At 40.0% G+C, this 124,031-nt stretch overlaps 2 protein-coding genes across 6 annotated transcripts; one reads left to right on the forward strand and one right to left on the reverse strand.

Moving 5' to 3' along the window:
• Window positions 1–9,621: 9,621 nt before the first annotated feature.
• On the reverse strand, window positions 9,622–29,533 carry FAABTP (fatty acid amide binding transmembrane protein). 2 transcript variants are annotated; one of them, XM_089524099.1, is made up of 7 exons: window positions 29,478–29,533; window positions 24,459–24,612; window positions 22,872–22,985; window positions 20,153–20,290; window positions 19,133–19,384; window positions 16,191–16,400; window positions 9,622–12,011 (listed from the first exon to the last, which is right to left on the reverse strand). In XM_089524099.1, exons 2-7 carry the CDS (start codon window positions 24,589–24,591, stop codon window positions 11,848–11,850), a joined length of 1,011 nt encoding a protein of 336 aa, XP_089380225.1. In that variant the 5' UTR covers window positions 24,592–24,612; window positions 29,478–29,533; the 3' UTR covers window positions 9,622–11,847. The 2 variants fall into 2 exon arrangements, with proteins under 2 accessions (XP_089380225.1, XP_089380227.1); XM_089524101.1 differs by having other exon boundaries at window positions 29,395–29,523.
• A 36,209-nt stretch (window positions 29,534–65,742) lies between these two features.
• On the forward strand, window positions 65,743–120,194 carry ZFC3H1 (zinc finger C3H1-type containing). Of its 4 annotated transcripts, none has more exons than XR_016281231.1 (35): window positions 65,743–66,549; window positions 71,024–71,440; window positions 72,835–72,893; window positions 73,736–73,934; window positions 74,065–74,291; window positions 74,736–74,859; window positions 76,887–76,984; window positions 77,652–77,855; window positions 78,582–78,746; window positions 79,949–80,086; window positions 85,913–86,031; window positions 86,396–86,542; window positions 87,363–87,537; window positions 87,702–87,833; window positions 91,906–92,445; window positions 92,550–92,659; window positions 94,731–94,862; window positions 96,332–96,453; window positions 96,764–96,865; window positions 96,988–97,107; window positions 97,692–97,875; window positions 98,463–98,649; window positions 100,032–100,223; window positions 105,098–105,335; window positions 107,769–107,880; window positions 108,251–108,449; window positions 108,954–109,048; window positions 110,316–110,426; window positions 112,553–112,657; window positions 112,741–112,906; window positions 114,047–114,147; window positions 116,519–116,620; window positions 116,976–117,052; window positions 117,230–117,269; window positions 119,071–119,089. XR_016281231.1 is itself a non-coding variant. In XM_089524102.1 (35 exons), the coding sequence occupies exons 1-35, from the start codon at window positions 65,946–65,948 to the stop codon at window positions 119,394–119,396; spliced, it is 5,967 nt and encodes a 1,988-aa protein (XP_089380228.1). In that variant the 5' UTR covers window positions 65,743–65,945; the 3' UTR covers window positions 119,397–120,194. The 4 variants fall into 4 exon arrangements, 3 of the variants coding, with proteins under 3 accessions (XP_089380228.1, XP_089380229.1, XP_089380230.1); XM_089524102.1 differs by lacking the exon at window positions 116,976–117,052 and adding an exon at window positions 119,259–120,194 and having other exon boundaries at window positions 119,071–119,133; XM_089524103.1 differs by lacking the exon at window positions 116,976–117,052 and adding an exon at window positions 119,259–120,194 and having other exon boundaries at window positions 72,838–72,893; window positions 119,071–119,133.
• The last annotated feature ends 3,837 nt before the right edge of the window (window positions 120,195–124,031 follow it).

Genomic DNA, 124,031 nt, shown 5'->3' on the forward strand with positions numbered 1-124,031 from the left:
GAGCATGCACGTTTTCTGGCTTATGGGGGGGGGGGCACAAAATGGATCCCCCACGTAAGCCAACAGACCACTGTACAAAATTTACTCTTCAAAAATGTGAAATTGAAAGTGTAAAATCATTATAAAATTTTCAAAAACCATTTTACGCCGACAGACCATTGCTGCTGCACAAAAGCTGGCCAATTTAGTTGTGTCCCCCAACATTTAAGGAAACACTGACACATTTGGTGGGGGGCCCCAGTGCCCTCCCACCTTTTGGGTGTAACAATGTGCATCCACATCAGCTATTTGGAGGATAGATCTTGTACTCCTTTTTTTGGGTAGAAATGTAAAACAATTCAGATTTATATTATTTGCAGCAATTCTGTGCTATGTTCATTTTAAAATAAATCACAAATGAAATTATTGAGATGCCTTAAATTATAGGTGTACTGGATTTGGAGGTTCTAGGGCCCAAACAGACATGCCAAAATAAAGCTGCTTCAGATTACTTTGGAGGCATGCTGTTTAAATGATGCATCATGCGTCCTAAGAGGCCAGAAGCTGTGCCAAAGCCACACTCCAGTCCCAAGGACTGGAATGCAGCTTTTGCACAGCTTCGGGCCTCTTAAGATGTGTGTCTCATTTAAACAGCATACATCCAAAGTGACCTGAAGCAGCTTTATTTTGGCCTGTCTGTTTGGGGCTCTAGTTTATAGAGAAGGATTTGAACAATTTTGATATGCTGAGAGTAAGACCCACACTACATATATAATGTTATTCGTAATTAGTGATACATGAAAAATAGAGCATGTCTTTCCCCATAATTATTCCTCTGGTTTTCAGAGTTCAGGAAATTATCTTTGTCTTTGCTATTCTGCAGTGTGACTAAATGCAAAGATAATTTTCTGAACCCTGAAACTCAGCTACTTCTTTATAGAGTACAAACATGCAAAAGCTGAGGTAGATGATTAACTTCTGCATTTTATATTCTCAAAACCAGAGTGATTTTAGAAGAGGTAAAATTGTCAAATAGAGTGATTCTCAATTCATAAAGCAACACCATTGGTGCAGACATCCATGGGTATGCACGTATGTTCTCACATTTAAATTATTTTGCATGTTCATCCTGCTATTTGGACTACACATTTTACTTACTATGTAAAGCAGCAACAACAACATTTTCCACAATATTAGTTACAATCCCTATTGAAGGTAATGGGAAACCAAAAACTGCACATAGAGAAGTTGCAGTGAACAGAGAAAAGTTGCTGAGAACTGTCAAAAGTAGATTGGCTATGACATATATTGCCCTAAATTGCTTAAGAAAACTAAGCTAAGAGCTGCAGGGTAAGATTACTTTAGGGAATTTGGCATAGTGAATTGCTTAACTGCTTGTGCAGATGACTACTGCTCTTCCTAATGGAGATGGGAGTCTTTGCAGAGAAAAGTAGGAGGGAGAAATGTTTTCAAACAGAAAGTACTTGGTAAATTCAAGGAAACTAGTAATAGAGTTGTTATCTCTTCTGGGGAGTTGGCAGAGCAGTGTGTATATGCATGCAGGAAAAATACCCAAGACTTCGAATGGTATCTTTTGTTTTAAAAATTCCTTATGCTTCCCACTCCACCCGTATCTTGAAATAAAATATGTTTCAGAATTTCTAATTCCCTTATCTGTCTGGGAAATTAATCTTAAATGTGGAAGAAATCTGATTTATTTCTTTATTAGAATGATGATTGTATAGAACATAGTTTTCCTTGAACAATAAATTGTGTAATCCTGCATGTCTGTTCAGAAGTAACTCCATGGGGCTTATTTTCAGACAGGTATTAGCAGAGGACTGAAACTTTAATGTGTTTAAATCTGACAAAAATTATATGCATCTAGCATCTAGTGTACATGCTCATGCTGACAACATACCAGTCTAGAAGAAGGTATCATACAAAGGGGATTTAAAAAAAATCAGCTGTTTCTTTTTTGGGGTTTACATTGTGTACATTGGTTTCTAACCTCATGCCTTCCAGAAATGGTACAAGAAAACCTGTAGATGGCACTCCCCTCTGAATTATTATAGAACAAATGCCTTTACACATTTTATGGAGCCCTAGACAGAATAGCCAGCAATTCCTGCTTGTTTTGATGCTGGCAGAGGGAAGTTTCAATTTGACAATTCCCTGTTCGCATGCTTACAATCTAAACAGACACAACACCCAAGGAAAAGAGGAGGCTGTGTGGCAGGAAATCAAGTCTGGCAGATGCTGGCTGCTCTTCTCTCCCTTCAAGGACACAGCAGAGGCAGTGGGACCCTTCCTCAGCTGCTGGAACTAAACAGGATGGAACTGTGCCTGCTTATTAACATGCTCTCAAACATCATATTGAGGGCCACATGATTTCCACCTGGTACATGATATGTGATAATAGATAACAACTTACAAAACATCAAAGAAGTTTGTCTGAATTACAAGCAAAATGCAGTCCTCAGTCAGCTCCATATTCTGTCAACTGAAGCCAAAGGTTGAGGATAATATTAGGCAAATGATTTGCCAGTCCCCAAGGATTAATCTGAGTGCTGGCAGGTCTGATGGGCAGAGGCTGCTGCAAAACTACAAATCACAGAATTCCATAACACTGAGGGGGGGAAACCCAAAGTCCTGGGAGCACGATTTCCCATTTAAAGGTTATTCAATGCAACCTAGGCTTCTTTCATGACCCAAATAAACTTCTGTATAAATCAGAAGATGAACATTGGGTCACTTTCTGCTTTTACATTGGGCTTTTGTTTGGTCTGTAACAAGGCTGAGTGGGGTCAAAATAATCTTTAAGTAGCATATCACCTCCTTACCTTTCAGGAATGCTATTTACAACTTTTCATCTTCCCCACTCTACCGCACCTTCCAGCATAGTATTGCATGGGGGCTCCCAAGGAAACTAGGCACTGTTGGCTATATTTTAGAGGAAGGCAAACCACCTCTGAGTATTTCTTGCCTAATAAAACCTTAGGAAATTAATGGGCATCACTGTAAGTCTACAGGCAACATGAAGACAGACACATATATACACACTATGCATTATGGTGTAGCTCACCAAGATCCAAAGGAGAACCCTCCAGAAATGTCCACCCATGCATTTGACAGAGACAAGACTCTGAAATTACCTTTTGTATAAGCAAGCTAAATTGCTGTTGTTATAATTCATTTGGTTTATATAGGAAGGGCTGGAATATTGGAATGATCCATGCTGTGATGGCACATGTCTTCTGTGCTCACAGAATCTATACTGGGCCTGCTGACTGGGGAATTATGGATTTGTAGAGGTGGGAAGAACTCGTTCAAGTTCTTCTGCCTAGATAATGTCAGAGGTGAACAGAAGGCTTTGACCTACCTGAAAATTCATATTGGAGAGCAGAACTTGATCCCCTCCCCACACACATTTGGGCCAAAGTGACTGTAATTAATTATTGCAGATAAAGTAAAAATAACAGTACTGTTAGATACGTAAGACCAGAATTCTAGAACCAGTGTAGTGTAGTGGCTAGAGTACTGGACTTGGACTTCAGAAATCCAGATTCAAGTCCCCACCCCAAGCCATGTAATTCATCTAGTGTTATTGAAGCAGTCACTCTATATCAGCCTGACTTGCCTTACAGGGTTATTCTGGGGAGAAGAGCCATGTCTGACATCTTACTGGGGGAAAGATGAGACACAGATGTACTCTAACTAAGGAGATTGGCACATAGCTGAAAAAAGCAACTTAGCTCTTCCAAATTCAATTTGAATTTAGGATACATCTGGATTTTATCTCATGGATTTTTGCTGCGGAGCGGACACCACTGGGAAGTATATCCTGGGTAACATCCGGCTAGAATTCACATGGATTTTTGCTGATGCTGCCAGGTGGGTGTTTCCTGGGATCTGGCTAGGATCTGGCTAGGATCTGATCGGGCATCTGAATTCGGATTCTAGCCAGATGTTAACCGGAATGTACCTGCCCAGTGGCATTGGTGGCAAAAATCAATGTGATAAAATCCAGATGTATCCCAAATTCAAATTGAATTCAGCAGCAGTAGTAAGTCACTTTTTTTAGCTGTGCACTAATCTCCTAATACACATTTACATACTTTAAAATAAATCCTATTGAACTCATGGGGGCTTATATTTTTATGCTTAGGATTGCACCTTAAGTGTACTTCGTTGCCTCAAGTGACCCTCAGCCAACAAAAATGGTGCCATCTCTTATCTGCATTGTCACATGGTAATTTATCCATATTGCATTTCTCTGGGTTCTGTTACTTTGCAAAGCTGGAGAGAAAATGTTGGAAACTGACTTTTATACAGGAAGACAGCTAGACTTTATCATCTAGCTTTCACTTCTAGAATGCTTTAAGGGGCTCAAAAAAGCAATTTCATACTGATTATTGATCCCAGCCTATACCTCTTATTCATTAAAACAAATACACTTTTACTGACAAGGATTTTAAAATTAAAAACCACACCACATTGTCACTTGGTGCTTTGGAAAGAATTAAAGCCATCTGTCACTGGCTGTATTTCCCAATGGCACAGAAGTTATGAAAAGTACATTCTGTTCTATTCTAAGAACATGATTTTCAGGGTGCTCCTTTCTGAAGGGCTGCCAAACTATGCTCAGCCTCATTTTGCTGGAAGACACAGGTCAGTGGGAGAAAATTCCTTGCAGTTTCCAGATGCAGTCACTGCTTCTTAAAAAGATTTTGGTTCCACAACAGGGAGAGTTTGTACTGACAGTATTGCTAAGCAGACAAAGGCTGTCTGCTGGAACTTTATCAGTGTTTCACAGATGGGAAGGGAGGAATCTGATTTGGCCTTGACAGAGTTAAGCTGGAGAAAGAGGTGAACAGTTGTTGCTCTTTTGGGGGAGTGCTTTGTCTCTGAGCTATCTCAGTTCTCCCCTTTCTCCTTCTCCCTGTGTTTGAGTAGGTGTTCTTTCCCCCCTCAAAACTTACAGCAGGTGTGCAGTGAAGATAACATAATAGCAAGGGAGGGAAGAGGAGAAAGTAATGAGCCAGCCATGCACAATATGTGAGCTGGCAAACCAAACTGAGTATGGAAAAGTTACTTTTTAGACTGCAACTCCCACATTGATGCTGGCTGAAGGATTCTGGAGACTGATGTAGCAAAAAGTACCTTTTCCACCCTCTGGTTAGACACAGGACACCAACAGCCAAATATGATGATATGACAACTGGGCTAGTCTACACTATTACAATACTCCTCCTTCAGTCAAATAGAATGTGATCCAGCCATAAGCAATTTGCAGGAATTCAGGCTTTCTGCAGGGTGTGCGTGTGTGTCTGAAAAAAACTCCACAGGAAATTTGCAGGCGTGCACATTATTGCACATGTGGATGTCCATCTGCTTCACATGCATTTGAATGGCTGTGCATTTTCAGCAGAGGGAGGGTGAATAGATGCCAATTTGCACAGGAAGGTGAATACAATTAACCACCAATATAAATGTGCAAAAGTGTGCACCGATTTGCATAGTACACTTACATGTAGACTAGCCTTTGGCCTTGTCTTTGTAGTTACAGACACGCAGTACAAACCCAAACATGTTAAGCTTTTTGTGTTAAAATTTTGTTGTTAGGTTTTAGCTGATTTTTTTTGTGAGCAACCTTGAGGCAACCACTCCAGGAGGAAGGTAGCATATAAATTGAATCAATCAAGCAATCAATTCAATAAGTCATAGATGGGACTTGAAGGGATGTCATATTGATAATGGAGCAAGCTTGTTTTCTTCTGCTCTAGAGACTAGACTACAGAGCAATGGAGTCAAGCTATAGGAAAAGAGATTCCACAAGCATTGGGTAGAACTTTCTGATGGTTAGAAGCAGAGTCTCCTGCTCAGGAGGTTTTTAAACAGAGGCTGGATGGCCATCTGTCAGAGTGCTTTGATTGTGTATTCCTGCATGGCAAGGGGATGGACGGGATGGTCTTTGTGGTCTCTTCCAATTCTATGAGTCTGTGAGCTGCATTCAGTAGCTTCATGAAAAGTTGCAAGAGTCCTTTAGAATCTTCTGAAAGTTTACAATATCCATAAAGAAGGTTTTGGCAAGTCATTGTAAAAATAGTGTAACTTACATGGAAAACTAAGCTCTCATTCTCAGAAATGCCTGCATCAGAGGTGTTGAAGCTCTGGCACTCCAGAGATCCTGGACTAGAATTTGTGTAATTTACTGTTACTGACCATGTTGGCTGGTGCTTCTGGGAGTTGATTCAAAACACCTGGAGGACTATCCATTTCCCAAACCTGGTCTATCCTATATATGCATGCTTTTATTAATTGTACCATCAATATGTTATATCCATGTAGAGATTGAAGGAAACAGCTGCCATTGAACTAAAAGGGTCACTGCCACAAGTTGCCAGCCCCTACCCTGTCTCCCCATTCAGTTTGCTTGAAGGGGGGCATTTGTATCACTTGTCCATGAATACTAAGCTATACCCCTGGATGAGTTCCTTCTATCCAGGGAAGATTATTGATCCAGTGAAAGGATCTCACTGACAGAAGGGGGAAGAAAGGTGGTCATTTTCACCAATTTTTCCTTTCCCCTACAACCCTCTAAAAAGGTACACCCTAGTTGTTTTAAAAACTAGAAAAATAGCATATGAAAATAAAATGTATAAATATAAAAGCTGATTTAATAAATCTGAAATCTCCTAGAAGACCTTAATTATTTTTTGAAACACACACATAGAGAGATCACTTAAGAAAATCACTTAAGAAAACTGCAGGTCCAGGACACAGCAAACTGGACTTTGCAACTTGCACACTGCCATCTTTAATGTTTGTTTTTTTTTAAATATGTTGAATGTACAGGATGGGAAGACACCACAGCCAAAATGGTTGGTAATAGCAAATTATAGGAATTTTAACAGCACTATCTGGAGATAGTGGCAAACAGATGTTCACCACATTGGGGGGAGATATGTGACTTTCCAGGTGTTCCTAGAATTCACTTCTCAACAGCTCCAGCCAATGGTGAAGGAAAATGGGAGTCCAGCAATAGTGAAGGACCAAAGATTACCCATCATTGGTTTACATCTTTTCCATTTACACAGTGGAAATGAATATAAAATTAACAATGAGGTGGTTTATGAATAAAACGTGTACTAACAGCACTATCTGGAAATTGGGAAAATGAGAAAACCCCCACCTTAAATTGTTTTCATTTGTTCTTATTTTTAACTTCTTTATGAAAGACTGCACTTCTGCCCTTCTACTTTAGAAAGTTTTCTGCCCCATCAGCATCCCACTCCCACCTCCATAAATTATTTCCATCCAGGCACAACATGACTTTATACTGGCTGCAAGCTGACTCCCCCGTGTTCAATTAAAAGGTTTTCTCTGTCTGAATACCTAAGCAATTATATAAAGTTTCAAGGACACCACAGCAATCTATTATCTCAATTAAAGATCTCAGCTGTGCCAAATCAGAAGAGTAGTGTCAGGCTGCCTTCTTAAAGACATAGGATGCTTAGCATCAAAGAAAAGACTGGCTATCTAACAAAAAGTTCAATATTTTCACTTCTTTTCCCAGTTTGTTGCCCTCCTGATGTTAGATTACAACTCCAGTAATCTTTAGTCAGCAGGCTACTGCCCAGGCTGGAGATGATGGATGTTATAGGGGCATTGGGTGGGGAAGACAAGATCTCCAAGATCTTTCCTACAAATGGACAGCAATGCCTACTCAAAGTGAAATAAATAAATTAGAAATGCAAATAAAAACAAAAGAGTCCTGCCTCAGACAAAAAGGTATATGAATTCCATTATTCCATACCATGGCCAGTCTGTGTAAGGAGGAGCTGTTTGATTCTGTGCTAAACTGCCAAATCTCTACGTTAGATTAATATTGTAATTTCTGAAGTGTGTAGATCTCTTTAATCCTACTGCAGTAATAGTCCAGCACATAGGTAACTTGGTAATTGTATAAACATCATAAGGAAAGCAAGAGCTTCTCTGCCAACTCTAAAGTTAGGTGAAACAGAACAGATTGGTTCTCAGTTTCTTTTCTAGTTGCTTTCACTGGAAGGAGTGAGCCAGTGTGTCAGAGCATTGTTACCAGGGATGATCCATCTTTTAAAGACAAGTTAAGGTGCAAAGAAATATAAACTATATGCCCTTCCAAATATATTATGGTATTAGGGAGCAGAAAAGCCCTTCCTCATTGTACATTCTAATCAGTACCTAACAGGTTTAAAAGGTCTAACTGTGAATTCTGTAACTCACATTACTCTCTTTTATTGTATTTTATTTTTTGTATTTTATTTTATTGTATTCTCTGCATTATTGCTGTAACCCGCTCAGATTCCTTGTGATTGGGCAGGCTATTTATTATTATTATTATTATTATTATTATTATTATTATTATTATTATTACCTACAACAGATATAAAATACTGTAACTGGCTATTGCAGCTGGAAGCAGTTTCTGACTTTTCCCCAGATACTTCTCCAAATGCTACAGAAACCTGAAAATCCAGTTTGACTGGAGAATAGGACAGAAGTGGAAAAGTCACTGTTATCATCCACAGGCAATGGAAAGCAACAACACAGTTTCAAAAGCATCCCTCTATACACATGCTCACATCCTAGTTTAAATAAGTATTTTATGCCTTCACCTTAACACATTATTCCTTTGCTTTTCACTCTATCTCTTTTTGTTCCATTAAAGGCTTAAGATGAAGTAACTTTACAAAGCTAAATGGATTCCATGCATGAGGATGGGCAAGTGCAGTCATCCATATATTTACTTCACTGTGTAATATCAGCCCTAGCCAGTATTGACAATGGTGAAAGATGGTAGAAGCTGCAGTTCAGCAACTTCTAGGGGTGGCACACTTTGCCCACCCTTTTAATTTAATTTAATTTAATTTATACGGTACATACATACATGGAGCAGCCTGTACAACAACAGGACCAGCATGATGTAGTGGTTAGATCAGAGTTCAAATCCCCAGACACACACACTTAGCTTCAGAGGAAGACAAAGGCAAATCCCCTCTGAACAAATATTACCATGAATGTTTTAGGATTGCTATAAGTCGGAAATGACTTGAAGGCACACAACATATTTTGAACATCATGCTTAAAGTCTTTCACTATCATTGAACATTTCAGCTGCAACAGTTCACACACAATGTGATATAGGAGACAGAACTATGAGCCATGTGTTTACAAAATAGAGACAGATGTAGAAAAGCTCAGTGTATGTCTTTTAGTATAAAAGCAGCCCAGCTTCCTTCTGAAATTTTAAATGGCAGATTGTATTAGAGCTGTCTTCCTCAAACTGGTGTCCTTCAGATGGGTTTCAGGGGTGTAGTTATTGTGGGGAAGGGGACAAATTGAAGGTACTGACCGCAAATAAGAATTCTGCCCCCCTCCATTTTCTTTCCCCAAATTTCTGCTAACTTAAAACTTCAGTTGACCATTCAGATGTATGTAGAGTTTGATAATCCAAAGAAAACAGTGACCAAAGTGACCAAAGTAATACAAATACAGGAGATCTAGGTGTGAAGAATTTTCAAGGTCTGACTCTCCAGAAATTTGATCTCATTTTAATTTATCATCTGTTACAGCTAAACAATAAAAAAGAGCTGGACATCATTGTGAAGTCAGATTTATTTGAACAAGTTTATAAAACTATTCAAGGTCTATCTGTTTAAGAAATTATGTTCACAGTAGCTACCATTTATAAGGACACAGATATAAAGAAAATATTTCAGTGTATGTATCTTTTATATAATGTGAGGGTTTCCCTCAGACATTTAATCTTTCAATCCACTTATACTCTCCTTTATAACTTACTTTTACCTTCATACTTTCTCTGTTCCTGTGATGAACAGCATACATACCCAAGTCTGCAGAGGCAACAACACTCCACCTTCATTTTCCTGTTTCATCAATTGCTTTGTCTCCTAAACTTTCACTTTCATTTCTCATTTTCATTCTTTTCCCATCTTCTCATGGGGGGGCCAACTTTCCAGTTGGACTATTAGGCAATAATAATGCTATGAGAATATTACTTTGGGGTGTTTTATTCATTTTCATGTGTAGTCAACTGCCAGGGTTGGAGCACCCTTTTTTGGGCTAAAAATGTCCCTTTTCCTTTCTGACAGGGGCATTTTATAACCAGGAATTATATGGGATATTGATTTCTGCATTACTTCCTGGATAGAAAAAGGCTTTTCCTGGTCCTAAAACTGCCTGGGGGGGATGGCAGCAAAATTGACTTCCTAGCAGATATGGGGGCATTTTTAGCAAAATGATTTTTTAACAGAAGAAAAAAATTCAAAGTTTCTTGGTGGACCTCAGGAACAGATGGGGATCATATACAGTCAGTAGTCTGCACATTCCCTGGGCTTGATCTACACTGTAGAAGTCTCTCTGCGTTGAATGTTGCACAGGAACCAAGTGGCTGTTGCACAGAAGAGTGCATTTCAAGGAATTCAGTGTTTTCCTGACAAACTTTTAGAAATACTGTAGAATATACCATTTCATATAGGAAAATAACTCACACTGATTGTCAGTGGGATCTGTCAGAAGGAACCACCTTTTGAAGATACAGAAAATATCCGGATAAAATCCAGCTTCAAAACAGTTTGTGGACATATCCTCTTTGTTGTCTCAGCTTCTCATACTTTCTTAATAGTTAATACAAAATTAAATGTGCTAGCCACCTGGTTTACACAAAACCTTAGTACAATCAAAAACATAAGAAAACAGAAAATAGATCTATTTGCAAATCAGAAGAATGAAAAGTACAATGAAGCATATTTTACTGTGTCTGTAATTAAACTCACAGATATACACACTAAGGGTAATATTTGAAGTTCTTTTTTTCATCAGCACAAGGGGGGGGTGTCATATACTGCATTCAGATACAGTGAAGAGTAATTTTTACCCCAACTCATCTTTGTAAAAACAAAACTTCTGAATTGGATAACTTGTACAATGCATGTAATCAAGCAGTAACTTTTTTTCGATAGCCAAAGCAAATCTGCAAGTTATCACCACTCTCAGGTTAAAAAAACAAACAGCAACAGCAATCATAAATAACAGAACTACCTGGAATGAATGCAAAGAATATCATTTGTTGAATATGCTAGGATAAAAACCATCAACAGGTATTGGGCAAAACAAATATTCTAAACATCAGGTTTTAAATTTAACAAATTAAATATTTAAACACTGGACATCAATAATTATTATTAGATTTCATGGCACAGCTAACAAATAGCACACACGCTTGCAAGAGCCAATCTTTTTTGCCAATGTATTACTCAGAAAACAAACTGTAAAATATTTTGATTTTTTTTGTGTATGTGATTCAACTGACACGCAAACATTGTGTTGTCATTTCCCCAGAATGTTCTAAGAGCAAAAGGAGAAAAATTCCCAAAGTGTGCCTCCCCATCCCACAACAGAAATACAGTATAAAGGAGATGTAAAAGGTTAAGATCCATTGTTTTGCTTCATGAATACAGTAGTATTCTGTCAGAAGTTAACCTTTATTTCCTCCGTTGCCAGACTGTGAGGAGTGGGCTGAACAAAAGTACTTAACTGGCAAAATTGTAATCATTTAAGCAAGAATAGCATTCCAGTATAAATGAAGTGGAATCAAATCAGTATTCCTGTGTTCCGTCCACTTGGCCTAGCATGTCTGCAGCTGCTATAGGAAGCATAGCTTTAATTGCCTGATGATTCCTCATGCCTCCAGAAGAGTTACAGGAAAATACAATCCAGCCCAAAGTTATAAAAGTGCCTTGTGAAGAATGCTTTAGGTCACAGCTTCTTTAAATAAAACATATGGGAGTCAATACACCAACGTCAACCTCTTGGCCAAAATCCCCACGCTGCTCCAGGCAACAACAAAGCAATGACTACAGAGGAGAAGAGATTTACTGCATTATTATCCAGAATAGGTTTTCCAGATATGTGCTTTGCACCTTTAGTCTGATGGTTGACAACCATTCCAGTACGTGTGTCCAGACCTGAAGAAAGAAGTAAATAAAAATTTAAAAATCAATTAGTCAGAAAGTACAGTTTTCTCCAATAATGAGATATTGTGTCATCAAATGTATATAAATGGCTGTAACTGAGAACTAGTGGAGACAAGACATTCATCATTTAAACAATAAAAATGCAGAATATATTTAACTTTGTAATTCAATTTGGATCCTTTGCATTAGTAGACAGTAACTGCAGTTTCATATAAAACCTATGTTTGCAATTTTTATATATTTATCTGGCAATAAGCACCATTTAACACAACTGATCTAATAATTGATGCTGTGGCTTTCTACTAGCAAAATATTTTTTCCTTTGGGAAGAATAAATCACCATATTTAGGGTGGGGAAGCTAGTTCCTCCTTGCATGTCATTCAACAGTCCTTTGGAACTCAATTCTCACTGTGGAAGTACAGAGAATGGAAGTTGTCCAGAATGCATTTTAATAACAATGGTTAATATTGCATTTGGGATTCTATTTATTTAGACCAAATGAAGCCCCAACTCTGCATAACCTAGTTACATCCAAGATAGATGACTATAATGTGATCTACATAGAACAGCCTTATCTGACCTTCTTTCTCCTTACATTCCTACTTGCACCCTCCGCTCTGGTAGTCAGGGTCTCCTGTCACAGTGTAGGACTACCACTGCCCCCTCCCGAATTCGTACCATCTTGCTTGCTGCCCCTTACACCTGGAACCTTTTTCCCCCACATGCACACCTCATCACTTCTCTACTCAGTTTCAAAACTGAATTAAAGACTATATTGTTTAGAGAAGCATTCCCAGAGGTGAGCCCCTCTCTGACCCAGGAAGCCTCCTTTTAACCATCCATCAAGAAGCCAAGCCCTTCCTCCAGTCCATCTGCCTTGGTCCAGGCCTCGGAGGTGGAGAAGATCTGCTGGACCTGATCCTATTCCCCACCACCACTCCCTTCTCCTTTTGTGCCGTGTCTTTTAGATTGTAAGCCTGAGGGCAGGGAACTGTCTGACTAAAAAAATTATGTACAGCTCTGTGTAAATTTACAGCGCTTTATAAATAAAGGATAATAATAATAATAATAATAATAATAATAATAATAATAATAAGACTAACGAGGTGTACAGACCAGCGATAAAGGCCGGCCTGAGGGCAGAGTGGGGGTGTGGTGTATGCATGCCCTGACTCTGCCCCATGCCAGTGTGACACCGCATGCCACACCCCACATCGGGTGGCATCACGGCGCTCCTTTGGCGCTATGTCCAAATGATGCAGTGCCAAAGGAGTGCCAAAAAGCCGTGGTGCCGGCAGCTCCAGTGCCCTTTCCACAGCGCAGGAAGGCCAGATCAGGGCCACAGCAAGTAGTTGCCACGATCCGGCACTAAAAGGGGCTGCTGCAGCCCCTAAAATTGCATCCACTACAGAAATAATCCAGGTTGACACCACTTTAACTGCCATGGCTGAATGCTATGGAATCATGGGAATGGTAGTTTATTGTGGCACCAGAGCTCTCTGACAGAGAAGGCTAAATGTCACAAAACTACAATTTTTAGAATTCCATAGCACTTAGTCATGACAGTTAAAGTGGTGTCATGATGAATTAGATCTGCAGTGCAGATGCAGCCTAAGAAACTTAAGCTGGTACAGAATGCAAGTATTTGAGTTAGATGGTCAGATCATATTACTCCAATCCTCTTTCAGCTGTACCAGTCACAAGTGTGTTTGATGCAAGCCCAGCTCAAAAACTGGCTTTGAATTTTAAACTTTTAAATACTTTAGGTCCAGATTATTTGAGAACACACAGCCATATGCATCTGTTCATGTTTTAATACAAAATTTAAGACTTGTATATTTAAGACCTTTCATTATTATCCACACCAACGACAGTAAAACTGGTGGGTAATAGTGACAGAATTATCTAAGATGCTGACACTGTCCTAAGAAATGTACTGCCAAAAGAGATATGGAAGCGTTACAAACCGCTGCTTTGCGGTGGTCTGCCGGCGCTGCTCTTTGCTCCGCGAGGGAGTCGCAGCATACAACCGTGCGACTCCCTCGCAGAGCAAAAAAGAAGCTCCAAAATGGAGCTTCTTCCTGCGGTGCCATTATGACGTTGCAAGGCGCCCATGGCGCACCCGCGACATCATAACCGCCGCGCCCCGTCTGGACGCTATGCGTCCAAGACGTAAACATGGCGGCGGCCGTGTGGAACAGCCGCTGCCATTTGTCACGGACTGAGTCTGTGATAGGGAAAGGGGCGTCTAGAAGAGACGCCCCTTTTTTAAAATGGGACGTACTGAGGATGTCCGAAATATCGGTCTATAACCCACCATGGTTAGCTAAAAGAGAAATTGAGTAACTACTTAGTTGTTTTCACTTCCATTTCTGTTGACTCAGACAGATTATTTGTGTAACATTTTCCCAGTCCTGTTTACATGGTTCAGATAAAGTGAATTGTGCCATTTTAAAATAAAATAAAATTTTCACTGTATCTAACAATGGATCTTTCCAACACTACTTACTAGCATTATCTAAATTCAGCTTCAAACCCTAACAATGCCTGTGAAGACACACCCAACTAAAGGTGGTGGCAGATTTGGGTGTGCAACACCGGTACACTGGTGAGATCAAACTCTTCTACCCAAAAAGGCTCTGAAGCTGAATGTAAAGTTCAAAAAGGGGGAAGTTTAATTTAAAGAACAAAAATAAAGCGTTTTCTCCTTCCCAGCTCTAGATAAAAGATAGTTTACAGTTTGAGTTTCAGCAATCTTCAGGATGTCATCTCTCTGGGTTTGATCTCCTTACTCAATGGAGCTGGTGCAGGGTCTTTCAGCTCCTGAATTCTTTGACTTGATGTAGATAACTATAATGGCTAACTAATTCCTGGTAACTGATTTGGCTAACGTACTTGGTAACTAAAATGGCTAAAGTGTAAGAAATGCCCTTTCTGGCTGTCTGGGCCTGTTTGCCACCAAAAGACAGCTCTCTGCCAGCTCACAGCAAAGACTGCTCCAAACTAAAAGCCTCTAGCTAAAAGAGCATGCTGGGAAAGGGCAAACCAAACCTGGAAAAATGCAGGGGATCCTACAGCTCCTCCCACAACTAATACAATGAATTTTCCTACACTAAAATAGTTTATGGCCTGAACCAACATGAAAGAAAGGGGGAGATTCAAATAGTCCTGGCAGGACATCACAATGCCTAATATAGCTTATCTTACTATATGAGGAATGGGAAATAGTTAAAAAAATTGGAAAAGAAATGAGGAACATTGGCAGTTCATTCAACAGAAAAAGACATTAGATGTTCTATAATAGTGAATCAAGATAGATAGATAGATAGATAGATAGATAGATAGATGATATATAGATATAAGGAAAAGATTAGGTGAAATATTTTCTAAGTAGATGGAGCATTAACTATCTAGGGACATAAGGATGCCACTTAAATAAAATAGGCACTGGAGAGGAAAACGGAGGAAGTTGGATGAATGGAGAAAAAGGGCATGAGAACGATGAGTGGAAGTTGAAGGGTATATAGAATAAAATATAGAGAATAAATATGAGGAAGATAGGAAGGAAGTGAAAAGATAAATAGGAGGGTATGAATAAGTGAAAGAATAAGAGAAAGTGAGTGGAAGAAGGAGAAAGAGTAAACTGAAGAAAGGGAAGGAATGAATAATTGAAGGTGAAAGTGAGAAGAAGGGGTAAGAAGAAGGGGTGAAGGTATGTGGAATAGATGAGGAAGATGAGAAGGTATATGTAAGAGATCTATAAAGGAATAAAATGATCATTAATGGGGATGAAAAAAAATAGTGCGTGAAAGTATGCTTGTATGATAGTTGATGTTATTGTGAATAATAGAGTGTTGAAGTTTTTGGAGTGTATTGTTTGCATATCATTGAAATTACAAATAAAGATATTTTAAATTATTTTTTTTAAAAAAACCCTAACAATGCAACAACATAAGCCAAAATGAGACAGGATTTGCAAGGCATTCCAGGTGATCGGAAATGTAAAAGTCCTTGAAGTTATTGAGAATTAGAAGTTTTGAAGAAAGCTTGTGGTATCATTATCTAAAATTATCTTTTCCAAAACTATCTTATCTCAGTAGTTAGGTTACACAACATTATACTAAACTTTAAGTATTTGTTGTTGCTGCTGTTTTTTTAAAAAAACTTACCACTGTACTGCATTGTTGCTCCTAAATAAGAATCAATTATAGAACCTAGCAAACCAGCCAGTCCACCAAACACAATAATGGGCCACTGTGGTGCAGAAATATCCAGATCATTGACAAAAATCATCTGGGAGATGAAATAAGCCACACCTACGAATGCGCCACCAAGCAAACTGGAGATCAAGCCTATAAAAGTAACACCACCATTGGTACCTAAAACAAAATTTAAAAATACATCAGGACATGCATTCAGTGGAAGAGGAAGAAATTTAACTGTACATTTATAACACATAGTTCAGTAACAAGCAAAAAGAAATCTCCCTCCTGTAAAAAGAAGACAGATTAACTCCCTTTTTGTTTGTTTGTGGGGTTTTGGGATGTGTGTGTGTGTGTGAACAAAGCACATTAGTGTTATAGGCAAACAAGAAAAATCTGGCCATTTTAAATCTATTTTTATACAACTTTACTTTGAAATTTACACAAAACACACAAAGCTAGTACAGAGATAACATTTCTAACCTAAAAAAAAACACCCAAATGAATCTGAAATGTAAGCTCTCTGCCTTGTCAATGTTAACTCCAGTATAGCAATACATTTGCATCACTGCCAACACTAGCCATAGTCAGCAAGCTACCTTCAAATTCTGAAAAAGTCAGCCATGGTTGGCATTAGTGTCAAAGTGATGTTATCCCATGATTGCAACTGTAACAGGAAGGCTGCAGGAAATTTATGTAGGAGAGGCCAAGAAAAAAGAGTTCATAACAACTGACTCCTGAATTCTTGCAATATGTGTGAATTTGAAGAGATAGCCATAGTAGTCTGTTTCAGCATATTAAGACATAAAGAAATCCAGTCATACTTTTGAGACTAATCGGGAAGCAAGAATTTCTAGCATAAGATTTTGTGGACTCAATCTGCTTCAGCAGAAGCAGGAGTGGTACGGAACTCTGGACAAACATATATACAATGTGAAGTTGAAGGCTTTTATGGCCAGCATCCCTAGTTTTTTGTGGGTTTTTCAGGCTGTGTGGCCATGTTCTAGATGAGTTTATTCCTGATGTTTAACCAGCAGCTATGGCTGCCATCTTCAAAGATGCCAGCCACAGCTGCTGAAGAAATGTCATGAATAAATTCTTCCAGAACACGGCCTCATAGCCTGAAAAACCAATAAAAAACTAGACATCTATACAATTGGGAGAGGGGATACGAGAAAGTAATGGAAATGAAAATTTGTTGAGAGAAGTGATAAACATGCCTGACTAGTAGAAAAGCAGGAACGTTAAGCCTTTATTAGCCTAACATGGTAAGAAATGATGGCAGTGTTTATTTTTAACTGCATACAATATGGTCATCCAGACTCTTCAGGAGTTTGATTAGACTAAAGCAAAAATAGACAGTGAGTTAGGATAGATAAGGATGGGCAGAATCTAACTATCAAAAATCAGAGGACCATCTGTTGATACTTTGAATACATGGAAAATGGTCAGAAAACAATTTTTCTATATAAACCTTACCATGGTTTGAGCAAATTAAAGTAATCTTATATCTACTCAAAAGTAAGTCAAAATGAGTTTTGAGACTTACTGGTACTCCCAGGCAAGTGTGTAAAGGACTGAACCTTTAAACCAAGATTGACAGAAGAGGGGAGATTAGGCGACTAATCCATAATCTATACCAGGGGTACGCAATCTTTTTGAGCCGGGGGCTGGGTTGCTGTCCCTCAGACAACTGGGGGGCTGAAGCCAAAAAATAAATAATTAATTAAAAAAAATAAATATATAAATAAACCAGGACAAATGTAGGACAAAATTTTCAAATGGAAGACATTTTTTTAAAAAAATGGAGGACACACGAAAAAATTTGCTGATTTTTTTAAAAATGTTAATATAAATGCATGTTTCTGAGGCTTCTATAGACAATTGCCCCCCAAAGGCCCTGGCGGCAATCGGCGGCAGGACCGGGCTGGGGCCGGTCCCAAGGCTTCGCCAGGCTGCATCCGGCCCGCGGGCTGCAGGTTGCCTACCCCTGATCTATACTGATTTCAAAACTGATTTATCATCTGGGGCACGAGGTCATAGAACAGAAATTCAGCATCTCATCCAAAACTCTTACCACAGCTGTGATCACAATAAAATTACTGAAGGCCTATTAGAAAGAAGTATTATTGGGGTGCCAGCCAAACTTCAGGAGAAACATATCTTTTTCCAGAACCTGAAGCTAACTTTCAAATATATCATTTTTCTACATAGTAATCCTAAACTTAAAACATTTTCTTCTCCAAGAAGATAAAAATAATGATAATGTTATATTTTCTAGAATATTCTAGAAAACAAAGCCCCAAGGAGAGAGAAAATAACCCCTCAATTTTAGACACTGTCCAACAACACTCTAGTGTCATTGGCCTGATTCAAAGGTTTCAAAGGTCTTTTGCACAAGAGGAAGTGAATTTTTGGAACTGGTGCTATGGAGAAATACATCCGTTTCTGTTTTTCATGTCACCTCCAACACCAGGCACATGGGAACTGATCATCTTACATATAAGAGCTTTCTGTATTAGTGTGATGTACTACTTTTATTCTATGCTTGAATTTTATGTACAGTTTAATGCTATTTTAATCTTGATTTTTTTTCTGTTTTTAGTTACATGAGGTTTTATTTGTATTTCTTTATATTTTGAGTCCTAAACATGGCAAAAAGGTGGAGCAAAAATAAAGCAACTGACTGACTGACTGACTGGAACCATAATAGTGGAATTTTTTGCTCTGTTAGTGTTGGGCTGGATTTAAGCCATGAGTTCAAATGCTAGGGGTTCTGAGCTGCCACAAATGTGCACTGTCAAGGGCACATGAGTTGCAGTCAGTGTACATCTTTTCAGTATCTGAAACAAAAAGGGATTTAGTAAGCTGCTTAACTCTGGGTTAGAAAAGAAGAAATTCAGTCTTACCTACTGGAACCTTTTTCCAGGTTGTTATCAGCCGCGGTTCCTGACTCATGACGGTGCCGATCTCTGAAGCCCATGTGTCTCCAGCACAGCAGGCCAAAGCACCCAGAAGTGACAGGCACATCCAAGATGCAGTATACTGTTTAGAGAAATCTACTGGGATTTCACCTGGTCCATTTTCAATCATGTATAACAGAGCCAATTCTGCAGGTACACCACCATTGCAGAACACTTGCACCCAATTTCTCTGCCCACCTATGTACAAACAGGGAAACCAAAAGGCACAGCTCATAAATAGTACTCCAGAAAACATGAATTTAGATAGTGAAGATTAGAATTTAAACTATTATTATTAGTTTCACTTCTATCCAATGTTTCCTCTGGTGATCTGAAGATGACGTACAAGGTCCCTCCTACCCTTTTTTCTTCACAACAAAAATCCTGTGAAGTAGGTCACACTGAGACAAAAGAAACTGGCCCAAGATCATGCAATGAATTCCATGGCAAAGTGGGGACTAGGATCTCTCAGCTCTCAATCTACCACCACACTGGTTATCAATAATTTGTTACAAATCACTGTTGCATTTGTTATTAAAAACAAAGATGGTTACTGATTATTTGTTCACAGTTTATTGAATATTTCATCTGTGTACTTTATTGTAACCCAACAGAATGAAGATGGTGACAAAACACATTTTCCTAAGATTAAATACATAAATCTGCTCAGAGGTGGAAGAAAGCTGATTTCCCCATCCACCCTCAGATTCCACCCAAGGATCTGAGCTCACTAAAATGATTCTACTTGACGTTACACAAATTTGGTTTTTCCACTCATGCAACAGGGTCTCGTGTTCACTAAGAACTCTAGACTTCCTGAGACTTACTAAGTTTCTAATCACCCTGACCTGCAGTGGCTCTCTGGATCCCAGTTCACAGAGTATGGTTCACATCTTTTAACTCCCTTACAGTTAAAAAGCAATATGTGGTTGTAGATTGTCGTAAAAATTAATTTTTAAACCTTACCTTCCTTATATTCAGGGTCTATTTGCCTCTTTACTTCTCCTTTCCACTTGGTTAGTTTGGAGGAAGTGATGAAAAACGTGAGCATGGCAGTGAAAAAGCTGTAATTTGCAACTGTGAGGATAAATCCAACTATTAAACCTAAGAAAGGTGGGGAAAATGACATGTTGCTTTGTGCAATATTCTACTAGAAGACAATCAAATCAATGTGTAAAATAAGCATAGTGAGCCTGTGGACAAGAAATCCCTTATCTTTTAATCTCCGCACAATCCTTGCCCTGGTGGTGCAGTGGTTAAATGCCTGTACTGCAGCCACTCACTCACAAACCATAAGGTTGCGAGTTCAATACCAGCAAAAGGGCTCAAGCTCGACTCAGGCTTGCATCCTTCCGAGGAGGTGGCTAAAATGAGTACCAAGATTGTTGGGGGCAATTAGCTTACACTTTGTAAACTGCTTAGGGCAGCGGTTCCCAACCTTTGTTGGGTTGCAACCCCCATTGGGGACAAAAGTCCTGCTGCCGGCCTCCCTGATGGGTTGGGAGGCTGGGAAGGGGCGGGACTTTCGGCCGCCTACAAGCCCCAGCGGGCTTTGCGGCCAGAAGTCCCGCCCCTTCCCGGCCTCCCAACCAATTAGGGAGGCCGCAGAGGGAAAAGGGGCGGGACTTCTGGTTGCAAAGCCCGCTGGGGCTTGCAGTCCCATCCTCTTCTCCCCGCGGTTGCCTGGCAGCCCCGGGGAGAAGAGGAGGAGGCGGCCCCCCATCCCTTCCCCCTCGCGGTTGCTTGCACCCACGGGAAGGAAGGGGGAAGAGGAGGGACCCCCTGCCCCTTCCTCCCCTGGGTGCTTACACCCATGGGAAGGAAGGGAGAGGAGGAGGGACCCCCCGCCCCTTCCTCCCCTGGGTGCTTGCACCCGCAGGAAGGAAGGGAAAGGAGGAGGCGACCCCCGCCCCTTCCTCCCCATGGGTGCTTGCACCCACGGGAAGGAAGGGAGAGGAGGAGGGACCCTCCTGCTCCCTTCCCCTTTTCCCCGCCAATGCCTGCTCCAGCGCCGGCACCCGCGGGGAGAAAGGGAGGGGGGATTCCCAACCTGGCAACCCCCAAAAAGGGGTCGCATGACCCCCAGGTTGGGAACCCCTGGCTTAGGGAGTGCTTAAGTGCACTGATAAGCAGTACTTGCTATTGCTAACACTTATAAAGTGCTTACCATTTTCTAAGGGAAAACAAAAACAACAAATATAATTTAATTATATTTAGGAAGCAGCAGAATGATTTGCAAATGTAACAATTTATAAAATGACTCTGTATACTTTTTGTATCAGACTAGATTTTCAGTTCTGCTCTTATTCTTTCTTCTGCCTTTCACATTTCTGTTATCTCCCTTCCTGCCAGTTCAGTTTGTGCCGTGAATGTAACACAGTGGCATCTGGATAGCATAATACTGTATATTATGACTCAAATTCTGCTGAGGCTCTACACTAACATACACACAGCTGTGATGCAATTTCTCAGAGGCTGCTAAATGCAGTGCCCTCTGTAGTCAATTATTACTCAAGCCCTTTCCTATTTGATTTGGTGGCTGGGAAGCTACTTGACAGTTGTGCAGTGGGTAAATTCAGAGTGCTGTGTCCATTACACAACTGGGGGATCAAGCACTACTACACTGGCATATATTTACAGTACATATAATCCTGACCTATATTTCAGTTCCAGGTTTCATGGATCGCCCATCTGTAATTACATTTTCTCTTGAGTATTGAAGCTCTGGGGTTTTAGCCTTCTACACTGAACGTTAAAATTTTACAAATTACAATTGATTTATCTAATGCTATGAAACATTCCTTCGCCTATACAGTTGTTGAACATGAACTACTCTCCATCTCTAGCTGGTAGATCTTTTAGACCAGTGCAGCTCTATCTGATGTTCAGATTGGCAATTTCCCCCCTCAATGTGGCACGAACTTATACCACATTTTTACCCACTGTTTACAATTTCACCCCTTTCTTTCCTGAAAACTCACATAGGACCTGTAGCTGATGACTCATAGGCCAGCAACAATCTATGGACCACCACTTTGAGGCGCACTGTTCAAGACCACAACATCTTATCACTTTCCTGGAGCACAACCACGCTATTGATGGCACTAAATTTACTAACAGTGGCCATGATTCTGTTGCTTCAAGTAACTATGGCAATGTAGGTGGTCATGGACAGAATTATGACATTTGCTTTAGCAACACAGAGAGGTGGACAGCAGGGGGGAAACATTCTGTCGGGGGGGGGGAGGAGAGGGAGCAGATCAGGAGCCATTAGGACAGCTTTCTTAGTGACAATGACAGTCTTCACCGCTGTCTCACTGCAGCTACTGTGGATCACTTCAAAAGTGTCTTATGCTGGCATAATGAATTGGTATACGGCATCATTAGGATTTTGGCCAATGTATTTTATTCCAAACTATTTGCCATTTACACTAGAGAGGTTCCAGCAACTTCAAGTCTGCTAGACAATGTCCATATAATTTATTTTTCCATCCTCCCCAAAGTAACAATAACTGTCATAGAGACTTGGTAGTATCTGTATAGTAGCTTAAACATCAACCAAAACCATTGCAGCCAAAAATCACTAATAATCATAATAATGAATTTTCCATGGAAAGATGGGTGTCTGTGCCACCACTGTATCTATAAAATATATGCACAACCAAAATGAGATTCAAAAGCATACCTCCTATTGCTCCCCCATGATCAAGGCTCTTTTTCTTAAATCCTCTTGAAGCAATTATTAATGGAATTAAGATTGAAAAAAGCCACCGCCATGGAGAAATTGGTCGCAAAGTACCTAAAGTTGTTAAAACAAACGAACAGCATTTAGTATGTCACAAACTGGCCAAAATGCAAGATTCCACTGTACATTACATAACAGCATTGAATTGTTTAAAAATCCTAACTGCCTAAGGATCAAAGCTCATGTGGCTTTTATTCATTTTAAAAGGCAGGCCCATCAAAATGATTCTTCTTATGATACTAGACTGACTTTCCCCTTGTTATCTGTACTTTGCAAATAGTTTAGAATCTACTGAAAACCAGAGTAGATTCTTCTGGTTGGGACATGGCGCCTTGCTGAATGGACTCCAGATAGCTCCAAAGGCGTTCTGGTTGGCGGCGGGATTTGAGGTTTCAAATCAACCTTTGGAACCTCAGAATTTCCCCCTAGATATAGGGGGATCAGAGGGGGCTCGGCAGAGGGCTCAAACTCGCACCCCAGCACTGGAAACAGAAGTAAGCTTCCAGCTCCAAGACGCAAGTGGAAAGCGGGGGCAAGGAGCCTGCAAGAGCAATCCATGCCCGCGGTCTGATCTTTAATGGAAAGCCTTAGGCTCTCCATACAGAGGCACCTGCCAGCTTTTTAAGTTTCTTTTCTTTCCATGGATAAGGAGGGCTGACTGTATATGGGAATTACAATCCAAGAGGACACAAAAATCAACACCTCAGGCCTACGAGCATCCTACAAGCCCATTAGCTATGACGTTCTGTAATCACCCTCTTACTACCTGCACAACAACACAAAACGTGGTTCCATTTTTCAGGCATTTTCTCTCTAAAATCATACAGAACCCCCACCCCCCCATGCATGAAAACATGCAATCCCAACTAACATCCCAGAACCCTGTATCACCCCAATACCTGTTTTTTTCTGCAGCTATTATCAAAATGATGATAGGAAGAGATGAACCTTTACTTCCTACCACCATTTTGAGAAACTTATATAGAAAAAGGAGATATTTAGGATGGAGGGTCTGGGGGTGGAGAGAGGAGGAATTGGTCCCTGGTCCCATGTAGTTGTCCACCTCTGCTTTATTCCCTTTCCCCAGTTCATGGAAACTACTTTTGCCATGATGTGAGCATGTCCAAACTCTGTTCAGAAGTCAAAGCAGATTTCACACAGATTAGGGAGGAATGAATCTTGTTTTGCCAGCTTCAGGTGTTCTTTGCCTTCCTGCTATGAATGAATGGCTGGGGCAGAGTCTACTTCATCACTGTTCAAGCTAACCCTGCTCTGGAATCTCTATACTCCAGGCTTTCTCAGATTCACACTCAAGCCTTTTACTGCATCTAGGTTGGACTACCTCAAGACTCCAGGAAGCCCAGCTACAGTCCAAAACAGATCTAGTAGATCTCTGATCTCCAAATGAGATCATCCCTGGACTCCAACACCAACCCTAGTAGTAATGTGTGGCTACAGGAAATACACAAAAATGTTGTACATGAAGTTCTGTTTAATTTTAAAAAACCCAACAGTTTAAAGCCTTACCATAATATGTACTTGCAGTCATGGACACAATCCAAAACGATAAAGAAATGCAAATCAGGACACTCAAAATGATAATGTTCGTTATCATTTTGAAATAATTTTTGTTGAATTCGTCCCATGAATAAAACAGCATGGAAAATCCGAGGCCAATCACCTGTGTGAAGAAGCAGGGATATTATGCTTTGAATTAATTGTTTAACAAAGTAACAGAATGTAACATCAAACACTGAACAAACAAGATAGCTTTCCAATGTGCAATGTATAACCAGTAAAAATCCAAAAGAAATCCATTTCAATAATCCAAGTTGTCCCTGATGGTGATGGCGATGAGGGGTGAATGAGTGAGGGAAAATTAACCCTTTTGCACGTTACATCCCATACTTGGATACTGCATGCATTCCTCTCAGCCACACTTGTTCCCAGTAGTACAGTCAAGCTGGGAGAAAAGGACTTGGATGCAAGACCACAGGAAAATTAAGATGCTTTTCATCTTTCTTGTCCTTTTGGAAATAAGTTTGTTACCCAAAAAGGAAAAAAGAAGAAAACATACAATTTTCAGTTTAACTAACACCCATGATACTGGGGGCTTGAAATAACTAGTGCCATGGGAAAAGAATGAATTCCATTTTGTTCGCCTCTCTTCCTTACATCCTTATATGTGCACTCTGCACAGGACAATACAGAAAAGACACAAGCAAACGGCAAATTGGGTCACTTTCAAGAACTGGTTTCCATCTCAGGCATCACAAAGAAAACAATGTTATTTATGATTATTTAAAGGAACAGCATCATAAAGGTAGTCTTTATAACAAGGTTCAGGCTCTTCTAACTAGAACTTCAACATTTAAGTAATGTATTAGATCAAACCAATTTTTTAATGGTTGGGACTAATAAGGAGCCCCAATTAATAAGAAAGCATATCTGAAACCTCCTCCACTACTACTATTTTTAAAAACAAGCATTTATAAAAACTATAGCTGGCAAGCAACCTGGTTCAAATCCCTGCTTCTTTCCCATGCTACAGTACAATTCATATGTCCATCTAGAAACAACAGAAATATCCGTTTTACTTAAGAAATAGTGGTTTTATTTCTATGCAACTGATTTATCAATCAATCAATCAATTTATTTATTTTGATTTCTCTAATTAAAAGCCCGATCTGCAACAAAACCCACAAATACAATCCTGATCAGAATAACCACTGGAGAGGAGGCAGAGTTCACTGGTTGTTACAAGTATGTTCTGGTATTACATATGCTCAGGAAAAAAAAAAAAACCCGGCATGGACAATGTATTCCTTGGATTCACCATGTAAAACTCAAGGTACCAGTTAAAACAAGACCACCACAAATTTAAATCACTTTGAAACCAGCTTAGCTGTCACAGTCTCCCTTCACAGCACCCTGGAAACTATGTGGGACAACTAAGACTATATTGCTGCAGATTGTCAGGCGCTTCTTAGAACTCTGGTTCCCATGGTCTCCATTGTTGGTTGAGAACTACAGCAGATAAAGCAGTTTATTTCTCCTTCCCTGCACTAACCTTGTAATGACAGAAGGGAAAAGCTTTGGCCATCCAGCCAATGCTGGACTACAACTCCCAAAGCCCCACCCAACACAACCAATAGTAAGCAATGATGAGGTGTAGTCCAAAACTTATGGAGAGCCTACAGTTCCTCATCCCTACCTATGTAAATATAAATGTATAAATTATATATAATATAATTTACTGTGACCATTCATATGGACATTCACCCATCCTGGCTATAGGCAACATCTTTCCTCCTGCCTTTGTCCCTTAAGGACCATAATTAAAACTAAACTTGTTGCCTCATCACCATACCCACAGGTTTTGCATTCCTATAGAATCATAGAGTTGGATGAGACTACAAGGGCCATTCAGTCCAACCCCCTGCCATGCAGGAACTCACAATCAAAGCATCCCCTTTGACAGATCCCCATCCAGCTTCTGTTTAAAGACCTCCAAAGGAAACTCCATTACACTCTGAGGGAATGTGTTCCACTGTAGAACAGCTCTCACTGTTAGGACGTTCCTCTTAATGTTGAGCTAGAATCTCTTTTCCTGTAGCTTGCATGTACAGTCTGCCTTTCTCTTATGTGGGGGATCCGTTCCGGACCACTCCACGTAAGAGAAAAAACGCAGATGCTCAAGCCCCATTCAAACGCCGTTACCAGAGTCCACTTCATGTCTATGTTACTTGTATCTCCAATTTTCAAGGTACAAATCCCTTTCCAGGCAGATTCAGAAGGATGATAAAAATGCAATAATTAGAACTCTATGGTATAACAATAAAATACAATTCATTAGGTTCCTTCCATCAGGGATCTGGGGACAGTCTGGTGGGAAATGTGTGTTTAATGGCACAAAAGAGCATTTGTGTGATCTCTACCAGCCTTCCTGCCTTTTTTGTCCCCATTCCTTAACTCACTTCACCTCTGCCACCATAAAAAGTTGACAGAAAATGACTCCAGGGTCCTTGTTGGGAAAAAACAACATTGCTCTGGATTTACTTTAATAAAGAAGAAGGGGAGTGCTGGACAGGATTGCAGGAGACCCAGGTTCAAATCTCAACCAAGCAGGGTGAGCAGACAGCCTCCTTTTCCAACACATGTCATACATTTCAGCCTTCCGTCCAGGAGGAATTCCAAAATGCTCTCCATTTTGAGCAAGACTAGCAAGCCCATTGAGTAACGCCAAATTTACTGTTACCCTTCAAGAAATGCAGCTTGTCCTCACTGCAAATAGGTGGACAAGAAGGACCCTTCTGAAGCTCTTTTTCTCCTAGGAGGAACAGCAGCAGACAAAACTTGCACCTAGAGCTCAGGATGCATTTGTTTCTTGGAGGAGAAAAGGACAGCAAACAGTGGTGTTAGGCATTGGGTCCCCCCCCCCCCTTATTATCAGCACAATGGTGAAAATGAAGTAATTTAAATGTAGATTCAGTCGAAGATTTATGGCTGGTAAAGCACAATTTTAAGCATCTGTCTTTGAGCAAGAAGTGTGTGAAGTGTGTAAGGGAGTTCTGTATGTAATGCTGCAAGCCAAGAAGGCATTTTAACAAAGGTAAGTTCATCAGAAAAATACGGTTCAGTACCTGCAAGTCGCATGCTCTCAGCCTTAGGAGAAGGCAGTGGTAAACTTCTGAACAAATCTTGCCAAGAAAACCCCATGATAGGTTTGCCTTACGGTCGCCCTAAGTCAGAAACGACTTGAAGGCACGCAACAACAAAAATACAGTCAGCCCTAAACATTCACAGATTATTTCTCTGAAGATGCCAGCCACAGCTGCTGGCAAAACATCAGGAATAAACTCTTCTAGAACATGGCCACATAGCCCCAAAAACCCACAAAAAACTATTCAGATTCTTTATATCCAAGGATTCAAGCATCCAAAGCTTGAGCAAACCTTGGTTTTGCCATTTTATAGAAGGGCCACCATTTTATTATCCGCTTTAACAGGAGCTTGAACATCCACAGATTTTGGTATCCACGGTGTGTCTTGGAAGCAAACCCCAGTGGATACAAAGGGGGCTCACTGTAAAATAAAGTATATGTCATATAGTTGTAATTTTTTTTATGAAATATGAAATAAATTCTTATATGCTTTTTGCTTTTATTTCGCAATGCCTAACATTTTGTTCATGAAATGTCCTCTATTTTGCTGTGCCTTGTCCTCCTTTCCGGGTAGCACATCCGGTCAACCCTGCTGCTACCGAGAAAGCCTTGGGCTGGTCAGTCACTCTCAGGCTGGCCTACCCAGGGTGACCAGGCGTCCTCCTTTTCCAGGACGTGCCCTCCATTTCAACCTTTCTGCCCAGAAGGGATCCTGACACGTCTTCCAATTCTGAGCATGACCTTGGCCATGCATCCGCACTGCAGAAACAAACCGGTTTGACACCACTTTTAACTGCCCTGGACTCAATGCTATGGGGTCCTGTGATCTGTCGCTTGTTGGGCCACCAGAGCTCTGTGACAGAGGCTGTTTAGAGAAGGCTATGGGCCTGAACAGACTGGCCAAAATAAAGCTGCTTGGGGTCACTTTGGAGGTATGCCGTTTAAACTACACATGCATCTTAAGAGGCTTTGGCGCAGCTTCCGGCCTCTTAGGACACACGCATCATTTAAACAGCATACCTCCAAAGTGACCCGAAGCAGCTTTATTTTGGCCTGTCTGTTTGGGCCCTAAATGTCTCACAAAACTACAAATCCCAGAATTCCTTGCTACTAAGCCAAACAGCAGTTAAAGTGGCATAGAGCCGGAATGTTTCCGCAGTGCGGAAGCACCCTAAAAAGCACGCGTTTGTACTTTTAGGGCCGAAACAGGCTGCGGAAATCATGCAGTTTGAGACTGCCTTAACTGCCATGGGCTCAATAATGCTAAGGAATCCTGGGAGCTGTAGTTTTTGTGGAAAGACATGTTAGCCTTCTCTGTTAAGAGAGAGAGAGAGAGAGAGCGCTCTGGGGTGCTGCAACAAACTACAACTCCCAGGATTCCCTAGCACTGAGCCAGGAGCAGTTAAAGCGGTCTCAGAACTGGATTATGTATTCCTGTAGTGTGTTTTGGAGCAACGTCCAGTACATTTTCCCCCCTCTGGACGCCTGGAACACTCCCTGCCTGGACCTACCTTACAGAGGCGTTGCAATAAGGCCAAAGCTAAAGGGGAAGGAGGAGGAGGAGGAGGAGGAGAGAGCCACCGGCGTCGCTTTGGACCCATTTGGAGGCAAGATTAAAAATGGTAAAGGCCAAAGGAAGGGGTTAAGATAGAGGCTGCTGCTGCTGCATCCGCACTGCAGAAATAACCCGCTTTTAACCGCGTGTGTTGGGGATAATGGGAGGAGATGGCTCCAGAGGGTTAAAAGGGCGCCTTCACAGCCCTCCCGCCCCCCAAGGAAGGGGGTTGCTCCCTCACGCACCCCAAGGACGCCCTCCAAGCCCCGACGCGGCCCTCCTCGCTCCACAGACCACCACGACGGCGCGCCGCCATTTTGTTCCTCACCCGCTGCCTCCCGAGGCAGCCATTGCAGCAGGCCGTTTCGGTTGCCTCGGTAACCGCGCTCTAGACTACAAAATATTGCAGACTGCTTCATCATTCTAAAGCTTCCGAGTCCACTTCAGGCTCCTCAGTTGCATTCAAAATGGAGAGCGTTTTGGAATCCCTCTTGGACAGGTGTTTCTTCCTCTGAGAAAGGAAGACTGCCTAGAAGAATCCTAGAGTTGGAAGAGACCACAAGCGCCACCCAGTCCAACCCCATCCTGCCATGCAGGAACTCTCAATCAAAGCAGGAGTGGTTTTATTAACAACAATAATAATAATATTGAAAATTAATAAACTTATTCTCAAAGTACATGGCCATCCAGCCTCTGTTTAAAGACTGCCAAGGAGGGAGCCTCCACCACTCTCTGAGGGAGTTTGTCAAACAGCCCTTGCTGTCAGGAATCTAATGATAATGATAATAATAAATTATTTATTTATAGCCCGCCCAATCACTAGGAATCCAGGCGGGTTACAACAGTAAAAATGCATTAGAAATACAATAAAATGCTCCTAATGTTTAGGTGGAATCTCTTTTCCTGCAGTTTGCATCCATTGTTCTGGGTCCTAGTCTCTAGAGCAGCAGAAAACAAGCTTGCTCCCTCCTCAATATGACATCCCTTCAAATATTTAAACAGGGCTATCATATCACCCCTTAACTTTCTCTTCTCCAGGCTAAACATTCCCAGCTCCCTAAGGCATTCCTCATAGGGCATGGTGTCCAGACCCTTCACCATTTGGACACGCTCCAGTTTCTCAACATCCTTTTTGAATTGTGGTGCCCAGAACTGGACACAATATTCCAGGTGGGGCCTGACCAGAGCAGAACAGAGTGGCACTATTACTTCCCTTGATCTAGACACTATACGTACTTCTATTGATGCAGCCTAAAATAGCATTGGCCTGGTCACCCTTTGTATAAATAATGCAGTTTGTAACAGTATTTTAACTACCGTGGCTCCATCCTTGAGAAATCTTGGGTTTGTAGTTTTTGTGAGGCACCAATACTCTTGGGTGGAGAAGGCTAGCAATACTACAAATCCCAGGTTTCCATCAAATGGAGCTATAAAAGGCTGCATCCGCACCACAGAAATAATCCAGTTTGGCACCTCTTTATCTGCCATGGCTCCATGCTATGGAATCCTGGGATTTGTAGTTTGTTGTGACACCAGAGCTCTCTGACAGAGAAGGCTAAATGTCTCACAAAACTACAATTCCCAGAATTCTATAGCATTGAGCCATGGCCATTAAAGTGGTGTGAAAGTGTGTTAATTCTGCAGTCTAGCTGTAGATTAAGCAGGACCAACCATGGTTAGTACTTGCATGGGAGACCAAATACTGTAAGTTACCTTTCAGAGGAAGGAGCTAGGCAAAAAGTATTGCCTTTAAAAAAATCCTATGAAATTTGTGGGTTCACCATAAGCGGACAGGTGACTTGAAGGCATACGCACACATTATTGTGCTGGAGGAGAGTCCTGTGGATAACATGAATTGCCAAAAAGCGAAATGAATGTGTCTTAAGAGCAAATCAAACTTTTTCAGTACAGACAAAAATCATTAAACTGAAGCTATCATACTTTGGATGTATCCTGAGACAATATGACTCATTGGAAAAGATAATGCTAAAGTGATACACAATATGGCTGCCCTGAATTTGCAAGACCTCAGCAGGGCGGTTGACAACCTGGGCTCTCGGAGACCTCTCATTCACCATAAATCAAAGCTGACTTGACAGCAAATAACAGCACAATTGTCATTATAGGATGGTCATAACCCACTCCCCACTACTACAGCTCCCCACCTGTAGTATAAGGACTGTGGTAGCCTTAGCTGGTGTAGTGGTTTGAGCATTGGACTACTGTATGTCTCTGATGACCAGGGTTTAAATCCCTTTAGCACACAGCACCTTTGTGCATCACTAAAGCCAGTGTGCCACCATATCCATTATTGTTCTCATCCAGTCTTGCTATAGGTCCAAAATAATGGTGCACTAATTATATTAACCTAAGTAAGAGAGCCAGCATGGCATAGTGGTTTGAATGTTGGACTACAACCCTGGAGACTAAGGTTCGATTCCCAGCTTGGCCATGAAACCCACTGGGCAAGTCATACTATCCTAGTCTCTGGGGAAGGCAATGGCAAACCTCCTCTGAACAAATTTTGCCAAGAAAACCTCTTGATAGATTCACCTTAGGGTCGCTATACCAAGGCACAGAACAATATCAAAAGAGGCTTAGCTGGGCAATAGAGGTAGACAGAACCAAGGTTGGTTCCAAATTCTATTGTTCCTCTATAATTTCCTATCTCTATCCAGGTCTCTAGGTGGCATGTGCACTAAAATAGGCCTGCATAACATACAGCCTGGGGGCCACATGTGGGCCACTGGATGATTTTCAGTGGCCCTCGATGACATGGGGCAACTTCCCCAAGCTTCCCCTGCAACCTGGCCTTTACCTGCGAGTAGAGTCTGGGCTGCAGGGGAGGAGGAAGTGGGAACACCCTCCCCAAACATTCACCCATTCCCCTCTTCCACAGCCCAGCCCTGTCCTTGGGACAAAGCTGGGCTGTGGAGCAGGGCATCACTTGGGTTGGTGTCAGCTGGTATGAGGGGACAGTAAACTGGCTTGCACTCCCACCACTCCTGCCAGTTCACAGCCTCACAGGGCTGGGAGGGCACCATTTCAATCCCCCCATGCCCTCCCAATATGTGAGGCGGTGACCTCATGGAGCTGGGAGGTCACCATCTCAAACCCCACTCCATGCCCTCCCAGCCTCATGGGGTTGGGATGGCACCCCCACCCCACCCCACCCCAATGCCCTCTGCACCACCTCACACCCCCCAAGGCCCTCCAAATCCAAACCACCTCCCCACCAATACCCTTCGAGTTCTCTAAGGCAGCTGCCATGCGGTGCTTGGAGGGCACCCTCCCAATGTTCTCTGCATCCTCCCCCAAAGCTCTCTAAGTCCTGTGAGGTGGCTCCCCCATAGGGCTTGGAGGGCACCCCAAAATGACCTCTGCACGCGCCCATGCACTACCTCACCCTTACAGACCCTCCAAGTCCCATGAAGCAGCTGCCGCATGGGCCTCCAAAGGGACCCCCCCCGACATATCTGCGGTCCTTAGGAATTAGATTTTGGCCCCTACCTACTGATAAGCTGTGCAGGTCTGCGCTAGAATCAACTGGCAAAAGAGCGTTCAGCTTTCTCAAAGGAAAGAAGTTGGCTCATCTTTTATTCCGCCACCACACCCCCTAAAAAAAAACCTCCCTGTAACAGCTTGGAGCCGCAAATGCCCTGTACCAGCTTGGGGTTTGTATCTATTCTTCTTCTTTCTATAGTCTTATCAGTAGCAAGTGCCTGTCTTGTCCTGCAAAAATTCAAATTGTTTTGGCACTACATCTCCCTGAACTCCCCAGCCACATTTTCCAAGCTCCTGCAAGTTTTCTTCTTGATGGGTTTCTAAAATGACTTCAAAGAGTCTTGCGGGGTTTCTAAAATGACTACAAACAAACAAACAAAACAATTCCTGGATTTTAAAAACTGACCATACTTTTTTAAAAAAAGTCTGGCTATTGTTATTGTTATTTAATTTATTTACATCCCACCCTTCACCTGCTATAGGGACTCAAGGCGGCTAATTAAAATTTACAACAGTACAAGTTTAAAAAAATACAAGTATTAAATTTAGATACGAAGTTTTTTTAAAAAAATTACATTATTTTTAAAAGTGAGAAACCTTACTTACACATTAAAATTTAAAATGTATCAAAAACTCTGTACATAACTCAAAACAAACCTTACCTTCCTTATTTATTTATAATTACTACTATTTTCCAACCCCCTTACTGAAATAGCAATGACTGCTTGAATTTAAACATGTTAACTTTTAACAGTTAGTTGGCACCTTTTCATTGTTAGACTAGTATCCAGTGACAGTTGCTTCTTTTTAATCACTTTATTTTATAGTGGCAAGAAATGCGGTTCAGAATTAATTCAATTAACATAAGTACAACCAAAACAACTGGCTTTAAAGGAGCACTTTACAAAAAAAGTACAAATTATTATTTAAGCTACTGGCTATAACATCTGAACTACATTTTGCTACTTAATTTTCTGTTTTAGTCCTATGTTGGTGTAGTCCTATATTCCTATCTATGGAATTCAGAGACATAGCCATGGTAGTATGGAAAATAAGTATGCAAAGGGATCTTGTAGCACCTTTGAGACTAATTGAAAGAAGTTGGTAGCATAGCTTTTGTAGACTTGGACTGCATCCACACTGCAGAATTAATGCAGTTTGACAGCACTTAAACTGCCATGGCTCCATGCAATGGGATTCTGGAGAAAGTGTAGTTTGTTGTGGCACCAGAGCTTTCTAACAGAGAAGGCTCACAAAACTACAATTCCCAGAATTCCACAGCATTCAGCCATGACAGATGAAGTGGTGTTAAACTGGATTACTTCTGCAGTGTGGATGCAGTTTTACAGGCCATTCAGACATTGTTGTTGTTGTTTTGTGGAACAACGTGAATAATCTCACTCATGCATTCTGGGTTTGTTATTCACACTATGGCACTGATCTTTGTACATCTCACACATGCCAGCACTCAAATAAACATGGAGAGGCCATTCAGACTACCCTTTACCTCAGATCAGAACCCGTATTAACCACAGGAAGTTCATATTCACCCCAAATCTGCCACAAGCGAATCCAAGGCTTGCACACCCTTTGAGGGGCAAATGCCCCTTAGTCCGTGTCATTTGGAAGCGGAGTAAAAGCTGTATCCTTTGGAAAAACCTGGGTCCGGCAAATATGAACTTGTCCCCGATCATGATTGGGTCAAGTTCAGGGGAGGGATTTAGGTCAGAGGGAGAGCAGAGGGCAGAACATGCATCCCCTTCATCAGGGTGACAGAGGAGCAGGAGGGGTAGGATGAAGCAGGGGGAAATAAGGGGGCCGTGGAGGGCAGCATCGGGTGACGGAGGATGAGGAGTTTGAGGAGAAGGAAGGAGCCGGAGGATGGGTGCCAAAGGGGTAACGGATGGAGCCGGGGGTGCCAAGGGCAGAATCGGGGTAATGGGGGAGCAGGAGGTGGAGGAGGAAGGAGCCGGAAAAAGGGTCAATTCAGGGCAGGTCAGAGGGAGGGCAGGGAACAGAGCAAGCCTCCACTCTCGCAGGCAGCTTTCTCTCTCTCTCTCTTTTTTGTACAGACTATGCGCATACTTTTTGCTACAGGTTGATACATATATAGATGAAATGTGTATCTGCTTGTGCTACTTTCCCTTTCATTTCCTGGCACCCAGCATGGCACTTTGCAAAAGGCTTTTTTTCCCTAAATTATTTTGTATATGCAAATGCTACAATGCGAATGTTACAAATGTTTCTCTTTCAATTTGGCCAATTGATTCAGAATGCTTTTGCTACATATGTGTATTCTGGGGTGGCAATCTGAGGGAAAGCAAAGGAGGCAGAAATGGCATTAGATTGCATTTTGGGGTTGAAAAATGGAGGCAGGGGAAGATCCATAATCTGTAGTGACACAAATACACACAACACACACATACACCTGGAGGTTTTTAAATTTGACAAAATATGCGCCCGCTCCCGCCTGTTTTTTTTAAAACCGTTCCATCCAGCGCAAATAGGTGAGTCTGAATGGGGCCGAAGTTGATGATGGGAATGTATTCAAAATGCATTCAAAGCATACAGAGTTTAATCATGGATCTATTCACACTAATTATTCACACTGCTTACGATGCAAATCTTAAAAAGAGAAGAGAAAAAACTTGGGAAAATACCCAGTATTTATTATCCCAGGAGCCGTTAAGTGGAGGTTTTGCCCCCCCCCCCCAAAAAAAAAAAACCTTAATCAGGTGCATTTGGGATGCATGTGAACAATGGAGATTCAACCCAGATTCATCCTGGATTATTGTCACTGTCTGAAAAAGGCCTTGGTCTACTTCCTCATATGCATGGGGTGGAGTTAGTCTGAAAGGTGCTACAAGATCCCTTTGCATACTCTTTATATAGGCTACCAACTTGTCATTATAATTCCCAAAGTTTTATTGGAAGATGTCAAGCCTAATAGTTTTGAATAATCAGTGTCAGAAAAACATTAAAACATGGTTGACCATAAAAACAATGTTTCACAGTATTAATATAATAAGCAGGATTCAAAAAATTTCTTTGAAAAAAATAATGCAAAAAAACCAAACAAACTGGTTTAAACTAGTCCCCCCCCCAACCCTGCCCTATTGCCAAATTAAAAGCTGACTCTTGCTTAACATTCCCAGACACAGAGCTTCAACCCACCCATCCTCCATGGCAGCAGGAATGAGGCTGTTCCGTACATAGGCCAACTATGTAACATTCTACAAGTAGAAATAAGGCTGGCACAGCTGTTTAAGCACTGCTGGATTCAGTGGGACTTATTCCTATATAAGTGGGCAGAGGACTGCATTTAGTTAGATTTCCTACTCCTTAAATGTGGCAAAAGCTTAGCCACTGAGTTTTCAGATTATCTGGATCACAGAAAAAGCAAATGCAATAGTACTGAGCATTGTAAACATTTCTATATCCCTATTATGCAATACTTTTGTCCAGGAAAACAAAAGGAAATGAAAATCGTGTGCAAGCTTTTGGGATTGCCCAGAACTCATGGTCATGTGTAAAGTCCTGTGGTGCATCTGCAGTGTAGAATTAGTGCAGTTTGACATGTAGCTCCATCCTGAGAAATCTTGGGATTTGTAGTTCTCTGCTCACATACCTGGCAGTAAGTCCCATTGAATATAATGTGATTTAATTATATCAAAGAATGTCTATAAGATGTGAGTGTAAGAGTGCAGTTACTGAATTGCTGACTAATGACAATTAGGTTTGGGATAGCAAGTCCAGTCCTGTCACCTTAACACATAGTTTTTCTCATTCTTTTTCAGTGACGGAGATATGAAGATTCTCCTAACAGTCTCTTCCTTCAATCATACAGAATTTGTAGTACATTGAAACAATTACATGGCTGTTGTGAATCCATGATGTAATGCACATGGATGGGGCGCTATTGAGCATATTAGGTGCTAAGTTTAGACCTGAAATGAGAGTGTGGATGCCACTGGAAGCAAACAATCTCTGGTTCAGTTGATCAAATTTGTAGGCATAGGCATTGCTCATCACACTCTGAATCTCCTGCCCAGTGACTATATGTTTCAAAACTTTATAGGCTAGGTAGCATAATAATTTGCTGTGTGTAGGTGGATTTTTCAGCCTCTCTTTGTCAAGTGTAAAATGTGTTCCTACCCACGCACTAGCTTAGACAAGACTATAAAATTGTTTTTAATCATATGGCAACAGCACAATACATGTGACTGCATGTTCAAAGAACCAGCTGGTATATACCCTGTGAATCATTACTTCCTGGCCTTTGTGGATCCTCAGAGAACAAAAAACAGGTTAGGGAAAATTCCTTGAGAATCATCCGGACTATCACAGCACAAGTCTGTTTTCCTGTCTCTTAGTGCCAAGTTTTAACTTGAGATGGCCAAGAGCAAAGAGAAGTGCTGGGTGCATATATTTTTCTCACCTGAAGCCTTGATGAGAAGATAAAAGGTAGATCTAGGCTTACCTCCAATAGTTCTTTAGTACTGTCCTCCATAATTTCTCCCTAGGAACCTGGAAATAAGTTCTGAAAATATTCACTCCCAGTCTCTAACATCTTTATAGTACTAATAGGGGAGCCTGAAAATGTACTGCCATACATTGTTGTTCCACCTTCCCCAAAAAAAGTTAAACATGGCCTTGTTAGTGCATACAAAAGTGTTTAGTCCGACCATCCCAAAGTTTTGAAGTGGGAGCTAGAATTTCACTCTTTTTCTTAATTTGTAGCTGCTGGCCTCAGGTCCAAAACACACTGCAGAAATAATCCAGTTTGAGACTGCTTTAACTGCCATGGCTCAATGCAAAGGAATTCTGGGAATTGTAGTTTTCCAAGACATTTAGCCTTCTCTGTCTGAGAGTTCTGGTGCCATGATCAACTACAGTTCCCAGGATTCCCTAGCACTGAACCAGGGAAGTAAAAGAGGTCTCAAACTACTTTCAACCCTCTGTTTTCATGGGGGATCCGTTCTGGACCCCCCCCCCCCCCGTGAAAATGGAGTTTTGCATATATTCAAGCCCCATTGGCTTGAATATAGGCACACGGCTGTGGGAGCAGGTGCACGTGTGCCTTGGGCACATGCCCATTATTGCATAAGCAAGGGATGCCAGTTCGAAAACCACAAGAATGGAGAGAGGACTGTTGATTATTTCTGCAGTATGTTTTGAATCTCAGTTATATCCCTTAAAAATAGCCCCTTGTCATTTATTCAGTTGTTTTCTCATCACACCATTACAATGACCTGTACCAAACATGTCCTCTACATACTTTGTATGTCATTGCCTCAGAAGCTGCTAAACATATTCAAATCATGATCATTTGAGAACAATCACTCCACTTTCCATACCTACCCTTATTTGGAATATGTAGTGGTCTTTCCCTCCATTTGCTCAAAAAACTTACAAAGGGATACCTATAGTTTTTGTTGTTGTTAACTGCCCTTGAGTCAGTCTTGACCCATGGCGACCCTGTGGAAGTGCAACACTTACAGTGCAATACCAAAAAAAAGTCCTATTGCATTTGGTGCTTACTCTCCAATTAGCAGCTACAGTAGGCATGCACAAACTTTTAGGATCCAAGACTTGCACCCTGCAAGCAGGCAGATCCATATGTTACACCTGTGCATGCATACATACATGCATACATATGTGATTGCTAACATGCATACTGCTCTCCAGACATGTATACACACACTCTTCCCTACCCATCACACACACACCAGCATGTATGCATTGTTAAAGAAGTTGGGATAAAAGTCTCTACCATCCCTCTTTAGCTTCTTCTGATATTCTTTCCCCTCCATTACCAATATTGTAAAACTGGCAGTCAGAAGCTAGGAAACAGGTTATTTTGCACTATCCATATGATCAGAGTTGCCATTTCTCAGGGAATCAACTGAGGTCTTAGGGAAATGTGATCTCAATGTGGGAGTGATATTTTCAAATATTCCTTTCAAGATTGTATACTTGCTCAGAGAACTGGTGTGGTGTAGTGGTTTGAGTGCTGGACTAGGACTTTGGGTGACCAGGATTCAAATCCCCAATCAAGTGATCGAAAACACACCTTGTGCAAGTCACACTCTCTCAGCCTCAGAGGAAGGAAATGGCAACCCCTCAATGAATGAATCTCACCAACCCCATGATAGATTCACCTTTGGATCAGCATAAGTCAGAAAGGACTGGAAGGTGCATAGCAGCAACACTTGCTAAAAACTGTACAAAACAAAGTAATTTAAAGTCATTTTCCACATGACTACAGATCAAGCAAGTTAGACAACTTTAGCAAGGATATGTCAAAATAATATATTACAGTGACCACAAAACAGATAGTAAATGTGATTAAGAGAGGTATGTGAACTATAGATAGAAAGAGGTGGGGATTATTTCACTAACTCATGTGGCAAGAACTTCAATATGGGAGGGAACAATAAGTTTTGTTTTTGTTTTTTTGAAACTTTTCACGTAACTTTGCACTCAACCTACATATGCAGGAAAGATTGAACAATGGGATTGGAACTTAATTTTACAGAACAATTTTTGACTCTGAGGTTTATACAGTACTTTTCTGTCTTTTTTAAAAGTAATGTTGACTTCTTATGTGTATTGTTCATCCAGGCTGTTTATTTTCAGTTGTTTTAAATTGAAATTGTAAGCCAGTTTGAAAGATATTGTGGTGGAAAGGATGCAATTACTGTTAAATAATTTAAATCAAAATAGATTGTAAATCTATTTGGAAAGGGTTTGTTCCAAATGACACCTAGGGATCATTCCCACTTGGGGTATAATCCGCATTCCGCTCCAGATCCGCTCCGCTCCACTTTCTAAGCAATTTCCAAAAGGTCCCTCATTCTCACTATGAAAAGGGACCTTTTGTGGAATCATTTTTTTTTCCTGGGAATGCTTGTTGTTCCCATTAGATGGAGCTGGGGAAGGCGGCAGCCCTTCAGCCAGTCGTCCACCCCCGGGAACCCCTTTAGAAGACTGCAGCCCCGACTGGACCCTCTCTCTCTCACACTCTTTCTTCCTTTTTCTCTTCCTTCCCTCCCTCTTCTTTTCCTTCCTTCCTGTTTACCTTCCCTCTTTCCTTCCTGCTGCTGCCACCTGCCCAATTCTACTGGGGCTTGCAGTGCTACTACCGAGCCGCTGCTACTTGCCCAATGCTGGCGGGACTTCTGGCACTGCTACTGTGCCACCGCCACTTGCTCAGTGCTGGCTGGCATGGCAGCAGCCCCACAAGCCCCACCAGTATTGAGCAAGTGGAGGCAGCAGGAAGGAAAGAAGGAAGGTAAGCAGGAAGGAAGGAGGGAAGGAAAAGAATGGGGAGAGGGGAAGTACTGCAGAAGAGGGAGCAAGGCAAGGCCAGGGGACCCAGGAGGAGGGAGGAGGAGGAGGGCAAGAGACATTTAAAAAAAATAGAAGTAATCAAAAATTGATCTATTGCTAAATTTATGACAACTGTAAGGCAAAACTGCCATGGGACTTTGTTGGCACGATTTGTTCAGAAGAGGTTTGCCATTGCCTTCCACTGAGGATGAGAGTGTGTGATTTGCCCAGGGTCACCCAGTGGGTTTCCTGGCCAAGCTGGGAATCAGACCTGGGTCTCCAGAGTCGTAGTCCAACACCCATAGGATTACGCCATGACGATGATTGCTTTTCTTCCAAAACTGGGATTCAAGGTGGCTGGAGTTAGGCATTAAGAACTTTGTAAAATATGGCTCTAGTTGTAATACTTTCCTAATTGCTAATGGAGTATATAGAATTATAGATCATGCTTCTCATACCACTCTAACAATGAAATCTCGAGATTATAGTATTGGTTATAGATAATTTATGTCTCAATTCTACCACTGAATAGTGGATATCTAAATCTCCTTTTTCCCAGGTTTAACCACTGCTCTGTGCAGGCTCTGGGTTTTGTTTCCCCCCCCCCCCCCTTAAAATGAGATAGTGACCTTTGGCAAGTCACATTCTCTCAGCCTCTGAGGTTGGCAATGGCAAACCTCCTCTGAACAAATCTTGCTAAGAAAGCCCTATGATAGGTTCGCTTAGGGTTATCATAAATTGATAATGCCTTGAAGGCACACAACACACACACACAAGATGGGAAAGGGAATTATATGCTCACAATTGTATGATAATGCAGGCACTACATTCTCAAGCTACCAAGTACAGATTATCGTACAGCTCTTTAGTTGTGTTATTTGGCCCACTGTTTGAGCAATGTAAACTTTCAGAGTGAAATTTTAGACATATATAATTTGAGAGAGGCATGCAAACTTAAAATAATGAACAAATGCATCCCTTTAAAACATGAAGAGAACTTCAAGGAATTCACTCCATGATAAAAGGTAATTACTATGTAAAAAAAAGCCCATTAAACTATGGAGAATGCAACGTGGTTCTACATAAAACACTCCTTTCACAATTTTGTTTTAATTCTTCTCTACAGTTCAGAAGCTTAAGTAAAGCCCATGTTTACTCAAAAGCAAACTGCACTGGATTCAAAACAATTTGATCTCAAGTGGGTATAGTACTGTTGTAGTCACTTAAAACTTCAAGTAAAATATAGGCAGGGTAACCAGATGACATTACTTCAAATGAGAACAAGGCACTGTATAATGTAGGACATTCAAGACAAATGGAGAACATGACCAAATACAAGCTAAAAACACTAATATAAATGTAAATTCATGCTTCTTTGTCATGCTCAAAATGGAGGACATTTTGAAATTCCTCCTGGACAGAAGGTTGAAATGTATCCTGGAAAAGGAGGATGTCTGGTCACCCTGAATAGAGGATTATTTTTTAAAATTGAAAAAGAGGTGTCTGTAGAAGATTTCAGACATACTGGCTTTAGACACTGACCAATTATAACCGGATATAAAATATCCTTCCTATGTTAAGTATTTTTTAATTTAAAAAATCCTACCGTCCATATGTTTTCTAATGACAGAATGTTGTAGTTCCATATGTTTTTTCTTTCAGAATTATGGCTACGCATGTGGAATCTCCACTTGTGAGCAAGCATCTTTGGATTGTATTACTTTTAATGCTTCTTCAAAGCTGAGAAGTCTACTGTTGTCTGAAACTATCCAGCAGCCTGCCTTTGAGTTGCTGCGTGCCTTTTTGGTTGGTATGTTTGTTTAAGCAATAACAAAATAATATGTAAGAGAGACATGGGGTGCACAGCTGTAAAACTAATACAGATTGCATCCCAATTAACCTGAGCAAGATATGAATTGCTGGCTGCTGTACAAACTGAACTTCCATTTAATCAAAGACATAACATGCTAACAACAAAAATTAGTTTCTGCAGTTCACATTGGTGCAGTTCTGAACTATTAAGGGCAACTGTGGTGTCCCATTTACCTTAATGATGTGGTGTGAATTACAGAGTAAGCCTGATGGAAGTTTTAATACTTAAAGGTAGAGTGCCTGGATTTTAAAATGTTTGACAAACTAACTATAAGATTCCCTCTAAGTGTTACATGTCCTGGCAAGACTACCACACAGGTACCATATGGGTGTGTGCTTTGCCCCACAAGGCAAAAAGCAAAAATAAAATAAGGCAAATGATTCCAGAGACAAGGGAAATGATAATAATCAGCCAACCAACCAGTCAATTGTATTGTACCCAACCCTAGAATTCAAGGTGGCATACAAAAAGAAACAGATACAGTTAAAAGTTCACACCATGAAAAATATACAAAAGTTAAAATATAATCATTAATGAGTTTATTGAATCTCCCCTTCTGCAGTGTTGTACTTTCTGTGTCACTCACATGATCACATCCCTCATTCCAATAGCTGCTTCATCTAAAAAGCAGGCAGGGAAATCCTCATCATGATCTCTGATGTCAGATCTAGTTTGGTCCCATAACAATTGGAAGATTTTTTGTAGGTTTCCAGAGGAGAGGAATGAGTGGAGTGGTGCTCTCATCATCCTTGATTATTGATGTTGCTGGTTAGACCTGATAGAAATGGAAGTCCAGCTATCTCTGAAAGGCCAAAGAAGAAATTCCCCACTCCTGTTCTAGGGCTTCTGACTATAATCAGGCTTACTGTTAAGACTTGCCTCTGAGTCTAATCAAGTTTACTCAGGTGGAAGCTCTCCTATTTTCTGTGGGATTTACTTTCAAGTAAGGTGAATTGAGGAGCCAGCATGCTTGAGCGTTGGACTAGGACACTGGGAGACCAGGGCTGGAATTCTGGTTCACCCATGGAAACACACTGTGTGACCTTGAGCAAGTCACACTCTATCAGCCTCTCAGGGGATGGCCATGGCAAACCCCCTCTGAAGAAACTTGCCAAGATTCACCTTAGGGTTGCCATACTCTGGAAATGACTTGTAGGCAGACAACAATAACAAGGTGGTTTGGATAGGTTGATGCTTCATGTACCATGTAGCCTCTATAAAATTATTGGCATATTGTTTCAACAGCAGCAATTTTTGCACTTAAACATTTTTAAAATATTCAGTATAAAATATATCTAATGCAAGGTTAGGCAACTGTGGGAGTTCAAGGGGCAATGTTAGCATTCTAGCAGTCCTTGTAGTGACCACACCTCACCACCCCACCAATAATAAATTGCATCCATATGTTCCCCAAAACCCCTTAAGGGCTGCGAGAGGTACTTTTGCAATGCTTTTAGGTCTCCCTAGGCCATTTTAGGCCTTTTTTTGAAAATAAGAAGTGACTGGAAGTAATTTCTGGTTTACTTTTTATTTTTAAAAAATATTTCCTTGGTCTAAAATAGCCTGAGGTGGGGGGGAAACATGGCAAAATGCCTCCACCTCCCCAACAGGACAGTTGGGGACACAATACATTATTTTTTAAAAAATACACTTTGTTTTTTTCCTCCTGGGGAAGTTTAGGGCCACATAAATGGCCCTGGGTGGCTGCATGTGGTCTGTGGACTGTTTTTTCCTCACCCGTCTAATGCTTTTCCACATGTCAGGATTGAATAACTATGCAAAATTTTGTGTCCTAGCGAATGATTAAGGAAAAGTGTGATTTATGCTCCCACTCCCTGTACTCAGCAAGAGTACATTCTTGACTTGAATAACCAAGGGGCGAAGGTCCATTTAAGAATATATTAAGAGGCAACTGAAGACTTGGTGCTGCTTTAAGACTATTCTGATATGTTATACTGCCTGCTCTGTCTCTTCCCTAAGCCATGAATAGGAATAATGCAGATACTCTTGGAGCCCCAGCTAGCATAGTCAATAGGAGGATGAAAAAAATTCAAAGGAGGACAAAAATTTTCAAAAGCCTTTACCTTGCTGAATCAAATTACAGGTATTTTAATGCAATTTAATTCTTTTTTTTTTTTTAGGCATTTGGCTATTTATTATATTTATGCATTTGTCCAACAAACAAGCTACTGATATGAGGATAAAACTTAGCATTCTTGTTTTATTAATTTATTAAATTTACGGTATTTATACCCCACCTTTCAGCCCTAAAGGCTCTCAGAGTGACTGTGTAGACTGCCTCTAAGAGGTGGCCTGCAGCCGCCTCCATCTTTGCCAGATCGGGGCTGGTTAACCACACACCGCATCCCCCATCTGGCCTTTCCATGGCACAAAAAGAAAAAGTGGCTCGTTTTTGTGCCCTGGAAAAGGCACCATAGTCGCCGTGCTGCAGCTTTACGGGGCTCCTTTGGCACTGCGTAATTTAAATGCAGTGCCAGAGGAGCACTGTGTCGCTGCGTGCCATGTGGTATGACAGCATGCTGCCATGGAGGCAGAGTTGGGGTGTGCATCATATGAATGCCCCACCCTGACTCTACCCCCAGGTTGGCATTAATAGCTGGTCTGCACATCCCCAACCTTCCCCATGATTGTTCTGACTGAACCAACCATTCAGGTTTCTACTGCAAAAGGGAATGTATTTTTTCCCATTCATTCACAAGATTGGTTTGTGTTGGCTTGGCTGTTAAGGAGAGCAAGTACACGAGCTACAGCCTTGTTTGTCTACCAACCTTTATATTAGGATCCAAAACTTCTGAGGACCTTCAGGTTTGTGTGATCCTGATGCTGTTTGCAGAAATATGAGGAATGAATGAGGATGTATGAGGGATCCATGGAGAAAACTTCCACCTTGTTTTGAACAAGAAGCAAAGCTTGTCATCTTATGCAAATTGGGAGTGAATCAATTTAACAGAGTGAGACTTCTTCCCTGACACAAAATCTGCTTTCTTGAGTAATGTTTATATGGTATTAACCACTTCTAATAAAGGCAGATTTTTTTATCCATACTTCCACTTTTGAAGAAGAAGACATTTAAGCAAGATGAGAAAGCAGAAGTGGGCCATTATTACCCTCTTGCTGTTGTGAACCTTCAAGTCATTTCCATCTTTGAGAAACTCTAAAGCGAACCTATCATAGGGATTTCTTGGCAAGATTTGTTCAGAGGAGGTTTGCTATTGCCTTCCCTTGAGGCTGAGAGCATGTGACTTGCCCAAGGTCATCCAGTAAGTTTCATGGCGAGCTGGGAACCTAACCCTGCTCTCCAGAGTCATAGTCCAACACTCAAACCATTATGCCATGCTGGCTCTCTTACTTGGGTTAACACTGTATACATGCCTGATGAAGAAGCCAGTGTGAGTTCGAAAGCTTGCAACATGTAATGGTGCATTTTGGTTGGTCCAATAAAGATATCATTGTTTGAATGTTATTGGATTTGCTATATGGCCAACACGGCTACCCCTAAATGTTTTTTAAGGACCTATAGCAAGATTGGAACAATAACGGATATGGTGGCACACTAACTTTAGTGATGCACAAGGGTGTTGTGTGCTAAAGGTGGAAACGAATAAGGGGACTTGGTGGCAGAGATATAACCAAGCTGCATTTGAAATTAAAAGTTGAGGGACAGAAAGATTTAAGAACTTACCACAGATATTAACATGTCTAGGTGACTCAAGGAGAGGAAAGGTCACTCTTCAGAGAAAAAAAGTTGCTTCAACTTGGATGCCTTCTATTTTGTCAGGCTTTGGCTGACCTGAGCAGGTTTGAAAATGGGAAGCTTTTTCACTCTCCTTTGCCCCCGACTATACCAGGGATTTAAAATAGCAAACATGGTGACATGAGAAGATAATAGGAGACAATAGTAAGAAGGATAATAAAATCTTACTGGTTTTAAGGTCTAGTAAGGCTGAAAAGGCTAACTGAAAATGTACTATTGCTTAAAAACACAACTGTGCACAGCATTAAAAGCATTGACTGTGATGAAGAACTCCAAATGAACAAGATCCCAATCAACATCTGAGCTGGCCAGTTGCTAACCTTAAGCTCCCTAATAAAATTCTGTCAACAGTGGGACAACTATGAAGAATTAGGGATGCCACAAGTTCAAATACAGGGTGCATCCACACTGTAGAAATAATGTAATTCCACACAGCTTTAACAGTCATGGTTCCATCCTACAGAATCCTTGGATTTGTTGTTTTGTGAGGTACCAGCACTCTGGCAGAAAAGTCTAAAGACTCTGTGGCCTGTTACAGACAGCCAAAATAAAGCTGCTTCGAGTCACAGTGGAGGTATTGTGTTTCAATGATGCATGCGTCCTAAGAGTCCAGAAGTCGCACCAAAGCCACGCTCCAGCCCTAAGGACTGGAGCGTGGCTTTGGTGTGGCTTCTGGACTCGTAGGACACATGCATCATTGAAACACAATACCTCCACTGTGACTCGAAGCAGCTTTATTTTGGCTGTCTGTAACAGGCCTGTAAAACCACAAATTCCAGGATCCCAGCTACAGTATTCAAAGTGGTGTCAAACTCCATTATTTCAACAGTGTAGATGCACCCATAGCTGACCATTATTTTACTTAGATCAAGATAGTAAAATGCAGCCTTCTTAGTGTTGCTTGACTCTGTCTCTCACTGTTCATCACCTTTGGCTAAGAACTTTATCACACCGCCTCCGGTGCCCAACTTACCTCTTCCAAATTGGGCTCAAATTCGGAAGTTGCGCTGATTTTATTGCACAGACATTTTCCTCAAAATGGCTTCCCGTTGCCTCCAGTGTTGAATTTGGGCCCTATAAGTCACTTCAGCAGCCATTTTTTCCAAATTGGAAGCTTCATAATTGGAAAAAATTGTTGCCAAAGTGACTTACGGGGCCCAAATTCAACACTGGAGGCAATGGAAAGCTGTTTTGAAGAAAAGGTCCGTGCAATAAAATCAGCGTAACTTCTGAATTTGAGCCCAATTCAGAAGAGGTAAGTAGGGCACCAGATGCAGTGCGATAAAGTCCTATGCTGGCTAAGGTTGATGGGAACTGAATTCCAATAACATCTTGACAACTGCCCTTTGCATACCACTGACCTCAAGCTATCCACTTTTCTTACACCTAAGGAACAGAAGTACACATTTATAGGCATTAACTATGTTTTCTTGAGTCCATGCCATACGTTTTACCAGGAGGACAGAAAAATACCACTGATTGTTGAACATCTATATTATACCAAATGGGGCACATGTTAGGAAATGTGCTGGTCACTTCTGAAGGCTGGGATTAACAACCCCTCCAACACCATTATTTTAAAAGAAAGCATGTGCACACTTCTTATTTCATTGGAGTTTATCACAGGAGAGGGAAGCACCCAAATCCCATGCATGAACAGGGTTTAAACCTGGGAAAATCCCACAAGAGCGGGATTGTTTTTAGACAATGTCGCTCCAATTAAGCATTAATGTGACATTAACCCATATAAAATCATGCCACTTTTAAACTTCGGGCATGAATTGGGTGATTTTAGTGCCTTTTGTATGGGTTAATGTCACGTTAATGCTTAATTCACGTGACATGTCTGAAAACAATCCAGCCCCTGCAGGATTTTCCTGAGATTTAAACCCCGTTTATGCATGGGATTTGGGTGCTTTGCCTCCCATGCCATGAGATAAACTCCAGAGTCAATTTGTGCTTCTTGTGTATGTGTGTGTGTGTGGGGGGGGGGAATTCAAAACAAATTGTGTGCTCTCTCTGCCCTTGTTTTAAAACAAGTACAGGAGGATTTCCCCTGTGACACCACCAAAACTCAACAGTGCAGCAGCAAATGTGGTGGGATGGTAGAAGAGAAAAAAGGACACGTCTATGAACCACCTCAAATAATAGTAACCTAGTAGGTATAGTCATGTTGGGAGATTTAACTTTTTGATTAATTTATCTATAGTCCGCTAATGCTCCGATTCTGAATAAAGCATGCCACACCGCATTACAGCCTCAGTTCTCTTGGTAGAACTATTATAAAAGTGTATGGTGACCTTTCCAAGGTCTGAAAGAGGCTAGTCAGCATCCCTTTTCAATCTCACTAACATAATACTTCACAGTTAAACCACTTTATCAATCTGTTGAATTGTGGCAGTGCTTCATCTTTAGCTTTTTTAGGGTAGAGTTAGTGCATGTAATATAGCTGAAACACCTGCTTAGCTTGTAGCCTTCATTAGCAACAAAGCTATTTAGAGGAAGAATGTAATAAAAAATGAAATTCATTTCCAATATTCAGAGAGTGACATGTAAGGAAACTGTTTTCAGTCAAAAGTTCAACAGATTTTACCCAGTCCATTCATGGGCTAGAAACAGTTTGAATTATTCAGTCCTTCTATTGACTGATAGATAAGAGTGCATTAAAAAGCCACATATTTGGAAAGTGGACATGCAATATGCACATGCAGTAGACTTTTCTCTTCCTCAGGGGTTTGGTTCTGCCCTGCCGTGCAGATGGCAAAAACCATGGACTTTTGTGTTACGTATTATTCAATGACACTGATTTGCATGTGGATGCCACCACTGAATAATATGGGGTGTGGTAATCTGTAGGTGGTCAAATCTGTGGATTGCCGGACCACCAGCATGAAGGTGTCCTCTTTTATGTGTGTAAAACACTGCTAAAACATAAAGTGCACCTTGATATCTACTGGGTTTTGGTTTCAGAACTCGCCATGGTTACCAAAATTTGTGGATGTTCAAGTCTCATTAAACACAATGGCATAGTAAAATGGGGTCTCTTATATAAAATGGCAAAATCAAGGTTGGCTTTTTGGAATTTATTTATTTTGAAAAAATATTTTCAAGACATGGATGATTGAATCCATGGATAGAAAACTCATGGATACAGAGGGATGACTGTATTTAGTCCAGGAGTGAAAACTAAAGCACTGCTACAGACTACATTCACTACCACCCCCAGGGCATCTTTGCAGACCCCCTCCTGCACCCTGCAACCCCTACCCACTTTTTTAAACATAAATAAATAAATAAAATGAAATTGCTATTTCTATTTCTGGAAGTCCTCAAGATTTTTGCCTTAGTCCCCCTCCCCCCACTGTGCAGATTTGGCAGGGACAGTCCCATTTAATCCTCTGTGGTCTCACTTCTTCAGCTGCTTTTAAATGTCTCATTTTCTCTCTTCTTCACCATTCCCCACTCCTTTTATTTCCATTAATGCATACTGAGCATTAACTCAGCAGGAGGGAAAGGAGAAGGCAGAATCTTGCTGTTCACAGTAAGGTGAGAGGCACTGATTTGTCAAGTGTTAGGTTATGAAATCAAGGCACAGACCCCCTGTATTTTCCCTCTATAGCTCCCCATGGGTTCTAGACTTCCAAACGTTACCCACTCTAAGTTTTAGTCAATGGCAAGGCGTGCAAGTAATGTTGTCAATATAAAATGGGAACTTAGTTGGGGGAAAAACACAACAGGAATAAATTTCAATAAATGGAAAGAAAAAAATCTGGCAGAACCAGGCACAGATCAAAAATGGGGGCCTGAAACAGAGGGTGTCAATGGATGCAGATGTTATTAAAAACCACATTCCTGCTTAGATATCATTAGTGTTGCTCCAAGCTTATGTGGCAATCCATAACGCTGTGTTTTGGGAGAGGTACTCAGAGGATAGTAATGGCAAACACCCTCTGAAGAAACTTGCCAAGAAATCTTCACCTTAGGGCACATAACAACACACAAAACACACTTACGTAGCTGCGACTGACTTAGACAAGAGTGCCAGTTCTACCCATGAAAACAAGGTAAGGGCCTCAAGGAATCCTTCAGATTTTTCAACCTCCAGAAGCAAATTATCTTAACATTGTTTGTGTGCCTTCTAGTTGCCTGTCAACTTACAACAACCTAATAGATTTCATAAGGTTTTCTTACTCAAGGAATACTCAGAGGTGGTTTTCCCACTTCCTTCCTCTGAAATATAATCTGCAGCATCTGGTATTCAACAGCCAATGTGGTGCAATGGCTTGAGTGTCGGACTGGGACACTTGGAAACCAGGGATTGAATCCCCACTTGGCCATGAAAAGCCACTGGATGACCTTGGGCAAGTCACCTACTGTCATTCTAAGAGGAAGGAAAGGGTAAACCCTCTCTGAACAAATGCTGTCAAGAAGACCTTGTGATAGCTCATTGTAAGGTCACGATAAGTCAGAAATGACTTGAAAATGCACACCACCACCACCTGATATTCATAGATGGTCCCCCATCCACGTACTAACCAGGGATGGCCCTGGTTAGGTTCCAAGATCAGTTTCTGGTTGTCGTTGCTGTTGTGTGCCTTCAAATCATTTCTAACTTATGGTGACCCTAGGGCAAACCTATCATGGGGTTTTCTTGGCAAGACTTGTTCAGACGAGGTTTGCCATTGCCTTCCCCTGAGGCTGAGAGTATATGATTTGCTGAAGATCACTCAATGGTTTCATGGCCAAACTGCGAATTGAATCCTGGTCTCCAGAGGCATCATCTTACACTCAAACCACTACACCACACTCCTTTAGGGTGTTTAGGCAGAATGTCTTAACATTAACTTTACAGCAAAGTCATAAAACAAATAAATTATAAAGTTTAATTCATAGTTATCTCTTTGACTACACTTTTTCTTAGGGTAGTGATGACGAACCGATTGCCCAAACTAAAAGGTATTCTGGCCAGAGTTGGGGCTTTCGGAATGGGGCAGGGGTGGGGGAGGAAGACTGGACTTTTGGAGCAGGACTTCCTTGATGTTTAAACTATACCAATGGGGAGAACAAATTCTGCTGCACAGCTAATGCATTAAAAGCAACCATTTTGTGCTCTCAAATGAGAAAAGGAAATATGACATTTTCATTAATAGAGGCAGGCCTACCATTAAAGAGACAAAAACTGAACAAGTTAATATGGCTACTCCCATATTACAGTTGTCCCTCCATATTCGCTAGTGTTATGGGAACAAGACCCCCGTGAATATGGTAAAACCGCAAATAACAAAAACACTTTTTACCTGAGAGGACACCTCTCTAGGAATCTCTAGGTCCTCCAGTGCAACTCTGTGGTCAATGTCCAATATACACTGACCATAGAATGGCACTGGAGTAGCTACAAATGGTCTTTCAGTGCAACCTTTAGTTAAAGTTGACCACAGAGTTGCACTGGAGGACCTAGACAGTTCTAGAAAGAACATATTAATCAAATCCATGAATAATCAAATCCGCAAATATCAAAGCCGCAAATATGGAGGGATGACTGTATTTGACTTTTGGTAAGTGTAAAGAATGAAATATATCCTTACTTGAAATGCTTGGGACCAGAAGTGTTTTGGATTTTGGATTTATTTATTTTTTTTAATTTTTGAGATATGTTGGAGAGGGGACCCAAGTCTAAACCTGAAACTGATTTATGTTTCATATGCACCTTATACACATAGCCTGAAGATAATTATATAGACAATCAAATGTTTTAAATAATTTTGTGAATGATACAAAGCTTATGTACATTGAACCATTAGAAAGTAAAGGTGTTATTATTTCAGCCACCCATGTGGAAGATTTTGGAATATCTTGGATTTTGGAATTCCAAATAAAGGAACATATGTCTCTTATGTAGGACTTATGTAAGAATGTATGTACTGGACATTTAGAGGTGTACAATTAATTAAAGTATAAAGCCCAAGAACTTTATTGGGTACTTTGTGATCCCTAGTGTAGTTTAGAACAGTGGTTCTCAAATATTAAGTCTCTGGATGTTTTTAATTTCAACTTCTAGAAGGCCCAGCCAGTGTGGTCAGTGGTCACAGTTACTGAGAGCTGTAATCCCCCAAACATCTAGAGCACCTAAGCCTAAAAATCACAGGTTTAGAACATTTTTTTTACCAACCATAATACTAACTAATCTTCAGAGCTTAAAAATCAGATACTTTATATGTGGATAAGTGGTGGCCTTGCCAATAGCTGCTAAAGTATCACCATCAGTTAATCTGCAAGAACTGCAAGAAATTCAAATTCTAAGTTAGAGAGGGCAAGTTAGTCCTCTAGGTGTTTTGGATTTCAGTTACCATCATCTCCAGTTATGAGAATTGTAGTCCAAAATCTCTGTAAAAGCAAAGGCAAAAGTTCCCCATTCCTGCTGTAATTACTATAATAAATGCTTAAGAGGTTAGTGACACTGGTCTTTCTTTACAGAAGACATCTCCTGGATGTCCTTTGGCTCATCAGCACATTTCAGTTTGATAACCCTTACCTAGTAGAATTCTCCCCCCCCCCCCCCCCCGTTCTTCCTGCATTAGGAAGTAAATACTTTCACAAACTGGTGCCCTCCAGATGAGTTGGGATACAGCCTCTGTCATGTCAGACCATCATGAGCATCCTGGCTGAGGAAGATGGTTGTTGTAATTCAGCACAACTAGAGACCGCTAGGTTGGGGGAAACTGTTTTAGTAATTTCAGCAATTTAGGAGGTTATTGCACCACCAGGTTGTAACCGTAACAGACAGATCTTATCAGACAGCCCTGTGAATATGCAGTAAGCAGCCCGGATCCAATCTGGTCTTCTCCTAAATCTTTTCAAGAACAGGAAAATCCCATTCTTGAAAAGCTGCGGGAGAACTCCAGATTGGATCCAGGCTGCCTGCTGCCCAGCCACAGGACTGTTTGATATGATCCATCCACATCTATCCAAGCAGGAAATTTCACGGTGCAATAATCTCTTTTGGCTGTCTCACTCTGACAAATATGGAAAAATCATGATCAGTAAGCTGCAATCACTGAGGTAGCTCAGCAACTAATTGAGGGAGACAAATGGCAACCTCAGTTTAGCACTTTGCTGTGTCAGGCTGAAGGAGTGATAAACATAACATAGGTTCCAATTGGGAATTAGATACATCAGCACAATAGAAATTAGCATGAACAACAGATTGGCTCATGGAAAAAAGGTAACTGAAAACATCAGCTCAGAACAGCAGAGGCTGGAGACAAAAATTCAAAACTCACAAAATGGATACATATCTTAAATGTTGCTTTATAATTCCAGTACTTTTAAAAAAATAGTGTAATAAAATTAGTTTATTCACACAGTAACATGTATGCCACAGAGTATACAGCTTTATAATTACTTACCTATTATGAGCAGGTTTTGATGGCTGAAGTCAATTTTTGTCCTGATAAATGCAGAAAAGATACTAATGAAGATCACAGAAAGATAGTTTTCACAGAGAGGAAAATAACTTGATCATATGTATGTTTCCTCAAAAGCAAATGACAGTGAGTTCAACCCTGGCTTATAGTCACACACATCTGAGCATGTACAGGATTATACTATCATCCAATTAAGAGAGTTTGATGTCCTTAACCAATTTAAATCAATGGGCTCCAACTGTACAGTTGACCCTCCATACCCACTGGTGTTTTTTTATCCATGAATTTAAATATCCATGGCTTGAAAAATGTTTTAAATATATATAAATTTCAATAAGAAAACCTTGATTTTTCCATTTTATATAAGAGACACCATTTAACTGTGTCACTGTATTTAATGGGACATGAGCATACATGGATTTTGGTATCCTTGGGGGTCCTGGAACCAAACCCCAAACGATAACAAGGTCCCACAGTAGTTCATTTCATTCATGACAGAGCATACAAGATACCATTTTCCAGATAGGACTTTGTTAATTATAGTCCTTTGTTAATTCAGCTTAAACAACAATTAGTTGTGGTTAATACAATGAAATCAAACTTAAGCATGACTGACACGAACTGGATTGGAACTTGTGACCCAGCTTGTGACTCATTAAAAGCAGTACGTATATTTAAATACAAATATCACTTCATATTTTTTCCTTTAGCTTTCAGAACATTCTAAACTTTTTCTCAAAATCTGTGTGTGTGTTGTATGTTGTGTGTGTACAGCTGGTTTGATTTTCCTTGTGTCTCATTCTCTATTGGGACTGTCTTTGGATCTTTCTTGAGATTTATGTAAAGCAGAAGCCTATGGATCTTTTGGAGCATTAGGCTGTAACTTTTAACCAGCCAGAGCTGTTGCTTTACCTCAAGGTAACTGTCAAAATGTGTTTGCTCTCTAACCACTATTATTTTTTTAATATATAATTTTTATTAAGCTTTTTCCCAAATACAATCAAAATTAGAGACTTTAAAAAAGAAAAATAGAAAGAAATGTAAAAAGAATATGAAGAAACAGAAAAAGAGGAAATTAGATTTAAAGAAAATATAAACAAATAGAAAAATGCCTTCCCACTTTTTTTGGCAGTTATAGAAACATCTAATATAATCATCCCTTTCCTTCTAAAACTAGATCATCGCTATAGCCTACTCCTACTAATTCTCAAATCTCACATCATTTCCTTTCCCCCCCCTCAAAAAGTCAATCTTTGATCTTTTTTAAAAGTCACTAATAATTTTCCCCATTCAGAACAGATAGTTTATTCATTTCTGCAATATCACTCAACCATTCCTCTTTCATATGTAGTATTGAATTCTTCCATATTTGTGCATACTGCAGTCTCGCTGCCATTATCATATACTGTACTAATTTTCTATGATTCTTTCCCAACTGTTCAACCATCAATCCCAGTGGGAAAAGTCCAGGTTTTAATTGAATGCTGACTTTTAAAATCCTCTCCATCATGGTATGTAATTGAACTCTGAACTATTTAGATTTTTCACATGACCACCACATACTGTATGAGAAAATGTCCCTTCCAGTTGTTCACATTCCCGACATACATTTGAAACACCCCTGAACAGTCTTCTCCGGCATCATATACCAATGGTACATCATTTTATAAAAATTCTATTTGCAATCACAATATAATGTATATTTCAGTCCTGTTTGACCACATCCTTTCCCATTATTCCATCACCACTAATATTCTTAAAGATGCAAATGGACATTAGTAACTATGATTGAGCAAATCCCACTCACTGTAAATTCTTTCGAGTAGGAAACATAAAAAGTTATCTTTGTAAAAGTACCATAAATATTTGCTACATCAATAAATTAAGAAAGAATATTTTAGCTGTGAGTAAAGACTTAGCCCTCAATCAAAAATAGAAGGATGGCTATCAGGGGATGCACTCTTTACCTGACGAAATCTGTTTGTGCACATAGTGTGAAAAGGAGACCTTTGGCTGCAGGTCAGAGTTTGCATGAGGATTAATATCTGCTGAAATCACATATAACTTAAAATTTACACAGTGGGACCTCTATATCTGCTGGAGTTTGGTTTCAGGACTCCCCGTGGATGCTCAAATCTCATTATATACAGTGCTGTAATAAAATGGTGTCCCTAATCTAAAATGGCAAAATCAAGGTTTGTGTTTTGGAATTTGAGGGGGGGGTAGGGGATGGGATTGCAATATGTTCAAGCTGTTAATAGTTAAATCTGAGGATACAGAATCTGTGAATATGGCGGGCTGACTGTATATACAATGAGGTAGCAAAATGATGTCCCTTATATAAAATGGCATAAATCAAGGTTTGGTTTTTGGATTTTGTTTTGGATATTTTCAAGCTGGACATGGTTGAATCTGTGGCTGCAGAAGCTGTGGATACAGAAGGCAACAGTAACATTAGCGGGGAGGGGAGTAGACAAGAGCATGAAGACAGGGACTGCACAACACAATATATAAAGAACGAGAACCAACTAAGAGAAATCATTTTCTTTTGTACTGCAGCTAGCTTTCAACATTAGCCAATGGAGATTCTGGGAGCTGTTGTACAAAATAGTTACTTTGCCAAGCTCTAAGAGAGCTACCATTGTTTCATAATTGTGCCACCATGGATGGATAGTGATTGAGTCATTAATGGTAATTAATTGAGTCATTAATGGTACTTTCCAGGTTTCACAGTCTTGATTCTGTAGTGGGGTAAGCCCAGGTACAGAAGTTGAGAGAGTTGGGTGGACGGAGAGCAACCAGGTGGAAGGAATAAGGGAAAGGCACCCGGGGGTGGAGATGGAGGAGAAGGAGGTGGAGTCCCGAGGGGGGTATAAGAGAGGAAGGAGGCACTTGTGTGGAGAGAGTCGGGAGACGCGGAAGAGGAGGATGTGGAGAGGCGGTCAAGGTAGGGAAAGTGAGGGTGACTCGTAGCCTGGGGAGGGCTGGCCAACCAGTGTCTCTCTTGGGCCGACTCAGCCCTAGGCGGCTGGGACCTCACGAGGACGTTAGACTACGCAACCCCCGAGAGGAGGGGGATTTCTTGTATCCGGGAGAAGGGGAGTGGAGACGAAAAGACTCAGGAAGGTTGGAGAACGAGTGGTGGGATGTTAAAGGCAGTTGTTGGGAACAGGGGCCAGAACCTAAGGCTTGGGAGAAAGCTGAGAGGGAACCCTTGGAGAAGCAGTCAGGGGGATGTCGAGGCCGTGAACCCTCACCCTCGGAGGATGCCGGCGACGAATCCCGGGCCTGAGCCGAGAGACAAGCTGACACCCTGGGAAAGAAGGGACACTGTTTGTTTGCTTTTGCACTGTCGAGTTGGTTAGAGTTATTAAAAGCATCACTGTTGCAGCAACCCTCGTCTCTTGGAAAGTTTGTTACAGCACGTGGCACCCCACAGGGATAGGACTCCAGCTCCCAACATGCAACCCGCTGCACCGGCCCTGCCCACAGATTCATATTTCTGATTGAAAGTGTTGCCTGAATTTTCAGTTCAATACTTAAGTGGACAATGAAACTTCACACTTTTCTGTGCTTATTTTGTCAGGTCATATGGCATCATTTTATGCTGGTGACTATAGACTAGACAAACCCCGCTCTGAACAAATCTTGCTAAACAAACCCTGCTATAGGTTTGCCTTAGGGTCTCCATATGTCAGAAGTGACTTGAAGGAACACAATAACAATAATAGAGAAAATGCTCTGATTATTTAAAGGTAAGCTGTTTCTGCATAATTCTGATTAATTGATTCCCATATTCCTATATATTTATCAATGTTTATTAATAGTCATGGGAGCCAGTGTGGCGTAGTGGTTTGAATGCTGGACTATGTAAAACTCTGGGAGACTGGGATTAAAATCCCCACTGAGCATGGAAACCCACTGAGTGACTTTGGGCAAGTCACACTATCTCAGCCTTAGATGAAGGCAAAGGCAAAAACCCCTCTGAATAAATCTTGCTAAGAAAAACTCATTAAAATCCTGCCTGAGGGTCACCATAAGTCCTGAAGGCATACAATACAACATTAACAGGGAATGTTAGGGGAATTCTTTGAGATTTGTCAATAAAACAGCAAAGCTTGCATTGAACTCTGCAGCATGAGAATTAAAATCTAAAGCATTCGTATAGGTAAAGGTTTTCACCTTTGACATGATTGCCTAGTAATGCATTGATTTCACATTAAATTCCCATGCATATATTATTGCCAATGTTTGGAATCCAATGTTTGGATTCTCCCTGTGGGAGATCATGAATAAAATGTATGCTGGCAATTTAATCTGAGCCTGTCCCAGGACTAAAATTCTGAATGTTGATGTCCCCTAAAGCAAGGGTGAGTGATAAACTCATATTAGTTCACCCTCGACCAAATCTGATCCAATTCCTGGAACTGAATACAGATCCAAATTCAATATGCAACCATAATTGCATGGAATTTATGAACTTATTATTTGATCTGTGCATTTTAAAAAGTGTTAAATAAATGTATAGATTTGAAAAATGCACACTTTGGAAAATGTACACAAGCATGTTTTACCCAATTGGGGAAAAGGCATTTTTGAAAAATATGCTAATTTAATGTAAGGAAAATACATACTTTTTAAAAAATGTGCACAGAATTGAATATATTTTGGAAAATGTCCACAGAAAACACCAAATACCTGTGCCAAAAATAAAACAAAGCAAAACACCATCATTGTGTGATACGCAAATAGGCACTTGAGTTGGAATGGGCTTTCAGGAAGGAATAAGGAAATCTCAATGGAGTTTATCAGACAAGGGAAATTGGAAGTATAATCCAATTGCAATCCAAATGCAATCATGGGGTTTAACATTATTGCGTGAGAGGTGATCACATGCAATTTCGGGCAATAGCAAGCTATTTTTGGACAATGGGAAAGTCAGTTCGAATGCAATTCGAATTCACATAAATTCTCTGAATGCATTCTGGCCCCACTTTCTTTTCATTTGAAATTAAGAGAAATTCCTCCTGTGTGATAAACTCCTATGAGCTTTATTTTGCAAATGAACCCTTTCCTCATTTGCACATCCCTACCTTGAAGTACCCAACCCAACCCAACCCAAATCTCAAAGCTTTGTAAGTAATGAAGCAACCTGCTTCAGGCAGTATCATGATTAAAAAACATGAACTAGTAGAGATAAAAACAGGACTGTGTGTTTAAATGGTAGAGCAAGACTTTAAAATACACTCTCTGCCAGGGGGCATCTATGCTCTGTTTCAGGCAAAGTTTTGGGATAGCTTTACCAGGAATCTTAAAAACCATAAAATCAGGACTAGAATTCCAGACAGCAGTCAATATTTCCAGCTCATTAAGTTAAATTGTTTATCAGTTGGTTTTTGATTTTTGTTTTTGTTTTTGGCGTATAAGCCTGTTTCTCTGGTTATTCCATGTTAAAGACCTACTCCTAGTCAAAAGATATGAATGGCTGATACAAAACCTTCATGTTTCCCATGGAGGATAATCATGCTAGTTTGTCAAAAACAAGTCTCATATGGTACCTTAAAGATGAACATGTTTTATTGGGCATAGGATTTAGTGTACTGCAGCCTATTTGCACCTGATTCATCGGATGGAGTTCCTAGGCAGGTTTTTAAATAGTACTGCCAGTGCTCATTCTGTCATTGGCCAGCAAGCAGCAAGTGTAATTGAATATTAAAAGAGAACCAAGAAAGTAACTGCTGCTTCTCCTAACAGTATTGCATTATCTTCCATGCCTACTGCTGCCAGTGTGATAATAGTCACATCACATTTTCTCATTAACCATCATCACTGGCTTGTGCTTATGCACAGAAATCTATGTATTTTTACCTGCAGCCACTTTTTCCTTTCCTGCCTTTGTCCCATTCCCATTTATCTATACCATCTGTTCTATTGTAAGCTTTTACCAGTATTATAAGCTGTGAATTGTACAGTGGTAGCAAAGTGTGTGCACATCTGTCTTATTAAATATATACAGTATATGCACAAAATATTAGATAGGAATTGGCATTCCTTCAGTGCAATCCTTTATAGAATTTCAAACACACACACATATTAATGGAGGTTTGGAAATTAAGAAGGAATTCTTAGCTAAAGGGGTTGTTCCCAAATCAAAGTTATTCTTTCTCCCTTACTTAGTAGTATGCAACAGTCAGGGGCTGTGCAGACAGCCCAGAAGGGGCGGCCTCCAGCTTCCCCTTTTACAGCCAGACTGGGGACATGGCAACCAGAAGCTGGACCTCTGATATGGCCTTTCCAGGGTGCAAAGAGGAGCTGCAAAAAGTGGCTCCTTTTTGTACCATGGAAAGGGTGCGATAGCCACAGCGCCGCAGCTTTAGGTGCTCCTTCAGCGCTGTGTCATGTGGACACAGTGCTAGAGGGGCGCCATGCACCATGCGCCCTCGGGGCAAAGCCAGGGCATGCATCATATGGATGCTGTGCCCTGAATCGACCCCCCAAGCTGGCCTTTAGAGCCGGTCTGCACAGGGCCTTAATCTTCGCTAGCCAGAACAGGGCTAGCAAGAATGTGGCTTCAGAGCAGAGTGGAAGGTGGCTCTGGAGCCATAGGGAATGGGAGGGGAGGAGGAGGAGGCTAACTTAGTAAATACATAACCTTCCAGACAGTCTCTACAAGTTGCAGCAATCAATTAATAGTTGCAAATTGTAGCAGGCAGATGCTATACAAATTGAGCTGGAAATTGCACACAGCCCTTTCCTCTTGACTGGAGATGGAACTGGAGCTAGGCCATCAAAACTGAAGAATTTGTGCCCTCCTGAGATGAAAATCAGAGATTCAGGCCCTGAAATCTGGCAAACCTAGGTGCATCTGCACTGAATTTAAAGCCATAACCAACATAATAAAGAGAAGACAATAATTTTGTGACTAAGGGCTGATCTGCACTGCAGAAATAATGCAGTTTGACAATGCTTTAACTGCCATGGCACCATCCTATGGGATCTTGAAATTTGTAATTTATTGTGGCACCAGAGCTCTCTGACAAACAAGGCTAAATATCTCACAAAATTACAAATCCTAGAATTCCATAACATTGAGCAATGGCAATTAAGGTGGTGTCAAACTGCATTATTTCTGCAGTGCAGATCAGCCCTTAGTCACAAAATTATTGTCTTCTGTTTATTACGTTGGTTATGGCTTTAAATTCAAACAGTCTAAAATGTTACCATTAGTAATTCAGAGAGGCAAGTCTTATTGATAACAATCACTATTTATTTTGCATGCATTTGTTGTTGTTTCAGCAAGATGGTTGTTAGCACTAATTGCAATGGTTATAGTCAGGAAACAACAACATAGTGCTATCCGACTGAACAGTTTATTACAACCATACATGTAGCTAAACAAAATCCATCAAGCAAGAAAATCATAAACACACTGAACCAGTCTGAATTAAGTTTTCCAAAAGCTTAATCAGTATTCCTTACCTGCAGTATAGTCTTTTTTGGGTGGTAGAAACCTCTGGGAAGTTGTAAAGCAAGTATCTCAATACCACAAGTGGAAGGCCAGAGAAAACACAAAAAGTGTTATACTTCAGTGGCTTGTCTTGATGGAATGCTAGGAAGGGTTTGTTTCACACACATTCTTGCATGAAAGTAAACCGTCTTGTGATTCAATTTGTCAGGAGACGCAACATCATTGGGGAAAGAAAAAAAAAGTCAGGGCGTGCCCCAACTTCTGGGCCTCAAAATTCATGCTTGTAATTGGAGCAGTTCATCTTCTCCAGAGAGCCACCCAGTGTATTTTTGGCACTAAATCAGAAGAATGAACCAACTAGTATCACAATTTTCTTCAAGCTCATTTATTCAGCAATAATCTCCATTGGGTTTCATGAGCGCAACTCCTACATCCAGCCATGAGGAATTATACTGAGAAGGGTATCACAGAGGTAGGTCTAATTGAATTCAATAGGATATGTTTAAGAATAAACAGGTTTACAGTGACTGCTGCAAATAATGATATATGTGTGTATGTGCCTTCAAGTCCACTGTTGACTTATAGTGACCCTATGAATTTTACTGTATCTAAATTGAAAATTATATAGTACTCTGCTGGATAATTGTCTCTCTGCTCTGATCTTGCATCTTTGTAACATTTTAATCTCTACTAGAAAAGGCAATAAAGTTGATGTTAATTGGTACTGAAGCAAAGTTTAACACACAAGGAAGGTAGATATTGCAAAAGTCTTGCATTTAAAGTACTTCTGCAGAGCAGAATGTATCCAATATAATATAAGGAGAACAAAGGGAAAAGGTGTGCTACAGAGTACAGGTATAGGATTAATTTTTTTTATTTACTGACTGGCATAACCCAAGATAAAAAGGTCCTTAAGAAAATGAAGGCAAATTACAGACTGATTGTATGAATGTTTACTCAAAATTAAGCTGCAGAGAGTTCAGCGGAACGTACTCTCTAATAAGTGTGCCTAGTACTGCACTGTTGCCAAAAGATTTCTTCAGATATCAAGTCATTAGAAACGGATGTTCTACATTTAATTGAATGAAGCTGGAGATCCACACACATTCTGCCTTGACTTTTTCCTCTTGCTTTTTATGGATGGTCAGTTTAAAGGACTAGCTGTTATCAGTCTCTGGGTGGCAAGATGGCAGACATATGAATTGCTAATTTCTCTCTCTTCAGTTTTCAGAACCTACATCCATTTAAGCTAAAAGATCCACATTTTGGGTCACCAGTGTCTGGGACAGAAAATAATGAAATACAGATTTGCAAACTTATATTATTAACAGAGAGCAGCAACACTGATTACCATTTAATTTTCAGCATATACGTACCCATTTGGTCTTGCATATAAAATGCTTGCCCATCTTAACAGTGTAATCCAGTGCATATTTATTCTTGTACTTGTTCACTTCCATCTTCAGCACTACAGTAATCCCACTCTTTCTACTCTCAGGAACACTGGGGAACAATAGTGGAAGTGGAATATTGTCCATGTTTGGACAGGTGTCAAGGGCTGGAATACATAGTCACCTTCTGAGACTGCAGCCCTACAGGGAAGAATGTGCAAAGCACATGTTCCTTATCTTCACTATCCCAACTTGCTGGTGTAAGTTTGTCCCATTGGCCCAGACACTAGTGGGAGTGTGAAAGAGATGCTGTTTTGACCTCTGCCGGGCACACATGGATTGTTGCAATGGTGGGGTAGAGAAATAAAGATAGACTGCTTAAATTGGGAACTAGCCTATGCCAAGATTTCTCTTGGCACAATTGGCACATAGTGTATAGAGATGGAAAGAATATGAGAAAAATTTTAAAAAAGGTTGAAAAGGGATGTCTTGATGAAATCCTGATAAGGAGAATCCTTAGAAGCATGAGAATCTTCATGTTTCAGGATCTGTTTTGCATACCAAAAAGCATGTAGGCTTTTGCACAGAAAGTAATGTTTATGCATAGAAAATGTCATGCAATTTATGTGTGTGTGTGTGCATGCACACACACATATATATTTTTTTGGAGGCAGAGAATCAGTTCCAAACTGTGGCTAGTCTTCGAAAACTGTGCAGTTCTCAATAATGTTCCCACAGCAAGGAAAAATGGTAAAATTATTTGTTCTTGTTTGCAAGAATGAAATGAAATGTTTACAAGAATGAAGACTTACATACTCTAGTACTTAATAATGATTGTAGTCCTGCTGGAAGAGCAATAGGGGGGAAATGCAACCTAAACAAATAAAAATTTCAACTTTCTGCTTCTTTTTACCTTGAAGCTAAAAATGTAATCTTTTATATCAGTAGAATCTTACTTTGCTTATTTTAGGCATGTTTCAGCAAAAACATAAACCCTTTATTGGAACAAAAGTATATTGGATACACTTGTATCAGTTTATGGTTATATCTTTTCAAAAATAATAAAGATCTCAAAAGATAGAATTGATTCTAAATCAATTAGTTCTAGACTAGCAGGGCAGGAAGTGAGATATCTAAATCTCTGCCAGAGAATTCTCAGTGCCTCACCAAACTACAAATCCCAGGATCCCATAGTATGCAGGCATGACAGAGAAAGTGGTATCAAAATACTATAATTTGTTAGGGTCAAAAACACCATGATGATTATGAACTGGGTAACATTTATCTGCACTTTTTATAGGAAATCATACCTAATCACTCCTCCAACTCAAAAATACAATGTTGGTAGTGATTTTGATAGTCAGTGTGGTGTGATGGTTTGAGTGTTGGACTATGATTCTGGAGATCATGATTTGAATTCTCACTTGGCTATGAAAACCCCTTGGGTGACCTTGGGCAAGTCACATTCTCTCAGCCCCAAAGAAAGGTAAAGGTAACACCACCACCCCAAACAAATCTTGCCAAGAAAATCCTATTACAAGTCAGAAATGACTTGAAGGTACACAACAACAAAGTGATTATGGTATTATAAAGTTTTGACACTACACAAAGTAGGCCTTGCTACATTTCACCAAATATGAGTTGGTGCATGGAGAGAACCTGTGTGTGTGTGCATGTATGTAAAAGGGGTAAGCTCACACTTATATAGATTCTGTCCAGCAAAGCTTAACCCTCCATAATAATCTTATACATGTCTATTAAAATGTAAGTCCTGAGTTCAAATGGGTTGTTTCACAGGTATAGGTATAAGTATAGGATTTACTGTAAATCTGTTCAGTCTTCAAGTCTACTTCCTCAGATGCATTTAGAAAGTAGACTGAAGTCTATTCTGCTAACTTCTTTCTTTCAGTTAGTCTCAAAGGTGCTATGAGACATCTCTTCACACTGATCCTACAGACTAACACAGCTATATCTTTGAACATCAGGACTGACAGTTTCACTTTATTGCTGGGTCAAACTAAATGCTTACCGAGCCCAGCATCCTGTATCACATAAGTAGCCAGCCAATGGGCTTGAGTGGCCACAAGCATGGCATGAAGGCAATAGATCCTCCCGCAACATGGCTCCCTGTGTGTGGCATTCAGAGGTTTATTACCTCAGAACTGGAAGGTTCTGCAATGATAGCAATTGTCACTTGCAATCATTTAGCCAATCTTCCATGTGTTCAAGGGTGCATCTACATTGTAGAAATAATGCAGTTTGACATCACTCTTAACTGTCTTGGCTCCATCCTACAGAATCCTGAGATTCTATGGCACTCTATGGCAGGGAAGGCTAAAGACCTTGTAAAACTACAAATCCTAGAATTCAGTATGATGGCCCTACAGCACTTGGAGTGGTGTCAAACTGCATTATTTCTACAGTGCACCCTGAGGTACCCCTTTAAAGCTAAGCTAACAACAGAACAGCAAATAGGCTTGCCGCACCTTCTAACATATTTATTAGGCGTGAGCCTCTTGCTCACATTCCTTTCTCTCAGATGCATGGAGTATTGTACAGCTTCAGGAGGCATGGAGATGAAACTGGAAACTGGATATAGAAGGTGACAATTAACAGTAACGCCAGTAGCAAGATTGGCAGTGGAAGCAGAGGCACGCTGGCAACCATAGGAGGCCGTTAGAAGAAGGCCAGAAACTAACCAAGCGTCAGGAACAGCCAGCTATAGCGAGCCCTTTTCTTTAAACTTCTATGGCAGGAGCACTGTTGCTTCCATCATTATCATTATCATTATCATCATCATCATCATCATCATCTATTATTACTCAAAGATATAGCTGTGTTAGTCTGTGGCATTAGTATGTAGAGAGTTCTTGTAGCACCTTTGAGACTAACTAAAAGAAATTGGCAGCATGAGCTTTCCTAGGCTTTAGACTACTTCCTCAGATGCTTTCTTTCAGTTAGTCTCAAAGGTGCTACAGGAACTCTCTATGTATTATTATTACTGTTATTATTATTTATTATTATTATGTTTAGAGAGCCACTGTGGTTTTAGTGTTGGACTATGAGGACTGAGGCCAGGCTTCAAATTCAGTTAGTTCAGTTAGTCTCAAAGGTGCTATATGATCCTTCTACATATGTATCATGTTGTTGTTGTTAAATAATAATATAAATATTACTGTTTAAATAATATAATTATTATAAATCTTATAAATAAATAATATAAATAATAGAATCATAGAATTGGAAGAGATCGCAAGGGCCATCCAGTCCAACCCCCTGCCATGCAGGAAATCCAATATTATTATATCACATATTATTACATTTATTACATATATATTACATATGTTACATTATTATATTCCATAATGAAATATAATATTATTACATATTATTATGTATCATGGTTGTTGTTGTTAAATAATAATAATAATAATATAATTATTATTATTATTTAAATAATATAAATATTGTTATATTACATATTTATTACATATATAGTACATAATAAAATATAATATTATTATGTATATATTACATATTATTATGTATCATGGTTGTTGTTGTTAAATAACAACAATAATAATACAATATAAATATTACTATTAAATATTATACATACTATTATAATAAATATTATTATTATTATTATTATTATTATTATTATTATTATTATAATTATTGCTCTATCGAATATGGAGGGACAAGTGTATTTCCTTTCAGAGTGCGGATGCAGCCTGAGGGGGCCCACAGGGAAGGACTACACTTCCCGTCATGCCGTTCGCCGCCCCTTTCCCTTTGTGATGTTTATCGGCCCCAGCTGAGAAAAGGAAGGGAGGTGGGAGAAGGAGAAGAAACGGAAGCGAGGCCAAAGTCTCGCGAGAGTAGCGGAAGCGAAGGGATAGGTCGCTGAGACGAGAGTACAAGTTTCGGGGTCTCGGGGCTGAAGGGTCCGCCGGCGCCATTGCGGGGAAGGCCGCTGAAGGGAAGGCGGCGCGGGTTTAGGGCTCCTGGGCGCTTTATCCTTCTGAGATGGCGGCGGCGGCGGCGGAGGAGGAGGCGGCGGCCACGGCGGCGGCGGAGGACCCCTCCCCGAAAGAGGAAAGGGAGCTGGAGGACGGAGAGATCAGCGACGACGACAACACCACCAGCGACAGTAACAGCCATCCTGATGCGAAGGACGGGGTTCTGGAGCGCAGCAGCCGAGATGGGCGAGGGAGAGGCGGCTACGCCAGGCGGAGGCCTCCTCCGGACCTGCGGCGGACGCTGCTCCTCTCCTCCTCCCGCCGCTTCGCCCACTTGCGCCACCAGCCTCCCCCGGAGCTCGGGCACCTCCACGGCCGCGGCGGGCTCTACCGGCTCAAGGAGGCCGCTTTCCGCTGCCACCCACTGCCGCCTCTCCCTCCTCTTCCCCCGCTGCCACCGCCTCCTCCTCCGCCCCGGCTCTCCTTCTGGGAGCGCAGCCACAACGCCCTGGACCGCTTCCGCTTCCGAGGAAGGGGCTACCGCGGCGGGGGGCGCTGGGGAAGGGGCCGCTGGCACAACCTTCCCGGGAGGCCTCCCGGAGGAGGAGGAGGAGGAGGAGGCGGGTATGGAGGCGGCATCCAGAGCTGGAGGGAGCCCTCGCCTCGGAAGTGTATCCTTTGCTACCGAAGCAGCCGCCATTTTAGGAGGGGCCCCTGTTGGGCTCAGAGGGGTCACCAAGCCCGTCCTCCTTTTCCAGGACCTGTCCTCCACGTCAGCCTGCGGTCCAGGAGGATTTCCCAAAGCGTCCTCCATTTTGAGCAGGGCAAAGAAGCATGCATTTATGTTTCCACTTCATTCTTCTGTCCGGGAGAAATTCCCAAAGCGTCCTCCATTTTGAGCAGGCCGAAGAAGCACGTATTCCCATCCCTAGGGGTTTCAGCACAGGGTGGCCAGACAGTCCTCCTTTTCCCAGGACCTGTCCTCCATTCTAGGAGTTTCCAAAATGCCATCCATTTTGAGCAGGGTGAAGAAGCATGAATCTACATTCCTGAGAGTGTTTTGAGCTCTTGTTGCTGGTCACGGTCTCCATTTTTTGCTGAGCCTTGCCTTCCTTTGCGGTTGGGTCATCTGGTTGCCCTGGTTGTGTTGGTTTAGGCCGGGTAGGGGTTTGCCACACAACCTGGGCGAACCTTTTCAGCCTTTGCTGGCACACTCGAGGCTACTGATGGCATGGCAAAGGGCCAAGGAGCTTAGCAAGGGCTTCTCTCTAATGGGAGAACTGGGGTGGGGAGGGTTTAAGGTTCAAGAGAGGGTGAGTATGAGGAGGCTTCGCAGATGTTTTCCTAGAAGCCTTAATATGGAGAAGACTTAATAGAAGTCTTTCTTCATATGGGAATCAATCAGAATTATGTAGAATCAGCCTACTTTCAAACCATCAAAGCATTTCTCTGTTGTTGTCTGTCTTCAAGTCACTTATCACAACCCTCTCGCAGGGTTTTCACTGCAGGTTTCTTCAGAGGGGGTTTGCCATGGCCATCTTTTCAGGCTGAGAGAGTGAGACTTGCCCAAGGTTGCCCAGTTAGGTTTTTATGCTCCAGTGGAGATTTGAACCCTGGTCTCCAGAGCCATAGTCCCAACGCTCAAACCACTGCGCCATGTTAGCTCTCTGTTGTTGTGTGCCTTCAAAACATATCTGACTTGCGGTGACCCTAAGGTGACCTTATCACAGGGTGGGGGTTTGCCATGGCCATCTTCTGAGGCTGAAAGAGTGTGACTTGCCCAAGGTCACCCAGGTGGGTTTTTATGCTCCAGTGGGGTTTGAACCCTGGCCTCTCAAGACCCAAACCACTACACCACACTGGCTCTCTACTGAGACATTATGTTTGGGGACTGTGACCTAGGAGGAAGAAAATGACGTCTTTATTTGTCATCTCCAGTGAGGCCTGTTTGGTTTCGGATGCACTACCTCAAACAGCTGAAGCAATTAGAGCTTATGTTCTTATATGAGCCAATTATTAGCTATGTAGTTCTGGTTGGGCTTTAGGTGTGTAACTGGCAAGGCGTCTTTTCACATACCTGCTAGCTAACATTAGTTTCAAGTCTCTTAGGACCACTTTTAGTTTTTATAGTAGTTTTTTGTGGGTTTTTCAGGCTTTGTGGCCATCCTCTGGAAGAGTTTATTCGTGACATTTCAGCAGCATCTGTGGCTGGCAGCTTCATAGTGTTAAGATTGTTGTAAACCTATTATGGCTTCTTGAGCACATGTTTTCCCATAGTAGTGGGGTATGACTACTTCAATAAATGAATAAATTCTACTGAATGTTACTGATTACACAAATGCTACTATTACACAGTAATTGTAGCATACAGTACAATCATAAGCATACTTAAGAGCAAATCTATAGGGCCTCAGTATTAATTCTGAATAAACAGCCACAGGATTGTCCTGTAAGTTATACAAATGAGGGCAAGATTGCTAGAGATGGATTAGAGGTGCCTTGAAGTTGGTAGGACCTACTTCAGAGTACAGCTACGTAGAATCATGATGTACCAATATTTGCTGTTTTAAGTATACAGGAGGCTGTTAAAATTGATTAATAAATGTAAAATGTATGCTCAAGGAGTCCATGATGGTGGAATAACTTTACTATTTTGTCAAGGATTCTTGCAGCGATTGGTAACTGAAATATTTACTGCTGGAACAAGTAAACTTTTGCCTGTGGACAGTTTTAACACACAGGGTTTTGGTCTGCTGTTTCACATTAAACAGGGTGTGGTTTTTATTCAGCATTCTGGTTTCACTTTTCATATCAAGTGAAACGTAGCCATGTTCTGGATGGTAAAATAGTTTATTTTCATTTTTCTGTTATCTGTATTCAGGAAATAAAGTTTTTAAAATTCTTAGCTACTACTGTGCACTTCCACATCTCCATTTTTTGTTCTTATGCTTACGGTGGCTTAGTGAATTTCATAAATTCAACCACATTGAACAGAAGTACTGTTTTAAATTTACATAGATGGATAGAGTGGTTATAGATTACTGTCTTGGCTTGTCACAGCTGTTGCGTTATAATGATTAGAGTGGTGAGCTTGGCTTTCGGTCCCTGCCCAAATATGAGGTACCCTTGATAGCAAGTTCCTGTCTATGTTTTGTTGTTTTGAGAGATAAAAAAATTATCTAATCTACTTTCAAGTTCTTGGAATGGAAAAAAAACCCCAAACATCAGAGAATGATGTTGCAGACAAGAAGAGCCAGAGCTGTGTCAACTGCATGTGAATCTGCCTGACTGAATTCAGACTGGAAGGGTACAAACCTGTTACTGTCTTGATATCGAACAGCTTTGACTGATTTTTCCACTAATTCACAGTTTATGGATTCTGCTAATTCACAGTTTATGAATTACTCCTTTGGTGAGGCTGGGAATCATTTACTCCTTCGGACTGCAGCTGCCAGTATTCCTCACAGTTGGCTGTGTTTTGGCAAGGATTGTTGGAAATTGCATTCTAACAGCATCTGGAAAGTGTACACTCCCCATGCTCACCACAGGAGGTAGCTAGTTTAATGCACTGGTAATCCAGTTTTTTTAAACAAATAAAATGATGTGATTATTTTTTGGAATACTATCCTCTGGATTAAAGAGTTAAGTTTTAAAATGTGGGACAAATTTTTGTTTCATTTAGTATACCTTGAAGAAATAAGGTGCATTAGAATGGTAGTTTAACCAGATAATCCACTTGGGATGACAATATATATGAGTTTGTTTTAAATAGACCACATGGTTATTATGCATTCATAAGACATATCTAACATTTTTATGCTGCTTTCAAGCACCCAGGGCACCTTCTCCCTTGTTTTATGAAGTAGACAACAATTCTGAAGGGATTTAATGTAATGAAATGATTTCCATCTTTGAAAACTCTTTCATACTGTTTATCCACCATCACTACTTTGCTGTGTCAAATGTCAGTTACAGCATCAAGGCTTCCATGTGCAGTTCAGTTCTGGGAGAGCATAGAAAACATTCAGAATGTGGTATTGAATTTAGTGTCTTGAGAATATGAGCTTTTAAAGAAAAAATCTAGCTTATGGATATGAAGATGTTTGCAAGTATATGGGAAAATTGAAATGAGAACCCTGATGTTGCTTAACAAATTTGAAGTGGTCAGATGGGTGCATCCTGTACAGCTACTTGTACCATCTACATTTGTAGGGGGAAGAATAAGGTTAAACTATGCAACTCTGAAAGATTACTCATGTAAGAAATAGACCTTTTCCTCATGAAAGATTTAGATCTGTGACTTAAGTTTAAGAATTTCCTCCAGTAGATGTTGGAAGAAAATATCACCCAGGATGGGTTCATGAAAGTAGATGTGCTGCTAGTGAGAACAAATCAAGAGTGGTTTTGGCATTGCCTTAGGAAATTCTCTCTGAAGAAGATGCAGTGATATTAAGGACATGCTTCAGATATATAAAAAGAGGAAGAGATAACACAGCTTTCCTTACTGTGGGATTTTTCCCCCTTAGATTGTGGAAGTACCATGTAGGTAAATGTTGGCACTGTATGTATTGCAAACGGAACTTGCAGCACCTTAGAGACTGTTTGCGAAAGAAGTTATAGCATGAGCTTTATAGACTTAGGCTGCATCCATACTGCAGAAATAATCCGATTTGACATCGCTGTAGTTTGTTGTAGCAGAGTTCTGGTAGCAAAACAAACTATAGTTCCCAGAATTCCACAGCACTGAGCCATGGCAGTTAAAGGGATGTCAAACTGGATTATGTCTATAGTGCGGTTGTAGCGTACGTCTACTTCCTCAGATGCAGACCAAGTACCCCCAAGTCTAGGAAAGCTCATGTTACAACTTCTTTCACACAGTTAATTTCAAAGGAGCTGCAAAATCCCTTTGCATGCTGATATTCTAGGCTAACATGTCTATATTTCTGTATTGCATGTATTGTTTTTCCATATTAAAACATGATTTAATCAATGCTTGGGATATGACATTTCTGAATGTACGTCAGCATACATTAAAATCATTATAATAAAATCACAAGATAGTTTGCAGTTGCAATATATTGTTGAAAGAGCCATAATAACAGTAACAAAATGTGTTTTAGATAATTTTCTTAACTAAAGAATCAGCCAAATTTGGAAAATCCCTATCCCGAAAGCAGAACTACTCATCTAAAAACGATAACTCTGTTGAAGAGAGTTTTGAGGATCTGTTGTTGAAATATAAGCAGATTCAACTAGAACTTGAATATATTAATAAAGATGAGAAACTGGCTCTAAATAATAAAGAAGAAACTGTTCAGCAAAGCACTGATGAAACAGCCATTCCAGAGGACCAAATAATGGTAGAAGATGTCAGTATTACAAAGGATGCTGTAAATGAAGGGTCTTCTGAAGAGAAGAGTAAAGTAGTAACCTTTCAAGCCTTTGAACTGAAGCCTCTCAGGCAAAAACTGCCAACACTAGCTGAGAGGAGCAAAGTGAAAAAGGTGAAAGATGGAGTGAAACAACAGTCACAAAAATCTGAATTATTGGATGCAAATCAAGGTAATTGTCTTTTACTTGTAATAAATAATGTCTTGTTAAGTTATTTGACTTGTATCCTTTGTTAGTTTTAAAGTTAGAGTAACATGGTTTTAAAAATTCTTACAACATAGTAAATTTTAGTTCCAGATATATTGCTGTAACATTGTTAGTGCAGGTTAGATGATATCTTTATTTAGCTTTTACATTAACTTTTTACTATAGAATATGTTGTCAGTCTTCTACCCAAATAATAAATGCCTATCTATATTGTGCCGTTTCAGCAGAATATTGTCAAAGGGCTGGAACAGACGACCAGGAAGGGGCGACTTGAAGCTGCTCTGCCGAAGACACATTGGGGCCCTGGCAAACACATGCTGGAGTCCCAATCCACCCTGAACCCAGCCCAAATAGAAGCGGAAAAAATCCTCTCCTATTTGAGCTGGGAAAGGGCTGCCTTTTCTGGCCCTGCCGCAGCTCCAGGGCTGGAGCGTCTTGAAGCCGCTTATGTCTGGGCAGCCACCTGGCCTCCAGGTGTCTTCGGCATGTGTGGTGTGTTAAACGCTGCGCTCCCCAGATGCCCAGAAGTGGGCTTTAATGGGCCGTCTGTTTCAGCCCTAAGTAAAAGCAGTTAAAATTACAAGAGAATTAATCAAAATTCAAACAAAGATTATTAAGATTACATAATGCAACTTACAAATTAAATGAATATTTCAGGTCCTCTTACATTCAGTATGTTTGATGTGTGCTGTGTTTTCCTCTTCCTGTTCCTTTACTGTTGTTATTCAGAATTTGAAGACTGAACTGCACTAGAGTGCTGTCACTGTAGTATTAGAAGAGAAGAGAACAGTAGTGTCCTATTTGGATGGGATCATAGATCTCTACCCTTGAAATGTTGTGTGATGTAGCTGAGGGCGTGTTTCCATATTTGTCATAGGCACTGGCAAATACCCAGCCCGGATATGACAAATCCAGCCTGATTATGATTTGCTGGGACTGTTAGAGTAGGTGGCTTGGAATCTGCAGTGCCTGTAGCATAGTTTAGTGGAGTCAAGTCATAAACCGAACTTGATCTTGGTGAGCGATAGCACCTGGAATCTTCTTTTGAGATCCTCTTGCACAGTCCTGCTGATATTCCAAGTATTGAGATTGACTCACAGAAATCAATGGGAAAATAGAGGTGGATCGAGGGAGTTCTCTGTTTCAGATTTCTGGTGCATGGAGTGCATCTGTATGTAAAGTAAAAAAAAATTAAAACAGATAGACACTTGGAATCCTGTGTGCTTCTTTTTAACTACAACTAGACTTTCCAGTATTTTATGTGTGGTACACCTGCTAAAAACTATTTTAAAATGAGCATTGCTTTCCATGTTTTATTTATGGTTAGAAAAATATGCTGTCTTTCTTTTTTCAATCAGGAGAAGAAAAAGAAGAAGGAGAACAGAAGCTTAGCCCTTCAGATGCTGCCGCAGAAAAGGTAAGATCAAGATTTTTCAGGAAAAAACCCACAAAATAAAGATCTTAATTTTAGCAAAATGCAGACTCCAAGTGCAATCATGTGAATGTTAACTCAGAAATCTGGTTGTGTTTAATAGTTTAAAGCACTAGTACTTGTACTCATTTTTCTGTTCGTAATGTTAACGTCCTCTTGTTTTATAGAGCACTAAACCAACTTTGAGTATCCCTTGCTTAAGAAAACAATGAAAAATTAATAGGTTGTCTTAAGTTGGCAGGCGGCTTGAAGGCACATGCAAACACAGTTTTAATCTTAGCACCAGGGTTGGTTGGTTTAAACCAAATGACTTTTTAAAAAACCATACTCCTTTTTTTTAACTGATTGTTCATATATGTTTTGAAGTTGGCTATTATTATTTTCCATCCATTTTAATGGAACAACAACTGCTTAAATTTTATAAACTTTTAAACAGTTTATTGGCAGTTGTTCATTTTTAGACCAATATCTAGTTTCAGTTGTTTCTTTTTAATCACTTTATTTTATAGTTTCAAGAAATGCCATTCTGAAACAAATTGTATTTCTGGGAGTACTGCGTATGTTTTATTATGTATCATTTATATATATTCAGATTTAATAGGAATAATAAGTAGTAAAAATTGGTGTACATTAAAACATTAATGGAAAAATGGCTTAAAACAAAAAAATCCAGTTTAAACTGGAAAAAATGTATTTTTTAAACCTGTTTCCCCCCCCCCCCCCCAAAAAAAAAAAATCCTTCAAAGCAGGTTTTTGGATACAGTAAAAATAATTTAACAATGAATAGAAAACTGAAAGGTGTGTTTATCATCTTATCTCTGCATTAGAAACTGCTTGATGAAGAGGAGGAGGTGTCAGAGTTGCAGCTAAGATTATTAGCTCTACAGTCTGCCAGTAAAAAGTGGCAGCAGAAAGAGCAGCAAGTGATGAAAGAAAGCAAGGAAAAATTAACAAAGACAAAAACTGTACAGCAAAAAGTCAAAATTAGTACAAAATCCCATTCGGCCAAAAAACCAAGCACTGCAGGTAAATATTTAAATTGTTTGGCAATGGCTCTCGCTTGTTGTGTAATGTTTATAGTTTACAAGCTTATGTTCTCTGTAGATTTATACTTTGGAGAAATTAAATGAAATTAAGCTCTACTCTTTATTTAAAGCTAAGCAAGCATTGAGGAAACAGCAAACAAAACTGTGGAAAAAAATGCAGCAGCAAAAGGAACAAGAAAGGCGCCAGAAGGAAGAGGAGCAACGGAAGCAAGAGGAAGAAGAGGAAAGGAGGAAAAGAGAAGAGGAAATAAGGAAAATCCGTGATCTTTCAAATCAAGAGGAGCAGTATAATAGGTTCATGAAGCTCGTTGGTGGAAAGATAAGATCAAGAAGCAAGGTGAATTTTCTGTAATGGATTATGTGAAAATTATGAATCTGATTAATATCTCTGAAACATTTAATGCAGAACGTTGGTGGTTTTGTGTAAAAAGAAGATCTTACTTTGATCTTGCATTGTAGATTTGCCACCTTAATGGCCCACAGTTCTGATCGTATTAGATCTCTGAGGCCTAAGTAGATATCCTATCTAGCTACGAATTTGCTGGCCTTCCAGTAGCTACCTTAGAATTTACCTCATCACATTGTTGTGGACAGATGCTAGTTTGCATTTGTTGGTGGAATGAAGTTTACCCATTTGTGCAGTTTTGCCTCAGAGAAAGCATCAGAAGTTACCCTAAAAGCAATGCTTGTTGTAGCCTTTCTTTCTGAAAGGAACTTGTAGCAAAATTTCTGCAACTTTATGAATGTTCAAGAATATAAATTAACAAAAATATTTCTACAGTCTTCAGATAAAGATTTGAGGCGGTCATTAGATAAGCAATCTAACGAGAGTGCAGGCGGAATCTACCAGTATGACAACTATGATGAAGTTGCCATGGACACAGAAAGTGAAACAAATTCTCCTGGTAAGTGTTGACTTGCTCAGTCCTTGTAGACACTTCTGTCTTTCCAATGAAGCAGTTTTTAAATGTGTATATTGCATACGGTTTATTGATTTTAATAGTATGGATTTTCATGTGAGGCCATTTGAAGGATTAGGTGAAAGGTTCATCATGTCTACTGATCTTGGATTTGCACCAAAACTAATATGTGCAGTGGCGCATTTTTGCTTGCCATCATGTTACAAAGTTCAGTTATACCTACTTATGCTGATGTAGCTGTACTGAACTAAAAAAAAGAAGAAATGTTACATAATTTTTTAGGGTATCTGTCACTAAGATATTACTCACTGAAGGCTTTTCTATTCAGATCACATTCAGTGCTTTATTTTTTTTAAAAAATAATGGGGTGTCCTTAAAGGCAGATTCCAATATTCACTGCAACTTTTAATGTGACTTCTCCTATTCTGTGAAACATAATTTAAAGGAATCAGAACAGAAATAATAACCAGCTGATAAAACTAAACTCTTTAGCTTGGAAATACACTGACAACTAGCACAGCTGGAGCACAATAAATGTTGTGTGATCCAGCCATTTTGCTTCTATTGGTATTCAGCTGACCACATTCTGTGACAGTGAAGATTTCTAACCCATCTTAAGGATGGTCACCTGCAGACTGTGAATGAGAGACTCCTCTCTCTCTTGGCTACTTTTCTATTGAGGCAGCCCAAAGAGGTTTTCCTATTGCTTCGTGGCCACCAAATTGACAGACCCCTTTTAAAATTGTTTTTTTAAAAGGTCTTATATCAGTAGTGTGGATATATATATTTAACTGTCAGACAAGCTTTTATTAAAATAATAACAGAACTTTATTAAACTGATGTTTCAAACAAGAGAAACTTAGTACTTTGCAAATAAGACATTTGTTTCTTCATGTAATCACATTACTTGTTTCATTTGGACGTTTTGCTTTCTTAGATTCAATCTTGTCATAATGACAGTGTCCTCTCCACCACTCTCCTCAGAGAATAAACATTACTGTTCCCAAGGGCCCTCACTCTGTCCTTCTTCGGGCTCACATTCCCTGAACCTAATTAATAAACCTGTCTCTCCGGCTATCTTTATCCCACAGGATAGTGCCCTATATTAACTCCCTCACTTGGAGTTCTATATGGGTTTTAAGTCTTTCACTCCTAGACTTCAACCCTGTTCCTCCCTGGAACCTTTACCAAACAGTCCCTCTCTGGACTTAACTCAGACTCTATCTCCCTCTCAGTAACAGCCCTATTTATCTTCTCCAGCCTTCACTGTGATTGGCTCTTGCCAGGTGTCTCCTGATTGGCTGTTGCTATGCTGGCCCAACTCTGTCTGTTGTCTACACAGACCACATTGTATTAGTCCATGCTGGATGTATGTGGATAGCTGTTGTATTGATTTTGAATGGCCGGGGGGTCCATTCTCTTTTTTACTTCTACCAAAAACTAGCTTACTTTCTACATGTATGTTCCACGTGTGCTGGCACCTTGCTTTTTTAAAGATGGGCTTAAACATCCATTTCAAAAATGGAGTTGGAATGATCATGTTTGGGGTTGGGGTAATGTTCATCAGTCATTGATGCAGTAAAGAAAATATTTTCTGCAGTAGTAGATATATAATACATGTAATGTATTTGTGGATCTTGGGGGCTCAACAGATGGCCACCCTTTCCTTGCCAGATTGTGGCCGTGGCAACTGCACGCCATGACCCCCACTTGGCCTTTCCATGGCACAAAGAAACCACAAAAAGCTGTGATGGTGGCAGATTTTTGACACTCCTTTTGCACAGCACATTTAAACACTGCATCAGTAGAGTGCCATGACACCCCCCTGCCATGCGGTTGGTTGCATGGCATGACACTAGTGTGGGGGCGGCTGGTGTGCGTATGCCACGGCGCCACATCAGCGTATAATGCCGTTCTGTAGAGGCTTGTGCTCTTAAGTTATACTAAAGTAAAAGTTTATAGGAAATAAACTTTTGATGTTGAAACTCAGTCCTTTGCTTTGCCTTTTGCAGCATCTTCTCCAGTTCAGCCATCATACTTTGAATGCCCTGTTGGATACTTTCCTCCTGCTTTTCCACAAATCTCTCTGTCTCTTACGTCACAGGTTTCAGTAAGTAGTTTTACAAAATCAAAGAGTTGTGAAGTAGAAAAAGCTGAAATTGGAAGTATTGTTATGCCTTCTGTATGTCTGTTTTGAAGCATTTGTCTTTTCCTGTGAGCTTCTGTCTTGTGTTAATACATTCCTTCTGGCCATTTTGAAAGTTTTCCCTCCAGCTATTGAAATTAGGGCAGTGCTGAATGGAAATTTCTTTCTAGCCTTGTTGTTATGCCACTGGTTTGTCCAGTAGTAGTGTCCATTTAGCACAGGTGGCTTTGCATCCTGTATTACCTGGTTTTCCTGTTTATAATTTAAAATAGGTTTGAGAGATAGCACTTTAGCTACATGTGTACTTACTAGTAAATAGTTAAGTGTTCTTATTTGCTGTCTCTTAACACATGGGCTTCTAATTGTGAACTAAGGCAGAAATCTTACTTATGTGTAAGCCATCTTGGAACTGAAGATACATAAAATAGATGTATATGAGATTGCACTGTCAGGTACATTACATGATACATGCTGTGTACTTCATTAACTTTAACTTAGAAATGGGATTGCTGATCTTCAGTGTTGAAGAGTAATATAATTTTATCTTGTGTACTTTACATGCTGCTTGGGAAAGCCAAATAGTGAATTAGAACTAAGAACTCCTCCCCTCCCACCTTTAAATGTGTTTTAGACTCTGCCACCAATTAGCCAGTTGTATATGGAAGACATTTCTAGTGTTTCTCCAGAGCCTTTGCCACCCCTTCCTCCTCTTCCACCCGAAGAACCTGAACAGCCACCAAAGCCTCCATTTGCAGATGAAGAAGAGGAAGAAGAAATGCTACTAAGAGAAGAGCTCCTAAAATCTCTTGCAAACAAGAGATCTTTCAAACCAGAGGTATTGACTAACTTCTGATTATAGCTACTAGATGACAGTGCACCCAATGTGTGTTATGTTGAGTTTCTTAAGTTTGGAAAGAAATGTAGGCGAGAAGTTAGTAAAATGAAGGGAGTGGGTAATCCCCAAGTCCATTTTTTTTCTTTTCAGTTAAGCTGATAGCTTTCATATTTGAGGGATAAATTCACTCTGAACTGAACAAATAGCTTCAGAGTTAAGACATTTCAAATTTCTGGAATCTGAGCAGTGACTTGATTGGAGTCTTATAGTAGCAATTTCCAAGTTCAGTGGGATCTGTAGTCATTACAGTTTCATAAGGCCCCTAACTTTGCATGGCCTGTGTGGTCTCTCACTCAAAGTATATTCGTACAAAATGTATACTTATTTGCAATATTAGTGGGTTTGAATACCCAACCTTAGCTTGAATATAGTAAGCTACTTTGTTACAGTCTGCTTAAATACCCGAAAGGCTCCAATCCTGTCTAATCTTGGAACCTAAGCAGCAGCAGTTCAGGTAAGTACTTGGATGGGAGTCATCAATGAATACCCTGTGCTGTAGGGTATATATCAGAGGAAGGAACTGGCAAAACCACCTTTTACTATTTCTTGCTTAAGACAACCCTGTGAAATCTATGGGGTCACAATAAATTGACAGGAAAATTGAAAGCGCATGTATGTGCGCACATGCACACACCTGATCCATAACATAATATTTTTTTTAATTAGGAGAATTCAAGTAACAGTGGTCCACCGTCACCACCATTTCCCAATAATTCTAACTCTGTGTCAAGAAGCAATCTTTCAGCAGTCAGTATTAATACAGTGTGTCAACCTCGTGTAAAGAACACCAAGATTATTAGAATACCAAGACCTCCCCGAACAGTGATCACGGTAATAAAACAACTTTTAAATAGTTTCATTTGCAAACATTTGATGTAAATATTGCCAAAGCAAAAATGGTATGTATTCTGGGTGGATGCAATAATTTTCTCAGTCATGTACTGATGCTAGGTTAGATTGGGTCTTCTCTTTTTAACAAGACAGTGAAATTTCTGTTCTTAAAGAACAATATTCCACTCTATCTGTCAATGTAGAGATTTGGGGTTTCTTTAATTTTATTATTTGACTAGAAGGTTAACAATTTGGACAATAGTAATTTCTGAAAATATGGGGAAGTGTTAGTTTAGGGAGTAGAGAAATCAGTGATTTGAACAGAACTAATAGATTAAACTTATGAAAAATTTAAAAAGAAATGTGATTGTACATTCGGCCCTTGGTATTCTCTGGGGGTTGGTTCCAGACCACCACCACCACACCACCATCCATGGATACTGAAAACTGTAGATGCTCTAGTCAGTATTAAATAAAATACCTGGGTGAAAATGTCTCAGCACCAGGAAAACATTCTTCTTGCATTGTTTTCCACCTTCCCACCATGAAGGCTGTGCCAGAACTTAAACTCTTTCCTGACTTTGTTTCCCATCTTCTCAACTTTCCCATCACAAAGCCTCTGCCAGATTTTAAACCTCTTTGCCACTCATGCACCTCACAGAGGGACAGCAGAAGGAGTGTGTCAAAGAGGTGAATTTGAGTGAAAGGGGTTCAAATTCTGTCACAGGCTTCCTTGTATGAAGGTGGGAAACAGAGTGAGGCAGGAGTGTAAATTCTGGCAGAGGCTTCCTTGCGACAAAGCAGGAGTTTAAATTCTGGGAGAGGTTTCCTTGTGAGACAGTAGAAAATGGAGTGAGATAGGGGTTTACATTTTGACAGCAGCTTTGTGGTGTGAGGTTGTGAAAGAGAATGAGGAAGAGGTTTGACTGTGGCTTTTTGGTGGGATTGACTTCCGTGGAGGAGGGAGTAATTGGCTTGCCTGGATCTTGCTTCAAGCTTCCTGGGGCTGCTTCTCAGCTTGGCTATTGCAGGTTAAAAAATTTCTTCATTTCAATCCGTGGTTGCTCAGATCTGTGGATATCAAACTCGCAGATACCAAGGACCCACTATACTTTGCATTGAACTTGGTGTTCAGTTACAAGATGACATAAAATGGATGTTGCATTGGATGTATAGTCAAAATTATTATTATGTTTCTGTAGCTTCCAAAGCACAAATCTGTTGTGGTTACACTGAATGACTCAGATGACAGTGAGTCAGATACAGAGCAACCTAACTGTACCACGAGTGTATTCGGTGGCCTAGAGTCAATGATCAAAGAAGCTAGAAGAACTGTGGAGGTAAGTATTGTTTGCAAGTGTGTAAGCGACAAACCTCTTCAAAAAAATAGAAAACATTTCATTCTCTGTATGGCATGAAGGAACAATCTATATAAAGAGGTTATTCCCTGTGTCCCAGCTGAAAATGTAGAAGTCTAAAGTTCTTTTTCAACAATTTCCTCTCACTTCCATGACACTTCTTTTTTAAAAAAATATTGCTTTGCCAGCTAGACATTTGTTCTTCCTGATTATCTATAACAAAGTAAACCTATTGTTTAACTTTGATTTAAAGATGCAGCCTGGACCCCAGTAATAAATGGCATTATGGATTGCAACCAGCACTTTGAATTGTGCTCAGAAAGGGACGGGTAGGTAGTGAAGGTGTTGTGACAGTGGAGTTGTCTGTTTCCTGTTACCAGTCTTATCATCAATCTGGCTGCATCATTTTAGACCCATTCAAATTTCTGAACTGTTTCTAAAGGCAGCTTTGTGTAGAGTGTGTTCCAGTAATCCAGAAAGGATGTATTCAAGGTATATGTCATCATAGCCAGATCTGACATCTCTAGAAATGAATGGAACACTAGTTTTCACTGCAAATGCACCTCTGGCCAGTTAAATAACCTGGGCATCCTGGCCTAGGGTTGAATGCAGGAGTATATCCCATGTTGCAGACAAGATTGCCTGTTCCCAGATCTGCCTTTTAGCTGAGGAGTACCTCAGTAATGTCTGATTTAAGCTTAAATTTGTCACCACCATCCAGTTCATTATTGAAAGCAGACATTGGTTAGCAATTAGATGGAGAGAGTTGTGTGTCATTGATATACTTGTGATACCCAAAACCTAAATTCTAAACATGCATACATTAAAATGCATGGGAGGCAAAACTGGATCCTGAAGGACTCTTCCTCCCAAGCATGATCACCATTTTCTAAATTCACACCAAGATGGATTGGAGCACTATTGAATAGTGTTGCCATGTCCCATTCCAGAGAGGTGGTCCAGAAAGACACCAATGTCAGTTATATCAAAAGTGGCTGAGAGGGCCAGCAGAACCAACAGGGATATGTCTATGTCCAGCTGTCTATGACGGATAGTAGTATGAGAAACATAACTGCCCTTTGCAGGCCTTGACTGTGCTGGTGGTCTGCTCTTGAGTGGTTTCCCAGTTTTTCAGAGCAGATTTTTAGGGCTGGGGAGTGGGCCTGTAAAAAGGAGGGAAACAGTTTCTGCAAGAGGAAATATCCCTTTGGATACTGGTCACACTTTCTCACCATGCATTTACTGAAGAAAATCCATGTCAGTACAGTGGTACCCCGGGATACGAAAGCACCGCCTTACGAAATTCCCGGGTTACGAAAAAAAATAATTTAAAAAAACTGTTCCGCGTTACGAAAGTTTTTTCGGGTTACGAAAAAACTTTTGGTGCTTTTCGGCGCGATTTCGCACCAAAAAGCGGCTTTCGCTATTAGCGCCTATGGCAATTCGGCTAGCAAAAGTCTTCCGGGTTACGAAAAGGGCAGCGGAACGAATTAATTTCGTAACCCGGGGGACCACTGTATATTAAAGGCTTGTTCTCTCCCCGCCTGCTATTTTTCTTGGTGAAGTAGAAGAAAATGACAGGCATGCTCTAAGACCCAGACTCAAGAGTACAACTATCGGTTTCTAAATTGATACGTTGTATTTGTCCACTTGCTAGAATTTCATCAAAACTGCTAAACAAGAATAAGATTGTCTGAATAAAAACTTGTTACAACCCAGACAACTTGAAAAATCTAAAATTTTCTATGATGGATACTTCTGTTTCTGTCCTTCCTTTCATGTGAATAGGCTCCCAAACAAATGCTGAGCATACTGCACAAGGCCATTAATTGCTTAGAGGGACCATTGGACATCTAATACATGAGTCTGTGCACTTTGATAGCCAGTCAGTTCCATTTTTGCTAAGGTATCAATTCCATACCCATTGGGTGACCCTGGGCAAATTACACTCTCAACCTCAGAAGATGGCAATGGCAACCCCCCTCTGAAGAAACTTGCCAATAAAACTGCCAAAAAAACAACCTTAGGGTTGCCATAAGTTGGAATGACTTCAATACATTCTTGAATACATTCTATATGCTATCTAATTATTAATAAAAGTTTCCTTTGGCCAGAGTAGCCCAAGATAAATCTTTAGTAGGTCAGTAGTTGAAGTAGTTATGACGCACCCTCTCTTTAAATTGCCATCAAAAGAATTACTTATGTGACAGTGGGTCCCCAAACTTGAGCTGACCCTTTTTTAAAAAAAACTGGTTTTAACCTACTGTGTAGGGATGGTGGTAACCTGGTTGTAAATTTAAATTGTAGACAAGCTTTTATTGAAGTAAACTCTGAACTTTATTAAACAGGTAATTTAAACAGATGTTACTTGGATAGCTTTAATATAAACAATTGTTCAGGCACTTGTATTTCTTAGATGGCACTTTGTTGCAAATCAGTCAACTCTTTACACAGTTCTCAAGGACATTCACCCTGCCCTTTTCTCTTGCTTAGTTTCCCTAAGCCCTATCTGGCCACTCAGGCAAAATATAACCCACAGGTTATTTTCACAAGATAACTCCCTAACCTGGAGTATCTATTAGATTATAAGCCCTCAACTCTGGCTATAACCTCAGTTCCCCTCTGGAACATTTAAACTCTCCTTCACTCGGACTCAGCAGAACCCTAACTGAAATTCCAACTGTGAAAATGGAATTTTCAACCTTTCCCGGCTGGCATCTAATTGGCTGACACTCTCTGGCTCATGATTGGCTATTCCCATGCTAGGCCAATCTGTCTTTTAGCTACAGTAGTATTGACTGATCTATCCAATACTTGAGAGATCTACACTTGGGTAGTATTGATCCTTGTAAGCTATGGGGAAGCCCAGTAATATTTTGGATTTAAATTTAATCATTCTTTCATTCCTAGGGAATAAACTTTTATGTCTTCCATTGATGTTTCAGTGAAGGACAAAATGAGTTCTTCCACTTCACCTGAGAGTAGGAGAAGTGTACTAGTATGTGCCTCATTCTTTTGTTCTCATAGGCTTCTTCCAACATGTAGGGATGTAGGGCTATTGCACCAGGTAGTGGAGTTTTCCTACGTTCAGTCTTTTCAGATGGCTGAGAAGCAGACTGTCAGTTTACTATACACTAGAAGGCATTTGATTTGGGGTAGACATCTTTTAAAAGTTTTAAAATGTGTTCAGAGGGATTCACAGCTAGTTACAGAGTTCTTGGCCTGTTCGATATGATTAAAACCTAAAACTAGAAAAGATATACAGGAACAGTTCTGTATTTACTGTAGTCCTAGGCCCAGGAAAAAGTTGTTGTATACGTTCAAGTCATTTCTGACGTACGGCAACTCTGAGGTGAACCTATCACAGAATTTTCTTGGTATGATTTGTTCAGAGGGGATTTGCCTTTGCCTTCCTCTGAGAGGCTGACATTGACTTGCCCAGGGTCACCCAGTGGGTTTTCATGCCTGAGCGGAGATCCAAATTCTGGTCTCCAGAGTCATAGCCCAATGCTCAAATCACGTCACCACACTGATTCCTTGATTCCCTGCAGCACCTGCTCCATTGGTAATGTGTTACTCTCAGTTCTTTACATATTTACCATATGGTTTTCCTTATTGGTGAGGAAAGGAGGGTGAAGACACCCTCTATCCATGTTTTTGAAAAGAAAGTTCAGGTATCCTCTCATTGTTCAGCATAATTCATTAGAAGATAGATTTCTAGCCTCAGTAGATATCCTTAGATAAGACATCATTCTGCCCAGCTAGTGCAAGTTATTACACTGTGCCCATGTGAAATAGCAGTTCCGTTACTGTATTCTTTCAGGCTAACTTCAGTAATTTATGAAATCCCTGGTGATTCCGAGACATACCTTTTAAAACAGGGAGGATATAGGTCAGCTTGTATCTTAATAATGTTAGATTCCTTTCTTAGATGAGAACCATCAAGAAAATGCATATCACTGTTTTGTGCCTGGCACAAAATAGTTCCACTGTAGACAGAATATGTCACCATTGCTTGGGAGGTAAACTTGAGCACAACACAAGGAATATACACTTCTTTAAAGAAGACTGGAGCCATAGACACATTCATCCCTGTAAAAACCCAGAAATCTCCTTGGAAGTATGAGCCAAAGATCATTTGAGCAGACCAATGACTGGGAGGTGAAAAAATTATCCTTGTAGTCCTTGCCATCTTCAGAAGAGGTCTCCACTGAATGGAACAGTGGAAGCCCCTTTGTCCACAGTTGACAACCTGTATAGCTGTCAGCATTGGGGCACAGTCTTGTCTAGATTTGAAGGCAGACTGTTCTTTGTAAGACATTGAGAAACGCTGAGATCTGGATGCTGAAAGAAAAAAATATCTCTAAAGTTGCACTGAATGGAATCTGGGACAGATGCTTATGAGCTTATATTGTGCATGATGCAAGACAGTTTAATGACTTGCTGTGTTATATGATCTAGTCTACCTAGCTATTGAATCAGTTGTCCAATCTTGGAGTTGTCAGGTCAGACAGGCTTCTGGAGATTGAGCAGTGCCAGTCAGAGAAAAGATTGTGTTACCTACTGAAGAAGTAACATTGAAAGTATATGTGAGTCAATGTGGAGTGATAATGCAGAAGAAGTAGAAGAAGAAGAAGAAATTTGGTTCATTCATTGCCTCAGTGTTGGGATGGCTTGTATTTTTGTGAGGATCACAGCTTATCAGGGTGATAATTAGTTGTTGCATTAGAGTTTTTAAAACACATTTTACTAGTCTTAAGGGTTCTCAAGGAGTATTGGAGTACTGCTGCTGCAACATGACATTATGTTTCTAAGTGATACACACACAACAGCCACAGCAATCTCTGCCCTGCTTTATGTGATAAATTGATTCATTTGCCAGTAGCCAAAGCCTTCCCTAGGAGGTGGGCTTTTAAGAGATTTGTCCAAGTGGTCTATTTGTTCTAGGGATCTTTCTACAATGTGGTATTGCTTCAAAACATTTGTACACTCGTCCCTCCACATTTGCTGGGGTTATGGACACAGGACCCCAGTGAATGTGGAAAAACCACAAATAACAAAAACACTATGTTTTTACCCAAGAGAACACCTCTCTAGGAATCTCTAGGTCCTCTAGTGCAACTCTGTCGTTAACATCTGCCTGACATTGACCATAGAATTGCGCTGGAGGAGCTACAAATTACTAGTGGAGTGTTCTCTCTAGGAATCTCTAGGTCCTTGAGTACTTCTGGTTAAAGTTGACCATAGAGTTGCTCTGGATGACCTGGAGATTCCTAGAGAGAACATAATAAAATCCAAGAATAGTCAAAGCTGCAAATGTGGAGGGACGTGTGTATTCTGCTTGCTCTCCTAATCTGTTTGAGGAAGAAACTTGGATATCACCACAAAGGTCCCATCTGTAGGGTACATGTTCTCCTGCATACTGCTACAAATGCATGTAGGAGATGCAAATACATGAGTAAACAGGAATGTGACTTTGAGGCAAGGACAAAGTCATGTTGACAGGATAGTCTATTAAAATAAATTAAGCATCTTAATATCCTTGTTATTACAGATGTCTTTCTATGACATAGTTTACTGGTTCTGTCAATATTCCGGTTTCGTGATAGTTGGGTAAAAATTGTCTTACCCAGTTAGCTCATAGAAGTCCATTTGGTAGGGGTTGTTAAATGTTGTTTGCCTCTGTTTTGGTGTATGAAGAACTAACTCTATCTTGCTTATTCTTCTTCTATCTAGAAACAATTTGTACTTCCTAATTGGCATTGCTACAGCTCCTATGTCTAATAGTATTGGCTCTTTTGGTTACAGGCATCAAAACCTAAAGGACCTTTACAGTCAGAAAAAGAAAATAACCCTGTGAAAACTCCTGAGGCCTTACCAGAAGATAAAAAGATAGAATATAGACTCTTGAAAGAAGAGATTGCCAGGTATATTGGTCTTATACAGTAACAATCAAGAAAATGATTTCAGCTATTGTCAGGGGAAAAATAATTTGAAGATTTAAAACTCTCAGTCTGGGGGCTGATTTGGTAATCCTTAAAATTATTTTGGATAATTTTATTTAAAATTATCAATTTAATTAATTTTTAAATTATTTTGCAATATGGAATGATTCAAGGTGATCAAGACAGATTAGACTTGTTTCTTTTTCTTTCTTTTTTTCTTTCTTTTTCTTTTTCTTTCTTTTTTTTTGCTAAGCATAGGAAAGTATATTTTCTTTTTCCTTTGTCTAAGTATATGTAACCTGAAAATGTTGAATATTTGGAAAATAATGTGTTTAAAATATTTTAGCCGGGAGAAACAGCGTTTGATAATATCGGAACCCTTGAAGGCAAGTTCATCACCAGGGAACTCAGACGCTGAACTTGATGGAATTGGTAGGATAGCAATAGTCACAAAGCAAGTTACAGATGCAGAAGCAAAACTCAAAAAACACAAGTAAGTTTCTGTAATATTAACCCTAAGTAGATGTTTGTATGGAAGGGCAGTCCAGCCTTTAGTTTTCTTCTGCCTACTTGAGATTGTCCATTATCCTTCTCATAGTCCTTTGCTTTTAATAAACTACTCCCATATAATTCCTGTTGACAAGTTCTTCATAATTTCCTTCTGGCTGAGCTCAGCTAACCCAATTCACCTGAATTTCTTAACATCTTGCTGTCTTAACTATTTGTTATTTTTATATGCTTTCTTCTGAATTTTTTCTGGAGCTTCCAAAGCATACAGTGTATAGCCACATTTCCAAATTTCAGATATGGTACTTAAATTAAAGTAGTTGAAAAACTACCGTTGGTTTCTCATGCCATAGCTTCACATTCATAGGTATTATTTGCTAAACATTCTAGACATTTCTTGGCTATTCATGTATTTGCCCTAAATATTGTTAAATATTAGCATAATATTATTATGCATCACTTGAATAGCAAACTGTGACTCACATACTGTGCTTGTTATCTGACTATATACCCTCTTTTCAGTAAGTCAGCTTTTTGTTAGATATCAGCCTATGTCCTGTAAGGATGGGTGGAGTTATAGCTCTACCCACTTATTCAGGTATTAGTTAAAATGCTAATTAAGGCTGAAGTGTTGGCACTTGCAGTAAAATTGTTCTTTGCAACATACCTTCACTTTTTTTGTTAGCCTTATGGTCTTACTCTGGAAATCTTTTGCTCAGATAGTAAAACAAAATGCCTAGATTTCTAATGGTTTTGATGATGGCTCTGATTTTACATAGTTTTATTTCTTAATTCTGTTCTGTTAGACTTCTTTTGATGAAGGATGAGTCTGTGCTGAAACATCTCCTGCAGCAAGAGGCAAAGAAGAAAGAGTCTGTTCGTCTTGCTGAATGCAAGATTGCTAAACTTAATGAACAGCTGCAAGCAACAGAAAAAATATTAAATGCTAATAAGATGTTTTTGAAGAAGCTTCAAGAACAAGTAAGTTGTCTTCTGTTACTGTGTAAATACTCAAGTTTATATAGCAGCTTTCTGGGTCTTCTGATCTTATTAGATATGTTTAGTGCTATTTTGTCAGTTTATTTCTATACTTACACAGTTTGGTTCAGTGTATCATTTTTCTGAAAAATGTTAAAATGCTTTAGATCCACAGAGTACAGCAACGAGTTACAGCAAAGAAAGCGCTGGCATTAAAATACGGAGAAGAGCTTGCTCGAGCAAAAGCATTGGCTAGTAAAGAAATTGGAAAACGAAAACTTGAACAGAGTCATTTGGGGGTAAGGTTATACTTAGGAACTTAGCCTTACAGAAACGTACAAGAACTTGATCCATATTAGACTTACTGTATACATTCATGTATAAATTTAAACAATTTAGTACAAAAATTGGCCCCAAAATCCTTGCTTGACTTACCAACAGGTCAGTATTAGTACTGTACTTTAGTAGAGTGGTGAAAGGTGGGGGTTTAGTCCTTCCCAGCAGCACCTAAAAGAAGCACTGACCCCCCTCTACTCTCTCATCCACTCAGCCTTTTAGAGTAAGCAGAAACAGTTATGCCTGCCAGAATTGTATAAGTTATTTGGCATCATTTTCCTTTGCTTTGTCCTTTACGTCCTTTGTTACAGGCCCCTAGGTTTTATCCTCAACATCCACTGGTCATATTAAAATCCATAATTTTGACCCCAAAACCTGCCCTCGACTTACACCCGAGGTCAACTTGTAGTTGAGTATATATGGTATACTGTTCCAGGTTTAGGCCAGAAAGCATGATTACAATGTACAGAATGAACTTTCAATCATACTTAGTTGGTAAAATAGTAAATTCCAATAGTAAATAGTTTGATTAAAAAAGAGGAAAGATTGCTGAACCATGGGTATTGAGTAAGATTTAAGGAACCTTTTTTGAAAGGGTTTGGCGTTCTTTGTTTAACAGCAGCCCTTGTTGATACATAGCAAACTATTTTTGGAACAAATTGTCAAAAACAGTTTGTGATTGCACAGTAGTTTGCCCGATAAAAAATGAGAGAATCAAAAATTTCACTAAGCAGGTTTCAGCTTTTCGATGCTTTTAAAATAACTTGTTGAATTCCTGTTGTTAATATGAATATCTTCATCTTGGTTTGAATCATTTGAAAAATGAAAATGAACACAAGTAGAGGTAATTATTGGAAGGTAAATGCTTATGCTTACTATGGCCTGTTACAGATGGGCATAAAAGTACGGACTGGGTCCATATTAGGGTTAGAAAGGGGCGTCACTTCCTGACGCCCCTAACCCTAGTACGGACCCAGTCCGTACAAAATGGCGGCGCCCGTTCTACATGGGGGCTGCCATTATGTCACGACCGCGCCGCCTCTAAACAGGGTGGCGCTGTTGTGACGTAGTGGAGCCGAGCGAGGGCGCCTAGAGTGCCCTTTTTGCGGCCTCGGAAGGAGCTCCGTTTCGGAGCTCCTTCCAGCTTTGCGTTGCTGGGCGCAGTCTTTACATGGCTGCGCCCAGCGACACAGAAGAGAAAGGGGCCAAGCGGCCCCTTTCTTCTCCTCCCCGCTGCCATCGGGTGTCCTTTCCAGGCCGCGGGGAAGTGGCCTTTTGCAGCCTGGAAAGTGGCGGATCAGGGCCTTGGAGGCTGCCGTTGTGGCAGCTGAGGCCCCGATCCGGCAGGGGAAAGGGCCGGTTACAGGCCGCCCCAAACGGGTGGTCTGTAACGTGCCTCAGTTAGGATAATACTTCTTATTACTCTTAATTCACAGATAACTAAGTGGCTGTCTACACGGCCTGAAACACCTGTGTTCCCCCTTGGCCTCACATTGTCCAATTTGGAGGTAGCAGGCCAATGCCCCAGGGCCAGGTTTGGGCTGGATCCTGGCAGACTGGGCATGGATCCAATTGATTTGGCCTAATCCCAGGGTAAAAGGGCCTTAACCGAGGTCAAATTTACCCGTTTGCTGCATCATTTCTTGGAAACCTTGAGGCAGACCCTGGCTGATCAGATGGCCCCTTGTGTCCCTTACCTCCATTCTTCGTCGCCACTGATGAACAGACCTCTGTCACCATATCTGAGGTGGAAATGGCACATGGCCATTTGGGTGCAGCTAGGTGCACCATTTCCATGTCAGATGCGCCAAGAGGAGTCTGCTAGGGAGTCTAGTTGCAAGGATGGAGCAAGGCAAGTGATATGTGGTGTACCATGGTGTGGGGATGGGAGTGTAAACCTATGCTAGTCCAGAGACCGATCCTGGTTAACACCCAGGGCAGGAAAAGCAGGGGCCAAGCCTGTGCTTTCCTGGCTCATCCGCTCAGTCACCAAATCATGCAGATTTTCAATTCTCTAAAATTATTTGTTGTGCTTGGTGGTAAACAAAGTAGTGATAGGGAGAGGTGAAGAATAAAAAGTTGACTAGTGTTCAAAAATTTAGAAGCTTTGCTTTTAGTCCCATTATTAAAATTCAGACAAAGCTATCAAATCTGTGGTGATTTTGGTTTGCACCTGGACCTCCTAAATAAAATAATAAACAAATAAATAAATAAACAGGTAAAGAAAGAGTGTTTGATCTCCTGTTCTTGAAAATATCAAGTTCAACTGTAACTGAAAGCTGTCTCCATACTTACGGGTTATGGTGTAACAGAAATTTCATTGCTTCAATGGGCAACTGTGAGATGCTGGGGTTGGCACATTAACCTTCCCAGGAGACCTTGAGCCACAACTTTTCCCCTACTGCCAAAAGCTATTCTTTTTGTCCCAATATGCCCTCCATAAGCATATGAGGGCATGAGGGTGGAGTTTATCATATTTTAGGTTCAGGAGAGGCTTTTTTTTAAAATACAAGAAATTATTGTAAGTAATTTCCAGTTTACTTCTGGGTTTTTTGTTTGTTTGCTTGTTTGTTTGTTTGTTTAAGAAAAAAGCTTCCCCTGGGCCTAAAGCAGCCAGGGGGAGACCTTTTTTTAAAACCAGAAGTAAACTGGAAATGACTCAAAATGTAGTGAAAATGCCTCCAAGTCCCCTAGAAACTATATGGGGGCTATTTTTTTTACTCTTGAGCAGGGACCACTAACAGCCCTGGGGGCTGCATGCTGCCCATGGACCACACTTTGCCCACCCCAGGTTACATGCACATGCATGTTCCACTCAGGTTGGAAAACACAAGTAGAGAGATACCATGATGGCAGGATTCTCATAGGCAGCAGGTTAGGCACAATGTGGAAGAAGTGCTGCTCTAAGTAGGCTCCCAGCTTGATCCAGAATGTCTGCTGTTACGTTAAATTTTTATGGAGTGCTATAAGCTAAATGAGTAGTTTACCTAGAAGTGAAGTCTTGCTATGTGGTCCACTCTTGTGAAATAACTTTTAAGAACTATTGCAATGTATTTTATTAAAACTTTGTTAAGCTCCTTTAAATTTTATCAACTTCATACCATGCCTTTCCCCCAAACCAGAACTCAAGACTAATCTGTATGAAATAAGCATACATGAAGTATAAAAGTCAGCCTTGATGCCAGTCAGAAATTGGTGATTGCAAGGACTATACCCCTGACTCAGATGGGTGAAATCTTGTCTCTGACTTGGTGATGCACCTGTGAAATAGATATTGTAGTCAGTAAGACTTGTTTCTGTGCTTGCTGCCTACTTGTGAAGTACAGAGAAGCTTACATATTTCAAGTGTTTGTCAAAGAGAGCCTAAACAAAGCTGAGGCTCCTCCCAGATTTGATGCTGCTGCAGGAAGGCAGTGTTGGGCTTGCCACCATGAACAAAATTCGGAATCTTTGTCCATGGTTAACACCATAATATGTGCCTGGACCTAGTATGGGTTTCCTAGTATCATAGAAGCATAGAGTTGGAAGAGACTGCAAGGGCCATCCAGTCCAAACCTCTGCCATGCAGGAAATCTAAATCAAAGCATCCCTGACAGATGGACATCCAGCCTCTGTTTAGACCTCTAAGAAAGGAGACTCCACTACACTCCGAGGGAGTTTGTTCCACTGTCGAACAGCCCTTACTGTCAGGAAGTTCCTCCTAATGTTGAGGTGGCATCTCTTTTCCTGTAGCTTGCATCCATTGCTCCGGGTCCTAGTCTCTGGAGCAGCAGAAAACAAGCTTGCTCCCTCCTCAGTATGACATCCCTTCAAGTATTTAAACAGGGCTATCATATCACCTCTTAACCTTCTCTTCTCCAGGCTAAACATCCCCAGCTCCCTAAGTTGTTCCTCATAGGGCATGATTTCCAGACCCTTCACCATTTTGGTCGCCCTCCTTTGGACACACTCCAGTTTCTCAACATCCTTTTTAAATTGTGGTGCCCAGAACTGGACACAATATTGTTTTCCATCTGTATGTTTGTTTCTTGACAGCCAAACAAAATATTGAAATTGGATCCATTATCAAGCCCTAAGAATTCAGCAGAGCTGATTGCAATGGAGAAAAGAAGACTACAACAACTGCAGTATGAATATGCTCTAAAAATTCAGCAACTAAAGGAGGCCCAAGCACATCAGACTAAGGACCGATTAAATATTATCCCTGTTATGGAAGAAGAACCTGAATTTGCACTTCCTCAACCTTCCCTTCATGATCTAACCCAAGACAAACTGACCTTGGACACTGAGGAGAATTATTTTGATGACGAAGTTTTGTCCAACACCAGTAGAGAGCGAAGGAGGTCTTTCAAAGAATCAAATTCATTTACTAAACCAAATCTTAAGCACATAGATACCCCCAAACAGGAAACTACAAACAAACTTTCTAAAAAGGCACTAGAAGAACCAGAACTCTTTCTGGGTCTGAATATTGATGAATTGAAAAAATTGTATGTGAAAGCTGATGGCTTGGAAGTTGTCTTGAAAAAAAATACAACACTTATGATCTCTAATGAAGACAATTTATGTGGGAAGGTAATTCTGTGTACTAAATAATCCAAAATACTATGTTTTTAGATAGATCATTGTAGCTGTAGTTTTTATGTGGTTAAAATAATACATATGTATCTCTTTCTTAGGAAATAACCATAGACGTAGACCCTTTCACCGCTCCAAATAAACAAACAGAGGGAAAGCCATATCCATTTAGACCATATCATAGCCCTCTTCTTGTTTTTAAATCTTACAGGTATGTATGCTCTGTAGATTAAAATGTTGTGCCATAAGCAGCATACTGCTTTAGAATTGATTTAGCTATGGATGGGGATTACTAGAGACCATAGGATGGAAGAAGTGAGAGTCAAGGAGGCAAGAAACTGATACTGTAAAATTGTTATGGTGATTCTTGTTGGGCAGACTGAACGTTTCCTGTGATACCAAAGCATGTATAGTGTAAGATTATGCTTCTGTAGTTTTAAAGTTTATGTTTGTTTGTTTTATACCCCACTCTTTAGAAATGCTCAGAGCAGCTTGCAAATTGTTAATTAGACAGTTCCCTGTCCTTAGGCTCATAATCTAAAAAGTCATGATGATAGATAAACCCAAGTGTTGTGGAGTGTTCCTTAAGTCTCAGAGAGAATGGCTGTGGGGAAGGGGATCAAGTCCAGCTGTTCTTCTCTTCCTGTGAGGCCATGGTGATGGGAGATGAAATGAAGGGTTAGCCCTTTTTTTCTGTCCTGGGCTAAGCCTGATGGAGCTGTGCCTGCCCCATCTCTCCCTCTGAGGCCAGGGCCATGAAAACCAAATTGGATATTACATGTAGACCTCTTCATATCTACTGTACTTGAGCAAAACCCTTGTCATGCTGGATGCAGATATGGCTTGTTGTGACCCATGTGTGTATGTCTATGCAAAATATCACCCTTCTGTGATCTGTAGACTGCTCCCTCTGTAGTGCTTTATCTGTGAAAGCAGTGTCATGCAATGTTAATTTAAGTATTTATTTCTTTTCCACCTGCCAGGGCCACCAAGATACTTGTGATGGCATAGATTTTGATCACAGTGAAATTATATCCTTAATTTCTCTCATTGAGGGCACACTGCTGTTCACCTCTGTGGAAAACAGGTGTGGCCAAAACCTGTTTCTTCTGTTTGGTGATCTGGGACACTGATCATAACAGCTTCATTAGTTTCTCCCCATAAAGGCTGTTTTGACCCATTATGAACTGCCTCTGTGAGCATTTACACACTGTGTTGTTTTCTTGGCTACTCTTGTAGAAGGAGTGGGAATCCTAGCTTTCTAAATGTTGTTTGACTGCAACTCCCAGTATCCCTTACCATGTGCTGTGATTGTGAGGGCTGCTGAGATTTGTAGTTCAACAGTATGTAGTTCAATTTGTAGTTCCACAATATGTGTAGGATAGCATGATTCCTGCAACTGTTCTACAGTATGACAAGAGCAAGGCCAGGCACATCTGCTGATTTTAATTAGACCAATAATGCCTAATGATACAAATATTTACAGTATGTAAAATAAATACTTCTGCCTACTCTTATGAAAGATGCTCATTCTATATTATACTTATTGTGCAAGTTGACTATTGGTTAAAGCTCAAAGCAGCCTTTCTGACAACCAGTTCTTTTGAACTAGAACTTTCATTCAGTCCCAGCAAGTATAGGTCGTGGTTAGATGTGGTGTGAATTGTAGACCGAAATATCTGTAGGAACAAGATAGGGGAGGCTGCCTCAAGACTTTCATGAGCAGGTCATTGCATCTGGAAGTGGTATGACAAAAGACTCCCAAGTGGTTTTTATTTACATGATTTATTTAATCAGTTAAATTCTGTGTCAGTTAAACAAAACAGTTTAATCTGTGGTGACTGGGTTTTTTACATAGTTTCTGAATGTAGGAAGCATGAATTTAAGATAGTTGTCATATCGCCCTAAATAGCAAAACTCAGTATTGTAATAATGTGTGGCAATTATGAACTTCCTTTTCTGGTATCATGCTGATAATGGCTTTAAGATGCAGATGAGCAATTGTGTGATCTAATTCAGATCAAATGTGATACACGTTTGTATGTCATCCCAATTGGTGTTTCTCATACCTAGCTTGACCTCACATGCACAAGAAAGAAAAATAAGCCACTGCCCTCTTTTGAATTGAACAGTAGGTGGTGCTGCTTAGCTGGTTATGGTTATTTTTTTTAGAAGTAAAGTAATATCAGAGTCAAGTATACTGCTATCATTGTGTTCGATTTTAAACAAAAATCTGTTACATGGCTTGAACACATTATCATGCTTTTATTTACTCCATTTAGGTTTAGTCCTTATTTTCGAACAAAAGAAAAACTTTACCTCAGTTCAGTATCCTACAGCAATATGATTGAGCCCAAACAGTGTTTCTGCCGTTTTGATCTAACAGGCACATGCAATGATGATGATTGCCAGTGGTGAGTGATTTCTCCCCTTCTACCAACCAGAAGATATGTACTTTTAATGTGAGCACTTGCAGAGGCTGTAGTCTCGGGAACCCAAGAAGATTTGTCATCTAGGAGCCCTGGTGGCGCAGTGGTTAAATGTCTGTACTGCAGCCACTTACTCACAAACCATAAGGTTGTGAGTTCAATACCAGGCTTGCATCCTTCTGAGGTCGCTAAAATGAGAACTCAGCTATTAGGGGCAATTAGCTTACACTTTGTAAACCGCTTAGGAATGCTTAAGTGCACTGATAAGCGGTATAGAAATGTACTTGCTATTGCTTTCTCAGTTTAGGAACATTTAATCAGAATTTAGCTGCTTAAACCATCATTTGTAAAAAAAAAAAAAAATCTTAAGAAAAATCTTGTTTCTTTTTATTTTGTGCTCGTTTCCTGTAATGTGAATGGCATGACAAAGATCGTTGAAAGAACTCAATTGTAATAACAGTATATATGCAGAAAGAACAAATGCCCTTATTCTTGGTTGCTCAGTAGCCAGAGTCCAGCAGTAGAACTTTGAAGTCACAAAATGCTTCTCCAAATAAGAACAATTTAAGCAATTTTGTGTTAGGACCATGGGTGAATTTTGCTCAAGCTAGGGAACTTGGGAACTGCTTGAACTATCATTTGGTGAGCAGTACAGTACTGTATGACTAAAATGCATCTGGGACACCAGATCTCTACTGTTTCTGTCTACCCACAAACAGTTTAGAATTCTGGAGAGACTAAAAATAATTGCTCTCTGAATAAGTAATCATTCTGATTTCTTTTATAACCAGCATTTAGAATAAGGCCCTTACAGAACATGTAGTGAATGAAATGAGAAGAGCCTCCCCAAAACTCACAAAACATTGTATCCTGCTACTACAGCAGTCCTATTATATTGGCATTTTGTTTCCTACCTACACATGGTCTATTTAACTTTCTCAAATGTAAGAAGTATATTAAAACTGAGCACATTTGCCTCTGCATCATTTAGAATTCAGTTATTTTTCAATAATGTTGAAAAATCCCATAATTTTATTGAATTAAATTTCCACTGAGTAATTGTGGACAACTGAATATGTGGGATGATGGTGCATGTGTGGGATCATTAATCCTTCCTACACTTAAAACTTAAAATGTAACTTAAAACTCTAAACTTCTGAGGTGTGGAGTCATTTTAAATGCTGTCATTTAAAAGCAGCGTTTGTGTACTTCTGATAAGATAAATTATCTGATATTATTATTGTCGAAATGAAGTACTGTATTGGATGTATTGCATTTTATTGATAGTATCTGTATATTTTTATTGGGTTGTAACCCCACCTCGATTAGCAGGGAGAGGCGGGAAAATATAAATAAAATTATTATTATTATTATTATTATTATTATTATTATTATTATTATTTACTGTAATATTCACAATGGATTTTCCTGGTTTTGTTGTTGTTGTTTTTTAGGCAGCACATGAAGGACTGCACCCTCAGTCGAAGTCAGCTCTTTGAGGATGTTCTTTCATACAATTTATCATTGATAGGCTGTTCAGAAAAAAATACCGACGAAGAGATAAGCAGTGCAGCAGGTATTGTACCTTCTTGATATCATTAATTTGGTTGTCATTTATCTGTTCAGGTTAATCACAAAGAACATTTTTAATGTGTGTGTGTGTGTGTGTGTGTGTAGGAAGCAAGCTCTTTTTAAAAGCCTGCTTCATTCTAAAAGGTTATAAGGATAACTAAAGAGTCTTCTGTATTATAATCTCATGGTTCTCTTAGATTAAATTTAACAAAAACTTCAAAGATTTTTAGGGATTTCTCTGTGAGTATATGAATACATACCTTTGTAAAATATTAATAATGAAATATTTCTCAAATTTTGCCATCTCATTTCAGAAAAATATGTTGAGAAACTTTTTGGAGTGAACAGAGATCGCATGGCAATGGATCAGATGGCTGTACTTCTTGTTAGCAACGTCAATGAGAGCAAAAGTCACAGTAAGTAACTTTAGAGTAGATTGACATACCTTCTATTTACATGCTGGGCTTTCTAAGTGACTTCAGTAAACTAGGGAGTTTATAAATCAATGTGCTTCAGTTTTTCTTTTGTTTCCCAATAGCCCCTCCATATACAACTTGGAAAGACAAAAGGAAATGGAGACCTAAATACTGCAAAAAGGCTTCTTTGGACAGTGATACAAGTGGTGAAGAGGAACAGTTTACTGGCTCTATTAAATATGGTAATAGTGCAACTAAGTTGGAAGTGTTAGTTACAAAAAATACGCATAAAAGATTTTAATGAAACAACTTAATTGATTTTCCCTTTAAATTTATCCCACAATGATAAAACAGTCACAGATACTCAAATATTTACCTATGAAGCAGCTCAATAGCTTGTAGAGCTGCTGCTGGCTGTACCCAACAAGGGATTAGACTGATACAGCCACAGTTTTTATAGTTCTCTCATGTTTAGTTATGTTCCTGGGCATATTTATTATTTGTGATATTTTAAATGTACATTCAGCAGTGACTCTATAAGTTCACTGTAATGTTGATTATTCATAGATTCTTAAATCTAGCAATCATCACTTTTTATGCTGGCTCAGACTGGCTCTCCCATTTTGAAGTAATCCAGTTTTCCACAAAAAGTGTATAGTTTCTTAGTTTGTTACCTTGTGAAAAGCATTGAACCTTTTCCTCATAGTACTTTTATTTTGCTTTATTTTATTCACATGGAAATAATAACTAGCTTTAACATAAATGCAGTTTTGATTTCAGATGTACAAAATGCGGTGGTTTTGATTTTTTATTCATTTATTTACAGCCCCCACAGTAGAGAACAAAGTAAATATTCCTGCTCTGGATGCTGTTGTGACTCCTGATGATGTTCGTTATTTTACAAATGAGACTGATGACATTTCAAACCTGGAGGCAAGCGTACTTGAGAACCCTTTTAATGTTCAGCTTTGGATTAAATTGGCCTATAAATACCTGAATCAAAATGAAGGGTAGGTAATTCTTACTATGCAAACAAATCAGTTACAGTTTTTGTCTGAAGCTTCTCACCTGTGCAGCTGTAATCCAGTCTATCAAAGGACTCTGTGTTTCTTGGCTAAGCCACAAGTACCTTATTGTTCAAAAGTAATTGAGAAATATGATTAGATCTTTTGCTGTGTCTACAAGTCCAGAGTAAGAGTAATAAAATATTTTGATGCTTCTGAGTTCAAGTATGCTTCATTTCAGCATGAAAATAGTAAGGAAAGATTCATTTGATGATGATGATTTCCTAAGGATAGTTTAGACAACAGGGTGGTTCAAAAACAACTTTCACAAGAAGTCTTTCCTTTCAAGTAGGAAATCAGCTGAAAATATTTGTAGCAAACCACAGTTGTAGCACACTATCCATAAGTGCCCTTGAGTTACTTGTGCAGCAGTCCCCCCCTTTTCAAAACTCTTCAAACCATTGTAAATTTAGAAGAATAGAAGTTGTGATGTGAGGAGCTGTGGAGAAATTGTGTGTAAGGCTTAAGAATTGCACTGTTAAATTGAGAACATAAAAATGAATGTACAGTATTTGTTTCCTTTCTTGTCAAAGATCATCCTCAGAATGCTTGGATTCTGCTTTAAATGTTTTGGCCCGAGCATTAGAAAATAACAAGGAAAATTCTGAAATCTGGTGTCACTACCTCAAGCTGTTTTCAAAAAGGGGAACAAAGGAAGAAGTGCAAGAAATGTGTGAGACAGCAGTGGAATACGCCCCTACTTACAAGATCTGGTGGACAGTAAGTTTGGTTTCTTGAAAAGCTACATGTCTACAATAACCCAGCTTTGACTATTTTTGAGTTGTGTTTCCCAATGCGTGCATTTGGATGTCATGCAAGCTAGAAAACAGTCAAGGAACAAACAGTGGGTGCTTTGTTTGGTTTGTTGTGGAATACACAAGCCAAAGTGCTGGTTTCTGCTGGGTGCTGGACAACTGGCCAAAGGTGGAGCAGTTATGCATTCAACACCAGCACATTGCTGATACATAAGAAGCCAGGTTTCTCCCAGTGTCCTGTCCTGTGTAAACCAAGCCTATATGATGTTTGATGCAAGGGCTTCAGATTGAAGAGTTCCTGAACAAAATATAAAGATTTCCCACTGCCTGGTAAATACCTGGCCTTCACTTTCTGGACTATTTTGTTTCACATAGAGAAGATAGAGTCTAAGAAAATATACCAGATGTTGTGATTCATGTACCAGGACTTCTTCAAGTCCATTCCCACTACCCCGTGCTGCTTAAAAAGGGTTGGGGTGGGAGGTCACAGCTATCCAGAGTAGCATCTAATACCATGCAAGGAGCTGCAGGTACAAACAAGTCTGGAATGTTTGAGTGCACAGAGAAGTACTTTAGGCATATGCATGGAAATCTTTGTTTCCTAAAGAGATAAAAACTTAAAGGTGACCTGTCCAGCTCAACAAATTTCAAGTCAATGATTTCTTTGAAGAACTAGTTAAAAGTAGTCTTCTGTAATTTAGCAATGGGCTAACACCCTGTGCAGACTGGCCTTAAAGGTTGGCTTGGGGTGGAGTTGGGGCATAGGGTCCACATGATGCACGCCTCACTCCGCCCCCAGGGCGGCTTGACACCACATGCCACTCTACACGGCACGCAGTGTCACGACGCTCCTCTGGCGCTGCATCAACATGACACAGCCCCAAAGGAGCACTGTAAAGCTGCAGTATCACAGCTATCGCGCCCTTTGCAGGGTGCAAAAAGGAGCTGCTTTTTGCGGCTTCTTTTTGCACTCTGCAAAGGCCATTTTGGGGCTGCAGTGTGCGGTTGCCATGGCCCCAATCTGACTGTAAAAGGGGTGGCTGGAGGCCGCCCCTTAGGGCCTTGTCTGCACAGCCCCTTAGTCCTGTTTTTAGTGTAACTTTGTGAGCCCCCCTTGGTTCTGCATATGCCTTCCACTCCCTTTGCACTCTGGCCAACGTTTATTTGGTTACTGGTTTATATTCTATTGTATTGAACTGGTGTTTTTGAGCCTACTATTTCTGAATTGAGAAGAAGTAATAGGGGCATCTCTAAAAGTGTACTTGGTTTTCAATTTAGTATAACCAATTTATCAGTAGAAGGGAAAGCTTATTCTTAAAACATTTTTCTTGTTTAACTCTCATTCAGTTTCTAAATCTGGAGAGCTCATTTGACGGGAAGGATTATGTATGTGAGAGAATGCTGCAGTTCCTCACAGAAACTTCAGCGTCTGAAGAAAATTTGGATCTTCGCTCCTTTCACTTGCTGGAAGTATTGCTATATAGAATTCACCTAAGCCTCTTCACTGGGAAGTATCAAAATGCTGTTGCCTTATTCCAGGTACTTGCCTATTTTTAATGTCTTGCTACACTTGGTATAGAATTTGATGATTTTAGCATTATTGCACATTGATAGTGCGTGGTGTCTTATAATACAGAAAGAAGGCGTGGGAGAGGAGTTATATTTAATAATGGATAAGAGTAGCTTGCATGTTATAGGAAAGAGAGGGCTTCTGATTTGTTCACCAAATATGACTGACAATGCTGTAGTGTACAGAAAGAAGTTAGCAGAAATGTAATTCTTTTTATTTTATTTTTAATACTACTATTCTGTAAAAGATAGCGCATCAAACCATTACAAACAAGAGTGTGAACCTTATAATAATAGAACCACTATTAAATTATAAAAAACAATAATAGAAATATGATTGAAGCCCTGCCTTAACTCTTTTGAAGGTAATACAGACACTTGTGATTTGGATAACACATTAAGTGTCCCTATACTCTTAATTCCTGAAGATGAAGTACAGTTGGCCCTCCTTTTTCACAGGGGATCTGTTCCGGACACTACACGCCCCTCCCCCCGCCCCGTGAAAATGGATGCTTGCGTGTATTCAAGCCTCATGGGCTTGAATGAGGTGCAACCCTATGCATGTGTCCTGAGCATGCACACCATTAGAAATAGCGGAGGTCGCTTCACCGCGGTTAATCGAGGTTGCAGATCTCAGGTCTGCGAGTTAGGAGGGGTGACTGTATGTTCAATTTACTGTACAGTTCGAATAGCCTTATTGGTGGTGATTGTGTTTCGGGTTGCAGCAAGTAAGTTGGCTTAAAACCAGCAATGTTGCTTTTAGATATTTTTGACTGTGGCATTTTTATTCATTTGTAAGCATGGCTGCTTTAGTACAAGAAATAATCTGATAACCGGTATTTTATTTAGAAGTGAAATGTATTCTTAGCCAGCAGAGATAGGAGCCATCCATTAACGGGTTAATTTCTGTTGCTGCTCAACTAGACAAGATATGAGTCCTGTTTCAGTTTATCTTGCCTCACCCAGGAAAGGTCATATGTCTGTCTCTGCTGTCTCTAACATTATTTCTTCTCTTTGCTTCTTTCTCAGTACTATAATATATTACAAAGCTCTTAGCCTTTAATTCCCCATGGTAGTTTTTCTTCCTCACTAGTCTCCCCTCCCTTTTTATTATTTTTCTCTTTCCTTCACACCTGTGTGTCTTATATGCCTTCTGGATGGGGGAATGTTAAAGCCAAGTCCACTAAACCTAGCTCTGCTTCTCAGAGCTTTCTTCATCAACCATTAGATTGACCTTTTTGCCTCAGATGCAAATTGCAAATTCCCCTTTGGTGCTTCACCAGATTTTACTCTCCATAGACCAGGATGCCCTGTAGACTCTGGAGGTCTGCTGTACGCCCTTCCCCATATCTCATTCGCATGCAGAGTTTTGAGGAGGATTAGGCAAGAACAGGCCTCAGTAATCCTAATGGCCCCATACTGGCAGAGAAGGCCAAGGTTCTCTCTCTTCTTAGCTGTATCCATTCAGGCACTGGTAACACTCCCACCACTTCCACATCTTATCAGCCAAGATTTGGCTTTCCATCCAGATCCAGAGTGGCTCCACAGCCTGGCAGTTGAGCAAAGAACATACTTAAAACAAGGCTACTCCCATAGGGTGGGTAAACCCTGTCTTGTCATCTAGGTGAAAGTGTACTCTTTCATTGGATCTATGAGACCACCTGGTAGGCTTTTCTGAGGTGTTTTCATAGAAAATCTATTTCTCCCCACACTGCAAAAATTAAATATATTTTTCTCTTTCCTTCACACCTGTGTGTCATATATGCCCTCTGGATTGCCTGGATATGGAACTTAAGCCAAACACTCTTTATTGCCAAACAGCAATACTAACATCCATTTTATCCTCAGCCAGTACACATTTTCTTTAATTCTACCCTCATACTAGGAAATTTCTCTCCTGTGATTCACAAATTTTCCTCCTGGGACCTCCGCAAAGAGCTGAAAACCCTATCTTAAGTGCCCAAACAGGCAGGCCAAAATAAAGCTGCTTCGGGTCACTTTGGAGGTATGCTCTTTAAATGCTGCATGTGTCCTAAGAGGCTGGAAGCTGCGCCAAAGTCACGCTCTAGTCCTAAGGACTGGAGCACAGCTTTGGCACAGCTTCTGGCCTCTTACGATGCATGTGTCATTTAAACAGCATACCTCCAAAGTGACCCGAAACAGCTTTATTTTGGCCTGTTTGTTCAGGCCCTAAGCTTCCTTTTGAACCACTTAGATCTTTTCCACTCATGATTCTTTCTATCAAGACCATTTCTGGTTGCAGTCGCTTCAACCAGAAGGGTTTCAGAGCTCACTGCCCTGACCATTGCTCCATCTTGCTGTAAATTTGATGCAGACACAGTTTCTCTGTGGCTGGATCCAAGTTTCCTACCCAAGATAAACTCTTGTCCATCTTTCCTAGCCCATAGTACTTCATTCTGACCTCACCCAACACACTACTTGGGAGAACAATGGTACAAGCTAAATATAAGAAGAACACTAAAACTGTATATCAGGCACAATATTGTGTCCAATTCTGGGCACCACAATTCAAAAAGAATGTTGACAAATTGGAGTGTGTCCGAAGGAGGGCAACCAAAATGGTGAAGGGTCTGGAAACTGTGCCTTATGAGGTGAGACTTCAGGAGCTGGGTATGTTTAGCCTGGAGACAGGACGGTTAAGGGGTGATATGATAGCCCTGTTTTAAGTATTTGAAGGGGTGTCACATTGAGGATGTAGCAAGCTTGTTTTCTGCTGCTCCAGAGACTAGAACCCAGAACAGTGGTTCAAGCTACAGCAAAAGAGATTCCAGCTCAGCATTAAGAGGAACTTCCTGACAGTAAGAGCTGTTTGACAGTGGAATGCACTCCCTCAGAGTGTGGTGGAGTCTTCTCCTTTGTAGGTCTTTAAACAGAGGCTGGATAGCCATCTGTCGGGGATACTTTGATTGTGAATTCCTGCATGGCAGGGGGGTTGGGCTGGATGGCCCTTGTGGTTTCCTCCAACTCTGTGATTCTAGATTGGTATCCATGACTCCTGGATTTTCCACTAATACGCCCCTAGAAATAAACTGCTGAGCACCCCCATAACCAGCTCCATTCATGCTCATTAAACAGTAGAAACCAGACAAATGTGCCTCAGCCAGAGTCTCATTTGGTACAAGGGTTCTGCAACAAGTGTTACCACACTGAAATATATTCTTGTCACCTCCTGCTCTAATGTGTATGCCTGCTCCGGTAGATCCCATTAGTGGATGGCTCCTTCTCTACTGGTTGAGAATGGAACATTGGTGGACTTACCATGAAGACCCATTCTTGCCAAGGAGAAGGAGCCAACTGGCCCCACCCTAGCTGATGAGATCTTAATTCTTTTCCTGGACATGGGAAATCTTTTCTATTAATTCCTGTGTCTAGCTTTGTGAAGGGACTGAAACAGGAGGAGATGAAGACTGACGAGAGGTTTATTTTAAGTAACACAATTTCTTGCCTAGTTTGGTTGGCAACAGAAATTAATCCACTAATGAATGTCTTTTTCTCCTTGGCAAGAATGGACCTTCATGGAAAGTCCTCCAATGTACCATTTATTGTGTTGATTTGCTTTGTTGATCCCACTTGGCTATTAATGTTATAGCAAATAACCAAAATAATTGGCACCTGTGTGCTATACTTTCAAACATATGCACCTTAAGAACATAGAGGCTCCTTTATATTGAAACAACTTTCTATTTACAGTACAGTCTGGGATCCGTTCCAGACTCGCCTGTGTAAAGGGAATTCCGCCTGTGCTCGAGCCCCATTTAAATGAATGGGGCTTGTGCACATGGCGGTGCAGCAGTGCACGCGCCCCATTATTATCAGAATAATGTTCAGCGTATGCTGAAAGCCATCTAAAGCACACCCACGTATGACGCAGGTGCACTGTACAATGGGCCCTTGGAATCTGCTGGGATTTGGTTCCCAAATCTGTGGAGGCTCAGATCCCATTAAATTCAATGGCATAGTAAAAGGGGATGTCTTGTATACAATGGCAAAATTAAGGTTTGCTTTTTGGAATGGATATGAAGAGTCAACCATATATAGTTTGTTAGGGACTATCTCTTTGAACACCTTTTTTGTAATAGAAAGGGGGATGTTAATAGTCTTCATTGCTTGTTTTTATTTACAATTGACGTCGATATTCACGGATTCTTTATTCACGGATTCAACTATCCATGGCTGGAAAACATTCCAAAAATATATACATTCCAAAAAGCAAACCTGGTTTTGCGGTTTTATATAACTATGCCACTGTATATAATGGGACTTGGAGCATCCACAGATTTTGGTATCCCATGCGGGGGGTTCTGGAACTAAACCCCACTGTGTATCAACAGTCCACTGTATTTTCAAGATTTATTTTTCAGACTTTTTTTTTCAAATAATTGTCAGTGTTGCTCACAGTAGATTGTGGGAATACAATAAAAAATATCATAGTCTTGATGATAATGAACATGGGGTTTATCTTATGTATTAATTAGTATGATCTAAGGCCTTGAACAGATGGGGCAAAACGAATGGCCAAGGCCACTCCCACCCTGATCGCTGCAGGACCACGGTGACCAGATGCTGCAGTCCCAAATGCGCCATGGCAAGGAGTGGATAAAATCCACTCCTTTTGTGGCTGGGTTCGCAACTTCTGCATAGCTTGGGGACATGCTTCATCAAACCGCCATGTCCCCAAATCACACAGAAGGCATCCTTTATTTTTTATTTTTTTTGCCCGTCTGTTTTGGGCCTAAGTCTAGACCTCTAGAATGTCATTGTAGGACCAGACATCACATCTTAAAGTTTCAGGTGTAAGCATTATTTTATTTTCCATTCTACAGAATGCTCTGAAGTCAGAAAGTGGTACGGTTCTAGTGGAATATCTCACCATAAGTGATCGCTGCTTAGCTTGGCTCTCCTACATACATTTGATTGAATTTGATGAGCTTCCAGTCAAGTTCTATGATCCTGCCAATAGCAACCCTTCAAAAATAATGAAAAAGGAGCCATTTTATATACCTTGGAAAACAATGGAAGATGTGAAGGCTAATCCTGATACCTTGTTAGCAGTGTTTGAAGGTAAATTCAAAATGAAGACTCCTTGTATGTTCTATAGACATTAGTATGTATAAGTTTGCAGCCTTCGTTTCCCCTATGTGTTTATACTAGTCCTGTTGAACTAAGTGGGGTTTACTTTTGAGTGTGTATGTGTGTGTGTGTGTATACACACATACATACATAGGATTATGCACTTTTAAGACAGTTTTCATCACTGGACTATTGTTAAAATAATTTCTTGGGTAGGCTCTTAATTGAATCTTTCTCCCGTGTGACATGGATGGGAACAATGCAACCCTCCAGATGATGATTGACTGCAACTTCAGCAGCCCTACCCAGCCTAGCCAGTGGCAAGGAATACTGGGAGTTATAGTTCACTTAGGTCTGGAGAGTCATACCATTCCTACACTTAGGATTTAATGGGTGTGAAGGTTTCCCTTTTGCATTTTTTACTTTTACCACTCCAAAATATTGAAAGTGGGTGGCTGAGGGCATACATTATTTTATTTTCAACAACAACAACAACAACAATAATATAAATAGTTTATTTATATTTCCCGCCTCTCCCAGTTGGATCATGTGATGGTTTGACCCAGTTTTTTTTATTTTAGTGCTACTTTGTATATTGATGATATAATTTCATCCAAATAGAACTCCATTTGGAGGTCATAATAAAGAACATAATTGCATGTCAAGATCTATTTGGCATTGATGGTCAAAGCAAACATATGGAGAAAAAAACCTGTTGCATGCTCTACAAAGGCTACTTTTCCTGTTGGAACTTCCAGTGACTCCTGAAAGATCTTAATAATTAAGAAAGTAATAATTCACTGCTAGAAATGTCAAATCCATTGATGCATGTTCAAAATCCTAGGTATTTGAAGAGACAAGCTTTGTAAAAAAATATTAGGAGCCTTTATTGAGGAACAGTTGTTGGATGTAACACGCTGTTTTAATTCATTGTTTTAGCTATTGTGGTTAAAATTGTGTTAATTGATTTATTGAAAAATCTGAGGTTGTGTTTTTTTTTTAAATGATGCACATATACCTTTTAGGATTTAAGTATTAAAATCATTTCTTGGGTTTCATACGAATTTGTGTTTCATTTATTTGCATTCTACCTTACATTTTCCAGATACGTATCAATGTCTGGGGAAAGCTTGTGAAATCCAAGATTGCTTTTCTGACACAGAATCTGTACTATGGATAGGCATAATTATTTTAACTTTTTTGTTACTTATGAGTATTTCTTCTTCGTGGTCTCCGCAAATCACACAAATGGGTTATTCTGTGCCTGCTCAATAAACTTCAAAAACTTCTGCAATCACTAGGCAAAATGTCAATTGCAACTTTTTGGCAGTAGCTCTGCCCACCCTCTTATAAGCCCCCTATTGTTCCCGCTCTTTCACAGTTCCTTTCATCCATCGCGCTAGCAGCTTGAAGGAACTTATTGGAATCGCTTAGTAGCCATTACTTCAGATTGAACAGCTGCACTGTTTTTTAACCACTCTCATGGAATTCGGACTCTTCCACTGACCAAAACTTGTCAGTCGAACCCATTTGTGTGCTTCGCCGAGACCAAGAAGGACAGGTTGCTTACCTGTAACTGTTTTTCTTTGAGTGGTCATCTGCGAATTCACACAAATCCCACCCATCCTCCCCTGCTCACTTTATGTCCTTTCTATTGCTACTATGTGATGTACTTTATGGGACTGAGAAAAAGCAGGAACACTAGGGGGCTTATAAGAGACTGGGTGGAGCTACCACCAAAAAGTTGCAGTTGAAGTTTTACCTAGTGATTCCAGGAGTTTACTGCGCAGGTGCAGAATAACCCATTTATGTGAATTCGCAGATGACCACTTTAAGAAATACAGTTACAGGTAAGTAACCTGTCCATCTTGGCATAGCAGCAGACAGACTAATGTAAGAGAATAAATCACCTAATACAGTGTGCCCTTCTCTTATGCGGGGGATCCGTTTCAGACCCCCCCCCCCGTAAGGGGAAAATGCATATGCTTGAGCCCCATTAGAAGTAATCGGGGTCGTGCGTTTGGTGTGGTGCAGGGCACACGCCACAGGCATGCACCCCATTCTTACTGGTGCGCTGAGGCTTCTTCCGGCACGGGCTTCCAGCATATGCTGGAGGCCATGTAAGGCGCGCCCACATATAACGCAGGTGCACTGTATACATGTTTTTCTTTTCTGTGAAGGTCACAGATGTTAAAAATTCTTCATAAATAGTTTGGTGGATTGTCAGTTTTAAGAGTTTACATCTCCATGCTATAAAATAAGAATGGAAATTCTTTCATAGCTAGTTTTTTTCAGGCATTTTGTCTGAAATCTTTGGCTAGTTTTCTTTCACCACATGCAGAGAGGATAATATTTTCATTTATTCTGTGAAAAAGCTTTGTATTTGTGAATGTTTAATCTCACTACCATGTTTGTCTTTTCTAGATGCCATCCAGTCATGCACTGGTGAGGATAAGGATAATTCAGCTAATAAAAACATAGTTCTCTGTCTTCCATTGTACAAAAACATGATAGCGTTGCAGAAGCTGCTGGAAAGGTAAGGTTTTCTTGCAGTTGCGAAGCTTATACAGTGTATACTGGTATTAAAATGCACAGTGGTACAGTATAAACCATGTATGTTACAGTGTGCTCTTGAATCTTGTTTCTTTTCCCCAGTTCTCTCTCTCTCTCTCTCTCTCTCTCTCTCTCTCACACACACACACACACACACGCAGGACATATAATTGAAAAGTTATTCTTACTAACAGCCAAATATAGTGTGACTGAAATCATATGTTAGAGTGGTTAGAGATAACATGTAAAAGAATGAAATAATAAGAGAACTTGATATTTTTGCTGGAATGTATTTTAAAAATGTTTGACTGGTTTGCTTGTTCAATGAGATATTCTTTGCTATTTTATTAAAGGTGGGAAGCTGCTATTAAACTTTGTAAATCACTTGTGAAATTAAGTCCTGTTGACTGCCCACTTTTGGAAACTCTGGTTGATTTATACTTGAGGACGGACCAGATGGAAAGAGCTTGTGATGTGTGGCTTACAGCATTTGAGAAAAACCCACAAAATGCCCAGGTTTTCTACTTTATGTGCAAATTCTTCATAATGCAGGTAAAACATTAGCAACTTGCTTCTGTTATAATTTTAAAACACATTAAATTAGGAGAGGGGGACCTTTGGTCTTTGAGATGTTTCAGACTACCAGTCTCACAATCCCTTCCACTGCTCGTGCTGACTAGGGCATCTGAGATTTGACATTGTCTTTGAATCCTAAAATATGTAAAATGAACATTAGGGTTTCTTGGGCAATGCAGAACTTGTCAAAGAAGTTACAGTAGTCCATTTAATTCACCTTTTTTCTTACTCTTATTGTGTAATGTGCCAAAAGTTGCTGGTATGTCATACAGTCAAGAGTATGATGAAACATCTGAAGAAATGTAATTTATGTTTCCTGTTTCTGGTTTTGTGTAAAGCTGAATGCAGTTTTTGTTAATCATTTTTGTATGTTATGATAGAAATTGTCTTAGTTTCAGAGGCATTAAAATATACTTCTTACAATTTTGATTTGTGTTGATTTGTAAAAGATCTAATGCCAGATTTCCTCTTTTATAACAGAATAGAGCAGATAGTATACCTCCACTGTTGCAAGCCTTTGTTGCAGCATTCTTTGAGTGCGTACCTCAAGAGAGTAATCCTGTGGATCTGTTACGGTAAGTTTGTCAAGTAAGCTCTCATTCCAACTGCCATGAACATATAATACATATAAATGTAATACCTTGCTTGGTTTGATGTATAGTTCTGCAGTCAGGATGCCTGTAAAAGTTCTTATATAAAATGCTGATAATTTAAACATTTCTTTGTATGTAAATGTTTATAATGAATCGACTTCATGTATAAGTTGAGGGTAGCTTTTGGGGCCAAAATTATGGAGTTTGATATGACCCATGGATACTTCGAAGGTAAAACATAGGGGCATGTGGCAAAGGATTTAAAGGATGAAGCAAGAAAAACAATGCCAAACTTACAAAATTACAGCAAGCACAACTGTGTGCTCGTCCTAAAGGCTGGATAGATGAGAGAATTGGGGGGGGAGGGGTTAAAAGCTTCCAGGACAGATTATGCTCTTGTTTTTCACCTGGGCATGGTTCCTTTTCAAGTAAAGAGTTAAAGTACAGTACGTACATTGACCTGTGGATAAGTCGACTCAGGTTTTTGGGGTCCATTTTTTGACTAAAATTTCTAGACGTATACATGGGTATTTACAGTAGTTGTGCCTGTAGTCTTTAATATCAAATGAAAAAGCAATTTCCATATTTGAGTTACGTATTATGTGGTGGCTTGCATTTGTAGAAGGCAGGATGTGGACTGAGACAGCTTGGTAGAAAGTGGAATTTACCATCTGGCACCATCACTTCCCAACCCCTGTGCCTACTGCTTGCTTGCAGTGATGATCCACACATACTTGTGCAGCTATTAGCAGGACAGTACTATATTTTGTACTTTTACTGCTAATGTTATGTTGGATAGAATCCATTGTTTTGAGAAGCAGTGCACACCTCAGTCCGGCTGTCTTGGGGTTTCTTTGTAATTGTAAATTTGCTTTGTAACAACAAAGATGGCCATGTGAATTAGCCATACAGAGTGTCTACAGGTGATGTTGCAGACACCAGTGTGCATATCTGTAGCAGTCGGGTTAGAGGAAATAGGCTCCAGCAACAGCTGTCCACCTGGGCCCCTCTAAAATTCCTTCCCACTTGTACCATAAAAAGTCCATGACACATACATGATAAAGTACAAAATGTCTCAGAGGGCCATATGCAGTGCAAAGCTTTCTTCAGACACCTCTTGTCTTACAGCTCAGCATAATAAGAATGCCAAATTCTCACACTATTGATTCTTGTTACATAGATGTGGTTAGGACTGTTTCTGTGTAGTAAACTTTGTAAAACTTTGTAGTAAACATTGTCTTTGTTTTAGATATTTTTTGAATTTTCCAATGCCAATTGAATTTACACCACCTTTGTATAAGGGAAGTTTTACGGAGGAGGCTTTAAACCAGCAAATTCCTTACTTGTGGCAAATATACTGGTGAGTTGTTCCAGAGACTATGAATGTTTAATAATATGAGGATTTACATTTCCTGGAGAGGGGGCAATTAACTTTTTCTTATTGTGAAGTAAATCTTAGCAATATGGAAATTGTTTCACTGGCAGACTTGATGGAAGTTCTGATTTCGGCCCTTGATCTAGTGGGTTTTTTTTAGCTTATTGTTCTGTTGTTAGCTCACTTAGGGCCTGAGCAGATGGGCCAGGAAAGCACGGGCTGAACCCGTGCTTTCATGGCCCTGATGCTCATATAAATTGCTCCCTAGGTCTCTGATCACACACATGATCTGGGACCAACTTGCTACTCCTTACCCTACCAACTGTTGATGCGATGAATGTTGCTGCATCTAATGCAGAAATGAGGTGCTTAGCTGCACTTGTGTGGCCAGGTGCCCCATTTCTGTGTTAGATGCAGCAACTGGGGGGCTTCTTAGATTGATGGTAAAGTAAGGAGCATTGGGGAGGGCCTGGTTTTGGTGCAATTTTTCTTAGAAACTCTGTGCAAATCAAAGGTATTTTACCCTGTGGTAAAGGCTCTTTACTCCATAGTCAGGCTGGATCCTCTGTATCTATGGACCTTACCACTTAGGGGCTCCACGGAACAGAAGGAGAATGGAACGGAAGGGGCCTGGAATGAGTGGGGAACACATTTTACTGCACACAGAAATCCCCATTCCGTTCCCTTCCCTTCCGTTCCCAATGTGCCCCAGAGGATGCGATTTTTGAGAACTGTTCAGAACAGTTCTCAAAAATTGCCTCCTCTGGGACAGATTGGGAATGGAAGGGAAGGGAACGAGTGAGACACTTCCTGTGTGCAATAAAATGCATCCCCCACTTGTTCCCTTCCTGTCCCCTTTTGAACCGTTCTCGTTCTGTGCCTGGAGAACTGTGCGGTAAAGTCCTATGTCTGGACATGAAGGATTGAACTGATCCTGCCCTGTGGATTTTGACCTGTGTTGTTTGATCTAGACAACAAAAGGCTTGGGGGTAAGATGGGGTTTTTGGTCCACATGAACATCTTAGTCTTTGATGTTGGTCTTGTGAAGCCTGGGATCTGTTAAAAATGAATGAATTAGAAGCTTGGTCATGCTTAAGATAAAGTGAGAGATGTTTAATTTGAACCTTTGAAGTACTTGGACAATAGATATCTACCCTCCTCCTCTCCTGGCCAATTTTTCCATAGTGGGAAAATTCACTTATTTTATGAATACAAGTACAGTGGGGTCTCATCATCCATGGATCTGAGCATCTGCAGATGACAAGCCCTGTTGTTTTCAATAAAGGTGCGTGCACATGGCTGTGCTAGCAGCCGTGCACGTGTTGCACTTGAGGCCCTACAGTTTTTCTTATGTGCCGGCATAAGACAGCAGCTCTATCTACCTACCTACCTTATAAGGGCAGCTTGACACAAATTTTGGTCTTGATTAGAAGCTTGCTTAAAAGCCACACAACTTGTGGCTTGCTTAATGCCACACTACCTGGTCCTTGCCCAAGGTAAGCTAGGTTTAGCAGAAAAAGAAACTAAGCACTGGCTTCGAGGGAGAGGCAGGGAGGGAACTGTACAAGCAAAATTTCATATGGGCTTCTAATGCTGAATTAAGTTGAGCACAGGGAGTGGACAAAGTATGGCTGGCCTGTGTCCCCTAAAGTCATTTTGGAGGTCCCCAAATGCCATTCAGCAGTCCTAAAATTACTAATAATGTATACCACATGTCTCAGGAAGTGTGAGAAATAACATTATTTGGGGTTTTAGGGCAAAAGAGTTCTTTTTTCAATGAGAATGTAAACTTTTGATTTTTTTTTCTGGTTGAGAACAGTCCTGTCCTAAAACAGCCCAGGCAAGACAAAAGGACAGCAAAACTATGAGATGTCAGAACATTTTAACATTTAAAAGAGCATTAAAAATTGGGGATACCCTCCAAGGTCATGGGGTGGGGGGTGTAGTGTGGCTGCTCCAAACCCTGACAGTTACCTACCAGTGGTTTAGCAGTGTTCATATCTGCGGCCATGTTTGTCATCTTTTGTCAATAAATGAATCTTGTCCATTGCCTGTGAAAAAAAGCATAAAGAAGTTTTTGAAAAGTGATAAGTGTCTCCCTCCCCAAACAGCTTATACCAATCTCTTCATGGAACTTGTGGAGAAGCAACTGATGCTTATGAGGCAGCTTTGGGAGCAGTTATGCAAGAGGAAATAGTTCAGCAAATTTGGACAGAGTAAGTTTAAATGGCAAGACCTTACTGTTGTGGAAGGTAACACGTTCAGAAATGTTAACAATTTGGTGGCACTTCTTTTTCAGTTACCTTGTTTTCTTCAATGGCAAAGTTGTCGGATCGAGCAATCAAGTTCAAGAATTCAAGCTTTTTACTGATCTTGTAAACAGATGCCTTGTTACTGTGCCCACACGATACCCTATTCCATTTAGCACAGCTGATTACTGGACCAACTATGAGTTTCATAATAAGGTATTTCAAAATCCATCGTCAGTTTGTACCTTTATTAAGAGAAACTAAATATGCGCAAAATTAGAAATAAATTTCTTTGATCTCTTAGGCAAGATGTTACAAAGAGCAGGTTCAAGGTTGGGTTCAGAAGAGGAGTGAAAATCCAAAGTGCTGAAGTACTAATGGTCTTCATCTTAAGATGGAGCTCAGAAAGAGGCTCATACTCAAAAGAATCTGACACTGAGGTATCATACAAGTTTCCAGTTATGCCAAGAGTGCTTGGGATAACAATTGATTCCCCATTTTGGAAATTATTAAATCCAGACATTACTCAGATTTGCCTCCTGTCTTAGGCAATATACACAAATTTCTCTGTCACAAGACAGCAAAAATGAAATAGAGGCATAGAAGTTTTCATATTAACAAAGCTGCAGTCTACATTTGGGTGGAAATGTTGTGCAGGCAGGTCACTTTGCCAGTTAGTTGCATTGTGGTGTCAGCTGAGGTCAGTCAACTTTGCTACTGGACCTAACCACCTCATTAGAGCAGTATGCACAAAGCTATCACAGGATTCAGACAGTACATACTAGAAGAAAATAAACATTTGTGAAGGAGAAGAAAATGCCTGTTTGATTTGTATGCTACTGAACAAAGATAAACCAATCATGAAGGAGAAGAAAATTTCTATTTGAATTTTTGTGCTGGCCAAATGGCCGTAATAAAGTTATTATTATTTGAATTGAAAGCTGTTGGACTGAAGAAGAACTGTGAAATGGTTGATTATCTCCAGATTTGCCATCTCAATGTGTTTTCTGGGCTATGTAGGATTCCTTACACACATTTCATGTCAACTTCCTATGTGGAGGACTTTTTGAAGAATCTTGAATGGCAATTTGTTACATTGAATTATCATATGATACCAAATTTTGGGGGCTTCTCTAATATACATTACAAGCTTGTAATATAGTTTTATAAGTTTGGTTGGCTTTTTTGCAAGTAATTATCATTGCTCTCTGTTTTCTGTCAGTGTTACTCTTGCTCTGTTATTTGGGATACTATTCACTGCCTATCTGAATTGCAAAGAGTAGATACTGGTGTCTGATTAATAGCCACAAGTCGACAAATAGAATTATCTGACTTCTCAAAAACGAATCTTCACAGGTGATTTCCTTTTATCTGAGTTGTATTCCAAAATCTCAGCATTCCAAAGTCTTAGAACGATTGTCCTGTACCATGCCTGCTAATCCTGGACTTGCATTCAGGTAAGAAAATATTAGTGGGGTACTTATTTTTCCTTTGTCTGTCTGTCTTTGTGTTTTACTTATCAGTGGTCAGGTAGAAATTTTAAAAGATATGATCTGGAAATGAGTTGTTCAGAATAAAAGGAACAGATACATAACTGGTATTTTGTTTTTAAATTTTAGAAAAACTTAGAAATCCAATCTATATTCACTGAGAAACATAGGATTATTTTTTAAAATAGAGATAGCATAAAACATGTTTTTCTCCTCATCTCCATTATTAATCATGTATTACAGCTATATATAGACTTCATCTTCGATATTCCTTGTTCATTCCTTCCATACTTAGGATATATGTCATGCAAACCAGTCTGTTTCTTCTCAGAAATAGGCCCTGTTGAATACAGTGAGGCTTGTGTATAGGACTACAAATTAAAATGTTTGTTAAAATAATGGTGAAAATGCTTTCCCAGTTGCTATCCGATTGGTTTGGTGGTGATGGGGAGCTGATTCTTGAATCAAAGAATCTTCAACAGGATCATAAGAAAATGCATCACATCGCTAAGCGCTATTGTATGGATATGTCCAAGCAAAATATTGGACTCATGTGTTTTCTCCCCCCTCCTCCTGAATGGCCTAGAGGACTACATTTGAACCCAGAAGTCCTACAGTAAAACAAATTTTTATCATTTCCTAAATAAACCAGTATTAATCCAAGGTTTCAGAAGCGAGGCTTTAAAGTTAATTTAATAACCTATACCCTCTTTTATGTTTTGGTAACGAGATTGTACAAACCAGATATTTTAAATGGGCTTACCCAGGCTCAAATCATGATGAGTTGCGCACAGCATTGAACGAATCACAGGATTTTGGTGGAGGCTGCTAGTGTTAATCATGAGAAGATTAGCTTTTCTATTGATGAAATCTATGGGGGGTTTAAGATAGAGTGTTAGAACAGTTATTAGAGTTTTTCCTTCTTTTCATGATTCAGTCTTCCTAATGCTGGGCCTAATCAAATAGTTTTGAACAAATCTATAAAATTAGTTGCTGATAATATTTTATAATGAAGCTGATACTTCATCTGTTCATCGTATTCCTTTATGTGTTATACTTTAGGGCTGAAACAGACAGCCCAGCAAAGCCGACGTCTCGACAGCTTGGGGATGTGGCGTTTAGACACCACATGCCCCAGAGTTGCCGAAAAGCTGGCTCCAGAGGCACCAAATAGGAGCGGATCTTTTCTGCTCCTATATGTGGCGGAAGGTGGCTGGATTGGAATTGCGCATCTCTTTGCCGCGGACCCAATCCAGCCTAAATGGGGTTTCGCCCCTTTGTCAGTACATCCCTCATTTAATACCATAAGGTGACTAAATCATAAGAGAAAATATATAGTACTGTTTTCAATCTGTTATAGCCTTCTGAATTATTAGGTAGCGTTTTACTTTAATTTGCTTTAAAGTAGACAAGTGATGTTTATGTGATTGAGATTTTGAGGAACCTAGGGTAACTTAGTATGTTCATTTGTGAAAGGCTTTTATTAGGTTACTTTCTTTTTTATGTGTTATCTCTTCCAGCAGATAGAGTAAGAAGACTTCATGAAATATTCCATAAGATGAATTTTTAGGAATTTTGTATACTTGTAGGAATGTCATATGTACTTCATAGGTTTCAGCTTAATTTATACTTAGGAAAGTGTTCATCAGTAGTATCAAGCAATAGCCAAAAATCTTCAGTCTTGTAATAAAGTATTCTTAGATTGGTACCATGACAGGTACCTGTTTCATCCCTAAACGTTTGAAACCACACATTTGCTATTCTGTACAATCACACAATTAGTACATTACAGTGGGCCTTTGGTATCCGCTAGGGTCTGGCTTCAGGAACCCCTGTGGATAACAAAATCTGAGGATGCTCAAGTCCCATTATATACAGTGACACAATAAAATAGTACCTCTTATATAAAATGTCAAAATTCAGATTTGCTTATTGAAATTTATATATTTTCGGGAATATTTTCAAGCCATGGATGCTTGAATCCATAGATATGGAGGGCCAACTGTATATTTTTAACAACTTAAAGCTTATTCCAGAACAAACTTTAAGATGGGTCCCAAAGAACGATTTGTCTTGTTGAAGTTTAATGGAATTAAAGGAGCAAGCAGCTTCGGTTGGATTCTTACCGTTAACTGTTACTTAAAATCAGACAACAGTACTTATTGAAGGGTATAATGAACTACTGGGTTGGAAGGATGTGATCTGATGTTAAAACTTCACATTTCATATTAGAAACTTATGTTTTCACTTAAAACTGAAGTTTTAAGCTGTTTAGTAGTGCTTAACATGTTTAGTTAGTAGTTACTGCATGCTTCCCTGTGCTCATTTGTCATTGCAGGCTGCTACAACAATATTGGGAGGAGAGCAATGTCCAGATTCTGAAGCTTCAAGCCAAGATGTTTACATATAATATCCCAACATGCCTGGACATCTGGAAAATGTAATTCAACAGTCATACACCTGTTACCATAGATTTTTTTTTAAAAAAAGATTAAGCTTTGCTTCATAAAGATAAGTCTGAAATAGCCCTCAGATTGGTTTCATGCCAGAAGGGTTTTTTTCCATAATTGCAGTCTTTCAACAAACTTTGATTTAGAAAGATACCTGGCAGTATTGTTATAAAATGAAGACCCTTGCTTCCCCATACCAAAATAATTCAGAAGTAAGTATTTCTTGTGTATATAAGTAAGGAAACTGTATTGATAAATTGTCTTGTTGCTGCTTTGGCATGTTTTATCTAAATTGACTTCTGTTTCCTCCTCCTTTTTACCCTCCCCCTTTATATATCATAATAGCAATATCCAGTGGTGATGAACTGATCATTGTCTGCAGTATTTGTACATAAAGGGAACAACTGAAATGTCTTGCTCATGTAAGATTGTTTATGAAATGATTCTTTTTCTTTTGTCTCTTCACTATAGATTACCATCATTGGGAATTAGTCTGTTACTTTCCAGGACTTTTATAGTTCCATCCCATACTCAGTGTTCTGCACATAAACATATTGAATGTTCTGCAAAAATAAGTCATTTTTATTTCTTCTCCTTAGAGCCATTGCTGCCGAGTGCTTTCTAAAGGGACAGAGAGAGGTATGTAAGGAAGCCTGATTAAAAATGCCTTTAAATAATCTTAATTTAACTTGCGTTCAATAAATAAGTCCCATTCATGAGTGGGGAGCATAAGGACCTCCAAGTGTTGTTGGACTGCGGTACGCTTCAGTCCGTGCAAGCGCACAGCCTATTGTGGAGATCCTGGGAGTTGCAGTTCAACAGCACCTGGAAGGTCACACATTCTCTGTCCTCATCTGCATGTTTACTGTTGTTTGTTTGTTTGTTTTTTAAAAAGAAAAAGCACTTTAAAGTATAGGAATATCATTACTCTTATTTTTTACAGGGAAGTCAGCTACTTTCTTTCCAGTATTCCAGAAATTGGGCCACTATCTTGTTTACATATAACCCTGAACCAAGAATCCTGCCTTAAAAACACACAGTGAACACAAAGTGCCTCTTCATTCTTCTCTTTATGAGAGCAGTAAACAAACTAGGAAGGGATAGTTATATGATGCCCTAACTTGGCATTATGGGTAATGCCAGTTTTAAATTCAGGCTTACAGTCCTGGATTTGGACATATTTAATGTTAACTATTATTCTGTGCCCCTCTAGTTTCTTTGCTTGAGACAAAGACGAGAGAAACAGAAGCTGCTGTTTTTGTTATATTTATTTATATCCTACTTTCACCCTAGATTGGGAATCAGAGGGGCTTACAACAAAAACCAGGTTAAAACACATATTAAAATACACACACATACCATCACAGCAGTTACCAGTATCCAGCACACTGTGTAATATGGACCTTATTATTCATCAAATACCTGTTGGAATAGAAAAGTCTTTGTTTGTGAAAAGAAAGTAGAGAATGTACCAGTCTAACCTATGGGAAGGGGCTTCCAGAACCTGAGGACAGCCACTGAAAAAAGCCCTCTCCCATGTTCTTACCAGATGTACTTGTGAGGTCAGTGGGACAGAGAAAAGGGGCTCCCTAGCAGATCTCACAGCATGGGTTGCTTCATAAAGGAAAAACTGTCCTTCAAATAACCTGGACCTGAGCTGTTTAGGGTTTTAATGGGAAGAACCAGCACTTTGAATTGTCCCTGGAAACAGACTGGCAGCATAATGGAGCTGTTGCAACAAGAGAATTGTATGCTCCCTGTGGTCAGTTCCTGTTAGTAAACTAGCTGTGACTCTTTGGACCAGTTGAAGTTACTGAATCCAACTTGGATTCTTGCTTATTTCTACATGCAAATGATCCCACTGTGTCTCTTCCCACACTGGGAGCAACATTGAAAGATCTTCTGTTTGGGTCCCTTTCTTCTAAGTCACAGATTCCTTTTTGGTATCTGGAGAGTTCACCCCTGTTTGGTTATGGGACCTGCATTAGCTATGGCACAGTATGGGTTCTGCATGTTCAGGACATTGCTGTTCCTTGGTAACACAAATCCTGTTTCCATGTTAATTACAGTGATACCCATATGAATAGATATTGGGTTGGATCATTAATACACTGACATCTTTCTAAAAACCATGGGAGTAACTTAGGATTTCATATAAACAATGCTCTGTTTTCATATATATGGGCTATAAATTCTTAAATGGTTTGATCAGTACACTACTTTAAAGACAACATATGGTTGTATGAGGATGATGATCATGTAATAAACCAATTTTAACTGTTTACAAAATTAACCTTTAATTGTTCTGAGTGATTATACCCAACAATTTTCCTACACCTAACCTGTGTTACAGGTATATGAGACAGAAAAAAGTAATTATGATCCAAAATCTGGTTTATGTTGAAATAACATTGAACTGGTTTTTGTTTTTCCTTTGCAGGTCCATCACTTATATCAGAGAGCCTTTCAGAAGTTACCACTTTGTGCAACCCTGTGGAAAGATGTAATGTTTTCTACTTATGTTTCTGTTTAAGGTTTCGTTTCAATTTTCTTTATATCCCATGTCCATAGATGTGGTGATATTCAAGCTCTGGCTAAATCTTATGTCTGCTTCCCCATCTCTTACAGCAGCTCCTGTTTGAAGCATCAGGAGGAGGTAAAACTGATAACCTGAGAAAACTAGTTTCCAAGTGCCAAGAGGTTGGAGTCAGCCTAGATGAGCTTTTAAATTTAAACACTTACAGAACAGAATGCACGAAACGTTGAACACTGGGTGCAGTCAGTGCTAAGTCCTATTAAATGCCAAAATAATTTCAGTGATTCTTCAGGCTGATCTCTGGCTTTAGGCCTGTGTAAAGCAGATGAGCAATTCTGAGCATATCAAGTCTCTGGTCTGCTTTCCTTCAACCTGGAAACAATTAACTTGGCTGCCTCCTTGGATAAACGAATTCCCTGTATGGCCTGCTTCTGGGCCCTGCCAGACTCTCATAACATCATGTACGTAAGTATAGTTCACCTCAATGACAAGACTTAACGTGTTAAATTCTTTTTTTTTTCAATATTTCATTTTCTTTCTTTTGTACTGTTCCCTGATTTCACTTGACGCTCGACTGATGCCTGAGAGATCTGTGTTCGGGGCTAACGACGGGTTTGTGTTTACATTAAAAAGAGTCCACTTTGTCCTCCCCTTCCCCTTTCCAAATCCCCTTTTGTTTCATTTTGAAGATTAGTTTTCATTGCAGGATTTAGAACAAAAGCAGCCGCTCTTAAGGAAAGTAACTGCCATGGTCACAAGTATGCTTTTTGCACTTCAAAACTTTGAGGGTGGTTTAATGCCCTTGCTGCATTCTGGACTTGTGGCAGAGACTTAAACTTGAAGATTAAATTTACTTTTGCAAATGCCAGTGCATCAGAACCTAAAGAGTGGTCAATTTATTATGTGCAATTTTTGTAAAGAAATTTTAATTTATAATAAAAGTTTAACAGTTAATATTGAACTGATTTGTATTAAGATACTACTCTGTAGTATTGACATTGTTTATATAAAGATATTTTGAATATACATTTTTAAAAAAACTGCTGTCTCTGTGGTCTTTAATGAAATGCTCCAGATGTTTTTGAAATGTGTGCACTGGTTTGTTTACTCCTTTTTCTTTTCTCAAACAACACACTTTGGTTTTAGTGAGATAGTTTACAATATGTAATAATAGCACATACCTCGTAGATAATTAGTGACTATATACTTGCTCAGTTTTGGAGAAAGACTTGACAACAAATTAAGTACCATATTTTCTGGCATATAAGACGACTGGGCATATAAGATGACCCCCAACTTTTCCAGTTAAAATATAGAGTTTGGGATATACTCGCTGTATAAGACTACGCCTCTTCCAATGCACGCCAAATAAAAATTAAAAAAAAATCAGATTTGATTTCAATATGGTAATTTTAATTCAAATGCTTATGACATGCAGGTACTTAGCAGGAAACCTTGTTGTATACAAAGCCTGCTTGGATTGGTCAGCTCTCCCTGCCTGCCCAACCCTCCCTGTCTCCAAGACTATCAGAGCGGTATTGCAAACACGACTCTTTTTTCAATAACCCGGGCGTTCCGGACGCCTGCAGCTTCCTCCACCCTTCAGTTACATATGTGGATTTGTATTTCAGGGGAATGGATGTGAAGTAGAAGATACTCACCAAAGAAGCAAATCCCTTAATTCATTTGGAATAAGCCATAACAGATGAAATTGTATGAAACTGATATAATAGTATAATACAGTAACATAAATTGTGCCTTCACAAGATTGTGCCATTTGACAAGTATGAGTTAAATTTTATAGTAGTCTTCCCTTTGTCAATTTAAAAAGAAATTACAGTAAGTAACTGTGCTTCAGGCAACTACTAAGCTTAGCCATACTAGGCTATCATTATTCCCACATGTAGTTACAAATACAAATTGAAAAGTGACTTGCCAGAGGTGAAACATATTGGGTATGTGATAGAAACTATTTATTCAAAGGACAGGACAGTAAAGTGAAAATGAATGTGAATCCCTGAGAATTTCATTTGTATATTAGTCATTGGCAACTACTAAATATAAAGCATATATTTCTCACTTCCTAACAATTGCTGTTCATTTCTAGTGCATACTCAGAAATAAGTGTCAGTGGGATTTACTCCTCAGTAGATGTGTCAAGAAAACTAAAGGATAGATTCACCTTAGGGTTGCCATAAGTCAGAAATGACTTGAAGGCACACAACAACATCAAAGTGTGTCTAGAACCTCTGACACTCTTGCACAATTCTCTGAGATAATCTAACACTAAGAATAAATATTGTCTTCCTGTGTGATACATTGCATGAGACACCAATAAAATTTTCATGTCATTTGCCATTTGGTTCTAACCACTATGTGGAATGAAAACTACAAAGAACAGGATATTTTATTATGCAAGAAGTGGGATGTTTGAATATACTAAGAGTAAATATAATCAAGGCTGCAGTCCCATGCACACTTCACTGGGTACAAGTCCTATTGAGTTATCTTTTCTACACAGTAAAAATAACATAGCACTGCCATATTAGATGGCAGACAATGCATTAATTTATATTTTTAATAGAAATTTTATAAAATAATTTTCAACCAGTTAACAAATAACACTTTCTTGACAGGTCACACCAGTAACATAAAAAAACAATTGTGGGGAAGCATGAATGGGCTATGTAAAATATTAGTGAGGATGACCTTGGAAAATTGCACTTACAGATCATTTTCCATTCTGTAGAATGCACAAATGCATGTCACAATTTTTTAAAAGTGGAAAATAGTTGACAAGGTTTCTGGCAAAGATTTCTGTATAGACTGAGCAAATCTCAAAAATGGCTCCCTTTGTAGAAAGCATAAATAGTAGATACTCTCAAATAGCAAGAATTGTGTCAGTATCCAACAGTCTGTTGGGGATGATGGATGCTGTTTGTAATGTGGCAACATATCTTGGTCACTGAAAGGGCCCAGGTGAAGTCACTTGTCTGCCCTTCTGACAATCCTTCTATTTGATGGCATAATTAATATGTGAGCATCAGCAAAATGAAATCTTTCCAGAATGAAGTTTAAGCAAACATACACTTTAGGTCCAAAGAGTGCAACTGGAGACAATTACACACTATTAGGCTTCCCTCTGCTGCTATTGATGTTTCTCTCGAGTATGGTGTGAGGGGTATTCCAATAACTAGCGGTGTAAAGCCTGAAATTTTAGAGCACATGGCCAGTGATTTCAAAGTCAACATCCAAATTTTTTGAATAGTAGGTTTTGCATAGTTTTGCTACCTGCTATAAATAAATACTGTACTAAATTTAGAATCTCAGAAGATTGGGGGACTCTATTCAATTCAAAGCTGTATGGCCAGAGCAAGTCTAGAACAAGGTTTCTCCAGTAGGGTTCCACAAGAGGTTGTGGTTGGGGAAAATAACTTTTTAAGCTGTAGTGCATACCAGGGAATTCCAGAAAGAAAATCTGCATGTGCTTTATTGGCAATAGCAAAGCCTTTGATTGCATGGATCATGAAAAGCTATGGCTTGCACTAAGAGGAATGGGAGTACCACAACATCTGATTTTCCTGGTGCATAACCTGTGCTCAGGACCTGAGGCTGCTGCCAGAACAGAATATGGAGAAACAGAATGGTTCCCAGTTAGTAAAGGGGGTCAGATAAGGTTGCATGGTATCACCCTGTCTATTCAACATGTATGCAGAAAATATTGTATGTAGAGCAGGCTTAAACTCAGAGGCAGGAGGAATGAAGGTAGGAGGAAGGAACATTAACAACCTCGGATATGCAGATGATACAATTCTAGCAAATAAAACAAAGAACTGGAGCAATTAAGGTGAAGGAGGAAAGTGCCAAGACTCGATTAATGCTGAACATTTTTAAAAAATGAACACAAAAGATCTACAAGAATTCACCCTAGATAAATGAGAAAATTGAAATACTCAAAATTCCTATACAGTACCTTGGTTCAAATTTTGATCAGAATGTAGACTGCAGTCAGTAAATCAGAAGACGAGAATTGGGAAGGTCAGCTATGAAAGAACTGAGCAAGATCGTAAAGCCTAATGATATAACTGAACAATAAAGTGTGGATTGCCCAAGCCATTGTATTCCTCATCACCATATGTGGATGTGGTTGGTGGACAGTGAAAAAAGCTGATAGGAAGAAAGTCAACTGATTTGGGTTGTGCTGGAGAAAAATGCTGAGAATACTGTGGATGGCCAAGAAGACAAGTGGGTTCTACAATAGATCAGTCTGGAACACTAAGGAAGCCATGGTTACTAAACTGAGGCTGTCGTATTCTGGCCACATTGTGAGGAAAATTAATCATTAGAAAAGACAATAATGCTGGGAAAGATGGGAGTAGAAAAAGAGAAGATCACATGCCAGGTGGTTGGATTCAGTCAGGGAAGACATGTGCCTAGGCCTGCCAGGACCTTTGCAGAGGGGTTGAGGAGAGGTCACTTTAAGAGATATCTCACCCACAGGGTCAAGAGGAATCAAGCTTGACTTGAGGATAGTTTACAAGGACAAAAGCAACATAATAATTATATGCAAGGGTTTCCTGAGAGCTGAAAATTACTCTGGTTCCTTCAAGGTAAAAAGGTTGAGAGGTTTCTGTAGAGCATGCTTTTAATTCCAAGTATTGCCATTTGCCTGTTTTTTACTAAGTTACATTACATCTGCAGTTCACAAATAGAAAATTCATCATGATCCTCACCTGATTTAAAGGAAATGTTTTGCAAAAGGAATAGCTTGCCAAAAATTTGAAGGCCTGGGTTACACCAGAGGATACAAAAAGGAGGGGGGGAGGGGGGGGGGTGTAACAGCATCTTTAAGACTTGACTGGTTT

The sequence above is a fragment of the Sceloporus occidentalis genome, unplaced genomic scaffold, assembly GCF_023333645.1.
Source record: "Sceloporus occidentalis isolate IW3139 unplaced genomic scaffold, rSceOcc1.0.p SCAF_5, whole genome shotgun sequence".
In the NCBI taxonomy this organism is placed as follows: Eukaryota; Metazoa; Chordata; class Lepidosauria; order Squamata; family Phrynosomatidae; genus Sceloporus; species Sceloporus occidentalis.

Bases quoted from the DNA above. Each gene is read 5' to 3' on its own strand.
- ZFC3H1 (XM_089524102.1), top strand. From the start codon at position 65,946: ATGGCGGCGGCGGCGGCGGAGGAGGAGGCGGCGGCCACGGCGGCGGCG. The intron at 94,863-96,331 runs GTGAGTGATTTC...GTTGTTTTTTAG, and splicing joins AATGATGATGATTGCCAGTG to GCAGCACATGAAGGACTGCA. The intron at 107,881-108,250 runs GTAAGGTTTTCT...ATTTTATTAAAG, and splicing joins TTGCAGAAGCTGCTGGAAAG to GTGGGAAGCTGCTATTAAAC.
- FAABTP (XM_089524099.1), bottom strand. From the start codon at position 24,591: ATGCTGTTTTATTCATGGGACGAATTCAACAAAAATTATTTCAAAATG. The intron at 22,986-24,458 runs GTAAGGCTTTAA...TAACAACTTTAG, and splicing joins GACTGCAAGTACATATTATG to GTACTTTGCGACCAATTTCT. The intron at 19,385-20,152 runs GTAAGGTTTAAA...GTTTGTACATAG, and splicing joins AGACCCTGAATATAAGGAAG to GTGGGCAGAGAAATTGGGTG.